Source organism: Polypterus senegalus, chromosome 1, assembly GCF_016835505.1.
Source record: "Polypterus senegalus isolate Bchr_013 chromosome 1, ASM1683550v1, whole genome shotgun sequence".
Classification (NCBI taxonomy): Eukaryota; Metazoa; Chordata; class Cladistia; order Polypteriformes; family Polypteridae; genus Polypterus; species Polypterus senegalus.
In genome coordinates, this window is record NC_053154.1 from 88,545,978 (window position 1) to 88,690,156 (window position 144,179).

The window sequence follows — 144,179 nt, forward strand, 5'->3', positions numbered from 1 at the left end:
GATGAGTTAAGTCATTTCAAGAAAGGCTAGTGAGGCACAATTTCAGAACCAAAGAAAGGTTTACAAATTGATTAATGATGGCAGTTATGACTGCACATTGTCCAAATTTCTTCTTCCAAAGCAATACAATTCTTATTTGTAATCATCATATGCGCATGATTGGTGCGAACAAGAAAATTTACAAATGCAAGCGTAAATTCAATTTAATGGATAATTTTGAAACTCACTGCATTATTCTGAAACTGATGTTTATAGTCAATCATTCTTTTAAAACAGTGTTTTAAAACTTTTACATAAATGCTGACAAAAAAGTAACTTGTCACTTGGGATTCACACAATGTTGCTTGGAGAAACAACACACTTTGCCATAAGCTCTAATTCACACAATTATGTGTACCTAGTGGCCATTAACCACTTAATACACAAGATTTGTCATTGGCAAAAAAATATATAATATCAGTCATTTTAACCCATCCAGGATAATCCTTCAGAAAGTACCTATGGCAAAAATTGAAAATGTTAGCAAGAAAGTTTGTTTGGCAAGAACAGTAGTTGTATTCATATAAACAGTAACATCATTAAACAAAAAATTATGCAAATTTGCAAAACTAAAAGGTGTATTATTCATTTATTAAAGGAATTGTTACTCATCTGATTAAATTATAGAATGCATGGAGGCATATAAAGGCTAAATATTTTGCCAGGAGTGCGATCACAGGGTCAGCTTGACAGGGGAGGACTTAATGGGTACACAGGAGTTGGTGAACACTCTGACATGTAAGGTAACATGTCTGTCTGTCCTATCATCAACCTTCCAACTCCAGGCAATAAAGCAGAAGTAATAAACCTCCTGACACCTTTAATTTCTACATCAATAAAAGGTGCCCCCATTACTCCAGTGGTACCAGAGATATACTGGGGACACATGGAGAAGATGAATGGGCATTCAGATTTAGAGATGGCACAAGAGCAGCTACCAGAATTGTGCCAGTTTTATCGATAGCAAGCTAATTACAATAAGGAATCTGGCTTGTGCCCCAACTCAGACATTCATTTGTTGCAAGTTCTTAACAATTGATATAGTACATTTTAAAAATCACGTCTAATTTATCATTTTTTAATGCAATACATGATCTAAGACTTACGTGAAGTTTACAAAGTATCTTGGCTGCACTCGGATAAGTAGACATTGTTTGCAGCTGTCTTCTTTTCCTTTTATAGTGACATTCACCATGTAAATCTGTTTTAAAAAGACATTTCATATCTATTATATGAAAGTTGTAATAGGCTGGCGTGCCAACCAGAGTGTGTAAACCACTGCTATGATACAAAATATCTCCATGACCCCCAGTTGAATAAAAGTGTTAGAAAATAGTTTGATGAACTGAAGTCACCGGCAAATATTAAATTTAAAAATTATTGCAAAGAGTACAAAGATCAAAAAATGTGTGTTAAATGGCTTTTTATATAACACCGTGTAAGGAAAGGTCTTCTTAAGACAATCACAAATAGAGTATATTTCATACAGTAACTGTGCAAATTTGATTTGATTAATATAATACCTTATTTGAATCCTTTGCTGTGAAGCCCCTGGATGCAACCAGAAGTGCTCCAAACTGTGTTAAAATAAACAAGGAGGACGCAGACGCTGGCTCCACATTGCCAAGGCTATACTAAGCAAAGGAAAACAGATAGAGCTGCATTAACGTCTAAATAAAAATGATTTGGTGATTTGTATTTTTAAATACAGAAAAATATTTTTAGTAGATGCAGGTTACCAAAACAATTCAAACAGAGTAGGACCACATTACAGTATACAGATCTCCTTTGTAATTTTAAACTTTCACATTTTTTACATGTTGCATCTATGAAAAGAAGATATTAAACTGTATGGTTAGTCCATGTGCTACCATCCACTTCTTCCACCAATTTACCAAATTTCTAGCACATTAGTGGTGCAAAAATGCATCTAATACTCATTTACTGTTATGTAACAAGACCTTAAGAAAGCTTTCTTTTGGTCTTCCTAACACTTATTAAACATCAGTAGGTAAGTTATTCATGTCTGTGCCGTGTGAAATATTGACATGATGGTAAAACTACTTGAGGTTTTGTTAGCAGGTCACACTACAGAGATGAATGATAACACTTTATACTGATGCTTTATAAGTGTTATAAAGACCCAAAGAAGTGTTCAAGGTGTTTTTACAAAACAGTAAATAAGTAATAGATGCATTTTGTAATACTTAAATTAAAGTGTCACTATTGTGTTAACTGTGTTGAACACGCAAGTCTGCTTTAATCTAAGGACATCAGTGCACCACTGATATCAGAAATGCTAACTTCACAGATCTTTTTTAGCTTAGGCTGTTGGGTAGTTTGATCTATGGACAGATAAATCAACACAAGCCCAGTCTTAGTTGCAATATTTAAGTATTTAAGTTATTTATTGTGTGTTACTTCATAAAGATATATTATTCTGTTACATTTCTTATTTTGCATTCAGTAATTAATCAAAATCATCAGTAGCTTTTGTAATTGGGCTTAACTAAGTGAGCCTGATATGGTGTGTTTGAGTGTTCAAGCTATAATGTTGAAATGCTCTAATAGCCTTTCATTCCATTTTTTTTTTTTTAAATTAAATACCGGGGCGGCACGGTGGCGCAGTGGGTAGCGCTGCTGCCTCGCAGTTAGGAGACTACGTTTCGCTTCCCGGGTCCTCCCTGCATGGAGTTTGCATGTTCTCCCCATGTCTGCGTGGGTTTCCTCCAGGTGCTCCGGTTTCCTCCCACAGTCCAAAGACATGCAGGTTAGGTGCATTGCCACTTTTAAATTGTCACTGGTGTGTGCTTGGTGTGTGTGTGTGTGCCCTGCAGTGGGCTGGCGCCCTGCCCGGGGTTTGTTTCCTGCCTTGCACCCTGTGTTGGCTGGGATTGGCTCCTGTGACCCTGTAGTTAGGATATAGCAGGTTGGATGATGGATGGAGGAAATACCACAAGAGTCTGATCATGATAAAATGCAATTCATGCACACTAATGGTTTCATAGTAACCATAATAAACTGAGATTCCCTGGAGTGACCATTTAACCCACTGCATCATTTCCCATGAGTCATAACCTGGGAGGGCATGTCCCTGACATCACAGGACACTATCCTAACAATGGCAGCAAGAATTACAACCAGCTCTGAAAACACAAATTGGCAGATGAACTGGACCAAAAAATCTTAACAAAAATAAAAGCACACCAAATAATTGAAAGCTGAATTCAGAATTGAGATCAGTGACTAGAAAAAAACCCAAACAAGTACTTGTTCTCTTAAAACAATGGAGAAAAGCATATTAAAATAAATTATACGCAAATCCATTCCTAACAATACCTCCAAGGTACCTTGGCAAACATCAGAAGCCATTATCGTTCAGCTCCTGCTGATTAATTATATCCTTCAGGTTCCTGGATCGCTACCTTTCAGATGACTACTTCAAAGAACCTTAGTAAAGGCCAGAAACCTATATTCTTTAGCTTCTGATACAGAAAACAGCCTGTAAAACTACAATCCATTGCTCAGCCTTTAAATGACTAATACTCATCTAAATTTAGGACCTTTTTTATTTTATAGGTGACACTTTACTTTGATCTCCCGACAGCATGATGTTTCATACTGTCTTCAAAACTGTGTCTCTCACATATCTCCAATGTCCTCTCACTTTCATACTAAACACTGTGTCTCCTCTCTCTCTATATCTTTCTTTCCTCTTTCATGAAAAGCTCCATGTCTTCAGGTACTCTCATAACTTTTTCTTATATACAATGCCTTGCTGGCTGCTTATATGGATTTTGCATCAGTTGAAATTGGACAACTGACTCATACATTTCTATGCTCTGGTCACTTATCAGTGAAGTTACTTTTAGCTATGACTACAAAGTTCCGAGTTCCTATTTCATTTCTTCTTATAAGCATATACACACTGGTAACTTTATCTGAACTTAAACACATACATAGATAATATATTAAGACTCTTTTTTAGTATTTTCTTTTACATTTGTAAATCGCTCATCTTATTTGCATACATCTCCACTGCAGCATCCTAATTTTTAACAAATATCCAATTATACATTGGCCATGTGGTCCCCTTGTGAGCTATGAGTGAACTGCACACTAGTTTTCCCTGTTTGTTCACTCAAAAGTAATATTGAAATAACCCTAAAATTAAAACTCATACAAATAAAACATGACAAATTGTATTTAACAAATTATGGAAAGCACAATTGTTTATTTACATTACACAGAACAAATACACAAGAACAACTTGTATTTTCCACTCACAGAATGGCCAGGCTTGGTTTCATCCCCAGGCTCCTGATGCTGGGAGAGAGCAGCATAAACACTGCACTGCTGTGACACTCCTGATTTAAATCACTGGAGTCTGACTGAATAACTGATTTAAGTACTGCCGTTCACAGTATGTATGTATTATGGATTAATTTGTCTAAACATCTTGAGATTTAAAAGCTACTTTATAACAAATTATCTTCTTGAATTACCAGTACTAACAAAGTGATTGTTTCAGCACACCCTTCATTTATTTTATAGTGGAACAACAATAGTTAATAATTAGTGCCATAGTAGGAATACAGTTAGTCAATGTCACATCTAATTTTACAGCACCTGGGCTCAAAGCGACAACAATACAAAAAGGCCTGTACTGACTACCTCACATCTTATGAAATAGCTTTATACTGACCTCTTGTCAGGACTGACAGCCAAGTGACGGTATTTTCATTTTTATGCACATTTTTTATTGTTCTGTTTGACTTTTCTTACTATTTGTCTGACTCACAGATGTCTGGCGTTTTTGGAATGGCTGCACCATTGTTGAGTGTCTGCCATTGCTGGGATTCTTTGTATTGTCATAATATTTACTGATGGTACCCACAGTCCAGTGGAGAGTTATTGGCATTGTCACTGTGGCAATGTTCTCCTTATTAAAGTGGATTGGAAATTTAAAAGTATTATCAGCTTTTCTGATCTTTATTAGAGATGCCAGAAATTATTTAGAAATTTTACAGAAAGAATATGTGAAGCAGTTGTGACAGTTCATTACTCAGTTCTGTGTTGCTTTGTTTCCTCATTATGAGATAGTCAGTTCAGGCAGGCACCAACATCTATCTATGAAGGGACAGATAAGCAAATTAAACTCTATTTGTCTGATTTTCTTAATTTACCTTAATTTACTAAGACAATTTAAGATGAAGTATGCTCTTTCAGACTTTTAGTTCGTTGTGCTATTTGTTTTTATCAGGATACTGGAACTTTTTGTGCATTATTTACAGATTATTTTTTGGCTTTAGTATTGATCTGAATATCATTATAGGATTTTTTGACATCAATTAATTTGATGGAATTGTTTGTTGTTTGATTCAATGCTTTATTCTAAAGTTCATTTTTGATAAATGCTATTTTCTGCCCCCCTTCTGGTTATAAATAATTGAAGTTATTCTGGTGGAGACAAAAGGTTTAGACATACTGACAAAGGTTAAACTAAAATGACATCCCGTAGGCACACAATAAACATTACTGTCATATTTTGAGAAAATAATAACAAATAAGATCTGAAAGTCTGAAAGCAAACCGGTGGGCTTGTGTCCTAAGACATTAAAACAATTGGCAAAGAAAACCATAAGTCAGTGTGATACCACAACTTCTAACTATATAATTTGAAGTCTACTTACTTGCAGATTTTCGATCCTGGGATTTGTGACAAATGTATAAATTGAAGTGAGAGGCAGAACATTTCCGTTCACTTTTATTGTGTCACAACCTATAAAAAAAGGTTCATGTCTTATCCTTCAGCATAACATTGAATATGATATAAAGAACTTACTATCTTACCTACCATTAAATTTTAATATTGTAAAAGGTTAATTCATATTTGCTCTGCATGTACTTTTTTAATTTTGATTGCAATGTAAAAATACTGGTCAGCTTGTTGAGCTAACAGAACATACATTTGGCACTTTATCACTGTTCAGTATGGAGGTAGTGAGTGTCCCCTACAACAAACTCCCACTGCACAATAAGAAATGTCTGCACATTTCCACTGTATAACAACATGCTACTAAATAAAACATGGCAACAATAAGCATCCAACAACTGAGCATTTTTAATAATCAACTGCAAAATAATAGCAAGAAATATCAAAGACTTTTTTTGGCTCCCACAAGAGCTGCTTGACTTGCTGCTATCAGTGTCTAACACAAACTAAGTATTATTGATAATATTATGGCTGAAAGCTGGCAAGAGAGCTTCAGTATTGCTAAGAAAGGAGGTTAAAGATGCAGTTTCTATGTAGTAGCTTGTTTATTTTGCACTATTTTTCAGATTTTCCAAGTGCTGTAAGGTACTTCAGAAGGTGATACTAAAAAGCTCATCTCGTATTCAGTAAGACAACACTGTTAATGGCAACGCTGATGCAAACACTCATGAACTTTTTTGACAGAAACTGGGATGCATTAATGCATTTGGACAGTAAAAATATCCACATAAAAATCCACGTTGGATTTAATTGCACTATACAACAATGTCTATGTTAATAAAAGCTGATATATATGTGGATAAGGTCATAACATCAGGTTGCACATAGATATCCATTGCTTGGTAATCCTGACTGTCCAGAGTATGCACTTATATCTTAGAATACCCAGCAGTGGCAGACCTACATTTTAGGGCCTTGAAACTTGAACTGTAATGGGGACCCCTTTGCAACCAGCAACAAGGTCTGGGTCACCATTGTTATCTTCTTCAATGGGATTGTTCCACAACAGATCACCACAAATGTTTATTGACACTTTGATTACCATTTAATTATTTTAAATATTATTTTTCATTGAATTACACTATTTTTAATATTATTTTTTTTTTTCAAAAACACCTTCTCATACAGTAGACACCCACAATTTTGAAGTAATGTGGGCTAAAGTCATTTCTGGGACCCCTCCAGGATTAGGGGCCCTGAATCTTAAGCTTCATTAGTTTCATAGAAGGTGGGAATGGGTGGCAGGTTGGCCTTACATCAGTAGAACTGTGGCTTTGTCTCATTTTGACCAAGGCTTTGTCTGCTTTAACTAATCATGGACTCTCCAGACATTTAGTTCTACAGGAATGTTGTTCTTCTTTCTTCTGCTGGCAACTGGCCACATCACAATAATAATATTAATGGATTTATTTTAGCATAATTTTAGATTCATTAGATCAGCGTTTCTCAACCTTTAAGAATTTGTGACCCGAGTTTTCATAACAGTTTTAATCGGACCCCCCTTACGTTTTTTTTGAAAGGAGCCCACTAATACCAATTTGTTATTTTTTAATTAGTGATATACCATAGATGCATATTTTATTATACCTACTTAACTTTTATCGACATTGATCTAACTCTATATTTATTTTTCTAGTATCAGAATGTAGTTTAGGTTAATTTGTTTTGGTTTCAATAGATGTATTTTTCATATTTTTGATCCTTGTTTTCTTGTTTCACATCTTCGTGCCCCCCTTTTTGTTACTCTGCGCCCCCCTAGGGGGCCAGCCCCACAGTTTGAGAACCACTGCATTAGGTTGACATTTCCTCAGTTTTATTATGTATTTCATGTTATTTCTATGTTTGTACATTATATGTAGATGACATATGGTTCAATTATTTTATGAGCCCAGTAATCAAGTTAAAGTGTATCTTACCTGGCCTTGTTAACAAGCTGTAGCAGGTAAACTGAAAGCAGAAATACAGACATTAATAAATAGCATAGCATAGCATAACATCCATCCAGTTTCTAAACCTGCTTATCCTGAGCAGGGCTGCAGGGATGACAGCACCTATCCCAAGGCAGGAGCAATCACTGGACAGGGCACTGGTCCATTACAGGGTGAACACACCCAAACACACACACACACACACACACACACACACACACACACACACACTAGGGATATTTTAGCGTCACACATTCTGCCTGTCTTTGGACTGTGAGTGGAAACTGAAGCCCCTGGAGGAGAACCAAATAACATAACATTTCCAAAGTCACTTAATCCAATTCAGTAGTGTGGCCACCAAAGACTACCCCAGCAGTACGGGACATAAGGCAGGGAAACAAGCCATTAGAGGGTGCTAATCTGTCTCAGGACCTGTTCACACACACTAATTTGCACAGGGGTGAGTTTGAAATCACTGTTTAATCTCCTTGTCTATGGGGAAGTAGGAAGAAAAACAGAATACCTGAAGGAAAACTAATGCAGATAAATAGAGCATGTGCAAAATCTAAATGAACAATGAACAGATGTAAAAACGCTGGACTAACTAACCTTTGTGTGACTATGTCACCCAGACAGATATTACCGTGAGTACTGTATTTAACTTTATGTAAAACTGCAGTATGTTGTAAGTGCCAAGAAGAAAATAATAAGACAAAACATCTACTGTATCTATCTGTCTATCTATCTGACTGTTTATTTTCTTATTGCTTTGACCAGATATGCCAAGCCAAAGAAAGATCCATGTTGTGGGGACTGGTCAAGGTTTGGCCCATCTGCAGTGCACTTTTCAGCTTTGCAGTTTTTCAAACCATTTAAAATGCCCACGTTCTGGTATGGAAATATTTTCTTTGGTAACAAAGGTAGTTACTGCGAAAAAAATTAATAAATGTGGTTCATAAGGTAAATAAAGCTACATAATGAACACAGACTCAGATAAATATATAGTTAATAATGTGTGTTAATAATTTCAAGATAATCTTCACTTCTGCATACCATAGTCTTGAAGAAATGGCATAAGCAACCCGCTTCTTTTAAAGAATGTTTTTAAAACTTGAAAAATAAACAAAGTAATTATGAAGATTATAATTGACATCAAATTGACTTTTTGCCACATCAGATGGGATTTTGTTTAGCATTCAACAAACATAAAGGCTACCAGATCTAATACGGCTTATGAATATCATCTGTAGGATTCCATATTACCAGATTTTAATTAAGCAAAGCAGGTTGCTGGTTTGCATTGCAGACACAATTGGCCTTTTGTAACTCAATATTACTCAATATAACAAGTCTAACCATGTAATACATGATTTATGGTTGCCATAATGATATTGCATGCCTCTACAGTATTTATCTCAGACGTTTTCATGAAACTTACTTTTTGTGGAGCTTCATTTTGATGTTTCCAGAAGAAAAAAGAAAAAAATATTAAGTTAAGAAAAATGCATTTGCTCTGTAATTGATAAGTCTGTATAAATATATATTTAAGTGGGTTTTAGAAAACAGATTAAGTCATAAAGTTAAGGTCGCTAGCACCACATTTCATATACTTTTTGTAAATGTGAAACTCTAATATGGCTCCATATAGAATATGTGACCCTGTGGTCTTCTGTGTTGAAATAATTGAGCATATTTTCTTCTTTAAGGTACTCTCTAAAAGCCTCACAAAAATATCCTGAACTTCTGATTTAACACATTAATCGTCTTATAAACATATATATAGGAAAATGCCCTCACTGATTCACTGACTGACTCACTCACTCACTCACTGACTCACTTATCACTAATTCTCCAAGTTCCCGTGTAGGTAGAAGGCTGAAATTTGGCAGGCTCATTCCTTACAGCTTACTTACAAAAGTTAAGCAGGTTTCATTTCGAAATTCTACACGTAACGGTCATAACGGTCATAACGGTCGATAACGGTCGACAATGTCCGCCATATTGAACTTTCTTATTTATGGCCCCATCTTCACGAAATTTGGTAGGCAGCTTCCCTGCGCTAACCAAAACCGATGTACGTACTTATTTCGGTGGTATGACGCCATTGTCGGCCGCCATATTGAATTTTCCAATGTCACCAATTTTCAAACTTCCCGTGTAGGTAGAAGGCTGAAATTTGCAAGGCTCATTCCTTACAGCTTACTTACAAAAGTTAAGCAGGTTTCATTTCGAAATTCTACGCGTAATGGTCATAACGGTCAACAACATCCGCCATGTTGAACTTTCTTATTTATGGCCCCATCTTCACGAAATTTGGTAGGCGGCTTCCCTCCACTAACTGAAACCAATGTATGTACTTATTTCGGTAGTATGATGCCACTGTCGGCCGCCATATTGAACTTTTCAACAGTCTTTGTTACTTATGGGCCCATCTTCAAGAAATTCTATCGATCAAAGAACTGTCACTTACCGAGTGGTTTCCATGCCCGGAGATACCACCTACCTTTTCCATTCTCTTTGTTACATATTGCACGGCCATATCAGGCTCACTCTTGATATACGGATGAACATTCTGTCTTATGTATTGAATGACTGGGACAGGTTCAAGGTGTGGACTGATGACGGTACAGCAGATAATTATACTACACAGGAGCACTAGAAGAGTGAAATGCTTAAGCCCTTCACCTATGGTTCTGCATGTGAGTTGATGGCTTCCGCTGAATTGTTCAGTTGTCGCTTTCAAGTGTACCGAAATGGCCAAATATTTTACACCTTTCGACAACCGCCAATGCCTCTTAAACATCTTAGATTCACAGGTGACGATTTCAGTAGTGGACACTTTGATGTTTATGAATGTTTAAACTCTCAAAAGCTGGATGTGATTTTATCGATGAAACCGGTTGTGTGCTTACAACGCTTGACAGATGCCAAATGTCACTTCAACACAACAAATCCTGCAAATACTGTCGTAATTGAAACAAACAATGAAACTCAAACCGATTATGACAGCAGCAATCCAAGCTGTGAGATTTGAGACAAGATTACTGTTCACATGGCCAACTGTAAGTTACATGCTCAAGAGTAAGCTCAGCTTGGTCATGTTACAACCGGACGGCCGAATTGACAACATGGTATACAAAGAGATCCTTAACAAATAATTATTGGCATATTGTCCCACAGTTTAAAAAGGTTTAATTTTCTTCTTAATAAAAATTTGAATGCAGTACTTCACCGCTGCGAAGCGCGGGTATTTTGCTAGTCCTGAATAAAATCCAAAGATGTTTATAATATTCTGTTGCTGAGTCGTTTTACATTTTGCTTTATAAGTTCTTTCTTCACACTATGCCCTATTAATAATATTGTATTTATCTGCACAAATAAAAGTATTTGACGACAAAGCAGTGCACCTAAAACAGCTCCTGTATGAAGTTAATAATTGGCTCCCCATGTCAAGCTGCACTAGTAAGAGAAGCGTCTTTGCTTGTGTGGCCTCTGAGATAAAGGATACCACATAGACAGTTCATCATGACGTTACATGGTTTCTATGTTAACAAATGTTGTCTTATTTTAATTTCTTATTTTGTCTTTTATCTTTCTTTTTTTCATTATGTAAAGCACTTTGAGCTACTTTTTGTATGAAAATGTGCTATATAAATAAATGTTGTTGTTCACGGTGTGTTAGAATCAGAAGATGATCAAGACACTCAAAGACAAACACATAACAGTGAAAGGTAAAGACTGAAGGAGATTACAAATGATACTGTACAGTAATTAGCAGACTGAAGTGGATAGGATGAGAAGATTTTACTTAAAATGAAAAAATAGTTCAAAAGATGCTTATTTATATTACACTGGCAAACAATATGACACTGTGCTCCAAAGATATGCCACTACTAGTGTCCATCGAAGATAACAGCAAACTAAGGGTGGGAATTGAATCAGCAGCCATAAGGTTTACAGGCTGAAGGTTTAGATATTAGGGATAGACAGACGAGCAGCTTCATGTATAACAAATACATTAAAGAGTGTCTGCCTGATTGGCTGTACAGAAAGCCATAGGTGCAATGTGTATTACATTTTAGAATATTCTGGCAGGTATTTACTCAAAGAATGTATTTGAGCTTAGTACATCCTTCTCTTAACTGTGTGTGATCTCAGCACACTGCCATTGTGACTGTGTTGACAAATGAGAATTATTTGATGTTAGCTTATATCAGTATAGGTCTTTGTATAATTGTGTTGAATACATTTTTCACTCAGTTTAATATTTATAGAATCAATACATACACGTACACGGTATTTTAAAATACAGATACTTACATACTGATGAAGAGAGCTCTGTAGCAGTGATAGTTGAAGGGGTTCTGTTACCCAGTGTTGACACTCTCTCTGTTTAATAAAAAAAAAACATCTTATTATTTACTGTTAATGTTGTACTTATTAGGCTGTTTACATAATAAATGATTTACTTTTTTCAGGGATAACATAACATTTAGAAACTGCATGTTAACAGTTTTAAAGAAAAAGCAATTGCAGTGCTGAATAAGTTTACCATATAAATATACTTCAAACAGATAAATCAGACAAATCACTGAACATTGAATATTATTGACCAGTAGTTACACACAAGGTTAAGCTTTATCACAGTAAATAATCAATGTCTATCTATATGACTAACATATGTGCCCACCTAGCTTAGCCCCAGACCTGCTTGCTCTGTCACAGTCGGTTACTGGCATTTTCTACAGTTTGCCACATTCAAACATTCTTCCTCTCTTTTTCTACTTTCAGGATCTGTTGCTTTCTCCAGTCTAAAGTTACTTTTACAAAAGACTGCCTTTTAAACACCACTCTGGGGTAACTTTCAGGGTTCACCCTCAAAAACTGATGACCATCCCAAAACACTGTTCTCTGATAGCTCTTTGGTACTTTAGTTTAGGTATTGCAAATATCTATTACTCATTTACTCTTACAGTATGTAACAAGACCTCAATAAAGGCTTCTTTTGGTCTCCCTAATGCTTATAAAACATCAGTAGATACCTTACCTGCGGTGGGCTGGTGCCCTGCCCGGGGTTTGTTTCCTGCCTTGCGCCCTGTGTTGGCTGGGATTGGCTCCAGCAGAGCCCCGTGACCCTGTAGTTAGGATATAGCGGGTTGGATAATGGATGGATGGATGGATGGATAGCTTACTCATGTCTGTGCAGTGTGGCATATTGACAAGATAGTGAAACTACTTTTTAACATCAAGGATTCATAAGTCATATACTAAACGTGTAATATCAAGAGAAATGTGTGTCAGTTAAGTCACCTCAGACCACTCCAAAGTGGCATATTGTTAGAGATAAACCTTTTACTAATGCTTTGTAAGTGTTACATAGACCCAAAGAAGTGTTTCTTATGGTCTTGTTTCATAGTAATAAATGAGTAACAGATGTATTTTTGCAGTCCTTAAGCTAAAATGTTACCAGATCTTTTGTGAAATTGCACCCTGACTTGTTTAAATGGCAAGGATCCTAACAATGGCCTTAAGTAATGTTCTCTTCTCCATAGTTTTCAAAGCTCCAGTGTTTCTTCTCTTTTGATTTGCTGGAATAGCTCCACCCGTGTTGTTTCCACGTGATATCAAGGTGGAGTGATTTGTCTACTTGTTCAGCTGAAATGTGGTATAACCTATGACTTCTTATCCGTTCTTGTTCTGCTGTCTCCAGACCTAAGTGCCCTTCTTCTCTCAGCGAGCCTTCCCACAGCACCCAGTAGTAGACTCCCTGTCAACTGAACGCTCATTGATTAAATCAGACCAGATGACTGTGTTTTTTTTAAAGGTTAAAACCATTCTTTAATTTTGGTTTTCAGGCAGAGGAGAAGACCACAAACATTGTGTCACAGTATAAAGACATTTGGAACTTCTTACTTTTCTCCTGACCTAAGGCTCTGTACCCAGTCAAGTAGCCCGATAGCATGTTCACACCACCACCATACTTGACAGTAGGTGCTGTGTGTTTGGATAATGAGTTGGGTTGGCTTTGTGAAAAACCTACCTTTTAGATGTAAGAAAAATGAATTCCATCTTGGTTTTGTCATAAGGCCTTTTTTGTTGTTTTAATACATTTTTATTGAGCTTAATGCTCATGTGGCAGTAGGTAAAACACAATCTATTCAAAACTACAATCTACTCACTATTTTCAAAAGAGAATAGACGCATTAAATCTTTATTAACACTTAAAACACCACATATGCCCTGTTTAAAGCCCATTATAAAATAGTTTTTCTCATATATTATAAAATCACAAAGTAAACAGAGCAAAGCAGACATATCTTAAAACAATATTTAAAAAAATATTGCCAACTTCTGAAAAAGCTTTGAATTGTTCCTGCACTGCCACTTTTGATGAGAACAGGCTACATGGGCATAAGTAGCAAGGGCCAGGAGATGAAACATAAGTCTTTAAATGTGCAAAGTCAAACACAGAAAATTTGTCATATCAAAGGGAATTAACCAGAATGTTATTCAGTACTGAAAGTTTAAAGTAAAGCGAAAGTCAATACCCTACATCTGACAAGAAAATGATTATTATTTTTTTAAAAAGAAGTCTTTGAATATTTCATCCACGGTCTTAAATACTGGGAAACATGCAGCACTCTCTTTTAAACTGTTGTGTTGGTGATGTCATATAGTGTGAGTTCCAGGACACACCCCCTGACAACAGAGCATTGCATCATAGCAACATTACTATAAAATGGCAGTCACTTTTCCATCTTGAATTTGTAGTTGAGATATTTAGTCATAAATGTTTTTCCCACATAATTTTGAGATATTGAATGTATCACTTTAGAAAATTCATGTTAGTATGTAAGTTCTTTTTTGTGAGGAAAAGGCTTCTGTATTGTCTTCATACATCACACCTCAGACTTGTGGGTAATCTGCAAATCATTGTATAATACAGGGTGTGGCTGCTTCCTGCACCTCTTTTAAATCTGACTGATTTTTTGTAGCCTCTTTGAAGGACGTTCTCCAAGCTCAGTGTTTAGAGCTTGGCCTCCAGGAACGCTTAGGTTATCCATCTCCTTTTCCCAGGCACTGGGTGTTAATCTGCAGGCACTAATGACTTTTTAACCTGAGGCCTAGAGACTGGGAATTAACAGATTTGGTTACCATTTGCAGGCCTGAAGACCCTGTTTTCCAATAACTTTTGCCCCTATCCCTGCTTTTACCCCTTAATAAAGTCCTAGGTTGACACCCAGCCCATTTAAACTTTCATGCCACATTAATGTTACAAAGCTTTTCTCTTACTGGAATATGAAGTCCAAGCAAAAACAATAATCTAATTTATTGTCTATCTAATTGTGGTGGAGTGATATCTAGCACATAAGTTAATAAATATTTTACACAACTTTATTTGTAACCTAGACAAAGCAAATGTAATATTCAATGGTGTTTCAGAAGGCATTTTTTACTGATAACAGCAGTGCTTTGATGTTTACCTAACCAACACCTCCAGTCTTTAGCACTGACTCAGGATGTGAAATGTATGGCTGTTTGGTAAAGCATGTATCAAACCAGCTTGGCAAGGGTGACTGTGTTAGGACTTGGAGCAGGGGTCTCCAACTCCAGTCCTGGAGAGCTACTGTGGCCGCAGGTTTTCATTCTAAACCTTTTCTTAATTAGTGACCAGATTTTACTGCTGATTAACTCTTTGCCTTAATTTTTAATTGATGCACATCTTAAGACTCAGGCCCCTTGATTATTTCTTTTTTACTTAATTAGCAACCAAACAATATTAAGACACAAAATGTGCCAACACATAAACAACAACCTGCAGCCATCACACAATAACTGAAAATAAAGAAAGGTGAAGGCCTCAGTAATGTTGATCTGCTCAGGTCCACAAATTATTTTGACAACGCTCTTAAAAAAGAAAATCAACAGTTTTGGAAATGTCTGTCATGGCAGAATGAGTGCCATGTAATTAAATAATGGGGTTAATTAGCAACAAGAATTGGCTTCAAATTAAGAAACTGAATGAAGTGAAGTTGGTTGGAGTTTGAGGCCCCAACTTAGTTGGTCATCTGTTGGCTCCCTTCACATCAAATCTATGTTTAGGTGCCGTTTAAGGAAAAAATAATCAATTCAGCATTTAGAATCTCAAGAAAAGTCAATTAAAATAAAGGGAAATAGTTCATTAGCAGCAAAAACTGGTCACTAAATAAGAAAAGAGAATGAAAACTTGTACCCACAGTAACTCTCCAGCACTAGAGCTGGAGACCCCTGACTTAGAGCCTATAAGCCATCCACTGCAGGAAGGCCATTAACTGCTTAAACAAAACAACTAGGGGATCAGTTGTATCTGAGCGCTTTCATTGGCAACTGGCCCAGGATGTAACAGGTAAACTAATTCTATTGGTCTAAAGTATGGCTGTTTATGACCAGTTTTGGAGGCCATTAAAACCCCATTGTTTCTTGTTTGGTGGTAAGAAAGGTATAAAGTTGGTCATTTTGGCTTTACCTCTCTCTCACATAGCATCTGGCCATGATGCAGTCAACTGTATCTCAGCAGCCATATTGAGCCTGTTTTAATACTCTTTTAAAGGTCTTGTGGCAACAAAGCAAGCTATGCTGAAGGTAATTTGAAAGCTGCCCATGGATGCAAGATGTACTGATACTTAAGACTGTAAGGGCGTGGTTTGACAATATTCACATAGTATTGAGCTTCCTTTTTTGTCGTATTATCAATAATACATTATTAAAAGTGTCACATAACTATTAACTGCTACTTTACTCCGTCTAATTATCTGAGCTTACAGATGTAAAATGGAAGGAAGGGAAAGTGTTAAAGTACCTGACCAGAGAGTGGTAAGTATATAGGATTTTAAACATTTTATTAGGGTCTACACAATAAAGAATATAAAGGATAAAATAGAGTCACCATGGGATCTAACAGGACAAAACACTAACAAATGGACTCAGTAACATACAGTAATAAACATATAAGTAATGAAGAAACTATGTCTTACAGTTCTGTAACACTGTTATGAAAAGTTTACCCTTCTTTTCTGCCATCAAGGAAAGAATCTATTCAACAACTTTACCTTCTTCCATCCATCCATCATATAACCCGCTATATCCTAAATACAGGGTCATGGGGGTCTGCTGGAGCCAACCCCAGCCAACACAGGGCGTAAGGCAGGAAACAAACCCCAGGCAGGGTGCCAGCCCACCGCAGCCTTCCCTTCTTTTACATACAATACAATATTTGTTAACTCTTTTTGCCTTTAATAACATTCATCCTTAAAAGAACAACACTTTTTTTATAAAAATGTTATGGTAACTCAGCAATCGATTTTAGTAGTTCCTTTTCTTATAATTAAAATATAAGACAATTTTAAAAGACCACATACACTTTAATGTATGATTTGCTTTTTAAATCACATTTCCTGGTTCCTTCAGTGATATGCTAATGGTGTCATAATTCCTTATGATAATGATAGTTTCATAGTGTTCCAGGATACATGTAATAAATAGGTGTACACATATGTAACTTGTTATGCCCAGCAGGCACAGGATTTCAGAGAGCAACTGGAAGAAAAAGAAGTAGTCAAAAAACCAAAGGGAGGGGCAGAACCAGAAGAACAGCTATCACTAAGCAAAGCCAGTAGTCGTGAGACAAAAAGTCAGAAGGATTTCAGAGAGTTCAAAAAAATCGACAAACAAAAGAAAGAACATTTTGAAAAAGGTTTGAAATGAAGGTGCTTTTAGCAAGTATCTAGCAGCACTCGGACAACAATCTCTTAGACACTAGCATTACCGGGGAGCAGCGACAAAACAACAGTGAGGTTTCACACATTATGACAAATAAATCACTACAAAATACCTTCATCCATTTTGGAATTATGTAGAGCAGAAGCCAAACTGATCAGCCCTGGAAACAAGACAGGAACCAATCAGTGCATCCCTTGAAAGCACAAACAAGTACAGTCCCATAGACACCCGTACAAGATTAGTCAAGTAACCTACCATGTACATCTTGTGAATATCATAAGGAGAGGTTGTACATCCAAACAAATACTTACTAGGTTGGGAAGTGTGAGGCAGTATAATGTTATCCATATACCAGAGATTTCAATTTGTGAATTCTGCATACTGTATGTAATGTGTATATAAATGCTGTGTAAATAAGCATAAAAGACTTAATTAATTTACCCCCTGCTAGTGTGTAAAAACTGGGAACATCAATAACTTCACAAAGTCGTCTATCCTGCTTTGAGCAAATATAGATTGTTTTATATTTATGTTAAACAGTAGGAGGAACATTGAGTAAAATTGTATCTACAGAGATACAGAAGGCATAATCAACACCACAGAGAAGTTAATCATGCACACTCAATCACACATAAAGTATAAATCTTATCTTTCTGTGGCAAGTAGCTAATATCATAATATTATATAATATCTGCTAGGAGGCTCAGGGTAATACAACTACAGTGTTCCCTTCTTTGTTATTTCAGGTAAATCCTGCCAAATCTTCAATCCTTTTCCACTCTCAGTCAGCACAACACTCAATGTTTTTTCACTAGAAGCTCACTGTTGGTACATGGGTGTCCTTAAGATTGAATAATATCCAAAAAACATGCTATTTTCTCATTGTTTTCTTTTGAAATAGTCTTACTTTGAGCACTCTGATATTAGTATTATTGGAGAAGAATGAGGAACCCCAAGACCACACCATCTTCCGCTGATATTTAAAGAAGAATTTAACTGCTGAAGTCTTTATAGTCTCATATTCATTTCTGGGCCAGCACTTCAAAGAAAACTCAACACCTTTGAATCTGCTAAAGGGAGGATCTTACTCATTTACTCCACTGAGACACACCAAAAAGAAGAGAAATAAAATTTAAATATTGTATAAATATAAATAAATCAAAAAGCAACACAGAGAGAATTAGTGAAAAAATGATATCTATAAATGCAAAGCAATCAGAATAAGCGACTCATCTGTTATGGAATCAATTGTCTAATTTAGAACCTTAAAATTGTAAGTTAGAAGCTTTAACTTCTGTTCTAACTTGAAATCCGTTAGCTGCAAGAAGAACAATAATGATACATCAATATTTATAAATACCTGGTGCAACAAAATAATATATCCAGAAAACGGGTAGAATTTTCATGGTCTAGTCGCTGTGTTGATCTCAATATAAGGAAAGCAAGTCTAAATCTCATAATGAAGCTGCATGGTATATGAACAACCTGTAGCCTTCTGCTCAGTTTTAAGTTACTATGTACATTTCTTAATCAGAGCCACAAGCTGCAGCATGTAATTTCGGCACACTAGATAAGAAAGGCTGACATGCAGATATTACTATAGAAAGAGTAATGAAAGTTAACCATACATATCTCATCTTTTACAAATAAATTATGTTGTTATACTGTGCAAATTCTGGCAAGTGCAGCCACGTTGGCACCCACAGGAATATTTATTAGTACGCAGAATTAGTTTAACGTTTTACATGTCATCCATTGCTTCTAGAATGAGGTTTTGCCAACAGTTTTAAAAAATATTACAATATCCGTGACAGAGGAACTTATCCCTGTGGTTTTGCATACTTTATCCAAGCCAATTGTTAGAAATTCTTTAATATTTTATCTCAACATTCTTGCTTAGTTTCTAAATTGTTTATTTGAACTATGAAAAGTTCAGATCTTAACTTTTGCTTTTTAGCTTTGAAAGTCACAAGTCAATTTCTGACCTAAATCAGTTCATAGGCTAAGCCTTTGCTAGTTGGCCAAAGTTGCTTGCTTTCTTAACAGTTTCATGGACTAAACTATTTGTACATATTTTTTTTTTTTCTTTAATTTAAAAGTAGTTTCTCACGGTGCCTATTGTGAGAGGTGTTTTATATAAAATGAAATCTAGTCGATCCCTTTAAAATGCTTCTTAGTGGGACATATGTACTGTTCTCATTTACAGTATTACCACTGTTTTATATTTAGCACTTCAAAAATTACAAACAAAATATATTATAAATGAGGCTTTACACTGAATGCCCTCAGTCAGGCCATGATGATGCAGCAGTGATGTATGTTATCTACAAGGCCAGTGTGATAGACTAGTGCAATTCTTTGAAACAAGGAAGCAGGCTTGATCTTTCCAGGCCATCCTCATCCATCTCACCCAGCTGTAGTGGGGGCAGCACCACCTGCTGGCCAGTGCTTGATGTCTTAAATACATGAAAGGCCGAAGTTTCAGGGTATATTAGTTCTGCTCACTTATCATGGCACCAGAAAGTGGCAACATGTTGCATATTGATTAGCACATAGAAGGAATAATGTCACTGAGCTCTATGCAGGTGACCATAATGATTCTTTAACAAAACAACAAAAGTTGCATGTCTGTATAATTGTACGGTGTGCACTGCGTTTTAGTAGTCATTTGTACATTCATTTTAAATACTGCAGCCATCAATGTTATTGACTACTCAGTAAGTTTAGTTTTGTCTTTAAACAAGTGTTACATTTCTTATTAAGTCAATTGCTAAGGATAACAGACTTATTTAGTTATTTTACGATTGCAAAAAATGTTATGTTCCCTTGAGCATTGGAAAGGCACTATATAAACAAAATGTATTATTATTATTAATAATAATAATTAATAATATTATTATTATTATTATGTTCAAACATTACAGTAAGGATGTGGATAAGAACTACAGTGAGAGCACACTTAATAAAGTAAGGTTATTTGCACATATCTGGAAAAAAAACAAATTCCTATTAGGGAGTGTTACTTTTTCTCACTGTACTATTTAAAAATATACTAATTAAAATTGTATGTTCTGCCATATACTATAAAAGTGTGCTTTGATGGGCTGGCACCCCATGCAGGATTGTCACTGGTCCATTATGTGGCTGGGAAACCAGGGTGAAGGAGAAACAGAACATTTCCAGGAGATTGTGAGGTGATACCATAAATATGAAAGTGTGTTATTGGTATTGGTATCAAACAGGAATATTTATCTGGCTGGGTGGTCAGCAAAATGGAAAGACAGCGAGAAACAATGGGACACAGACACCTGCACTGCTTACTGGGACCAGTAGTCCCGCGGGGGCAATCCTGTTGGATTCCATAGGGGCTGCCAGGGAGAACTCTTGGGATTTGCAAACCCTGATTTCGGGGATTTCAGTTTGACCCAGAAGTACTTCCAGCAGGCTATGTCCCAGCACCAAAAGTACTCCCAGGCGTGCAGGTGAGCTGGAGTTGGCTGGAAGAAGGACAAAGCTTCCCTGCAGGGGTGGAAGGAGAGGGAACAGAAAAAGGAGAAGAACACTTGTGCTTGTGTTACTTTTGAAGCCTTTGTGAGGTACTTGTGATAATAAAACCCGGGACTTGAGTCACGGGGTAGTAGTTTAGGGTGCTGGTATGCCCACTAGTAGTGACAGTGCATGCTATAGAACTTCTTTAGAAAATGCATGATGGCATCCAGTGCTGTGGGAGATACTGCATAGATTTAAAAAGTACCTTAAAACATTTCTACACTACACTATACAAACCATTCATGTTTCTTATACGCCATGCCACATGCTCTCATGATGGATATCATAAATCATTACTATGACTTCATCAGTTCACCTTTCTTATATGTCCTGTCTAATGCCACAGCAAGTATAATTTAAAGGAACAAGTTTATCTTCTCTACTCTTAAATAGGACAAATTAGTATAATTGTCCACTTTTAATATTGTTCATAAACCAGCATTTTATTTTTCTGGTAAGTATAACTATTAACATTTAAGTATATGTCTACAGCTTTTTTTCTGGGTACTTAACAGATGCCTGAACCTTTTTTGTGAAACTAGTTTATTAGAAAAGCTGAAAATATATATTAGCTTAACATAAATTTGACATTAATGGACGTGTGTTGTATAGAAATGAAGGTCAGCTCACAATTAGCAAAACACAAGATCAATTGCACTGTATTGATTAAAAAAATGTTTTTTTCTATTGATCCTACTGTGCATTGCATCACAAGGTGTTTCACAAACAATAAAAACAATATTTAGAAAGAGTTCAAAAAATTATAAATACTGCACTAAAAAATTACCAAATAAACAAAATATACAAAATAAACAAAAACTTGAATTAAAGAAAAAGTTGTGCAATAAAAGTAAGTTTTGAAAATAGTCTTAAAACTAGTACATGTTGGAGAATCTCTGAACTGCTGTGGCAAAGCATTCCACATTCGTGGTGCGTAACAAATGTGTAATGAACTGAGGGGACTGCTAAAAAAGAAGCTAAACTAAAATGAAGAATTGTTTCGGTTAGCGTTAAGTTAGACAAATTCTAATACAAGGGATGTTCAAAAAGTTTCTACACTTTTATATTTTTGTTGAAAACGGTGTAGGCGGGAGGAGTAGTAATTGGGCATTAAAAAGCTGGTATGACGCTGGGAAAAATGCATCGTAAACAAAGGTGACTGTGTAGAAAAGTAATGTACTGTAATTTGTTTTTGAGGGTTAAAAAAGTGTGGAAAGTTTTTTTGAATGTCCTTCATATAATCAGGAGGTAAATTATGTAGGAACTTATAATCTAATAACTTAAAATCAATTGAAATATTCACAGTAAGCCAATGTAATTTCTCCAAAATAATACAGATATATATTCTACCATCATCAAAGACCCTGTGTCTGCATTTTGATTCATTTTTCAGATATTCAATAAATTTTTTGGGCAGGCCAATATAAAGTGCATTGCAATAATTAATTCTGCTAGTAACAAAAGGAGGAACTAGCTGTTCTGCTGCTATACATGACCTCACTATAGCTATATTACATAAATGATAAAATGCAGTGTTAGTATCCCTGTGTCAAATGACATACAAAGATCTATTCAAACTCAAAGCTCACCACTAAATTTTGAGAGGCTGACAAATCATGTGGCTCTTAATCCAAACTCAATACTCAATAATGAGTACCTCGGACTTACTGTGACTAGGTTTTTTAAAGCTTAATAAAATGCTCTCAGTATAAAAATTATAAGATAGATTGTGCTTCTCAATGGTTAACGTGTAAAAAGAAAACAGGAGAGGTTCCAAAGTTGAATCTTGAGGTGCCTCAAACCTAACAAATATAATATAAGATCAAGTCTCACCAATAGAAACTGAACTTCATGTAGGCAAGACAAAGCAGGGTAGTGTTGCTCCAAAGATACTTACAAGACTTCAAGATGGTGAACAGTATTGAAAGCAGAATACGGATACAGTATTCATTTACATAAATCTTCAAACAAATCTCATTTCTTACCCTCGTCAATGCAATTTCTCAGTTATATTGATGTACTGAAACTTTTCAAACAACTTATTTAAATTCAATTATTTAATCAATGGATTAGATACAACTTACTGTAGGATCTTCACCATCTTCACAAAGGAAGTTTGGAGATTAGTTGAAAATTATCCAAAAATCAGGATCTACTGTAAATTGGGCTTTTTTGATATTGGTTGCATCACAGTATTTTGAAAATAAGAACAGACGTAATTACAAAATAATAATGATATCAGCTCTAACAGACGTAATGCTGCTGACCTCATTAAACAGTTTTGTCAGCAGTATCTCTAGAATGATGAAGCTTAAAGGCAAAGCAACTGCTTGTTACAGCTATGTAAGCCAAAGAGTGAGTACAGAACTGGATGAGCAGGCCACGTTAAGGAGGGTTGAAAGGCAAAAATATCTTTCATTAGTTGTAATCCAAAGAGAGTATTCCATGAAAAAGGATATATAAACATATAAATATGCTAAAATCACTGAAGAAGGGGAGCATTCAAGATACACGCTAAAGGTCAAAGCACTAAACACCAGAAACAAAACTCAACGTAGGACTTGCATAGAGACACAATGTAGTACTAGGTTGTTGTACCGTGTTAGCCATTATGAATGTAGAGAAAAGCCAAGCAAAATGACACCTTTTATTGGCTAACTAAAAAGATTACAATATGCAAGCTTTCGAGGTAACTCAGGCCCCTTCTTCAGGCAAGATGTAATACAGAAACTGAAGTTTCCTGTGTTTATATCCACACACTAGGACAAGAAACAACAATGGTAAATTTTTGAATGAAAACTCTTAAATGTAAAAAATTAATAGGTTCATTCAGGCTAAGATTAATTTAACAGGAGATAGAAGAACAATGTATGGTCAAGATCTTTAGATAAGACAACTGTCCAATAAAGTCCTTTGAAGTTTGTGAAGTTTTTCAAAACAATGCAGATCTGTAGTCAGGTTGTCTGTGTCAGTCTGAGAGATGCAAACAGTCTTCATATCTGGCTATAAAACTCTTGTCTCTGTTCAAGCCATGCTGTAATGTATTAAATTTTAACATGAGCTTAACTTCCCATTCTTTTCTCTCTTGCTGCGTTTTGAAGTTGCCCATAAGCACTGTGACTTTAAAGTCCCTCTCACAGTGTCCATGGCTGTTGAAGTGGGCCGCTACAGGAACATCTGTGTTGCCATGTTTAATGTGGAATCTGTGTAAATTCATTCTCTGGCGGAGTGTTTGTCCAGTTTCTCCCACATAGAGTGCAGTGTCAGGACATTTCATGCAGAGAATTAGGTAGACAACATTCGATGATCTGCAGGAAAATGATTCCTTTATGTGATGTTCAAGTCGGGAGTTTGGTATAATTATACGGTCTGTATTGTAGATGTGGGCACACGTTTTACATCTTTTCTGTAGGCAGGGAGATGTGCCAAACACTCCGCCAGAGAATGAATTTACACAGATTCCACATTAAACATGGCAACACAGATGTTCCTGTAGCGGCCCACTTCAACAGCCATGGACACTGTGAGAGGGACTTTAAAGTCACAGTGCTTATGGGCAACTTCAAAACGCAGCAAGAGAGAAAAGAATGGGAAGTTAAGCTCATGTTAAAATTTAATACATTACAGCATGGCTTGAACAGAGACAAGAGTTTTATAGCCAGATATGAAGACTGTTTACATCTCTCAGACTGACACAGACAACCTGACTACAGATCTGCATTGTTTTGAAAAACTTCACAAACTTCAAAGGACTTTATTGGACAGTTATCTTATCTAAAGATCTTGACCATACATTGTTCTTCTATCTCCTGTTAAATTAATCTTAGCCTGAATGAACCTATTAATTTTTTACATTTAAGAGTTTTCATTCAAAAATGTACCATTGTTGTTTCTTGTCCTAGTGTGTGGATATAAACACTGGAAACTTCAGTTTCTGTATTACATCTTGCCTGAAGAAGGGGCCTGAGTTGCCTCGAAAGCTTGCATATTGTAATCTTTTTAGTTAGCCAATAAAAGGTGTCATTTTGCTTGGCTTTTCTCTATAGAGACACAATGAAAAACACCCCCTGTTTTTTATATTTTCCCCCCAGTAACATTGTTCTTAATTGTGGTCCAAGCAAGCAGGAATGGAGCTTTGTCTTGGACAAGAATGCTCAGGTGCTGTGGTCATCTGGCTGCAGTTACCCAAGACTGCTAATATCAGACAATGGTAACAGCCAGAATCCATTGCATTAATTCCTTTCATAATTTTAAAAACTTCAATCATTTTTCTCATTACTCTCTGTTTGCTTAAATTGAAAAGGTTCAACTCCTCCAGTCATTCCTCATTTCTCAGGCTAGTCACTCATCGCTGAAGCGTCTTTAGCACTGCTACACCTTTATTGTAATGTGGAGGTCTAACTGCACACAGTAGTTCAGATGATGCCTCACCAGTGTGCTATAAAACGTAAGGAAAACCTCTTTTGTCTTGTACTTTGCACATCATGCTATAACACCTAACATTCTTTTAGCCTTCTTAATGGCTTCTGTCCACTTTGTAGAAAGTGATGGGTCCTTCTCAAAAGAGGTACAGTACTTCAAGTTTCAGATGTCCATTGTGTATTCAAAACTAACATTTCTACTTCCTAAATCCTACATGTATTTTCATTAAACCGTATCTACTATATATCTGTTTAAGTCTGTATGCTGTCCAAATCCCTTTGTCCTTTTCTGCCATGTCACCTAGTTTGTAGTCTTTCTGCCTGTTATTTATGTTGCTATATAGATTATTTATATAGATTAAAGAGGGAAATTGCCACAGGATTGATAAGTGATGGTCGCCACTTTTAATAGCTCTTAATTTTGATACAATCCCTATCTCTATAAAAATGATCTTGCTGTGTTTGAGGCAGTGGTACACCCACCTGCATATTGCACTCTGAATTCTGACTTCTTTCAGTTTGATGGAAAGCCATTCATGTGGCGCCTTTTGAAAAGCGCTGTGAAAATCATGACAAATGACTGTCTGATTTTAGTTTTTGTATTTTAGTTTTGTTTATAGTCTGTGTTTTATCTGTTGTTCGGTGTCATTGAGTGTTTAGAAAGGCACCTACAAATAAATATAATGTATTATTATTATTATTATTAATTTCATATGACCTTCTTTGATCGTATACATTTTATACTTTCTCTTTGAATTCCAAACACAGCCTCCCACAGTCTGAACCCATGTTGACTGTTCACTAACATTCCTGTTATAGACATGTAGTACTCGATCCTCTCCTTTATAATTTCTTCTATTAATTTACCTGTGATACATATCAAGCTTACTGGTGTATTGTTACTTGGATATCCAGGAAAATGCTCATACAGTGTCTCATTTCTTTATGATATTCATTCATCCATCCATTTCCAAACCCAGTAGTCCAGGTCACAGTCACAGGGAACCAATGACTATCCTTCTTTATAATGAATTTTTGAATATTTTATTATGATTCATATACTGCTTATATTTGCTGTCTGTTTTTTCACAGAGGTTGTTTTCTAAATGTTTAAAGCTGCCATAAGCACCAATTTTAAGTACTGTTTAGGATTTCTAAATTCTTTTGTGATGCTGCCATCTTCTGTTGATCTCTTGTAGTGTTTGAAGGACACTGGCCAAACAGATCTGAAGTCCTAATTCTCATTAAACTACAAGATGAAGCTAATATGTGACTCCCACATTGTTGGCAATGAAATATTTTTGCAATTGTAACTTAAAATATTAAAAGTGAAAATCACCTCTTTAAACACCAGAAGCTGAAAACAAAAAAGGGGTTGTCAAACAAGTTAAATCATCAAGCACTGTAAGTAGTAACTATGGCAAATGTAATAAAGTTTGGACCTTTTTCCAATGAAAACTTATTTTAAGAGTTTGCAAGCCTGTCTTTTCGCAGTGAATGACTTGGTGGCCCCAACATGATGAGAGTGATAACATTTTAAGCTGTTAAGGATCTCAAGTGGCACATGAATTACATTACTATACTGTTGTGTGTTCAGATAAAGAGTACCTTGTCTCATCAACCACTTGACGCTCTTTTCCGGAAACACGGTATTTCCTTTCATCTTTATGCAGACGACTGTTAGGTTTATTTCCCTCTGAAGCGCCAAGGTCCATGTTCTGTCCAGCCCCTGCTTGATTGCCTTATTGACACAAGGAGTTGGATGACATTACATTTTCTAAATTTTAATGAGAACAAGACAGAAGTCATGCTATTTAGACCCAATGGCACCAGTGGGACCCCCTGCATCGACCCTTCCACTGTGGCTCAATTTGAGAAATCCATGATCACAAACTTAGGTGTGAAAATGGATTCCACTTTAAAACTTGATAGCCATGTGAAGGCAGTGTTAAAATCTTGCTTTTTCCAGTTGAGAAGGCTGTCAAAAGTCAAGCCTGTTTTGTCTAAACGCAACCTTGAAACAGTGATACATGCTTTTATAACCTATTGTCTAGATTACTGCAATGCGCTTCTTTTTGGATTTAGCCAAGACTCCTTTGCTCGCCTACAGCTGGTGCAAAATGCTGCTGTTCAGTTTTTAACTGGCACAAGTAAGCATAAGCATGTTACCCTGATTTTGGATTCCCTTCACTGGCTTCCAATTTGTTATTGAATCCATTTTAGGATCATATATATTTGTTTTTAAATCCTTTAATGGTTGTGCCCCATTTTATTTGTCGGAACTGCTGCACCCTCATGTACCGTCTCACTCTCTCAGGTCAGCAGACCACCTGCTTTTACGTGTTCCTAAGGCACAATGCAAACTCCTTCTAGGGAAAGGGTGATGGGGCTTTTTCAGTTGCAGCTCCAAAACTCTGGAACAATTTGCCGTTACACGTCATGCAGGCTCTTTCACTTCTTGTCTTTAAATCTTATTTTAAAAACACACTTTTACTCCCTGGACTTTAACCCAGTATGATATGTTGGTTATCTGTGTATTTTTAATTATGAATCTCTTCAGCTCTTATGTGTTTATGTGTTTCCGTTTCATTTACCCTAAAACCTTAAAGATAGGGTGAGAAGCTCAGTCATCCGGGAGGGGCTCAGAGTAGAGCCGCTGCTCCTCCGCATCGAGAGGAGTCAGATGAGGTGGCTCGGGCATCTGATCAGGATGCCTCCTGGACGCCTCCCTGGTGAGGTGTTCCGGGCATGTCCAACCAGGAGGAGGCCCCGGGGAAGACCCAGGACATGCTGGAGGGACTATGTCTCCTGGCTGGCCTGGGAACGCCTTGGGATTCTCCCGGAAGAGCTGGAAGAAGTGGCCGGGGAGAGGGAAGTCTGGGCCTCTCTGCTTAAGCTGCTGCCCCTGCGACCCGACCTTGGATAAGCGGAAGAGGATGGATGGATGGATGGACGTTTCATTTACCCTTTGGTTATTGTGTGGGTTTTTAACGTACAGCACTTTGGTCAGCCTTGATGTTGTTTTTAAAATGACTTATAGATAAATAAATAAATTTAATAGTAGGCAATTTTTGATGGGAAGAGAAAATTTACAGAGTTTACTAGTCTAAAATGCTGAGGTGAAAGTGGCAAAGGAATCTCCCTGATGATCAGTGGATAAACAAACCTGGGAGTGATGGTGAGTGTTCATCTGAGTCCTCATCACTATTTTTAACCATTAGAGTTTCCTTCAGTAGACTAAGAAACTGACCAATCAATCAATTGCTTTATATTTTAGTAATTACCAATCTGTTCTCCAAGTTTGCTTGGGCACTTTCAGCACATTGCTGAATTTATACTGGCTGTGTTTTCTGCGCTGTAACATTTTGTGTAACCTGAGTATATTTTATCTTATCAAGATTCTGCATTTGAAACTGCCATCCTTATGCCGTTCTGTGGCATGTATACATCTGCCAAGGTTAGCACAGCCGCGTTTTACTTCTAGGGAAAGGGCTGTTTGGTCTGTTTAATTAAATCCAATAAAGTACATAAGAATATTGAAAAAGAGAAACAGTTAAGATAGAACAGGTCTTGCAGGAATGCTGCTTAATTAAAATAGTTCTCATCCTATTATGGGAGTTTCTGTATTTTTCACATAAGGGATACTTTAGTACTAGGAATAAGTGTACTTATACAAAAGTTTTTACATGAAAGAGGAGGCTGCAGTGGGCTGGTGCCCTGCCCGGGGTGTGTTTCCTGCCTTGTGCCCTGTGTTGGCTGGGACTGGCTCCAGCAGACCCCCGTGACCCTGTAGTTAGGATATAGTGGGTTGGCTAATGGATGGATGGGTGAAAGAGGAGGTAAGTTTGCAGAAAAGTGGTTATGTCAGAATAATTCCATTAGGTACTGGATTTTCAGTGTGGCTTAAGGGTATACAGGGATCAGAGCTGTGGATACAAGGGAGTATCTAAGTAAATGCAAAATTTGGGTATCATGGTCAATGTCAGACACTCTAATCCAAACATAAACACACAAAGTAAGGGATTTATCATAAACATGTAGGTTTAATTAAGTAAAAATGAACATTCCAATGAGTAGGGGTGGCACGGTGGCGCTGCTGCCTCGCAGTTAGAAGACCTGGGTTCACTTCCTGGGTCCTCCCTGCGTGGAGTTTGCATGTTCTCCCCGTGTGGGTTTCCTCCGGGCGCTCCAGTTTCCTCCCACAGTCCAAAGACATGCAGGTTAGGTGGATTGGCGATTCTAAATTAGCCCTAGTGTGTTTGTGTGTGTCCTGTGGTAGGTTGGCACCCTGCCCAGGATTGGTTCCTGCCTTGTGCACTGTGTTGGCTGGGATTGGCTCCAGCAGACCCCTGTGACCCAGTGTTTGGATTCAGTGGGTTGTAAAATGGATGGATGGATTCCAATGAGTAAGATTTACCAAATCGTATCACCCTAAACTTTAACAGTCCTTGTAGCTTACTTTAACTAGTAAATTACAACTTTTACAGCCTCTCTGGGCTTCCTTAAGAATTTCTGTGGGCCTCTCAGACCATATTAAGAATGGTGCCTATAGATGATACTTGTAACAGGATCCCCCATTTGTAGTATTAGGATTCATTTTTGATGTGAAACACTCAATAAATATGTGTATTATTTATGCTGCAGGTCCCTGCCTCTACATAAGAGGTCCTGTAATTATCCATGACCTTACTGGTACCTTAAAAGGCACCTCTGGTTCCCACGCTAATCACGTCCTTCTGGAAATGCTATCTTACCTTTCCTAAGAAAACAAAATAACACGTTTTGGGTTATCTGGAGTTCTTCACCTGTTGCTCAAGGGTGTTCCTACACTCATTCCTTAAACATCATCAGGAAGAAGAGCAAAGTATGATAGTATTCAGCAAATACAAGGATGGAATTGAAGTGCATGAAGAAGATAATGTTTGCCCAGAGTATAGGCATGCACCATTTTTAATGAATATACATATAGCTTTGTTCCTGACAGAGTTTTCATTGTGGGGAGGGATAGAAGAAACTGACTAAGAGCTTGAAAATGGATGGATGGATTCCAATGAGTAAGATTTTTCCAGAAGGGATCTACCACTGAGATATGACGACTAATTAGAAATCATCAGGACAACTGTGCTTTTGTTAGAAGGGCGCTTGTCAGCTGCCATTCACGGTTATTATTTTGTCTATTGGTTGTCTTTTGAGTTTAAAAGGTTTAAGGAAATGTGTTAAATTAATGCTATTCACAGTATTTTCTTTATTTTGATACCTGTAATTGGTTTAAAAAATTGTAACACATTTTATCCACCAAATCTTCCACGAGTTTCAATTTTTCCTTTAGGTTCTCCTCCTTCTCTCTTTTTGAGGGCCTGTCTGCATTTTGTTAATACTTCATTGTCCTGTTTTGTGGTCTTTGCCGTTCTTTAAAAGGTAGTCGAGGTTGATGTCTAGGTCTTTAAAGTCATCGTCATGCTTGCCTGTCTACTTAATGTCTAGTTTGATTTTGCTTTTATGTTTTACACAAAATCTAAGCATATATCACAGGATTTCTACATCAGTAATGAGGAGGCAGCACAACTCTGTGGCTAAGTTACTTGATTGAACTCCCAAAGGCTTCTGCTTCAAGTCTCATTACGACAACGGCTCAGCCACTGCTTGTAATGGCCTTTTTAGATTTGCTTTTATTTACAGCAGCATGGTCAAAATCTGTTTTCTTCTTATTAACAATTTTACAAATTATTTCCATCAGTTGTTAACATTTTTTTGATATATTTTTTTATATAAGGATAACTCACTTTTGTAGGGCAGGATCCTTGGGAGTCTAAACCTACACCAGCGATGAAATGCATAACCTCCCAGTCACACATCTACCCTGAATTGTGGGAGGAAACAGAAGTCCCACTCTAACACTGGAAAACTGTGCACAGAATGGGCTCTAGCCAAAAATCCAAAGGCTGTAAAACGTCCAAAAGAAGCAGAGAGTAAAAATGTCATATTTGGCTTTATAAGTTTATTCGCTATCTGAAAGTTTAATGCTCCAAGAAATGATTGTCTCCCTGTTATATAAGTGACTGGTTCTTAGTTTTTGCCTATTTTGTACTGTACATGCCCGTACCTTTGTCACCAACAGATCATAACTCTAACATGTACAAGTTTGCCTCTGTGAATAAATTTGAAATGCAGTGGGAAAAAAACATTAAAGGGAAACTATCATATGGCCAATGGAAGGATTAACATTTGACATAAAGAATAAAATGTGATATTATATGTATAATTAGCAGGAAAACAAAGACAAAAAATAAAGCATATGTATAATGAATAATTATCACACCATACAGACCACCATATTGTTTGATTGAATGGTATTTATTACATTTCTGTCATCTATGATTTAGTTTGTTTATTCTTATTTGGCGGCCGCATCCACTGTATTCCACTTTTTTTCAGTAACAGATGGTTTTTTCAAGTTTAAACATTGGTTCACTTGCTCTTACCGATGTCCAGCTGCTCCTGGTTTCAGAAAGTCAGATGGGCAATCTCAAATGACCGTTCGTTGGATAACAAGTTGACAGCGCGAATAAGCAAGCTGTTCAAACTGTGCAGGAAGTTATTGATACAGCTACATTAGTGCAGAACATTACATGAACATGCAGCTGTTTCATTTTAAACCTGACATTTGAAAGAGTTTTATCTTTTATTATTTAATTTATTAGCTGTTGTGTTCAACATATGACTAAAGAAATGTTATTATTATGCAAGCTCTTCTTCTAATGAAACGTTGGGGTTGTTTTCACAGCACATCTTGTGCATTTTATACAAATATCTGTGTTTGTCATACTGATATTACGAGAGGCATCACAGGTTGGGTTACAAAAATGAAAGTAGGGTGGCACAATGGCACAAGGGGCAGTAGCTAAGAAGTACTGTAGAGTACAGATGTTAGGGGCATTACAGAGCATTATTAAAAGTTTGTTTTTACTGATCATTTTATTTGATTCTTCTTCCAATTACAATGATGCCTATTTTTACTTGATGTTTTTGTTCCTGCTAAAGAATCGCAAGCTTCTTTGAATAAAAGTCTCTGCTAAATGTAGCTTCTGTATGTTCTATGTATACTCACTTTGTTTTCTTAGGCAGGTATTCTTACTGCCTTTTTGTCTCCATGTTCAATCCAGTGGCAGATATGGCGTGTTTGATATACCTGTTACTTGACATATAGAGTGAGATAAAACTCACAAATGCCGTCTTCAGCTTCTTAAGCTTCTCAAACTGAGTTTAAATATCTTGATCTTTTGCTGTACTCTAACTAATATTGTTCCATCTGAAGACTTAGAGATTGGAGAAACTTTAAGCTCATCTTGATTGCTGGCTTCAGTCCCAATGACCCATCTTTCCTGTGATGGTGGTCATCTATGCCTTTATTGGCTGATCCTTCAGTCATTGATTTTCTAGCTTCAGTTACACATTTGGGTCAACTTGTAGTTAACCTGATTTTTGTAAGTCACTTTAGACAGCAGCTTTTGTTAAAGTTATAAATAATGACTTTCTTGGCTTTCTCCTAAAGCGAACCACTACTAAGGATGACAGCCTCGATATTCTTGTTGCCATAATTCTGAGTTGCTCTCTCAAGACTAGTGTTTCAACTTTCTCTACCCATTTAAAGTACGACGTTTTTTGCAAATTTTTAATGTCAATTTGAAGTGAGAGGTTTTGCTGTAAAAAAAGTGAGCTTCCTAAAAGAAAAGATCTTTGTTTGCTGTTGATGCTATAGTATATACAGTATATGTAATGTCATATCGTTGGTATTGTAATAATGTCACTTTTTTGGGGAGACATGCAAGTAATAACTTCATTGTACTATGTGCACATGGCAATAAACCTGAACTTGTACTCTATGTGTTTGTTATCTTGTCATCAGTATTTATTATTCAACAACAACATTTATTTCTATTGGACATTTTCCATTAAATTAACAGTATACAGCAAATAAATAATGTACACTTACAAAAGAAAGATATATAATTAAGAGTAGAGTCCTTAGAGGACAATCCGTAGAGGATTGTTAAGGATTCCAAATGACAATCCAATAAGGTCAGATAACCAAGTTGGGCAGAAAAAAAATCCCAATGGTTCTCAGCCAAAAGACCCCACCAGCCCCGACTGGACATTCTACCTCACATAAATGATCCTAAGTAGTTCTCTATTGTTTTTATTAGGCTCTGTCTTAGGGTATTTCAGTGCATCTTGTCTTGTGATAAGTTGGGGTATCTGCACTCATTCAGGCATCACAGGTGGCTGCACAGGACTTTGATCAGATGATGGTCTATGCAACTGTATACTGAATGCTTGCCTTCTCTCTGTCAATCGCATTTGGTTTTAAAGTCTCTCAATAAATTAGCCAACATTAATTTCGTATAACCCAGAAAGCACAATTACAAAGTAATTACAATACAATTTATCTTACTTTTTGTATGGCATTCTTCACTAAGTGCAAGTGGTGAACAATTGTCAGTTAACATACAAGTATAGATTATACTAATTACCAAATAAAGAACATTTAAATACAGATTTGTTAATATGCACAGGGAACATTAATTAATTAATTAATTAAACATAAATTGAAACCAATGATATCTGTCCATTTATTAACAGATGAACTATGGCCAGTTGACAATGAAGGAGATTAAAATTGTAAAATACGAAGTCAAAAACAACATTACGGTCCTGGAGACCACAGCCAACTGGCTGCTTACCCGCTCTTGGGTTTTCTATTATGGAGTCTTTCCATCCAATGATTCCAATGCTCTTTTATCCGAAATGCCTCTTCATATGCAGGAGAGCAGCCTGGCAGTAGAGCAGTGGCACCAAGTGCAACATCCAGATGCCAAGAACAGAAAAAGACTAGAGAAGAATTAGTAACTGTTTATACATATTGTGATACTTACATTTCTGTACAAATGACTAACAAACAGAAATGAAGTGTGCACAGTTATTCAGCAGCTCTAGTCAAGGTATGCTAGACTAAAGTAGTGAGTCTTCAGCCTGGAAAAAGGTGAGACGAAAGGGGCATTTCTAAAGTTAGCAGGCAGATCATTCCACATTAATTAATAAAACATAGAACAATTATTGGCAAGCAGTACAAGTTAACAAAGTAGGAAAGCAGAATGCAAGTAAAATCAAATGTAAGATAAATAACAGTAATAAGCAGAGACATTTGGGTAATGGCTAATGTTCTGCTATCAGTTCCTAATCAAACAACTAACTGAATATACATTAAATAGATTGATCTGATATAGCCTGGCAGGATCAAAGTGCAGTTGTTAGGTCTGCTGCCTCAAAGCTTCAGGACACCCAGGTCAGTCCCTGAAATGGTGTGGAGCAGAGTGGAGCTTGCACATTGTTTTGATATATGTATATTTTTTGCCAGCTATTCCAGTTTCGTTCCACATCCCATTAATGCACACACTAGTTTGATGAATGGCTCAGACTGACTTAATGCAAATGTCAGTGTATGCTCTACTGATGTCCCTTTAAGGGTTAGTTTGCATAAACGTATGTGACAGTGGAGTCAACATTATTATGATAACTGAAAAATAAAAAAAGAAGTACACACAGGGAGCAAATCTTAGGGAGGAATGATGTGAATGCACAAATCAGAAGATCTCAGGCACTGTGTCTTTCATGTTTATGTGGGGTAAGCTGTGATAATGGATATTCTGTTGGAATTTATAGCTTTGGATGTCAGTAGCAGAGTTTTGAAAATGATTGCATAACAGACAAAAGCTGTTTTAGATGGGCCATTTGAGAGGTGACATGGTTGATGCATTTGCTCTGTCTTAGTCCTCTGGCAGCAGAACTTAAAGAGATGACTGTTGTAATCCACCCATGAGGTCATGAAAGCTTGACAGAGTATTTCCACAGAAATGCAGCAGCTGCTCCCTTTTGTCACTGTGGATGTCACTAATACTTGAGGTCATGTAATAGATAAGGGTCTTTCTTGGATTCCGCTTATTCTCCAATTAAACATATTGTCCTGCAAATCGGTCTTGTGTTGGGTTATTTTAGGACATCCTTATGAAAAAAATATTATTTTATGAATGAAAACCTTGCATCTTAACTTCCATTTCTGGTTATAAGGGTGGTTTAGGCAGTTTGTATGTGCCCCTTGACAAGCAATAATACAAATTCATGTGAGGAAAGATTTTTAATCACAGAGTGTAAAAAATTACTTTAGCACTGCCCTTGGTGGTCTGTCTTAAAGAGGTCAAGGATGAGGACTCAGCAAGCCGATTGTAGAAAAAAAATATATTCTTTCCTTCCATGTCAACTTTCCCTGAATCCACCAGTTTAAAGCACTCTTCTACATAAGATTAGGAATATAATACGCTGCCATGTGTCAAATTATAAAAAGTTATTTCCAAGCCAAGATCTTAGCTACTAAAAACAAACAAAACATGAGGTTAAGTAAGGTCTTCTTAGAGAGGAAACAAACACAAAATCAAATCCAAAACTAGAAGTTAAAGAAAAAACAGCAAAATCCAAAGAACAGGCAAACCTCAACAAGGAACAGGAAAACAAAATGGAAAACTCATTAATTGAACACTAGATCAGTTGTTATTGAATTAGATACTGTAGCAGTCAACAGATTGTTTTTCCAGGGCTGACAGAGGAGGCAGAAGTTCTTTTGAGAACCTTAGCGAGAAGGAAGGATGGTCAGTGGATGCTGTCACATGGAGAGAATAAGTAGGAGTTAGTACAGGAGAACAGGAATATTTAGATTGTTAGTTTGCAGGGGAAACGTATGCAGGATCAGCATACCAGTGTCTGTTGTTTGTGTAGGTGCTTCCTGTGGTTTGTAACAACCTTAAAGGGGCAGTAGGCATGTTAACCTTTAAACATTTCTTGTATGCCAGGTTTGAAGCTTAACTACATTTGGTGTAGACAGACCATAATAAACAAGTGGGGCATTTCGGCTGTTCCCAATGTGTACACAATTGACTGTGTGTGACTATTATCATGTCAGTGATTGTTAAAATACTATATATATGAACAGCTCCAATGCAGGTCAAATACAAGTGGCAACAGATGCACACAGATAGTGGAATTTAACATGTTGTCTGTTAAATACAAGGTAACACATAGTAGTCTCTCTATAGATGGATATCACCCACAAATTATCTCAGAAATCATCTTCAGGCCTACAGTGCTAAATACAGGTGGGTAGCAGATGTAAACAGAGGATAGCTGGCATCTGAAATAAGAATAAAAAATCAATGTATCACAGAACATAATATTTATTGGCGAAACAGAACAAACATTTATGCAAATATATTGACACTAAATCTTATGAATGATGATTTAAACAACTTTCCACACATAGAGATGGTTTTTCTTCACACTCAAGACAAAAATTATTTTTGTCTGTTGTACACATCTGCCAAGACTTGTTCAGGTGTTCTTTTTTCTTAGTTGTAGGAGAGATTCTAAATTATGAAACTTACCATTGTCTTTTCTTTTTCTTGCAATATTTGCCTTTTTTCTCTATAGTACTAGGATATTGTACTGTGTTAGCCATTATGGATGTAGTAAGAAGTCAAGCTAAATTACACCTTTTATTGGCTAACTAAAAAGATTACGATATGCAAACTTTCGAAGCAAGTCAGGCCCCTTCTTCAGGTAAGCTTAGCTTGAAGAGGTCTATTATTTTTTTACATTTAAGATATCTCACTTAAAGGTTTTCCAATGTTGTTTCTTGTCCTAATGTGTATATAAACACAGGGAACTTCAGTTTCTGTATTACATCTTGCCTGAAGAAGGGGCCTGACTTGCCTCGAAAGTTTGCACATCGTAATCTTTTTAGTTAGCCAATAAAAGGTGTTATTTTGCTTGCCTTCTCACTACATCCTTTTTTCTGTAATAAGATATTCAATAAACCCATCTCTACATTTTGATACATTATTGAAAAAAGTTTCCAACACTCTGACTTACAGTTGTGCTTGAAAGTTTGTGAACCCTTTAGAATTTTCTATATTTCTGCATAAATATGACCTAAAACATCATCAGATTTTCACTCAAGTCCTAAAAGTAGATAAAGAGAAACCAGTTAAACAAATGAGACAAAAATATTATACTTGGTCATTTATTTATTAAGGAAAATGATCGAATATTACATATTTGTGAGTGGCAAAAGTATGTGAACCTTTGCTTTCAGTATCTGGTGTGACCCCCTTTTGCAGCAATAACTGCAACTAAACATTTCCGGTAACTTTTGATCATTCCTGCACACTGGCTTGGAGGAATTTTAGCCCATTCCTCCGTACAGAACAGCTTCAACTCTGGGATGTTGGTGGGTTTCCTCACGTTAACTGCTCACTTCACATCCTTCCACAACATTTCGATTAGATTAAGGTCAGGACTTTGACTTGGCCATTCCAAAACATTAACTTTATTCTTCTTTAACCATTCTTTGGTAGAACGACTTGTGTGCTTAGGGTCGTTGTTTTGCTGCATGACCCACCTTCTCTTGAGATTCAGTTCATGGACAGATGTCCTGACATTTTCCTTTAGAATTCTCTGATATAATTCAGAATTCATTGTTCCATGAATAAAGGCAAGCCGTCCTGGCCCAGATGCAGCAAAACAGGCCCAAACCATGATACTACCACCACCATGTTTCACAGATGGGATAAGGTTCTTATGCTGGAATGCAGTGTTTTCTTTTCTCCAAACATAATGCTTTTCATTTAAACCAAAAAGTTCTATTTTGGTCTCGTCCTTCCACAAAACATTCTTCCAATAGCCTTCTGGTTTGTCCACGTGATCTTTAGAAAACTGCAGACGAGCAGCAATTTTTTTTGCAGAGCAATGGCTTTCTTCTTGCAAACCTGTCATGCACACCATTGTTGTTCAGTGTTCTCCTGATGATGGACTCATGAACATGAACATTAGCCAATGTGAGAGAGGCCTTCAGTTGCTTACAAGTTACCCTGGGATCCTTTGTGACCTCACCGACTATTACACGCCTTGCTCTTGGAGTGATCTTTGTTGGTCGACCACTACTGAGGAGGGTAACAATGGTCTTGAATTTCCTCCATTTGTACACAATCTGTCTGACTGTGTATTGGTGGAGTCCAAACTCTTTAGAGATGGTTTTGTAACCTTTTCCAGCCTGATGAGCATCAACAATTCTTTTTCTGAGGTCCTCAGAAATCTCCTTTGTTCGTGCCATGATACAGTTCCACAAACATGTTTTGTGAAGAGCAGACTTTGATAGATCCCTGTTCTTTAAATAACACAGGGTTCCCACTCACACTTAATTGTCATCCCATTGATTGAAAACACCTGACTCGAAATTCACCTTCAAACTAACTGCTAATCCTAGAGGTTCACATACTTTTACCACTCACAAATATGTAATATTCGATCATTTTCCGCAATAAATAAATGAACAAGTATAATATTTTTGTCTCATCTGTTTAACTGGTTTCTCTTTATCTACTTTTAGGACTTGAGTGAAAATCTGATGATGTTTTAGGTCATATTTATGCAGAAATATAGAAAATTCTAAAGGGTTCACAAACTTTCAAGCACAACTGTAAGTAGTAAAACTCCAGCTGAGACACACTTTCAGTAAGCCACTTGTGGATTTGAAGATGCTCCACCATATTTCTGATATATTTGAAACTTTTCATTGTACTGTCCCTATTGCCATTGTGTTCATTCAATGGAATCAAGTTTCAACGTCATTTCATAATCTCTTGTTTTTTCTGGCCTTCTTCAACCTGTTTAAGTGAAATTTATGGCGCTATTCCTCCTGTATTTTTTATTTTGTCAGACAGAGACTTGGTCTATGTGAAAATCATTAGAAAGGAAGAAACAAGAGGACAAAAAATAAAGGTCACAAATGAAGGACATAATTAAATTTTTGTAGTGGTTTAAGAAAGCATTGTAATGAATTTCAGATAAGAAATGAGAAATTCAGCCATTGATAAAACAAGTTGTTCTTTAATCTGTGCAAAGCATGGCAAACATTGCATATCTCATTTAAAATTATTTGAAAAGCATTTGAGACAAGATACAAATGGTAGTCATCAAGGGTCCTGCCTCACTTGGGCATGTGTTTTGAGAATGTTCCATTCTTTGATAATTTTGGGTCAAAATAGGTTCATATTCCTCAACTAATCTTGGATCTAAAAGAACTTCCAATTCTGTCACTATAATAGTTGGAGTGACAACAGGCGGGATAACACTAGGCAACAAAGAATCTACAGTGACATCTTATGCTACATTGCTTGCACGAAGACACATTTTGTTTAGCAGTGTCACACACATGCGAGTAGGGGGACGTTGTGTGGACCAAGTAAAGGTAATCCCACGCCAGGCCAGGGGAGGGCGGGGTACACTAAACCTTATCCTGTTATCTCTACAGACCAGCCACGAGAAAACCTATCTGAATCAAGAATGTCACTTCTGGTTCTGGCAAGCAGAAGAACGTCACTTCTGGTTCTGGCGCCAAGAAGAATGTCACTTCCGGTTCCGGCACACAGGCTGATGTCAAAAGAACATATTTTCCAGTTACCCTACATCACTTCCGGTCTGATCACTTAAAGCCACCATCTTCCCAACCCTCATCAGTTCGATCTTGGACTCTGTACTGTCAACGGCTCTGTATTGAATGAAAAAAACATTTGTAGCCAGGAACATTATATGGGTGGCTGCCCCAAACCTTTTTACATGTGTCAAGTCTGTCCATTTTCGCAGCAGAAAGGATCCTAACATGCCTACCAAAATTCACAAAAAAGTGACAATTTCAGTTATCTAAAACAGGAAGAAATTAAGTTCTCTTTCTAAGAAATAGTTCTAGATTTTTTTAAATTTGGCATATTGATTATTGTTGTTCTAAAATAAGCAGGTCAGGTTGCTGCTAACCTCTTCTATTGCCATCAGGCTGGGTTCTCTCATATGAAACAAAGTCTCTATATTACTGTTTCATTTGCATCTTTGAATAAATTGTACTTCACTGTGTTTTATTATATTAATGAAAAATAAAGCATTGTACTTTGTTAATGTGCAATGCAGAATTTAATGAGCAGTTTGAATATACCAAAAAGACTTGTAATAGAAGGGCGACACGGTGGTTAAATTGATTGATAAAATGAGACTCTAAATTTGAAACAGTAGGGGAGAGTTACTTTCTTTTAGCTCTACAGGCCTGAGTTTGAATCCTGGTGACAATATTACATTCCCCAAATATCCCCTTACATTTTGTTCCCTGGTGTTTTCCTGGTATTCTCGGTTTTCCACTTTCTTTTTTTTTTTTTTTTTATTAATTTTATTACAATCCATACAAAGCAATCAAGATTTTACAAAAAGAAAAATTGAGTTAAGAACAGATCGATTCCTACCCCTGAGAGAGAGAGCAAGCCAAATAACGTCAAATTTAAGGCTTATAAACATACCTAATTTAAAAAAAATTCTCTGTGCTTTATGAACTTATTTTAAAATATTACTGATTAGATCCTGCCATGTTTTGAAAAAAGTCTGTACAGATCCTCTAACTGAGTATTTGATTTTTTCCAATTTCAAATAATATAACACATCGGTTTCCCACTGACTTAAAAGAGGAGAGTTTGGATTCTTCCAGTTTATCAGAATGAGTCTGTGTGCCAAAAGTGTAGTGAATGCAATCACAATTTGTTTGTCCTTCTCCACTTTAAGACCCTCTGGAAGAACCCCAAACACAGCTGTTAATGGGTTAGGAGGGATTGTGAGTCCAAGGCTGTCTGACAGGTAATTAAAAATTTTTGTCCAGAATAATGTTAATTTGGTGCAGGACCAGAACATGTGACCCAGTGAGGCTGGGGCTTGGTTGCAACGTTCGCAGGTTGGATCATGTCCTGGAAACATTTTGGAGAGTTTTAGTCGAGACAGATGTGCTCGATATATAATTTTGAGTTGTATAATTGTATGCTTTGCGCATATGGAGCTCGAGTGAATTCTCTGCATTGCTATTTTCCACTCCTTTTCTGATATATTAATTGAGAGATCTTTTTCCCAGTTTACTCTTGGATCTTTGAAAGGGACGGATTGTAAAAGGATTTTATATATTGTAGAGATGGAGTCTAACTCCTTGAAATTGAGCAATAATTTTTCCAGCATGGTTGAGGGTGCAAGATGAGGAAAATCTGGAAGTTTCTGTTTAACAAAGTTTCTGATTTGAAGATAGTGAAAGAAATGTGTAGCTGGAATGTTAAATTTGGAATGTAATTGTTCATAGGATGTAAAGACGTTGTCTATATAAAGATCTCTAAGCAAGTTAATTCCAAATTTTTTCCAGATATTAAAAACTGCATATGTTTGTGAAGGTTGAAAGAGGTGGTTCTCTTGCAGAGGTGCCACAGAAAGAAGCTTCTCTGTCTTAAAATGCTTTCTACATTGGTTCCAGATTCTAAAAGTGAGTGGAGCACAATTGGGTTATTCGTGTATTGCCGATAACGTGTGTTTATTGGAGCACAGAGCAAGGAATACAAAGAAGTACTGCAGGATTTTACTTCTATTGCGGTCCAAGCCTGTGTATGTTCTTCTATTTGTGTCCAGGTTCTTATTGCCTGTATATTTGCTGCCCAGTAATAAAACTGGAAGTTAGGTAGAGCCATGCCGCCTTCTGCCTTTTGTCTTTGTAGGGTCGCTCTTTTGAATTTGAATCGGTTTTCCACTTTCTAAAGACATACAGTTTTGGCTCCCAGACATCTAAAGTGAATAGTAGTATTCATTGGAATTCATTGTGCCTTACAGTGAACCACCATTGTTGCTGTAATCGATGCTTCAAGTATAGCCCCTGGTTCCTGACTGGAGCGAGTGAAGCAAAGGGCTTGATTAGTGGATTTAATGAACAGTAATTTATTTTTTGTGATCATGCTGTTATTTTTATTTAATTTCTTTCTGACACCTGCCTAATCCACTACAAGGCCACTGGGGACCAAAGCTGATCTGGCACCTGAGGGTACAAGGAGGGACGTACACCTAGTGCTAATTCTCACTCAGTTTAGAATCAACCTTTAAACTAGCATGCATGCCTATTGTGGATATGGAAAGAAAGCCGGTGTACCCTGAGGAAAAACCCACAACAACACCAGGAAAATAAGCAAACTCCACACAGACAACACCCAGCTTTGAGTATTAAACCAAGGATTCTGGATCTGTGAGGCAGCAACACTCAGTTAACACATGATTTGCGATGCATTATTCTCTATGAATACAAAAATGTACAGGCTGAGAATAAGTAGGAGGGCGAACAGCGAAGAAGAGAAGAATGAAGAGGAAAAAGTGGGAATGATCTTTGAATCAAAGATCCCAAATTAACAGAAAGACTTAGGAGAGGCACTGACTCGAAATATTAGCGAAAGAGTAGCTTGACCCATTATAGCCTGGACTGTCTTGAGATGAAAAATTCAAACTTCATTCAAAGCTGTGCAACAGCTGGATCCTCTTTTTATGCTTTAGTATTGAAAAATGAAAGGACATAAGCAACATTGCCCAAGTAGATTTTGTTATGACTAAAAATCCATTAATGCATTCCTTTCCAAGTTCCAAATATTTTATGTCAAACGACGTTTGAGATGCATATAAAACAAACTGAACTCATGAATGTGGGCTTAGTATTTTATTCATGGGACAAGAATCATTAACCTTGAGAAAACCAAATAGCCTCATGTGAAATATTAAAGAGACTGGCTCACATACTCCATGTTTATCTACGGATTTCTGCATTGAGAGCTTAGGATCCAGCAGCGCCAAGTTTTCAGAAGCCGTCTGTGGCTTCAACTTGTTCAAAGAATGAAGATAGCTTATGTATTTCTCATTGCTGGAGCCAATCCCAGCCAACACAGGGCGCAAGGCAGGAAACAAACCCCCGGGCAGGCTGCCAGCCCACCGCAGTAGTTTAAGTATTGCTGGTGAAAATGACTGATAAGATTATCTCGGTAATGAAAGGCAAAGGTTAAAACAACAATGGTGGCTGTGCGGTAACATATCCCCAAACAGAGACGATGAATTCTCATTTTTCAATCCACCTTTCCTTTTGCATGCCTGCTTATTTCTAATCAAAGCATCAAGTAATAGACTGAAAAGCACAACCAGCGCCCTTAAAGGTGGTCACCCCTTCAACATGACCCTCAGACCCGTCTGTGCAATGCAGAAACTCAGCCTTGAGAGGAGAATCACAATGCACTGTGAAAAAAACAACGTGCATAATGGCATTCTCAAAAACTGACAAAGCTAACCAAAGCTGGTTTTCTATTTTTGTGCTGAATTACATCTGATTTGGTTAGGGAACATCAAAGAATGGGCCAAGATCAAAGTCCAGTTCCCTATACAAGTAATTTAAACCCACTAGTCAAGGTAAATACATATCTGCTGACCAAAAAAAACCTGAAAGAACCAAGAAGAAAGTTATTATAAAAGAACAGCTTCTTCACTGTGACTCCACTCCAATTCACAATAAAATAACAAAGAACACTAAGGTAATTTATGTATTTGCAAACACTCGAGAAAAACTCCAGCGCCATTAGCTCATTATGATCCCCAGTGGTGTCCGAAGGAAAGTCACCAGGCACCAAAAAGTAGCTTCATCATGGCTGTTTTCAGGTTCCCTATGGGCTTCAACAAGTTGAGGAAGTCTACATGGAGAAAATGATGGGTTGTCCATGGGTTTTCCTCTTTGTTTTACTTTGTTTTCTTCCAAAATTCTTAAAAATTGGCATATTAGATAAAATGGCAACTCTAGATTGTCCCCAGTGAGAGGACTGGCATGTGCACGAGCTGGACTCAATGTGACTCTGAATTGAATTAATATGGATTTGGGAATGTTATATTATTTCTTACAACTAGATCTATGAGAGTGGCTAGATAGATAGATAGATAGATAGATAGATAGATAGATAGATAGATAGATAGATAGATAGATAGATAGATAGATAGATAGAATTGTATTTATCCCCAGGGAGGAATTTGGCTTTTTACAGAAATTCTTCAGAGATATAAATACTGTGGAAGCTGGCCCGGACACAGACAGACGGACATCATTGTTTCACCCAACACACTCATTTATTTACACTAATATAATACAAGGTTCACGTGCACACAAACCCCAGTGCCTCCTGCACTGATTCCCCAAGGTCCAGGCCTCACAGTCTCTCAATGCCTCCCCTCTCCTAGCCATCTCCAGTCCTCTCTCCAGCTCCGTCTCTCTTCCACCCGACTTCCGCTACTGACTGAAGGGAGGCGGCACCTTAAATAGGAACCCGGATGGGCTCCAGCTACTTCCCAGCACTGTCCCCTGTCTTCTTCCCCCCAGCACTTCCTGGTGTGGCGGAAGTGCTGAGCTCCAGGGTTGTTCAGGTTCCGGGGCACCGTCTGGCGGTGGCCACAGGTCCCTACAGGGCTGGGCTTCCAAGCCCTCTACCCGTGACCCCCAGCGTAACCAGGGCGGTCGCCCCCTCACTGTCTGGAGGAGGTACAAGCCCTCCTCCGGTCCTCCTGGGCGTCCCGGCCAGGCTCCAGCCCCAGCCGGATGCCACAATACATACAGTAGCATGCAAAAGTGTAGCTAGCCTGAAAGCATTAGAGATCACCATCTCCATGGCTATCTTGGGTCTAAAAGACACCATTTACATCTCATATTCTGGGTTATATCGACCCATTCCTGGAAGGGTGGTTGGGGCTTAAATTGCCCAGCAGGGGCAGGGCTAGGCGTCACCTCCTGTCAATGGCTCAACACTGTACAGGGAACAAGAGATGTGGTTAGTGACAGAGCCCCATGCTGCCTGGTAGTGGAATTACATGGATTACCTGAACTATCTGGGTGATCCCAAAGTGTGTAAGCATGACAAGACCTTGTAGAGTTTAGAATTTAGAAAGGCAAATAAAATACCCCCAAGAAGAGAAAGTGGAGAAGTAAGGACAGATTATATAAGTTGCCATGGAAGGAAGGGAAAAGGATTTGACCAAACAGGGCAGAAAGCAAAAGCCTGGAGTTTAGTCCAGTCAGTGACACTCCTGCCATCTGTCTGTCTCAGATTGGAGTTGAATACTTAAGTTTAAATTATTTGACATATCATAAATCCTGTAAACCAGTGATCTGAAGGCAGCCCAAAAGATACAGCAGATGTAGAGGTGGCAGGATACCATGTATGAAATGAAAGCAAGGGATAGTATTCATTTTGGTGGTAGCAACATGAGACTGAAAGGAAAGAGAACATTTAGACTAATTATTAATATAAGCTTTAACATCAGTGAAGATGTGATGATAGTCATTAGAGTATGTATCTGAGACTGAGGCAGAAACATCCACTCCTAAATATCTAAGACTGTGAGATACAGGGATAACGGAGAGGAGGGAGGCTTGGCGGCCCAAGTTACTAAGAGGCACAACAGATCACTTAGTCCAGTCAAAAGACATTGGGCTGAGTTACAGAATGTCACATCCTGTTATAACTGTATGTCATAAAGTCTTCTATTTCATTGGTAAAGTATAACTGTTTTTTGTTTCTAGGAAATATATAGTTTGTTTAGTACATTTTCTGTTCAGAGTCTTTAGGATCTTCTGTTAAAAGACATGATGAGTGCTTTACAATCATTGATTTCATTTTAGTGTTCATTATAAAAACTCTCAATCTGCTTTTTAGTTTCTTATTGCTGGCTTATTTTTAAATATTTTCTTTGTTCTATTTTCTCATCTAACAAAAAGCTTTTAGGTGCTACCCAATTGCCACAGTGAATCAATGAAACTACTTCTAAGTACAGAAAATAGATAATCACAATCCAGGTAAAAGACAAGCACAACTTCATCTTTGAAAGATGTGTGTGCTCTGTTTTGTTTAAGAAGCCTAATAGAATTAAAATAGCAGACAAAGTAATCTGTCCTTTCTATAGCTTCTTTTCTTTTCAGCGCAAAAAGCCTTAAAAAGCAATTAAGAAGATTTTTTATAAACTATTTCTGACATTATAACCCAGTGCTCTCAGTTAAATTACTGTAACTCATTCGCAAAAATCCAGACTGTCCAAGTTCCATGTAGTAAATATGAATCAAAAGACCTAGAATATCACCAGTAGTTTTCACTTCCAACTGTATTACGCGTATTACTATTTCCTCTATATTGGTATTTAACAGTTACCACAGTGTTTAAATGCCTCAAGATCCTGATAGGACCCTTGGATGAAGAATCCCTTGAAAGCACAATACTTAAATATGTAATAACAATCCTAAACGCTGCACTCATCTCTGTAAATATCAGAGTTCTAGAAAACACCAAATGAACGCCCAGAGTGGACAAACAGGTGAGGTGCAGCACTCCAGTGAGGAAGTAAAATGCTACGAGACAGGAATGGAGTGAGGACCACAGGGGACCCCCTCATGCACTAATGATAATTTGAGAGGTTTTATTTATTTATTTTTTGGCTGTCAAAATGTCTTTAGGCTGGAATGTCTTCAATAATCTGACAAAAGCATTGCATGCACTACACTACATGTTGTATTCTTTCTGTTTCATGTTATTAAATCATTTTATGCAAAGCAGTTTTTTTTTTTTTAATTGCATTATTCTTAAACTAGTCTAAATAAAAGTGTTGAATCAAACACAACAAATATTTGCCTTGAGGTAAAATGATGTAACAAAAATATTTGTTCCAAGATTAATTGGTTAAATTAAAATATTTGTTTTCTTTGCAGCTGCAGTAATTAATTTTGGCAGAGTTAGACTAATCCCAGTCTATTACATCTACATTGTGGTGTTCATTCTTTCGGAATTATTCAAGTCCTCTGTGTGCGACTGTAACAAAGGCCCTATATAGGCGCTGATCCGACACAGACTGACACCGGAGGCACGTATGAAAGTAAATAAACTTTTATTTTTCTTCACCTGTGGGGTACGTCTTCCTCGTGTCCCACAGACAGTACACAGTCCCAAAAGCACCAACCAAAATCAAAACACGCACTACTCTTCGTACCACCACTCCTCCCAGCAAGCGTTGTTCTCCTCCTCCCCACTCAGGCTCCCGGAGTGTTGGCTGCTGGCCCCTTTTATAGTTCACCCAGAAGTGGTTCAGGTGCTTGACCACCTGCGTCCGATTGCACCTCTGGATGTGGCTGAACTGCGGCCCAGACAGGCCCAGGAATATAGACATAGAATAACTAGACGCCTCATGACCAGCAGAATCGCACATCAACATCACCGCCATATTGCGAGTGGCACTGCTGTGGAGTGAAGTAATGGATAAGATGCCTCACACATGTTCTGCTTGGGATTGTACAAACCGCTGTACGCTCCAAACTAGATCCCGGGGGATTACATTTCATAGGTAAGGCTGAACAATTGTTTTGGTTATATTTGGCCATTAGAAAATCCCGTTTTATAATCTTTACTTTAGCTACGCCAGGCTAAGCTAGCAAAGCTATGCATTTATGTGCTCAAGTGAGCCTCCAAACAACGTTTTGGCTAAACATATTTAGTCTCTAACTATGCAGATTGTTGTTAGCTGTTACCATTTCTCAAACTTGATGATGTTTTTTCTCAAGGAGCACATTGAGGAAACAGTTTGAAACTGACAACCATCATTTTATGCTCATGTCTTTAGTTGTGTCTGTCTCCCACAAACTAAGGCTGCCCCATATTGCCAGACTAAATACTCTCAAATTACAGGATCTGAGTGAGCGAGAGGAGTGTAAGTCTGGAGATCAGTGAGGTAGGGGGGGAGCTTTAAATGTTAAGAGCAGTATTTTGTATTGTATTCTGTAGTTAACAGGGAGTCAGTGAATTTGAGAGAGAATCGGTGTAATATGTTCAGTGAATTTAGAACAGCAGGTTATTATCCTGGCAACAGAATTTTGAAGAAGTTGTAAGCAATGGATACGTTTTTGTGGAGTGCCAGATAGAATAACATTACAGTATTCTACACGTGAGATGACTCGGGCATTAACCAATACTTCAGTACTGTGTTGCGTAAGAACAGGATGAAGTCTAGAAATGTTTCGGAGATGGAAGAAGGTAGCCCGAGAAATGTTAATTATATGGGAGGAATTATTTAATAATAATAATTATAATTATTATTATTTAATAATTTCCATTATTAGTGTATAAATGGATATAAATAATTGCATTTAAACGATTCGCCAAAATCTGTTGTATGTAAACGATACTGTTTTAAACATTGTTTTTTCATCAGAAAACCCAGTTTCCAAGTCTACCTGTATTAGTTTAAATGCCACTTTTGCCACTCACAATAAGACTGACACGCTGACATATTGTGTCAACTGGGAAACACAGTGAATGCGGCGTCTATCTATATATGTCTATGCCCAGGAACCCCTGCAGCGCCTCCTGGTGGCCACCCAGGATCCCAACAGGGCTGTGGAGAACTCCATCTCCCATGGAGCCCTGCAGGTATCTGAGGCACCACAATCACCCAGTTGGTCTGCCACCAAGTGGTCCGGGGGAGGTAATGTGCAGCCCCTGGAACATACACAGGAGAGGCATCCCGGCCAGGCATGAGCCCCATCTGTCCGTCACTGACCCATTAACATAGCTCAATTAAGACAGTCCAAAATTTTATTTTTCTGAATGTGTATAGTTATAATTCTTAGTCGATCCACCTAACAGACAATACATCAAAGAAAATTCGACCATTTAGAGCATGAATAACCAGCACATATAATGACATAATGCTCTTTCTTTATCCTTGCCAGAAATGGTATTGCAAATAATGAGCCGTGTAGCTAGAAAAACATTAACAAAAAGTGAAAGCAAACCAAAATAGAAATGACAAAAAAACATAATGTCTTTTTTGTGTCATACACTGTCATGAGTGTTATACAACTGAGTTACGTGCAGGTTATTAGAGACTAGTGGCTCTAAAATTTTATAATATAACAACTACTAGCCACTGGCTGCACTCCATTTGCTTTCAGACCATATCAGTAAAACTATGCTGCTTTAATTCTTGTTGAGTTGTGAAAGTATACACAGTAAAGGTACAGTAAATACATCAATAAAAACATCCTTGCCTCATAAACATTTTGCAGTAAAATGTGCCATAAATTGTGTGGCTCATTTAAGACCCGGAGAACATAAAAAACAGAAACTGTAGTATAGATTGCACACTGAAAAGAAAGTGTTATTCTACTTTTATTGATTTTGCATGAAATGCAAACATATGAGCCACGCAGCTAGGAAATGGGCAAACAAAGAGTGAAAGCAAACCACATGTAGATATAAAGGTAATGAAGATCTAAACTGTAACTTCACCTATAAAGCTCTAAAGTCCCCAATTAGCCTTAAATGCATGCCCTATGGATGTAGGAGGAAACTGGAGTGCATGGACACAGCCCACAAAAAAGTCACAGATGCTGCCAGAATACAGGCAAATGAAAGACATCTGTTTAGTTTTAGTTTTGAAGAAATGTCTTTCAAAAGCATCAACACAAGTTTTCTTGATGATGTAAGGGCCAGATTGCCACTAATGTAGCATGGAAAAAATTAAACAGATTGTAGAGTACCATCTATTTTCCTGAGGAAAAGAAGCTCATCTAAATAATTATATTTAATTATATTTCAAAACACACCAAAAAGTTAGAAATCATAATAAACTGAAGAAGCTCTTATGGCTGTTCAACACTCCAAAAATGAAATTCATTAAAGTGCCAGCTTCTTGACTTGAAGTATATGCTCTACACTTTTAACCTATAGGTGGTAAGGTATATGCGTGATGCGTTGTACTCCATGGTGAACATCTGCATGTCTCACTTATAGTGCAACCTAAATGAACAAGCACCATCTCTACTTCAACCTAGCAAAGAGAAACCTTCTTGTTACCACAGATTGTCTGTCTATTCAGCACCTCATCTCTGTTGAGCTCAGCTTATTATCTCTAACACCTGCCGAGTCTGTATGCAACCCTGGGGTGTTGATCTATAATCAGCTGTCCTTCAAGGACCATGTTGCTGTGTTCTCTTTGTCTTGCAGATTCACGCTATATAATACCCACAAGATCAGACCATATCTGACAGAATATGCAGCATGCAGATCCTGGCTTTGGTCTTCTCACATCTGGGTTACTGCAACTCTCTGCTGACAGGAATACCACCACTTGTCACCAAGTCACTGCAGATGTTTCACAATGCATGTCTGATGTTCAACCAACTGGGACAGGCACATGTCACTTTTCTCTTCAGATCACTACACTGGTTTCCTCTTGTGGCATTTAAGTTTAAATCCTTGATGCTTGCCTATGGAGAAGTCAATATGTCAGTACATACACATGTTAGGGATACTTGTGTGGTCTGTTGTTGAGCAGCATTTGGTGATGCCACCTCAGTGCAGTATCAAATCTCAGTCCAGACCCTTTCATATGTAGCCCCTGGCAGGTAGGACAAGCTGCCACCTCCATTACAAATTTTGACTTCCTCAATATGTTTAAGAAGCCATTGAAAACTCTTCTGCTTGGTGAATTAATGTCTAACTTAGCTCTTAGAATTTGTAACCAAGTAATTGTAATTGTAGCTGCTGGTGAGTGAGGCAGGATCAAGCATGGGCCAAATGTGTGCTGAAAGAAATCTCTCAGTCCAAAAGTTTGTGCTGAATTTTCACTAAATCTTTGAAAACAAACAGTCCACACAAGAATAAAGAAAGAAGGCTGTTACACACAAAAAATTGGAAAAAATGTCTCTTCTCTAAACTTAGCTTTTCTTGCCAAACTTCAGTTGTTTCTATACTTAAAGATGCTTTACTTCACCTTCAGTATGCTCTAAACGTACGGCACTGCATGTTCAATAGAGCATGTTAACTTTCATACTATTGGGCACACTCAGACGTGGTTTAAAACCTTGTGTCCATCATGTCTTACTCTTGGCAAGGCAGGTCACTAACTGAGACTAGTCTATAGTCAGAGAGACAAGAAATAGTTAGAATATACCAATTATAAGAATCTCCCATAGACTATACACTAATATATAGGCAGACATTTCATATGACTTAAACAACTAGCAAATGGCTCTTACAGTAATCTTCCATTTTTTGCTGACTTGTTTAATTGTGGTGATCCATTTTGTATCCAGCCCCTAAGACTGATGCTTAGTCAATCATGTTGAACTCTTTTGTAAGTAGCTTTGGATAAAGGTGCCTGCTAAACAAATAAATGTAATTATACTGTGTGTCAAAACGCTGTGACCATATTCTGGTATGTTATGTTCGGCATTTACAGTTAGACAGTAATGTTAACTTACTTTAGTTTTCCGCATAGACTGTGCAGCCTCGTCTGTCATCTGTAATATTGCTAGAGTGTCATTTCACACATGAACTGTTTCCAGTGTACTGTGGAGCAAAATGCCTCTTCATTTTCAATAGCCAAAAGAATTTTGTTAACGGGAGCTCTTCTAACCTGCTTTTACTTTGGTGTGTCGGCACACTGTTTAGTATGATTAGATACTGGACAATTATATTTTATTTTTGCGAACATAGCTTCCGATTCGCAAAAGTAGCTGCAATAACATAATAAATGCTGTGTAGATGTAACTTTTTCAGAGAGACACTTTCACGTCCTGTGAGACGATACTTTGTGCCAAGAGATTTAACCACACCTGGGACCGGAAATAAAAAACAAAGAGTAGATGACAAAGTAGAACGTTGTAAAGAATTCAAAAACCTTGGCGCGATACACAGGAGGAGCAGGTTAGAGATGATGGAAGTATGAAAATTCGAAAGTCTCAAAAAAATGATAGTAAAGATCACATTAGCGCAAACAAACGGTGAAAAAAGATTGAACATATTGTTCGGATTTAAACTTTAAGTTGGAGACTTATAGATCGTCTAATTCATGTTGCCATCAGGAAAAAGCAGTGTTTCTTCCCAATGAAGAGGCGTATACGTGAGAATTAAAAGATTTGTTGTTTGGTGAAAGTGAAATCCATATACGTGAGCAACAGAGATGCAAAGTGGCTGGCATGTAGCGCAGGCCAGGGGGTTGGTAAGCAAAGTGAGCAGGGGGCAAAGCCCCCTAGTATATACATATATATATTTTCACACACGCGTGCATGGGAGATATTTTATGGGCTCAAATAAATGGGGTATTCCAACTCTCCTCTTTCCATCTGCAAACCATCAGAAAAGAGTGCCTCCTAGAAACATCACTTCTGCTTCTGGTCCCTTCAAACCCTCCTCTTCCCGTTATCAACCTATATAATGGCCAAGTTTTTCATTTATACCTCAGTTCCTTTTTTGGACTCACATCTGTAAAGACCTTTTGTGATTAGACTGCTTAATTTACCTTTACTGCCAAGTATATGGGTTGGCTACCCAAAAAACTTAATCAAATGACTTTTCAGCATAGCACTGAAGGGTTCAAACAGGTGAAACTCAGAAAGAGTCGAGTCTCAACTATTGCTTAAATGATATATAAGTAGTGTAGGCAAACGTGTGCATTATTGTGCAACCAAACAGCCCCTTTTGGGAATCTTCCCTGCAGCCCCAAGCCTTCTCTGTCTGTCACACTTATCTGATTGGTTTTGAACGTCTCAGTCCATTTGTATACTCTAGGGAAAGGTGTATTGCCTTCATTAAAACAATTAAGAAGAGAAAATGCCTATGTGCCCAATATACTGTAGCTTGCCAGTCTCTATTCACCTCTTTACATTAACTCAGGTTTGAAAGTCACAAAAGTATTACTGTCAAAAACATTATTTGATCACTTGTATGCATTTATGATTCTTAACATGAAAAAATCAGTTTCCATCTGTGTCCCCATGTTCTTGCTGAGGAACTTATTTTAAAGGAATACCACAAGGAACACACCATACTAATTCCCTTTATTATTTAAAACACTTTGATCACGGCAATTCTTAGTTTTGATTTACTTAATTGAAAATTATCCGTTCCTTCAATGCTTCCTTATAGCTTATAGCCTGTAGTAAAGGACTCAGTCTACTCAATACAGTAGTCTCTCTGACTTCCTCTAGTTCACGGGTGTCGAACTCCGGTCCTGGAGGGCCGCAGTGGCTGCAGGTTTTCATTCTAACCATCTTCTTCATTAGTGACCAGACTTTACTGCTAATTAACTTCTTTTGCCTTAATTTTAATTAACTTGACTCAGGCCCCCTAGTTGTCTCTTAATTAGCAGCCAAACAATAATGAGACACGAAATGAGCCACCACATGACCATCACCTGTGCCCATCGCACAGTATCTGAAAATGAAGAAAGGTGAAGGTCTCGGTAAGGTTGATCTCTCAGGTCATCAAAACATTTTGACGATGTTCTTAGAAAAAACAGAAAATCATCACTTTTGAAAATGTCTGCTGTGGCAGAATGAGAGCAGCAACAAGCCTTGGAATTAAAAAAGCAGATTTAATGACCAGCAAGAATCTGCTGCTCATTAAGAGATTGGTTGGAGTGAAATTGGTTGGAGTTTGAAGCCCCAGTTTAGCTGGTCATCTGTTTCACGTCTCATTTCTGTTTGGCTGTCATTTAATGAAGAAACAAATCAATTCAGAGGACTGAATCCTTAAAAAATAAGGTTATTAAAATGAAGGGAAAAGTAGTTAATTAGTAGTGAAAACTGGTCACAGATTAGAAAAAGGGTTAGAATGAAAACCTGCAGCCACTGTGGCCCCCCAGGCCCGGAGTTCAACACCCCTGCTCTAGCTCTATGTCTTTTTTGTAATACTGAGCCAAAACTGCACACAGTATTCACATGTGTGTTGTACAGCGTAAAAACACAGCCTCCCTTATCTTGTAGTCTACACCTTGTGCTATGTAAACTAACAGCCTATTGACCTTTTTAATCACTTCTGTACACTGTTTGGATAGGGACACTGATGAGTCCACAACAACTCCTAGGTCCTTCTCATAAGGTGTGCTTTAACGTTTCAGAACATCAACTGTGTATTCAAATCTAATGTTTTAACCTCCCATGTGTATTCTTCTAAATATATTTACACAAAATTCAATCTTCCACAACTTTGCCAAAGTCTAACTTCTGTCTAGGTCCATTTGTAATTATTCACCTGATACCAGCTTATCTGCTATTCCACCTAGTTTGGCACCATCTGCAAGCATACCTAGTTTGTTATTCATAATTTTATCGGATTGTTCAGATATATAACATCACATAATTCTGAAAAATGTACTTGTGCCATAAACTTTTGCTACTGGTGTTGAAGCTGATTTTGCACCAATCTATACGGTGTACCTTGAACTCCCTCTTGTTTTAGTGTGAACACTAGCCTCCCTCTAAATCAAGACAGGTAATATTACACATATCAGTTTGATTATAGGCCTTTACTGCTTCCTCATAGAATTCTAGTATATTAGTAAAACACTCTCTAACTTTTAAACACCTATTTTGACTTTTTATTAATACCGCTGAACTTGACATGTGTTGCTCAATTTATTTCCTTAAAAATGGCATCAAGCACTTCACTCATGATATACGTTAGACTTTCTGGCACATCAGCGTAATCTCTTTTTTTACAAGATATTATCAGCTAGCCTCCAGCTGTTCTGAATTTCCTCAAGGTGTGCAGTGATTTCTGAATAATACTGTATATGTGCTTACTAACTGCCTTAAAAACTCTAGGAATACATCTTACCTGGCCCTGGTGATTGGTTTTATTTCAGTTAATTTAGGTAGTACTTTTCTATCTGTTACAAATTACTAACATCTCCTTAATAGTTTGTGTAGATGATGGGATGTTGTCAACCTTTTCAAACGTGAAAACTTCACAACCATGGGAATTCACAGTATGTTTTATTTAATTACCTAAAGCTTCTCACTGTTTTATTCTTTGACGACTAAAAAGTTTTTTTTAATATCTTTAGATCAGCTTTTGTACGTCCCACAATGTTTTCTCCAACTGTTCTTTAGCTTTCTTAATATATTTTTCAGTAGTTAGTGTTGGAGTTGCCTTGTTCACATTTTATAGTTATATTTTTCTTTGGCAATTTCATTTTTTGCCCCTCATTTGTACTCTCCAGATATCTCTGTAACGTAATAATAATACTTCTAAATTTTAGAATGAAATTGTCCAGCATTTTGCATAAAATGTTTTTAAACATGTTCCACTGATTCTTCACAGTCTCCACACTTATTTTTTCTTCCAGATGATCTTTGCCAAATCTGGTGACAATTTACCTTGGTAAAGTTAAATTTAATTAAATTTTTGAATAGGAAATTTGTCAAAACACTGAAATGTATCATTTTCTCTTTTTTTGGTAAACAATCATTTATAAACAGATAAGGAAAGCTTAATATCAAAAAGAGAATAAATTCCCCAACTCACCCCGTGGCTGCAAAAAAGTGCTAGTCACATACCTGGCACATCCCATCCATCCATCCATTTTCCAACCCGCTGAATCCGAACACAGGGTCACGGGGGTCTGCTGGAGGCAATCCCAGCCAACACAGGGCAGGAACCGGGCAGGGTGCCAACCCACTGCAGGACACACACAAACACACACAAGAATCGCCAATCCATCTAACCTGCATGTCTTTGGACTGTTGTAGGAAACTGGAGCACCGGGAGGAAACCCACGCAAACACGGACAGAACCTGGGAAGCGAACCCGGGTCTCCTAACTGCGAGGCAGCGCTACCACTGCGCCACCGTGCCGCCCTTGCACATAACCAATTTCATTAAATTAAGCAATTTCTAATAAATGTAACACCTATTTCTAAAGATGATGCTGTGGATGGAGAAGACAAATTAATATGAGCCGCTGAAATTTCTAAAAGAAATAAGTTGTAGAATAAGTTCCTGCATTAATTTATCAGACGTTAGTCTTGCTTTTCCAAGCAAGCAGCCAGTTCGGTATCCTTCAATAAGGGCGCGTAAATAAAGGCGAGCTTCAAAAGGGCGACCTCAATTGGGCGCAGCGAATAAAGGCAAACGCAACAAAATTATTACAGAAAATTTACTAGATAAAGGCAATGATTGAACATATAAAAAGGCGAAAACAAGAATATTAAAACATCCAATTAATTAATGCATGAACTTCTAACGAACTATTTCCAAAGCTCTCTATATTTCGAACATTTTCCAATCCTATATTCAGTGCATTTCCAGATGTGTTTCCCGTTGATAGTTTTCTATTTCTGAATGTGTAGCCTTCGACTACGAGTAGATCTGCACCTTTGTTGTTCTTCACATATTCCAGAGCCATTTGAACTAAATTATCTGCGAACGCCTTTATTCGCCGCGCTCAATTGAGGTCGCCCTTTTGAAGCTCGTCTTTTTGTGCGCGCCCTTATTGAATAGAGCCAGTAGATTCTTAGCTGCTAAATGGATTAATTACCTTCTGATTATCACTTCCTAATGGTTTGATCAGCTCTACCTTTGAATTCCATCCTGAGTAATACAGAATAAAAAATCCAGGCACGTAATTCCTCTTATTGAGTTTTGACATACTACATCACATATTACTAAGTATGTCTATGAATAATGAGTACATCAACGATTTTGAATTACAAGTCAATAAAATCACAGCCTTCTTCTTTGGTGTAAACAGATAGATACTTAGCCATATTCATCGCTCAGTCACAGCTAATACACTGACAACCACATCAGCAGCAGGGTGCCAAACTACTGAACTACGGCTGACGATGTTATAAAGTCTTAATGAGCCGCCACACAAAAGAGCTTAGAAACAAAACAGCGGGAAAACATTTTAAAGGGCGTTCATATTTTATACTCCTCGGTATCATTTGAAGACACTGTATTTAGGTGAACGCCTTATCTTATTGTAACAAATATATCAAAAAGCAGTCAAAAGACAAGAACATCTTTTAAATTTTATTTTAAAATGAAAATGACAAAAATGGCCAACTGGTCTCATTGTTACACAGATCCATGATTTAGTTTTAAGGGCATGCTCATTAGATTGGGAATTTCATACATATATATATGTATATATATATATATATATATATATATACCAATCAAAAGTAATATATTATGCATTCCAACCAGCATTACAGCATCATTTTAACATTGTCTCTCTTCATTTGTAGACATGTTCATATTAAACAGCATCTCTTCCTCATGACAGTTAAGTCAACATAACATAAACTGCAACTTCTTTGGACACGATGATAAAATAAAAGTCTTAATTATTTTGAAGTTTTTAAGGATAACTTGACACAAAAACAAAAACAGCCCACTGCCACCCAGGCAGAATGATTTACTCTTACCTGGCTAACTCAACGTAATTTGTAAAACTGATACTTTTATTGTATTATTGTACTGTTATTATTGTATAATATTTTAAAAGAGGTGATGATGCTTTTCAGTACAAAATGAGCCCCCTTTTGACTGCAAAGTGCTTTGAGGTTAATCAGGATTAAAAGTGCTGTAAATACATTGCCATTAATACTTCTGCATTTAAGAAACATAACACTCTGGCAACTGTCTCCTGGACCCTGACACATAAAAAATAAAATAAATACACAATATAAAGTAACTCCTTTTGCTGACAGCGCCATTTAAGTAAACTCGTTGAATCTGTTCATGAATTCTGATACTCTTTGGTCAGATTTCTGGTACATTCTTTCAATCACCTCCTGAACCGCTTGTCCTCGTGAGGTCTACATGATTTCTCCACAATTTGCACCATCAGTCTCAAACTTTCAAATATAATATTAATGCCATTGGATTTTTTAATAACATTTTGAAACCTGGCTCTGTGCACATAATTTAATTATGACAAAGATGCCTTAGACAAGAAACACACACAAATGGTTAATACTGTGTTTAAATATGTACAGAATACTGAATGCTGTGACATTGTTGCTTAAAATTACAAAGATAAAGCTCTGCTGTCATTCTGATGGCACCATGTTTCTTTACCTTTACGTTAATAACATGTAAAATGTTGTTCATGTATATATTTATAAGTCAATATTTCTACAAAGGTTATACTAGAGAATTAAATAAACTGGAAATATGGATGGCTGTTTTGAATGCTTATCTAATGGAAGATAACAGTGCATGTCTGTAGGATCTGGTTTAGTGTTTTCAATCTAAATATTGTATATGTTACAATAATTTTAATGTAGCAACATTTTGACTTTCCCTTCATTTTCTAAAAAACTGTTATTAAAAGTGGGGTTTTACTTGTAAAAGTGCAGCCATTTGACACCTAATTGGCTGAGCATGCCCACTGACAATGGAGATCATTCAATAAACAGCAAAGCTTTGACCAATATTAGTAAAGGAATTCATAACAAAATTTTTAATTCCTAAGATGTACTTAGAGTACAACTGACCTAGGTTCTGCTCTCGAAGAACATGCGTATTCATCTTCAAAGTACTACTTTTAGATTATTTCACATACAAAACAAAATAGTCAGATATTTACACCCTATAGCCCATAATACAACAGGTCCCCAAAAAGTTGCAATGGCCATGTGTACTTTCTTGTATGCCAACAACAGAACTGTAGAATTACCAATCTGCAGGACTACCATGCCATGAAATATTTGGTGAATCAATAGGCCATGATTTAAAATATGTTACGCAGAACGTAATGCAATCCTGAAAGCAGTGTCGATCGGTCTGCTGGTCTGAGATCCAATATGTGCAGTTATCAAAGGAATTGGTTACAACATTTTCGTAAAAGAACAATGAATATGGTCCAATTCATAAGAAGCTTATTCCTGCTGAGAGTACAAGGGGCATACATGAAAAGTCACTTGGTGTCTTATAGGACAGTCTTTCTAAGAGTGACCTTTATACAGGTCTCTCTACGGCATACTGGCAAGGACTCAGGTTGGTTGCAGGATTCTGGACTGAAGGATAGGCAAAATTGGCATGCTGCTTAGCCTTGAGTCTGAGACTGGCCAGACTTGAGTTGCAAGTGTCTCTATACATGTAGGGGCTGGCAGTAGTAGCATATGGGCAGGCACTGGCAGAGACAGCAGAGTTTAAAGTGGGACTATTCAGGTTATTGAGATTACTGAGGTTATTGAGGCCAGAACCAGGAACCCCAGTAACTGCAGAGGGCACCATTGAAGAGGCCATGTTCATAGAAGAAATAGAACTGGAAGGTGAAAACATTGGCTGTGTAGATAGTGGACTCACATTCATGGAGTTGAAGAATGGAAAGCTCTTAGCAGACAAAGGACTTGTTGCCAGACTCTTTGTTGCCCAGTTATTATAAGAGTAGCCTGAGTACATGTCGTCATATGGCTGCATTAGTCCATTAAATTGAGCTCCAAAACCATTTTTACAGAGTTCAGCCTGTTGATTTCTTTCCCTCTTCCTCCACTTGGCTCTGCGATTCTTAAACCACACCTATAAAGAATAGAAAACACACAATTTAAAAATACTATAATGACAATAAGTGGTGTAACTAGAATTGCATGGGGCCTAGTGCAAGAAATAAATTAGGCCCCATGTGAAATTAAATTAAATCCAATGACAAAATGTCCACCTTCAATGAAATGCATCAAACATATAAGATACATAAAATACAGTATAAACAGTCATAATTAAGTTTTATGGACTTGTAGGAATGATAACACCATAAACCTTTTCATTCTGATATCAAGTAGGCATATATGTTAATCATAAACCAATTTGAAACATCCATCCATGCAATCATCGTGGGCCCCTCTGCAACTGCTGACCATGCATATTCAGAAATTTAATAAAAACTTCTCAGAGACGGAAGGATGACCACTTTTCCTTGTAATTAAGTATTACTTACATACTCATTCATTGCTTGCTTACTGAAGAAAAGCAAGCAGCCCAGATGCTGGCACTGACTATATAAGTAGAGTTAGACAAAAACTTGATTGAAAGAGTACCATGCTCAGGCACTGCCTTGTGCCCCCATGTTTAGCTGGCACTGCTCTTTTATGATTATTTTGTTTTTTAAATTTCGGTATCTAGTTTCTGTTTTAGATGTTTTTTACTATAGATTTGTTACACCTGAGATGGAAATGGCACAATCAAAGGCTAAGTTTAACAGGACAAGGAAATGAAAGACCAATCAAAAACAGGCAGGGGTTTGTTACCAAAAGGTCAAATAAAACAAATTCAACAAGATCCAAATAATGTATCAAAAGATCAAAACAAATGTCAGAATCTTCAATCTCTCAAAAATACCCTTAGTATAATAATGCGTGGAGTTTGCATGTTCTCCCCGTGTCTGCGTGGGTTTCCTCTGGGTGCTCCGGTTTCCTCCCACAGTCCAAAGACATGCAGGTTAGGTGTATTGGCGATTCTAAATTGTCCCTGGTGTGTGTGGGTGTGTGTTTGCATGCGCGCCCAGCAGTGTTCCTGCTTTGCACCTTGTGTTGGTTGGGATTGGCTCCAGCAGACCCCCATGACCCTGTAGTTAGGATATAGCGGGTTGGATAATGGATGGATGGATGGATGGATGGATAATCACATATAAAAGTACTGCAATATATATAAATAAATCTATAGATTGTAAAAATGTATAATTAAATAAATGTCATCTAAATATTATGAAATGCAATGTCATTATTTTATAATTATTACACATTTTATTTCAAAATGGTCCATTTTTATTGCACAAAGCAAATTTTACAAAGAGCTCTATTAAAGCCAGCACTATTTATTTCACAATGCCTCTTTTCCTGATGATTTCATCACTTGTGAATTAAGACCAATGGACTGAGCCTTTTCCCATTGGTTAATCCTTTGCTGTTGATTATTTTTCTCTGATAATAACTGGTATATCTGATGGACCTTTCCTTCGCTCTGTCTGTCTGTCTGTCTTTCTCTCTTTCACTCTCTCCCATTCAGTAAGAACAACAAACTACCACTACTCCCGCAAAGAGCTATTTATCCTCTCCCTGAAAATCTCTACCTGTCATCTTGATTGTTCTCAAGGCTTAAAGAATGCAAGGGCTCCCTCACTGTTCCCTCCTAAATGGTTACTGTCACCCAACAATTTAGCACCACCAATCTAAAGAGCAGTCTGTCGGCCACAATATGATGCTGTTTTCAAACAAATTGACGAAACATTGGGAGTGCTCGAACAGATACATGCTTTACAAAACATTTACACTAATGAAGTGGTTTTTGGTTTAACATCAGCTGAGTGCTGTGCCCACACAGCACAGAAAGTCATCTGAAAGCATGTCATCTTCATGGGCATTTTCTGTGTGGAGATAGTCAGTCTTAAACTAACAGCTTCATCATCAATGTCAACATTTTGAACAGCACCTCTATGTCTGAGCATTTCCAGCATATCGACAATTCATCTCAAAACAGCATTGTGTGTTAAATTATCTATTTCTGTTCAAACTAACCATCCCAACTTTTGACTACCTTCTTGTGTTCATTGGTTGAAATGCAGTAAGTAGTAATGCTAAGATTTTTGGCAGCCTACAATCGGGGGAATGTAATCAATAGAAAAGGATTAACAATAGAAAAGAGGCATTCTGAAATAAAATAGAGCAGGCATTAAAAGACCCATTTCAAAATGTGCCATTAAGAAAAGTTTGCTTTGTGAAATATAAACGGCCTTTAAAAATATGGCCATTTTAAAATTAAATCTGTAATGATTACAAAATAATGACATTATAATTCATTAAAATATATTAGCGCTGCTGCCTCGCAGTTAGGTGACCGGGTTCGCTTCCCGGGTCCTCTCTGCGTGGAGTTTGCATGTTCTCCCAGTGTCTGCGTGGGTTTCCTCCGGGCACTCCGGTTTCCGTCCAAAGACATGCTGCTTACGTGCATTGGCGATTCTAAATTGGTCCTAGTGTGTGCTTGGTGTGTGGGTGTGTTTGTGTGTGTCCTGCGGTGGGTTGGCACCCTGCCTGGGATTGGTTCCTGCCTTGTGCCCTGTGTTGGCTGGGATTGGCTCTAGCAGACCCCCGTGACCCTGTGTTCGGATTCAGCGGGTTGGAAAATGGATGGATGAATAGTTTATTGACTCATTTATATATATTGCTGCACTTTTGCATGTGATTATTTATATCATAATTGCTGTTTTATTTATTTTATTTTGGTGCTAATGGCATTCTATACATGCCACCATATTAAATACCAGTTGTACAAAAATGACATGCTTCATATATTGGCAGTTACAGAGTAATAGGAAGCCATCATAACAGACAAGGTCACAAGAAAAAACAAAATGCCAAAGAATGCAAACCAAAACAGTTAGCAAAATGGTGACCAGGCAATTTAATCAAAACAATATTAAAAAATAATATCAAGAGTAAAATCAAAACAGAAATGTAAAGATCCCACAAAAAGGTTTCTGCATGGAATTAAAATTACTACCATGACAAGTTTAATAATGTGCTTTGAGTTTTGGTGCTTTAGGTTTCTTGCCATTAGTTGAGTTTTGGAGCCCTGTTTCATTTTAACCAAATAATCATGTAGGTCAGCATTAAGGTTTGAAAATTGTATTTCATTTTTGCTCTTGCTCTTTTATTATGAAAATGAATACTCCACACAAAAAGTAATTTTTTTACGTGGTGAGGCACAAAGATAACCGAACTGGGTTTGGGGCTTTCCTGGAAAACCACCTGGAGGTCGGCCAAACGTGAATAATACAACTATATCCCCTCCTACATGCCCTCTCAGGGTATACCCTGTGAATAGCCCAGTCAGTACTTGCACAACAACCTCTACACAAGTTGCCGCTATAATGTTAGGTGAAAAAAATTGAACAGCTAATCAATATTAAATTTCTCATGAAATTAAACAAAACGGCCACAGAAACTTGTGAAACGATAAAAACAGTGTACAGTAATAACAGTTTGTCTCGCACACAAGTTTTTGAGTGGCACAAATGTTTCAAGGAAGGACAAGAAAATGTGGAAGACGTTCAACGCCCAGTTCAAGAGGTGGGTGGGTGCTTCACCAAGACAATGCTCCCACGCACAATGCTTTTTCCGTACTGCAATTTTTGACTGACAAAAACATTCCTGTCCTCGATCATCCTTCCTTTTCGCCCGATTTAGCTCCCTGTGACTTTTACTTGTTCCCGAAAAATCAAAAGTGACCTGAAGGGAACACATTTTTCTTCAATTCATGAAGTGAAGACAGAAACGGCAAGCTTGTTGAAGAGCCTCGAGCAAGAAGACTTCCAGCACTGTTTCAATCAATGGAAGATACATATGGAACGGTGTAGAGATCGAGATGGCGGGTATATAGAAGGTGACAATGTTTAGAATGCTGTAATTCAGCAATAAATATTTTTTTTTACCAATCTGGTTATTTTTGTGTCTCACCTCGTATACTTTACTTACCCCATGTGGTTTAAAGTGTTGGTGGAGAAAGATTTTCAATCTCACGTGTTCATTCACGATGGAGATAAAAAAAAAGTTTCTGATAGACCAGACGTCTGCGGTGACCAAATTAAACAACAACCAACAATAGCAAAACAGCCAAGAAAAAACTCATATTATTTGTGTTGCATAATCTACATGTGAATCATCTAGCTGCATGCTCTCAAACACATGTGTTTTTACCAAAAAAGTGTTAAAAACAGTAAGTCACAAAACAAACAGCTCTCAGATATGAGCAAGAATTTGAATTGTAGACCATCTCATGCCACTACATTTATATTCATATCGACAGCTACTGTGCCTCGGCATTATTTAGCAACTGACTCTCTGCCTCGAGTTTATTTCCACCAGAGTAAGCTGTTGTGTTCCCCATAATGCATTAACAGATTAAATGGTATTAGAAAACTGAAAAGGAAAATATTATTATTATTATTATACATCTATGGTTGGATGTAGTGGGAAGTCAAGCAAAATGACACCTTTTATTGGCTAATTAAAAAGATTACAATATACAAGCTTTCAAGGCAACTAAGGCCCCTTCTTCAGATCTAAACAGCCTCCTTGGAGTGCTCATCTGCTTCTAAAGGATATTGTTGCTTTCATTCCAGATATACAACAGATGTTTCATTGTCTTGTTGGACCAGAAGTCAGAAATCTCTTGTGCTTCTTTTGGTGTTGAGACAATGATCCCAGTAAAGAAGTCACTGACTATAGAATGAAAGTGCATATCTTTGAATACAGTCTTTTCCCAGATGTAGCTAGCTATGGCCTTCAAAGTGCTGCACAAGACGAAGAACAGAATTTCACCACAGATGCAAAGTAGTTTGTTGAAACAGACTTTTATCTTGATGATGGGATGAAGTCATTGTCCACAGCAGCTGCTGCCATTGAACTTTTGTGGAGAACAAATGAAATGCTGACTTGCTTTAACCTCTGGCTGCATAAAATAGCTTCAAGCAATTGGGAAGCTATGGAAACTTTTTCATCTGAGGATCATGCCTGTGCCTGAGGAACCTTGATTTTAGTGCCCATGAGCTACCTATTCAGCACAGTCTTCGGATCAGCTAGAATCTGAAAAAGGATACATTTACGTTCAAGTTATCCACTTAAAGTAGACCTTTCACATGATGTGGAGTTCTATCAGCAGTAAACAACCAGCATGATCCCTTCGGATTTGTAGCTCCATTTGTTTTACAACTAAATTTTCACTTTGGGATCTCACAGCTGATAACCATGACTGGAACACAACTCAACCTCTAGGAGTGCTTGACTGCAAGGACCTCTGTAGACAACAATGAAGACAAGTTCAAAGCCCTGCTGATACCCCTTGGGACAAGTGTTGCAAACAATATTTGGCTACTCTTCGACACAAAAGAAGTGGCAATCTGATAAACCAACAATAATGCCAGGTATGTTTGTGCTTGTAAAGAGCTTACAAACCAAAGGCAGTAAGTGTCTTATGGGACATATTAAAAGAGTGTTTCCTAGTAAAGATGGAAAAGTCAGAATCGAAGTTCTTATAGAAGAGAGTGTAAAGCTCGAACAGTGCTGTTTTTACCTCAGGGGAACTAAACAATATTAAAATTAGACTGTGGTACTTAGCGAGATTGGAAATGAAGTGTTTTGTTAGTTAAATTTTGTTGTCAGAAGACTGTCATCTATTGGTCTTCTGTTAACTTTTGTGTTTAGAATAATGACATCGGTTGGTCTTATGTGGTACTGCAGTATATTTAAATATTTAAATAATCCTTTTACTCAAGATCAGATGGTGTAACTGGCAGGAGGAAGCACAGTTGTGTTTAAACAACTGAATCCTCTTCCATTTGTTTTCTGTTGAAGCCTCTCAAAGCATCAGTTTAAAATTCTTTATGTGCGTGTAGATAGTAAGGAACAATATTCCTTGTATTAGAGCAGCTTAAGTCTTATATTTAGAGTTGTGATTTTAATATTATTCTCATATGTGCTGTATGCTCTCTAGCAATTAAAAGGTACTGTCAGCAGCAATAATATTAATCTCTTTTAAATTTTTTTCTACAGATTAATACTTTTATATTGTTTTAGCAAACTTCTCCATTGTGGTAAAAGGGGAATGAGGTTAAGCTGCCTTTTATATTATTAAATTATTATTAATACTTTTATATTGTTTTAGCAAACTTCTCCGTTGTAGAAAAAGGATGAATGAGGGTAAGCTGCTTGTCAAATTCTAAACAGGATATAAAGAGGACAGAATATACTAGTTGTTAGGGATTTGTTAGGACTATTTTGACTTTGCTTTTTTTAAATTCATGTATAATATAATAGTTTTGCTTTTAATATATTTATCATTATTTTACTGACATTATCACATCATTGATTTGTCATGAATGCTATGATGCTGATTCTGGATTGTGGAAATATTGTCATATTTCACCACTATTTTTTGTTTTCCATTCAGGCTTTGAATAGAAGAGAACTCATTTATGTTGGTGGTTGTTTATACTGACAACTATTTCAATGTAATAAAACTATTTTGTACTGTCTTTTATGCCATGTTTTATTTTTGCCAACACTGCCATTAACTTGTTTAGTCTCTTTGGTTACAACCCAGCAGCAGTTGTGCGTGATGTCCCTTAAGTGACAAAATAAAAGGTCACCCATACGTCCTGTCACATTCATGATAGTGGATAACCTAACATTTTGCTTGCATTTATTTTTCTATTCAATTTTCTGGTTAAAGACTCTTGGCTACATTATTTTTACACTCTGATTAACGTTTTTGGGATAGACAACAGTTTCTTTTGAGTCATTGGCTATGATCTATGTCTTTTCTTCCAGTACATTTTCCTTTTCTCCCATGCTGGTTCTTTATTTGACATAACAGAGTCTACATGTTTGCTAGACACATGATGCACATGTTATATGACTTATGATACCATAACATTTAAAATGGCTGAATTAGTAGGAAGTAAAAGCTATAGACAAATTAGTATGTAACTATAAAAACTATTTAAGGAAAGTATTCTGAATAAGAATTCTTGATGGGTTTAAACTAAATATTTTGTCTAGCATTTTGGTGTTTATGCTAATAAAACTCGAATGGCTTGTGTAACAGACCCTTGCTTCTACTTTGACAACTTTTTGGTAAATCCCAAATAACAGACAACTTCTCGTCCATACCACTCCTGAGATGAACATTCAGTTTGGATGGGAATTTTTTCAATCCAATTTGAAGTTTACATTAATGAAGTAAAACATACTGAAACATCAATGGATTTAGGTTAGCCAGTGATTTAGGCAAGCAAACACGTTAGATGACTTTGAAAAAGCCTATGTTTCTGATGTGGTGGTCACTTATAAGTTGCGTGTCTAAGATTACAGGAAAATTCAAAGAGCTCACAGGTCATGGGAGTCAAAGTGTATATATACTTTATTTGTTCACAAGAAAGTTGCTAAAAAAAACAATGATTATTGAGGCTTTCTTCATACTAGTTTATCAGTTTAACTTTAGTAGAAATGTTTAATTGACATGCACGGGTATGTCACTAGCCTTACCGGGATTTATTTACAGGGAACAATGGGAAAACTTTTTTTGCTTACAGAGTGACATACTGTTTTGTACTTTTCCTTGAAGTGGAACTGTGAGACCGCTTAAACCCTCCTTCTTATTCCACCCCTTCCACACTTCAGAGCCAAAACAAACAATGCAGTCGTATTATAGGCAAGTCTCAAAGGCACACTGGTGTCCCTGACACAAGCCTCTTTTTTCTTCCTCTACCTTTATCTTTGCCAACCAACAGGCCCGGTCTTAGGTATTATGGGGCCCTAGGCAAAACGGGGGTCCAGGGGCCCCTGGAGGGGGCGGAGCCCCCCTGGAAGCTCTGCGAAATGAGTGAAAATTAGACCAAGGAGACGTTTTCTTGTAACGTTACGAGGTCATCACCCTGCGTCCCTTTTTCGCCCGAAGTAGTTATTGAAAGCATCAGTATCGGCTTTTTTCTTTCGCTTAGCTGCTCCAGATTCGTATTTATGCTTCGAGGACATACTGACAGACAGGGGTTTCGTTCGTTCTCGCAACTCAGATTGCGGTTCTGCCTTCCACTCCCGTGCCACCTGCTGCCACTGACGAGGTGGAAGGATTTATAAGATCTTGACTTCGTCTTTATTCTTCGACGAATGATGATGAGGGCTGATTCGGGGCCTGGCCGCCGTCGATCCAGGGCGCCTACTTCGCCTATGCCTACCACCAACAATGCATGAAGAACCCAACTTATGACTTTCTTTTTCTTATTTTTACACTATGGTTCATACCAAATAAAAGATAAGCATTTGGGTAATGGATGAGGGTACAGGTTTAATTGAAAGGGCCACATTGGCTCTTTCCCTCATCACAGGAATATTACATAATGAAAAAATTATCATTCCTCATTGCTGAATCACCAGTCCACAAGCAAATTTTGATCTCCTTGGATCTAAGGAGAGTTAACCCTTTGAGGTGGTGGGGAGGGTCTAGCTGTTTCAAGAACTGTCTTTCAAAGCTCTCAAAGCCACACTGCAGTCATTTTTGCTCAGTGTTTTTTAGTAAAGACAAGTAATTAAAATTACATCCACAAACTACTTAATACTAGTTAATACGGTACTATTGATTTGCTTCCTGAGACATCTTTTCCTAAGGGAAGACTATATGTACTATATAGAACGCAAAGTAAAATATAATTAAGAAAATGTAGCTAATAGCTTTATGCAACCATCAACAGTTCGATTGGCATAGTATTATCACAATTAGAAAGAAGATGAATGAAAAAGCTCTGTCAATACAGCTTTGAGTCATTGTGACTATCTGGTGATGCCATATGGATTATCAAACATTAGTAGTATTTCAGTCTGTTTGCTAAGGATGATTTTTTATGATATCTAAGATGTTGATATTCTAGTATATAAAGATGAAAAACATACTTTTTCATTGATTGTGAACTTGCAAGATCATGCAAGAATGATGGTAAAGTCTAGGATATATTAATAACAAATTGGAAAAGTGCAAATTTCACACAACCTTTCTTGAGGATATAATAAATCTAACAGGGAACCCCAGCATGGAAGTGATTAAAATGTAAGGAGTTTTAAATTGGCCATCACCTAATTCTGTAAAACTGGTGCAATGATTTATTGGTTATGAGCGATGACAGATTATACATTTTTGTTCCATAATATCTCCAAATACTTTATTAAGCAAGAAAATGCAGCCTTGAATCAGCTACAAATGTTTTTACTGTGGCACTAGTATTACATCATCCAGATAATTCACTCCAGTTTGAAATGGATGTATTTGCATGAAATGATGGGGTGGATGCAGTTAATTTTTGAAGACTCTCAGAAACAAGGTAGACTAAGTTAAACAGAAGAGAATTATCATGATGGTGATCACTGATGAGCAAAACAGTGGACTTTGGCTTCACACAGTTTCACAAAACTGCACCCTTAAATTAATTTTGAACGTGATTTGCAATTGCAAAATGCAAAACTTATTACAATTGTTTTTTGTTTTTTGCTTGGGCCTTGTAGTAATTATATTGCACTACGTACATATGACAATAAACTTGACTTGACTTGAGTGTGCTCTCAACGCACCAGCATCTTACATTCAATCTACTGCAAACAGTATAGGCCCTGACCCTCTTCCCACCATACAATAATTAGATTCTATATGATTAATTGTATGTTTGTGTGTTTGCTGCCGCCAAATAGATCATTAGAATACTTTTTAAGTTTTACCAAATTTGAAGTTTTCAGTCAAAATAAACCAAAATGAAAACAGTTCCGATTAGAATTGATTTTATGAATACAAATTAGAAAAGATAATGTCCATAGCACATACTGTATCCTCATATTCACTAATGACTTTCCACCATCCACGGTGGGCTGGCGCTCTGCCCGGGGTTTGTTTCCTGCCTTGCACCCTGTGTTGGCTGGGATTGGCTCCAGCAGACCCCCGTGACCCTGTAGTTAGGATATAGTGTGTTGGATGATGGATGGATGGATGGACTTTCCACCATTGGGAGTATTTACCACTTAACCATACTCTTTGTTTCTGGCCTATTAAAAATTATAAATAGAATTACTATATGGTACAGAACTACATCACATTTTTTTTGATATATGAAATTAATAGTAAACTACTGTATGTTACATGGTTTTCTATTGTGAAAAAAACATCTAGCTTCTTCTCAAAAGTTCTTACTAGCTGTTATTTTGAAGTTTACTTTTATAAACTGTATATTCTTACATAAATATTCATTTATATGGGGCAGTGTGGTAGCACAGAGGTTACATTGCTGCCCCACAGATCCAGAGTGGTGGTTTGAACCCCACTCCAGATACTTTCTGAATAATATTTGTACTTTCTCTTCTGTCTATGTGTATTTTTCCTCTGGGTATTCTAGCTTTCCTCTTCACTAGTCCCATATGAGTGTGTGTGAATGTGCTCTGACTTATTATATTTATTTCTATAGTTCATTCTAGGGGACAAAAACTTAAGGCAAATGAATATGAAAATTAAATATTTTGTTTAATAATTAAAAAAAAATGGTGTGCATTTCCCCGTACGTATACTTTGTAGTGATTTTTATATATATATACTGTATGTATATATGTTTATATAAAATAAAACTGTAAATCAATGTGCTACTTCATTATATGACATGCACGCAGCATTGTACATAATTCAAATAGTTAATATCTAAGAATATTTCTGAAAAATATGTGCTGATATTACAAATTAGTTTCTGGTCAGCAGTAATCCTCCAAAACATACTTTCTGACTCCTCTACAGTGAGAAGCACCAGCGTGTTTTCACATGAGCCGTCTGACTCTATGCTGCATCTGCTGCAAGCGGCAGGTTTGAGAACTGCACTTCTCAAATCTCACTTTAAGTAACTTTTCTCAAAAATGTAGAAAGTGACTTTTATATTGATTATGAGCGGGCATTTCTTTTTATTTCAGCAGTAGATATTACTGACTGGCTGTTCTCCTTTAATTCCTAAAATGCAGAAAATACTTCCCAGGTCTTTGACTACCTGCCTTCATAAACTAGTTCTTACTGAGCAACGGCAAAGACAACATGCTGAAAATAACTTAAGAACAGACCTTTTAATAAAAAAAAAAAATTAAATAAGATGTTAAAAGAGACACAAACAATAAAACTAAAATTCTGAAAGATTTTTAAACAACAAAGATTTTAAAAGAATGGTGCTCCTGGCCTCTTTTAGTAGGGGATAATGACATCTGTTATATCACATGCTGGCAAATGTGCTCACATCCACTACAAGTAATGATGTAATGGCCATCTTGAAAGCGTAGGAAATGTTTTTCTCTTGCCAGCCACACAACACAAGTGTGAAAAATAAGGAAATAAATTTTAAAAGTACCTTAAAAAATGCTGCATCACATTGAGCTGGCTGTAGAACTTGACTGCCACCATACTTATGTAGCTATTCAGTGCTGGATAACATAACATTTTTGCTCCTGTTTAATAATCTGAACAAGCAGAAATATGGTTTGATTCCATTCTGCCTTACTCAGGCAAAGTGACAAGCAACAATCCAACAGTACATTATTTTTTAACTTTGATGAAGATAAGTTACTAGAAAAATCTTTGACTTAAATATATCTTATTGTTCATTGCAAACACAAAAAAGTTAACAACAGACTATTTGAATGAGAGATCCCATTGAAAATGGATGTAGTCAAAGGGATCCAAACAATAGACTCCCTCAAGCAGCGTTGTCATCTTTTGCGCCTAACTATAATGGAGAGGTGATGGAGAGAATTGTTGGGAACGCGCTCTTGAAGCACTCATGTATAAAAATTCCAAGTACAAAAATGTATTTTTTCCCTATTCCAGCATTTTTATATAAACATACAGTTTATATAATTAGACCATTAATTGTGCACATCTCTAGTAATTTTCTGTATTTTTGTATTTTCTTCATTATACATACTAATAATTTCATAGGTAAACAACTGGAATAAGTAATGTAATTAAAAACCTAAAACCTTTGTGCATGAATTTTATTCTTTCCTAATGTTATAAACATGTATTGTCACAGTTAGGGATGTCACAAAAAAATAATATTTTGGTACAAAGTCAATTCCAAAGTTTTGAAAGTATAACAGTACTACCTTTTTTGCAATATCACTATTACCAATAAAATCTGTATCATACTCTGGAGTAATTGTGTGACTGTCGATAAATTAACTACTTCATAAGGCACAGTGACACATGAGAAAACTGTAAAACCTCACGTGAAAATGACTCACAGTGGTGATGATACAGCAGCACATCAACACATGTCGGTAAGAAAAACAGCAAAACTCATGTCTGGAAGAACTGAGGCAGAGGAATTAAAGTGAGTGTGATTGCAGGAATCACACTTCTTGTAAAAAAGGAAAGACACACACACGTATGGTCTCTTGTTACCCCCCACTTTTATCTCATTATGTAGTTAGTTCTTTGTGCATGCTTTAAGAGCGAAATAATATCACCGATCAGATGAGGTGTAATCGTATAACTTGTATTGTTGCACATTTGTAAAAGGACATAAAAAGATAATAAGAGTAATTGCTTCTAATAGGAGTCCTACACATGAAAGGAAGCTTCAAATTCATTCTGATTGTAATGGGCACTTCTACAGAAGCCAATCAGTCCATGAACTTGCCGTTTTCTAACAGGCATATACAGATCAGGGTCACAGGCCCTTACACGCATCCTCAATTATGCACATTGATCTATGAAATATGAGAGGACTGGCAGTGCTAACAACAGCTGTAGCAGAATTTAAACAAAGTCCCTTTTTGACCTGCCCTCACCAGCGATGACAAAAGCAGCTCCATTTGTTAATACCAAAATAACATTTATTTAGTGTTTCAATGCTTCTAAGGACAAGAGACATCTTCCTATTAATACAACATGTAGTCTGTTAGCAGAAATACATGATTGCTTCAAACACTGACTTTGTGCCATTCATTAGTCTTTTGAAAGCAAACTACCGTTCATTAGTATGACCCATAAGTGAAAGCACACGTCATATATTTAAATGGTATGTAGAAGAAAACAATGCCGTCTCAAAGTTCTTGATTTATTGAGTACAGATAATGGCAACTGAAGTAAATTTCAAATTAAGGGTTTGTACATAATTTGTATACAAGCATAAGCAATGGCTAAGTGTGACCACTCACATATGAAATCTTGAAAACTGCAAAACAGAGGCATTTTAACAGGAGTTCTGAAATAAAGAATTAATGTAAAAATGACAACACTGACTTCACACAAGAAGCTTTAAAGTTGGGATAACTCAAAAAAAGGAGGGACGGAACTTAAATTAAAGCCCCAGGAGCTTGTTTGTGATATTTAAAATCTGAATTAGTTTGACTCATCTGTTAAATATTATTCTATAGTAGTATATTTTTATCACCTACTGATGCAAATATAAATCTTACAGTAGCATATGTTACAAACTTAACAGCATGATTCTTTGACAAACCAGATTTTAAGAGCATGTTGTTTTGTTACAGAAACAGCTTTAATGAGTTTACTTAAATGAGATTATCCTGAATTATCTTAGAATTCACTAATTCAACAGTACATACAGTATATAGTGACAATTGAATTTTAAAATTTATTATGGATTTTTAAGCAGTATTTTTAAGCTACTGGAGAAAAATGTCAGAAAATAAATTTAAACTGTGCAAATGCTGTGATATATCAGGTAGTTCATGGCATATCATTCTTAATAAACCCTGTGATGATTTCCCACCAAGATTAAAACTCCCCATTTGTTGTTGTGTCCCTACCTCTGCCATACATTAAAGTTCAAGTGGTTATATTGAATTTTGATATTTATGAATGCCAATTCAGTTTACTTATGTAATAGATATAATAGATTCAGTTATACCAGTATTTTAAAAGCTATCTTTCAAAGAAACCACACACTCTAATGTCTCCCTAACTACAGAAGGAAAGAGCAAAATGATAATCTAATTAAAAAGAAGATTAAGTTGAAGCAAAATCAACATGGCAGACTGAGCTATGCTGTGAAAGGCAGGCCCATCCAATACCTCTGTGTTGATTCTGTGTTGAGCTCCACAAGCCCAATACAAAACCAGTAATGTCTTTAATTTGCTCTTCTCTGGTGATTTATATGAAAACACCTGCATTGTTTCATGCTGCGAGTTTTTCAAAGCTCCCACATGAAAGAGTACATTTCACTATTGAAAGATACAGAAACATGATTGATCACTTTTAAGTGCATTTGATATGTGACATGTATTCTTTTACTGACGCAGTGAGAAGTCAATTGAAAACACAAGGCCATGCGTTGGCCCTTGCAAAATGTACCAAAGAAAAGGGTGACTACTTGATACTGAAATGTATATAAGCAGCACTCATCCTAAGATTCATGGGCTGCAGGGGCAGATTATTGTGATGAAATGCAAACTAGCGATTTTATTTCTCCCTGTGCTTTCTTGCTCATGCGATATTTACACTCTTCTCCTGGTTGAGTGATGGCTCTGTGGCTAAGGATCTGCACTGGTATCTGGAAGGTTGCTGGTTCAAATCCTGTTACTGGCAGAAGGGATCCAACCTCCGTAAGGCTCTTAACTTGAAAATGTCTCCACAGGGTGTATCTGCAGTATGTTTTCCCCAATGGTGTTATTTGTTTTTACAAAACTCAATTATATAAGCATTATCACAACAATGATCTTTAGTTTGAATGATTTACTACTGAATATTTGGTAAGTTTGCTATCATTTATCTATTTATATGGTAATGTGGAGATGCTGTTGATATGTTTTATGATAAACTACGAAATCAGAATAAATGAGGGTCTTCAAGCCATTTAAATTACCTATTATTTTTTATATCATTATAATGTACACATTGTATAAAGTTAGCCAAAAACTCACATTCAGATGACATTCTCAAAGCTGATTCTGGCACTACTAATTTAACACAGGCAAATTCTCATGACTCCGTAAGCAAATATGCAAGTGCAAAGATCTCTCTTTAGCCACATGAAACAAAAGTATTTTATGACAAAAGATTTATACGGTACCTGAGGAAAATTCCAGGATTCATGCTTTTCCACCTCAAGGGGTAACATTTGATCATGGTAAGATTGATGTGTTTTTGTCTTTAAGATTTACCAGGCATTAATAAGAATATGTGAGAAAATGCACATAAAACTCCACACAGCTCATTAGAATTTTAAAGGCCTTAACCAAAATCATCAATGATCAAACTGTTTTTATATGATTTTAAATTAAAAAAGACATGCTAATCAGCCTACTGTGAGCCTCACGCCACTCTGTACAGTATGAACGAATGGTCCAGAGCAGGGCTCTATAACACTTCTTCTGTAAAAGAGTCTTTTGGTTTTACTATGAGTTGAGACATAAGTCAGTCGACCATATCATTCATTAAATAATTATTTGTGGGGTTATAGTATCTTAAATTCTTCTTTTTTATGTTATTTTTCATCTTTCTAAATCAATTACTAAGGTGATAATATAATACATTAATAAAAATGAAGTTAATTGCTACCCATATTTTTATATTTTCAAATGCACTTTTAACCTCTAACTACCAGGTTTCTGCCCAAAAATCTAACTTCTCCTTTAATATTTCATCATGGTAAATGGGCATTATCTGAGATTTAACCTCTCCAACACTAATGCCTTGAAACTATCTCTAGCAATAACATCATACTGTCACCATGAACTACTATGAATAATCTCATCAACACCTGACTTCCTTCCACTATTTTTCCTTAATGATTTGTTTCTGAGTTCTTGTACCTTTCTTCTCAACTTCCACAAAATCCATCCTTTGCTCACTACCTGTGTACTTCAGCAAATCCCTGTTGATACCGGTGCACAGAGCAGGCTTGTGGCCTCCCCATCACATGCAGAATGCGGCTCATTGTTTGGTGTATTCTATCCATTGTTATACCTACTGTACATCCCTGCTCTGCATTGCCCTCTCTTTGCTGGCTGTCTATTGCTGGCTGTATCCAGTTCAAAACTCTTATTCCAGTCCTGTACAGCTCCTATCCTCACTACACATGGTCTCTGATCACTCCATAAGTGCTGCCAACATGTTTCTGGTCTGTTTTGACTTAATAAATGTCTCTAACCAAAAATGGATTATGTCTCAGTTCCTTTTCCTAAGAACTATGTAACAGCCCTTTCCTCACCATACAAACTATAACTAGTCAACTGAAATTCAGGTGCCTCTTAAATCCAATTTGTGCACTAAACAACTAGATAAGATTAAAGCTTTCATCTAACTCTCTTATGGATGCCTAGAACTTATTTGATGGAATGGTTCACTGTGATTTCATTGACTGTTTAATTAGTTTCTCATCAAGCAGAGGCACTAGATACATTATTTTTGCACCTAAGATTGCCACTTAAAAGGATAAGTAGAAATTTTTTCTTCACAATCGTGGCATATATTAGTTGGACACATGAAACTGTGTCTCTTTGTAAAGAAAAGCCTTAAAACCTACTGAATATGTCTTCACTTTGAAGTAGCAAAGGTTTCTTCTTTGAGGCATGCTTGTGACAAATAAAGTAAACTAGAATTAAAACATTTTATCAGAGATTCTTGATACTTTTTTCTCAAGGTAGGTATACATTCCCTGCTCACTTGCAGCAGCCTCCATGGATAAAGTTATCATGGTAAGCCCAGCCCATTACCTTCTTTGTTGTTATTTTACATAGCCTACAACATAAGATGTATGTATTTTTAATAAAAGCCTTAGACTTTTGAAAGAGCCAAGCCACCCTTTTCCATGGCATGTATTAAGAACACAAAAAAAAAATCAGAAAATGAATAAGGCAGAGTGTGCGATACAGCAGATTACTGCGCAACCTACCAGTTATCAAATGATGCATAATGAGTTGCTCTTGCTGTGGCTATTGTAATAAAAGAACTGAGTGAGTACATTCAGAGACAGATAGTAATCATTCTGTAAATACACAAGGAGAACATATAAACTCCATGTAGAACCTGGCATTGTAAGGCAGGAATGACAGCTCTGTGCTACCACTCTACCTATGTTAAATTACTAAATGTCAACCTGATTAAATTTAGGTGAATTGGCGTTTGCTAAAGTGGCTGAAGTGTGTGTACGTGTGCATGTGTTTGCCCTGCGATGGACTGGCACTCTGTTCCGGTGTTGTTCCTGCCTTGTGCTCTATGACTGCTAGGATAGGCTCCTACTGCCTTGCAACCCTTCCCTGGATAAGCAGGTTAGGAAAATGAATGTATTGTTATTATTATTATTGTGCCTTTAGCAGACAAAAACATATGAATAGTTTAATGGATGGAAGATACTGAAGACAGCAATGAAAAATAATAATTACATTATTGGGTAACAAGGTGGTGCAGTGATAACGTTGCTGTCTCACAGTGAAGGAGACTGGGGGTTTGTGTCAGCATGGAGCTTGCATGTGCTCCCCGAGTTCTCTGGTTTCCTCCCACAGTTCAAACACATGAAGGTTAGGTGGACTGGTGCTTCTAAAATGGCCATAGTATGTGTGTGTGTGTGTTTACCCTGTGATGGACTGGTGCCCAATCTGAGGATTGTTCCTGTCTTGCATGAAATGCTTGCAGAGATATGGTACAGCTGCCCTACGACCTTGCACTGGATAAGCAGGTTAGGAAGATGTATGGATGGATGAATGAATGCCTGTAGCATTTGTTCTTGTCACATATTTACATGCTTAATATTTGTTCAATATTCTCTGTCACTCAAGCACACCCATGCTTGTCAGTGGAAATAATAAGAAAATAAGTTTCTGTGTAGTGAAAGAATATAGACAATTTTAAATGTGCCTTTTTCAGTTATTAATGTTTTATTGTCTACAGAATAGAGACAACAATTAACATCTGAGCATCAGCATTCAATGTCAGTAACTGTGCTTGGCAATGGCTTTGAGGTGAATCCACGAAAGGGTGCTGAGGAGGAATATAGGAATATGAACAGGGTAGTTTGTGACAAGAAGAAAACAGCCATTCACCTTTTTAAATGATTACATTTCACAACAATGATTTGATTTTTTATTTATGCATAATCTCATGACACAGATCAATACTCAATAACATTTTTGGCTTGAAAAATGAACATATTTGGTAAGTTTAAAGACTTGTCTTTATAATGGGATCCTAGTACCCATAGATACCATTATAAAATGCACATTTTTTTTTTAATTATGAAACATGCTTCGCTTTAGAATGCAATTTCATGTGGAAAACTAATATACAGGGGTGGCCAAAAGCTTTGGCAGTGACACAACATTTGTGTCACTGCCAAAACTTTTAGCCACGACTATATACCTTGATTATGAATAAAAAAGTTTAACATGAAAAATACTAAACTTATCTTTTAACTTTGTACTTTTTTGGAGCCTCAACATCTCCTTGAATTAAAATTTAACCTTATTTACCCCTCAGCTCCCATCTTCTTATATTTAATTTCACATTTGTAACTGGAATTTTTCTTTTACTGTTTATAAAGCACTTTGAGCAACAGTTTAGTATGAAAATGTATTACAGAAATAAAGTTTCGTTGTTGCTGTTGTTAAACAGACAAATGTATTTTATCAATATATGTACATCTTCAGATAGATAGATAAACTGATAGAAAGATAATACTGCACATAAACAAACTACACAAGAAACTGAACATCAGTTATTTAAAGCTGCAAGACACAAAACAGGCAGGCAGATACAGAAATTGTAATGATTGGTTTAATGGCGCCTGCCTTACTTCTAATATTGTCAGGGAAGTCTCCAGTCTTCCATAATCCTACATCACTAAATGATTCAATGAATATGTAGATAGTTTAAGTAAAAGGGTGGATGAATGTGCAATTTTAATTAAAAACTACTTATATTCAAATTATATCTTAACACAATAAAATGTGAACAAGTCCATGGGTGGAGTACACTTTCAGTAAATTCCCAACACCATCTAGTGGCCAAAGGACAAACAAACCTTTATTAGACCTCCATGGCCCCCCTCTCTCACTCTTTGTTAAGAGAGGGTCAGACATTCTGGCACCTATTGGATTTCCTGCATACTAAAGTCCTGGAGGAATATTCCATGTTTCCACCAGCAGCATGTCAGAGAGCGAGGCCACACCTTTATCATATTGCTGTGCATAGTGAGCAGCAATTTAAAGAGCAGCATGTTTCACATTATCCCTTTAGTACACTGTCACCTTCAGAAAAACTGACACTTGTGGGCCATGCTCTACATGTTCTCTCTTCTGTGGGTACAGCTGTGTTTAGACACAATAATGGAGATCCAAGCAAGACCATTATGAAGTGAGAAAGGTAAAAAGGTATTTATCTGAACATGTCTGCAATCCAAAAATGACCCCAATACGCAGGCAACAGATCATTTAAAAAGACATAGCCAAAAACACAAGACAAAATACAAAATCCACAGACAAACTCAAAACAGAAGTTCCAACGAAAATAAAGTCACTAAACAAAAATCCAAAGAACAAAACAAATAGGTCAAATAACACCCCAGCTTTCCATCATGTGAGTGCTGCATAGCAAATATTGCCACATAACAAAAAAAAATAAGAAAGGCCTGGGGAACACGACAGGTATAAGGAAGGGCTAAGAGAAGTCAGGGTACCAGTCCATTCCTCACGAGCCAAAGGTCAGATTCTCCCCTGCAGTGGTCCATTATACTTGTCAGGGCCTGGAACAGAACTGTCCTAATGACCACTGCATCACCCTCACAACCATTTAACAAAATTGGGCATGACAGAACATTACCAATGGGTATTATTCGCAAACACTTATTTTTGTTTATTTATTTTACATTTCAAGACAAATGCAAAAGAAGCTGTATCGTTTTGTAACACTGCAAAACATCCATCCATCCATCCATTATCCAACCCGCTATATCCTAACTACAGGGTCACGGGGGTCTGCTGGAGCCAATCAAAGCCAACACAGGGAGCAAGGCAGGAAACAAACCCTGAGCAGGGTGCTAGCCCACCACAGACACTGCAAAACAAAGACACCAAAATATCCTTTAAACATCAAGTAAAACAAATATAGTAAGTAACAGGCCGACTAATTTCTAAATTGTTGAATTTGTGAAGTGATTAATAAAATCTGCAAAATTCACTTAACATGAAAGCTGCCTTTCTTTGGACAAAAACACAAGATGTTCAGTCTTGGTACATCATTGAGTGTAGTGAATGGTAGCAAACAAAAAACAGCCGGGTAAAATCTCTGAAGCTTCATATTGGTTATGCATGAAAAAATTCAAGAGGTGTCTGTTCCTCAGGTGACACTCAAAGGCTTTTTTCAAATCACTGAATATTGTTAATGATGTTGTTATTATAAAAATATTGAATATGAGCTCAGACCATTCTGCCCTGGGACAAGGACACATTTTCCTGCAATCTGTCCGTATCCCTCCAACTACCCATTGATTTGCCAGAGTTTCATTCCTGAAAAAATGTGCTGCCTCCTTGTAATCTCTGTCTTACCACACTGGCATTGTGATACCCTGTGCATCGGGCTAGATGAGGTACCACAGCTCGTCTGGGGCTAATTAGTGCACCACCCCATATGTCTGAGTAATTGATGGAGGGGTCAGTGCTAATTAGCTCGAAGGGTTAAAAGGTATGCTTAGTACTGGAAGGGAGGAACAGGTGGAGCAGTAGTGAGAGGAAAGTACAGAGAAAGGAGGATGGGGTGCAGAGCACCAGGGACAGACTTGGTGGCCTGGAGAGGTGGAGTCAACGTCCTAGAGGGGATTTGGACTTGTTGATTGATTCTGAAGGAGCAGCAAAGGATCAAAGGCACGGCTGGAGCAAAAGGGTTAGTCCGGGAAGGGATGAGCTTTGAAGGCAATCTGGCAATTGTTGCTGCGGCCCTTGCCCATTATCCCAAGAGGACCCAGATGACAGAGGAGCTGTAACAGTGCTTTTGTGCGAGACTGTGGCACAGATTTGGAAGTCAGTTTCTCTGACTTTAAAAGAAAATCTCCTGGTGGTGACTCAACTTGCTAACATTCTTATGTTTTTATATAATGAGAATATATGATTTTAAAACAACTTTTTTATGTGCACTTCAATAAAAAATTCACAGTTTGGACACTGAGCAACTCTCTTGTCACTGGTTCAGCCTGGTCATGACTATCAATGCTTGGATACAGGAATGAGGACCAGCCATCACAAGCCATGCAGAAGAAACTTCCTCTCGCTAGTGTGGTACTGTTTAATTGAGGTCTATCACAAGACTTTCCTCTTGCTTTTATTATCTTAGTGATGCCATTGCTACCCACACTGGCATGCTGGTTTATATTCCCACTGCTAAAGCGAATGTGAAACTTTCATTCCATCTTATGCCTTGTCCTCCAAGACAACTCTTTGCCAACCAGGCACCCCATGAGATAATTATCATATGTTACAAAATAAATATTGTGCCAATGGAAACCAATTTGGTGGGCCTGAACGAAAATGGGAAATACTGAAAAAACTGATAAAGCAAAATCATTTTAGTTGCCATTCTAGCAATGAATGAACATATATAATTTATAATGAGATTAGGAATCACAACTTTTGACTAATTAAGTTTAGTCCAGCAGTCTGTTTGAAACATAGATGTATATAGTAAGTAAATAAGATAATAGGTTTTATTTTATTATATAATACGCTACTGTGGCTGTCCACTTGTCTGTCCAGGATTTTAAATCACCTGTAGCTCACAAACCGTTTGACCTATTGACCTGAAATTTGGTACACATATACTACGTGGCGTCTACGATTCGCTTTTGGGGTGATAATTGGCCTTCAAGGTTATTCCTCTTTTTATTTCTTATTTTATTTTATTGTAGAATCAACTCTCAGCAGCGGTCAGCAGGCTGCCATTCTCATTCCCTACCACCTTTGCCATCACTTCCCCTACCTCTTCATATCTTAAATTCTTGAGGCAGATTGATGACTTAAGTGCCAGCTTAAATGAAACATTAAGGAAAACGTACTAAGTAATTGCAACACAAACACTGACTTATTCAGTTTTAACGTGAAAAGATGCCAACGAAAGAGGAGAAGAAGCGGGCCGCTAGGGGGGAGAAAAGTAGAGTTGCTCAGGAAGAAGCAAGCGCATCAACCTCTGAGGAAAACAATGAGAGAAAGAGTGTGAAACTATGAATGCTCAAGTCAAGTGTATTCACTGCACGTTATCGTGCAGTGTGCATTTATATTACTGCAGAATGTCATAAATGTATGTGAGAAATCATTTTATAACCTCCATTAATTACATCTTTTTGCTATGATTCCTAAGCAATGAACAAGAATAATCAAAAGCTAAGAAAATAATAAGGAAATTAAGGTAGCAGTATTGTCAGAAAACAGGCTACATTCAAAAAACAAAAAGTGACAGAGCCAAGTGTTGATAAACAGAACTGAAAAAACAAAACTGAAGTCAAAATATTTGCAGGAAAAGGACCATAAACTGAATAGTATTTCTTTCTCATAACATATTGCTATCAGTCATCGTTTTTGTCTTTTGTAAATTAATATAATGTTCAAATATCAAATACCAAATACTGAATGCCTTAATAATATAACATAATGACGTTGCGCATCATGACAACAACCTATGCAACAGATGTCTCCACCACAAACAAATTGGCATCCCAGTTCAGTTCACCATGCCTTCTTGTGTGGCAAGGGTTGGGAGCTTGGGGGAAAAAGATACAAAACTCCAGATGCCTTAATGTGCTTCTCTCTCCTTTCACATGGAAGATGTCTCCGGGAAGCTTAAATGGAAAGATGATCAGAGCACAATACAAAGAAGTAAAGAAAGACAGAGTTCCACAAAGAACATGATCCAAAGCATGCAGCTAATACAACATTGTAGTCGAGAAAAATGAAGAAAATGTGTAGTTAAATGGCCAGTTCCCCATTTCAACAAAACAAAAAACTTTAACATTTCTTTTCATTATGGTTCCTTAAATAAGAGCTTCTGTGCCTTTGTTTATTTTTGTTGTTTTTAAATGTGTATTTAGTTTTCCCACAAGATTCATTTTAATGAAAAGGAAACATTTAATATGACATGGCCTTTTCCTTCTGCCTGTGTTGGAAGAAGCACGAATGAATTGGATTTGCAGGTACACAGTAACAAAAATCGCACCTGAGTCTTCTCTGTATAAACACTATGAAGCTGGCAGAGATGGTGCTGGGCAAAGAGTAGGGAAAGCCGGCTATGGCACAGAATGAAAAAATAAAAACCTTATCTGCCATCAATTATCTCACCAACAGAAGGTTATTCCATGAATATAATGGCTGAGCTCTTAGCCCTTACCATCGGTAAGGCGTAACCCTACCAACTGTTTTACAGAGACTTGACTGAGAGCTGAAACTCCCAATTCAGTAATGTTACTTGTTGGACTGCAGATTTAGCACTTGTAGATAAGAGCATAAGAAAAAGCAACAAAAAAAAAAGAAATGTGAAGTGTTTGCAGTTTTAGTAAATGCCAAATGATGCCACCCAGGACACATGAGCTTTAAAACACAGCTATAAAATTCAAATCTAGCGCCACTTTTCTATTGTGGCCATATTACCTGACATAAGAATTGTTGCATGTCGTTTTTGGTTGTTTACACCACAGTGTTATAGTTAATAATGTATGTACCACTGTAATCTGGAAGCATCATGTTATGCTCACTTAGGTTGTTAATCAAATAAAGCATAAGTAACTAAAAGCCAGATAGTGAATAACATTGGTCAACCAATGTCTTATAACAAGCCAAAATGAGATTGTAAAGTGAGACTGAAGTAGGAGGAGTTTTTAACTAAAGAGCAAAAAGACATTGGATATGAATGTGCATTAGGCCAAGTTCAGTGGAGTAGAACATGGAGTGGGTGGGAAATCCCATGGGATCCCTAAGCCCTAAGTGCCTTCCTTTTATTTAAAACAAATTCACAACAGTTTACGTTTGCCAATCCATGCAGCAAGTACGTGTAATCAGGATTATGACGAGCTATTTGAAAGCGTACGGTTTGAAGCCATTAGGCCAATGACAGCTCCTGTTACATGTTCGGACAGCAGCTATCATTGGTCATACGGACTGAATCTGTATGCTTTCAAATTGCCAATTGTAGTCCTGTTCTCGAAATGACAGAGGGTAGCTGGTTAGCAGCGGAAGTGACTAGGCAGCAAGTTGAGCACCAAGCTTGTGTGTATGTATTCCTTCTAGTGATTGAAACTGTACAGTATGTGCAAAGTAAGAACAAACAAGAACTGTTTGTGTATGTGCACCAGCTCTGTGTTAAGCAGTGTTGGGGGTTACACATTAAAAGTAATATAATGCAATACTTGTATTGTAAGTAAAAAGAAGGGTCACAAATCATTTTTTTTAAATTTCAGACATTTTAATTGTACTAGGCTGTTGTACCGTGTTAGCCATTATGAATGTAGTGAGAAGTCAAGCAATATGACACTTTTTATTGGCTAACTTAAAAGATTACAATATGCAAGCTTTCGAGGAAACTCAGGCCCCTTCCTTTTAATGAATAGTACGTTCTCTACATATTTGTTTTTGCCTGTGTATTATATCAAAGTGGCAGTGTGATAACCGTAAAATGTGGTATGCAGCCACAGAAAAAGTTTTAAGGGGGGCCTGGGCACCTGACCTCACCAACGAATGTGCTAGTCAGGGGTTTCAAAACACTGGTCCACAAAGGGTCTTCTTCTGATCCGTAAGAAATGAACGAATCTGCTGTTTTATTGTGATCTTTATATTGACAAACTGCAAATTAAAAATATATGCAGCTCGCCTGTGTTTTAAACTGTTCAGAAATTCTTTAAGTGCCACAATCATTATGACTGGCTTATTTCATATTGTATAGCTAGGCCGCTATGTTGCTTGCCGACCTCAAGTGTTAATGGATTAATAGCTCTTTATTACATTGCTCTTTTACGTAGCTCACTCGCCATTGCCACACTAGATGGAATTCTTATGCGACTTGAACAGGCTTGCTGTTTATCTCTACAGATGGCACTGAAGCTGTTTATTTGCCAGTTCATATCATGCACAACTCATCGCATAGCTATGTAAAAAAAAACAAAATTATTTTTCCTTTCATATTTCCTTTGAGCATATGAAGACATAATTTTTTTTTTGCTTGCACAGAGAAAAATATTGGCATGAAACAGCTCTGAGCAAATGTTGGTCAGTGAAATGTTCAGTTTTTCATGCAAAAGAAGAAAATGTAACATAAAAGTAATGGATTGTTCATAACACATTGCATTTTATAATAAGTTACTAAATTTAGTTACTTTTTAGTGAGCAACATAACTAAGTTATTCTTAAATGTAACGTTCCTCAGTACTGGTGTTAAGTATGTACCATTTTTAGATTTAATTGTACTATTCATTGATTTTGTAATTGCATTAGGTTGTACTTGTTTTCACCTTAGTCCATTATAACAGTCACACTGGCACAGGAAATATATCTCTTTATACTATGTATTACATGTTGTTATTTGAAAACATTTATAATTCTGGATATTGCAGCCTCATAATATTTGCATTTTTAACTATTTTGTAACAAGTGGATATCTATCTATTGTCACACACGTGTGCATGGGAAACAGCTGAAGGGCCTAAACACCAGTAATTCTACGCCAGGCCAGGGGGCGGCAGAGTGTACTGATTATTTCTCTCAGTCCCTTGCAGACCTCTCCCGGGAAATCCTGCCTGTTGCCGGCCCCAAGGAAGACGTCACTTCCAGGCACGAGGACACCACTCCCAGTTCCTGCACCGATGATGTCATTTCCCTTCCAGGCCTTTAAAACTGCTATCTTGCCATCTATCTATCTATTATCTTTTAGAGTATATTTTCAAGGAGTCATTTTCATTTGAGAATTATCTTGGTTAGGGTACTTAGTAATAACAGAATTAACAATAGTTTTGTATAAGGGGTCACAAAATTGCCAATGGAAAATCTGCTACTACGTATTACTCCTTATATGTAGCCGTAAAAAGCTTCTGTTTCCTAAATGCGAACTTTATGCAGTCTTCAATTAGCTTGATTATGTTACATACAGTATGTAATACATATCCTAATCATTTTTTTCTGAATATTTTTTGGCTATAGCATCATTGAGGTAGTGTGAGGTAAGTTCCATCATGTTTATTTGTGCATGCATTTTAGGAGTTTATTATTGCCACCTTTCAAATAACTTGATTAGTATATACTTCATTAATGCAACATATAAAAATGTTTAACGTCTCAGGATACACTTCATTTATGGTAGCTACATGTGTGGAAATTGAAAAAAAAAATGAAAACTGCAAATGTGAGTGCGTAATTGTGGGAATGAAGGGAGTAGGCCCATATTTGAAATGGCTATGGGCTAAACAAAACTTTCTTATTCAGAGTTTGAAAAATAGAAAAGGAATACGATAAGACTGTCTCCTGAGCTGATTTAAAATGTCACACAATAGGATTACCCTTGTAACACCGTTTCTAACCATTTACTTATCACTCATCAAATGTATTGTTAAGTTTAAAGTTTTGTCATCTGCTTAGCCTGATTTTCAAGGTTTTAAGGAGCTGAAGCCAATCCAGCTAACTTTGGGCACGGGGCATGAACCAGCCCTGTACAGGACACTAGAAATGACAGAGCAAACTCACACAAACACCCAATCAATGTCAATTTTCTTTAAAATTCCAATAATGAGACGGTTAGGTTGATTAGTAGCCCTAAATAAACCCTGTTACAAGATACAGGATTTATTGAGATTATTGTGTACAAAAAAAACAAGGCAAAAATGCAAGTTGAAAATTATAGTCAAACACAGGCAGGGGACTGTTACCAAGAAAGAAAAAGACAGTACTACCAAACTTAAACATCAAACACCAATTGAAAGTCAAAGCCAAAAATGAGCCAAAAACCTAACCCTAGGGCGTACTTGAAGAATTGAAAGAGTATCCACTGAGGGCTAGTGAATACAGTGAATGCCAGCATACTTATGACGTCACCTCCCATGACGTTGAAAATGCAACTGAACTGATCGGTGTGTGCTACTCAAAGTGTTGCATAAACAAAAAGGACAAGACACTAAAAAATACAAAACTTAACTCAAAATGAGTTAAAATTAAAAAACAGGCTTCCAATCAATGATCAAGAAGCTATAAAACAAAATGCAATATATATAAAATGAGTTAATTATAACATAATCCTCCTCCCAATACCAACTGTCAGGCTTAGTAGGAAAACATTTATGCAATTGAGCAAGAAGGCATGGAGCACATATACTCTATTCAGGGACCCAAGAACATTCCTCTTTACCACATTCTTGCCATTGCACTAATCAGCCCAGTCTGAAATCCAGAACTTTTTGAATTTCAAATTCCTCATGACCTCGAGCCTTACCAGGGGTAGGATGTCTTGAAGTAAGAGAGAAACAGCACACATGAACCAGTTTACGACAAGACACATGAAGTGAACTCTTAAAGTGTGCTGGAAATGCCAGGCAATAAGACCCAAGAATACCTCTTTTAAAAATAGAGTAAGGACCGATGTTCCAGGGTACAGGTTTGCATTGCATTTAAAGATTGCATATTCTGCCCTGCTTTAAAGGAGTGATGGAGATATCTGTGCTTATCAGCATAACGTTTCACAGAAGCACACCTCTTCAACAAGTGCTTCTGTATTACCAAACAAACAATTTAATAATTTAGAAAGGGAGGGGATTACAGAATCAGGATAAGTACAATCTACAATTTAAGGTAAAAACCCATATTGGCATTCAAAAGCAATATCCAAAACCAAGATAAATAAAATATTCTCAGAAAACTCAGTAATAGGTAATTCATTAAACCAATCAGATTGGAAATAGTTAACAATTCAAATTTTTCTATGTCCCGATTGGCTCTGTCTGACAAACCATTACATGATAACTCAAAGAAAGCTTTACATGAATGCCCACTTTATCTCAAAAAACATTTCCAAAACATAGTGATAAATTGGTTGCCCTGGTCAAAAAAGAGAGATTTAGGTAGGCCATGAAGTTAATATTAACGTATATTTCAACTAGCTGCCTGGTAGAAGGAATCGATTTCAAAGGTATAAAAAAAAGCCACTCTTTAAGAAACAATCGGCAATGATCAGAAGTGCAGTGCATCTTTAGACTCAGGGAGGTTGGTAATAAAGTCAACCATTCTGTCTTTCTAAGGACAACTATGAGGATCAGTGGGATGGTGAAATCCTAACCACAACCTAAAACATGACTCTGAAAAATAAAAAGTCTCACAAGCTTTCACAAAATCTGTAATCATATTAGGCTAACAAAAATATCTTTGCACAAATTCTAGTGTTTTACCAATTTCCAGAAGACCCAAAAATGGAGGCGAGTGGCCTCACTCCAGAACTTTCCAACAATAATCTCAGGTAAAAATGATTTTCTTGCAGGGTTTTCAGGCAGCAGTGAAAAGGGGACTCAAGATGATTGAAAGGTATCATGCAAAGAATCTGGCCAGCTCTAAGAATTTTACAAGAACGAATAATGGGTTGAGGCACCAGGACAAATTCTTCAAGCTCAGACAGTCTGAAGAGTGTGTTAGCCTTCAAGATACAATCAACCAGAGTGTAAATAATCAGAAAATGAAATCTCTCTAATATAAAAAAAAATCCTGGAGAGAAACAGTAGGTCGACGAGACATGATATTCACGTTAAGATCACAGAAGACACTTAAAAGACCCATGAGGCTAGAGAGATTGGCAACGGAGCATCTCGCCGGGACCTTTAACATGAGACTTTGTGCCAAGAGATTGACCCCGGACCGTCTCGCGATGACGTCTTGCAAGACACGCCCTACTTACAAATAAATAAGAGCAAGGGCAGCCAGCAACTTGAACTCACTCAGTCGTCTAGAGGATTTGAGCACACACAGATCCAGGGCTCTCAGCGGATATAAAGTGTATAAGGACAGTATGTTATAAATGAAACACAGATGACTAAGCGAAGAAAGCAGTGCACAGAAAAGAGACTCAAAAGCTTTGGAGAGACAAAAAAGAAAAAGAATAATCTAGGTGCAAATTCATAAAATAAGGAAAGTAATTATCAGCCTGGAACAAGTGGAATTGAAAAAAAAGCACATCCAATCGGGATGTTGGCGCTATACACATGCAGAGCAGGTTAGAGATTATAAAAGCAGTGGAATTCAAAAGGCTCAAAAAAAAAAAGTTGCCGCGATACACATGTGGAGAAGGTTAAAGAATATGAAAGTAGGAAAATTAGAAAGTATAAAAAAAAGAAAGTAAAGATCGCAGGAGAGCAAGCAAATGGAAATTATTACTCAAAAAAGGGAAAATAATCACCACAGACCAGGTGTCATTAAAAAAAAAGCAAGATAAAGCGAAACTAATGAAATAGCAACAATTCAAAGAAAAAAATCTTAAAAGTGTTGTAACAGATTGGGGGCGCTGTTGTCCCCTTGAACCCTCAGATCAGACGCCAGACACCAGATAAAAGTCCAAATTTTGGATTTATTAATACAATAACATGCACAAAGCACCCTCCACTCTACAATACTCATATACAATAATCATAATAATAAATCAATCCTCCAACTCCCAGCAGCTCAGTCACCCTTCCTCCCAACTCGGCTCTCTCTGGGATCTCCCACAGTCCTTTCTATAGTCCATGACCGGAAGTGTTTCCCTCTCTGTCCATTTGACTGGTAACACTTCCGGGTCTGATAAAAACTCCTCTTCTTCAACCCGGAAGCACGTCATTTCCTCTGTCCATGTGGCTAGGGCACACTTCCGGGTTGTAGGGAAAACAATTGTTGTTCCTCCCTGCAACGTCTTCTAGTGGCCACTGTGGTATCCAGCAGGGCTATGGATAAAAACTCCATTGTCCATAATTCCCTGCTGGCATTCGGGGCACCTCCATACTGCAGGGAGGGCTCCATCTGGTGGCCTGGAGGTATTGGCTGGGATGACTGGCTGGCCATATATCACAGTGTGTATCCGGAAAAACAAAAACGGGGGTTGGTGAGCAAAGCGAGCAGGGAGCCCCCTAGTCAATTACAAAATAAAGATCAGACATTTTGCCAACCATGAATATTGTGAACTTGTGGGCAGCACCTTGTAACTAATGTTGTAATTCCTACAGTGCTCACCTAATGGCTAACAACTTATGATCATCAACATCACAGTTCATCAGGAGGCCAAAAAACCTGTTTTACTTTTTGCTACACTTCTTAGTAATAGCTGTGATAAGGGCAATAAAGGATTATAATCTTTAATAAACAAAATGGTAAAGATTTGCAAAACATACAAAATGATGCACTTGTTTCACACTGTCTGGAGTCTTTCAATTTAACCAGAGCAATTGATATAGTACCCAAAAACAATAATAAAGTTCACATTATTCCAACTTAGCAAATAAATTATTTGCCCACAGTCAAGACAACACCTCTCAAACAAGATGAACATGTAATTCAGAGTCTTTAGAAAAAAATGAAAATATCCTCAATGCAAATTTAAACAAAGTGCCCCAAAAGATCAGAAAAATATCATTGACAAATAACTGAAAGACTGTTAGTGCATTGGCAAGTTCATATGGCATTACGAGATATTCATAATGTCCAAACATCATATCAAAGGCCATCTTCTCCTCTCCTCTCTTTCACTTATTCCCCTTCATAATCTGAATAAATTTATAAGCACTGCAAAGACAAAACTTTGTAAATACAGTGGACCAAGTAACTTGATCAAGGAGGGAGGAAATAAGAGGAAGGGGATAATAACTTTACAGTAGTTTTATTAAGTTCATGATTGTCAATACAGTGCTGGCAAGGTGTAGCATCTTTCTTGGACATAAAACAATCCAGCTTAGGAATGTTAGATGGTCTAACAAAACTAATGTCCAGTTTTCCACAAATATAGCTTTCAGTTCAGAACAAGACAATGGATAAACACAATTCTTAGGTAGCAGAGCAGCAAACAGAAAGTCAATAGCTCAGTCTTATTAATGGTAAATTACATTTTTTTTTAAATTGGAAAAATCCACATAGACCTCAGAAAGAGTGTGAGTATGACAAATATGATGTGGGGATGGGACAAGTATTTGAATGTACCTTGATAATCAGTACGAACTCTAAGAAACCAGCTCTCTCTGTCTCAATAACTGGACTGTTCTTCAGTAACCAGAGAAAGCCCAAAGTAATCAGTAGGTTAGAACTGGACAGTATAAATACAGAAATATTTTCGGAAAAAAGGCAACCTACTACTAACTTGGTAGCAGTTGTGATTGACCTAATAAAGCCCTCCACAATCAGACCCCCATCAATACTCACAACACAAAGGAGTTTTGAGTCCTAATTTTGTGGACAAGTGAAAGCTATCAGTAAAGACCCTAGTGTCTTCATTCAACAGTGAAGCAAGGAAGAATGAACTGCTTTTTTTGACTTTCCCATCCATTAACCCCAGTATAAGATGGGCATTTCAGTCTCTGAGACTTAGGACACATAGCTACCAAGTATTCTAAACCACTGCAATAGAACCATTGCCTGAAAAAGCTCATCTATAATGTTTTGAGCACTAATACTGGTTTCTTTTAACCTCCATTAGCTCAGGTTGATCTAGAGTAGACCTAGGTTAAGAAATGTTATGGGGGTCTAAATCCCTGCTTCTCTCTTTTATGCTCTTTAGATCTAATGCCTAGTTTCTGTGCAAAGCACAATACTTCATTTAATGTTTCCTCTAGGCCATACTTGGTGATTTCAACCTTAGTTGCATCACATAATCCTCTCCTAATGATGTAACTAAAGTGATATTATCCTATCCTGAGGCTTTAAAAGAAATAATGAATTCTCCAATAGGTTTGTTCCCCTGTTTTAATATTAATAAAGCATTATAAGTCCCCCAAGTTCTGCCAGGGTTATCAAAGATATGGGCAAATTTCTTTCAAAAGGTGTCTAAATTAAATGTGCTTGGATATTTGTTGGCATACAGAGGTGACACCCATTGAAAGCACTTAACTGTCATTACCAAAATGAAAAAAGATTGTGCTACCAAAATAAAAATGCTAAACACAAATCAAAAATCAAAGTAAAAAATTTGTCAAAAAAAAACAATAACACAAGGGCCTGCTTGAATTTGAAGCTGTCACTAACAGATTTTCCAAAGAAGTAAAAGACTTTCCACCAAGGGAATATAACAAAGATAACTAACTAGCTAATATAAGAAATGCCACCATATTTATATCATCCGAAATGTGACAAAACTGATTGTGTCATGCTATATTGTTGTCTAAACAAAAGGATAAGATATTAAAAAATATTACACTTTCTCAAAAATTCTTAAAAATTAAAAAATAGACTTTAAATCGATGATCGAGAACCAACAAAACTATAAAACACACAAATAAAGCACAAAACAGAGTATGCTCTGTGATGGACTGGGGCCTGCTCTGATGTTGGTTTCAAGATAAGCTCTAGGGCTCCTGATCCTGTGCCAATTCCACAAGAAAGGATAAATGAATGAGTTTAAGTGAGATCTGTTACAAGTAAGTTGTAGGCCCATTTTATTCAGTGCCTTCTGATGTGATTGGTACTATTTTTATTGCTATTCATGTTGATTTGATAGACAGCTTTATACAAGACAATTAACAAGACCGGCATTCGAATTGTTTGCACATATGTTGTACAGAAGGAACACATGCAGGTTAAGTGAATTTCTCAGATTGACAAAGTCTGTTTGAAGAAGAGAGCCAACAATATCACTGTTTTCAGTCCATTCAGTCCATTGTCCACCAGGTACTTAATCATGGTTTTGTTTATTAGTTGAAATCAGTAGCGCCTTCTATTTTATATTCCTTTTCTAAAAAGCAATGTAGCTCATTAAAACCAGACTCACCAAATGTTAAATACATCCTAACGTATGCTGTCGTAAAAAGACTTGTCTGATAAGTATAATGTATTGCTTTACTCACTATCATGGCTTATCAGGGATGCTTAGAGAAATGCTTAGTTTACAACTGACCTCTAGCAAGTTTTTATTTAGTGTAAATGTTTTTGATTTTAAAAGTAATTGCTAAAAGTGATTATTTGAAAAGGAAATGTCTCCTAATTACTGTACTTTATTGTTCTTCTTTATGCAATTTTCAAAAATAAAAATTTAAACTACTATTGTGAAAGAAATGTCTAAATGTTCATTTTAATAGGTTATGTTTAATAACAAACGCATGTAGTAATCTAAAATTGTTAGGAATATATGCAGCACAGATTACATTCTTTTACAATGGGCCACTGGGCTTACCCCCTAATAGGATGCAGTTGTGGAGATCAGGAACCCCGTTGCCCAGACTGGAACTGAATAATATAACCAAGAAATTGGATGGATGGATCAATAGTGTGGATGATATTCTGCACCGTTAAATGAAAGCTATGGAGTGTGTAATTTAGTTCACTTTTACATTTTTTACTAAGAAAGAAATAAATGGAACATGTCAATGTAATTTAAATTAAGCTTTGCCTTAAGAGATTTGAAAATGTAGAAGGCAGACGTATTTTAAAAATCACATATCTTAAATATAAAAGAACTCCTAAGTCTGAAGACGTGTAGTAGTGGCAGTGATGAAAGAAATGAGAGATGTTATCTAAAATGTATTATATTGTGGTAGTTTTTTAGTAATGACTACAAAGTTGTAAAGTTTAACTCCACTCTACAAAACAGAGATAAAATGTATTACAGGAATTAAAGCACCACAAACCTTATCTTTCTCTTCTTTGAAATATAGATGACTATAGTCATAAATAAAACAGAAGAGTACTTAAAAGAGAACTGTATTATACAGTACAGCTGCCATAAACTTGGGAGTGGCAGATGCTGTTACTTGAAGTTATGAATAGATACAAAGTAAGCTGTTTTCAAACTTCAAAAAAATTATTTTATGATTTTATTTTAAGAAATACAGGGCACCTAGAATAATCAGTTATTTATGGCAATATTTTTGCAAAAAACTGAAATGCAAGTTAGTTAACTGACAGGAAACAAGAGTTTAAAGAGCAGAATGTCAAACCTTTGAGAAAATAAGTAGTGCCCTCTCTGGGTTCTCTCCTACATATGTGCCATAACCATTACAATTCCAAATTTATAATAATGACATACATTCAACTCAGATTAGAAACATGCAAATAACTCTACAACAGGAAGAACATTAGGTGTGGGAACTCCCAAAATAAAGATGTCCTGGGCCCAACTAAAATTAGTCTGTCTTCTTAATTTGACCAGGAGTCAGCAAATATCAGAAACATAATTAAACTTCCCTGGCCCAGGTTAATGACAAATAACACTCAGAATGAATGCACATGAAGAGAGATGTTTGGCAAGCACCAGTCAGAGACAGGTAAACTGCTTTGTACAATTACACTAATGGTTTTACATTCCTTTGCCTTACTGGTTTAATGTTCCATTGTGAGGTCCTATCAACATGCATGAGACCAGAGTTAAGTACATCATCTCCCTAAGGATCAGGAAAAACAACACCTGCCCTGAGCCAAAGCAGCTCCGTATATTCACTCCATGTGACTTGCACAAGAGGCGTGCGTACATTCTGTCCTGATGCAGAAGCAGGCAAACTTATGAAAGGGATATGTTTGTTTCACTTAGTAAACGTATGATGTCTACCAAGTTTTCATTAATTAGATTAGCTTAGACATGACTGTCTGCATATGAGCAGCTTCATTTAATGAGTAATACATGACCTGCTGGTTATGTCAAATGGTTGAATTCCACTGGTGAAGGGTAAGCTACCAGAATGGTGAACAGAATGTCCACAGCTAAATTTGAACCTGTCATGACATTTTGATATTTATTTTTTCATTTTAAGGTCTGAATGCATGGCAGTGACAATGCCAGTCTGTGTGGTAAAAAGGCCAGGATATTCAAAATGAATAAGAATTCATTAAAAAAAAACATTTTAGGATTAACAAAAAATAGCATTTTCATTCTAATGTAGGTGTCCTACATTAAAAGACTTAACAATCATGTTTTTTTATTATCACACACAGTTCAGGTAGGATTCCTACATCTTTAATTGTTCAGTATGTTCAGACAACGCATGTCTGCAATGAATTACACATGTGAAGAGTACAAATGCTCATATTTACAAGAAACATTAAAGACTTACAAGAAGCATCACAGTTAGCCCAAGACTATAACAGCACCACAAAGGCACTGGCTTCAAACATTCTACTGTATATGAGCTACTCAAAACATAAAACTTTTATCACATCCCTTTTTTTAAATAATTTTTTTTTTTTTCAAATCAATCATGATCCATTTTTCTAAACCACAAAGTCATACAAAACATTAACTTTAAAACTTGCCTTATTTAAATCTTCACTTCAAAGAATGTGGCGAATGTACAGAGTTGGAGTAGACAAAGGAGACACCACATGAAAAAGGAGAGTAACTTAGAAGTAATTAAGTCACAGTTACAAATGTACTTTAAAAAGCGAGTCACATTAAGGCTGACTGATAATCAACAAGATGTGTCAGTTATAAAATAGTTCTGTCAACTAGCACTTTAATAGGTGAGGATTCAAAGCAACATGAAGCAGCAAAAAGAGTTCCAAAGATCCCCAATAACCTGTGTCCAAATTCCAGAAGCATTAGCCACAAAAACTGTAAAATGATTTCATGTATAAAGAGGAACTATCTCAAACATTATAACAGCATAGGTCAAATACAGACAACCTGTGTTGGCAAAAAAAACAATGGTTACAATTTGAAGTTCACTGACAGGGACTGACAGACATTTTACACTAATTGCCACAACAGTACGGCTACAAATACTATGATAAAATTGTATGATTCCCCTCTGTGACCTAATCTCAACAAAAACTGTATGTCATGAGTTTATGCCAGGGTCTCATTTATGTAAACCCTTTCTAGTCAAGGCCAGTTTACAAAGATGCAAAACCTGACGTAATAAGCACACAATCTAGACCTGTATGCAGTGGAAAAAAGTAATATGGTCTAATGAGGCATCTTTCTCCCTATTTTCTACATTCGGACAGGTCAACATTTGGTGAATTATACATCATACCTTTAAAAGATATAATAATAATTATTAATTACATTTATGTAGTGCATTTCTCACTACTAAAAGCATTTAGGCAGAGGGGAACCACTTTAACTACCAATGTGTGGCACACACCTGGATGATTAAATAGCAGCCATTATTGCACCAGTACACTCATCACACATTAGCTATTAAGTGGTGAAAGGATGAGAGCGATAGCCAATTAGAATGGAGGGGGCTATCAGGATATTGTTTATCAGGATAAACAATAATCTTTTTGAGAGATGTCCAGGGATCTTAAATGTCCAAAGAGAGTCAGGACTTTGGTTCTACATCTAATCTGAAGGATGGCACCATTTTTACAGTTCAGTGTTCCTGTCACTGTACTGGGGCATTGGGATCCACACACAAGCCACATGGTAAGCGCCTCCATCGACACCTCTTACAGCAGCAACCCAGGCTTTTTCTTAGATGGTCTCCCATCAAAGTACTTGGCCGAGCCCGAACATGCTTAACTTCAGGTGAATGACCTCTTCTGAAGCACAGGTGGTATAGCTTTAACCCTTGCTCTCTAGTGAACATGATGGGGATCCATAATAGTATGGGCAGCTGTCTAATAGAGTGCTATGGAGCTCCAGCCCTGAAGCTTGACTGCTTTCCACAGCTGTTAAGATACAGCCAACAGCTATATTTTGCTTTACTACACTATCAAGTGCTTGTTACTTTGAGTCAACTTATTATGTTGAGTAAACAAGGTGGCCCTGTTGGCACCCCAGCATTTCATCTTGACTCCTGTCTTACCTTCGATTGATGACAACATCCTCACATGTATGTGAGATATAGCTCAAAAAGTATTACTGTCTTAAAATATTGGGGAATTTGTTTTGAAATATGATAACTTATTTGAAAAGCCAAACTGTATTTTAGGGTATCTAAAATTGATTTTCCAGTATCTCTAAATATTAGTTTGACATGCCATAACACAGTGCCTACTCTCATCTTGATTAAGCTAGCTTTACATTTAGGATCATGGTTTTTGGTCCTGAAAAGTGACTTTAATACTGAAGCATTAAGTTGTGTGTTCTAAATAGTGTTCAGTAACACAAGTCCACTCCAGGTAACAATCCTGCCTTTCTTTGTCTTTACCCTCTACACTATCGATTTTAAGTATATCTTAAATTTATATCATTAAGTTCTCTGATGATACCTCTACTGTAGACTGCATTGATCAGGACTGCATCTGAACAGTAGACTGGATTTGATGGATAACAGAGGCATATGGTACAAAAGAAGACCATAGCAGGCTCTTATTTCTAAGTAAATGTGGGTCCTTTAACATGTGTGACAATTTAACTGTCCATTGCCACTACTACACTGTTAAATTATGTGGTCAGTTGAAGGAAAAAAACAGATTGGGGCATGTCAAATGCCTGAATAACTTGATCAGGAAGGCTAGTTGCAGTACAGGATTGAATCTGGACTACCTTGAGGTAGTAGCTGAAAACAGGACAATGACAAAATGATTGTCTATGTTGATTAATGGTGTTTATCTTCTCTGTGACATGTTGTCTTGGAGTACCTTTATTCACCAGCCTAATTCCAACACAGAGGTCTAAGAGGTTCTCCCAGAGCTCTTTTTTGTCATTAGACTGTATAAGGCCTCCATCCATTGTACTTATTTTCACCTTAGTCCATTACAACAGACACACTGGCACAGGGATTATATCTCTTTATACTATGTATTAAATACTGTTATTAGAAAACATTTATAATTGTGAATATTACAGTTTCATCATATTTGCATTTTTAACTATTTTGCTACAACTGGATATCTATCTATCTATCTATCTATCTATGTAATCGGCTAGAATTGCTTACGGCTAGAGGAAAATATTTCTCAAGCTGGGAAAGTATAATGTGCTGCCCTGCCAGCAGAATCGAGCTTGGCTACATGCAGAATTAATCTATACTTGTCAAGTATACCACTTGTTCCACGCAGGACTGCCAGAGAAATTATAAATAGACTGTTTCAGGTGCACATGGTTAAAACCAATGCTGATGCACATAATAATAACTTGATGGATTTAGGTGTTGATAGTCTTGATCAAAGGCAAAATCGTCTAAAGAACTGCTTACATTTAGAAAATTTTAACCAATGGCCACAAAAAACAAAGTGCATCCAAATGATGATTAAAAGTGCTGACAGTACCCTATCATAAAGAAAAATCAGTGCCAGAGAGCAGGTCAGAAATAGCATAGCAGATATGAGTGGAGACAGAGAGCTACAATGGAGTGTACAGAGGGTAGCTGCTGAAAACCTCATACTGTTCTAACACAGCTAGCTGATAAGCAGTTGTGTGCTGCTGCTAGATTTTCGTCTTTTATGACTCCTTTATTCTAGCTGCATATGCAAAAATGATATGACATGCAACTTGAGTTTTTTATACTTAATACTCAAACTAAGCATTGTTCAATACAGTGACTAACAAGCTTATTCTTTAGAAGACATGTCAAAATGTAAAATTAAAGGAATCTAATTAATGTTTACATTTTATTCTTAGTTAAAATAACAAATTGATATAGTTCCTGTTTTGAATAGGCAAGGAAAAGTAATTATGCATTATTTGAAGAACAATGGTACCATAAAAAATGTTTAATCTAAATGTTCATTGTATTTATGTTTATACTTGTTAATCTGTTTTGTAACTGTTTTTTCTTATCAAAGGCTAGCAAATCAAATGTGCCTTATCATACTATCTCTGGTACTTTGACCTGCACTGATCACATAAATGCAGCTCAATGATGTGCCAGTTACTAAGTAATGGGTGTACATTTTGCACATTAATATTATAGAATTTCATTGTTTAGAAACCCCATGTTCTTTTTCAATTATGACATAAAGGAGGAACTGGCCAGATCTTCGGCTAAATGTCTACTAGGAGTCTGCTATGATAAAATAGCATTGGTAGATTGTTAAATGCACAGAGTGGATGTATCTTGCATTTTGCACCTTCAGTTCAGAATTCTTTGTTTATCTACTCGCAAGTCTTCAGTTTGCCTTCCTCAGTCTATATTTTAGAATAAGACATTTCAATCAGTATATAGAGATTCTTTTTCTGCATACATATGGACTTGTTATAACCTTTTCCCATCACATTTATCTATGTTTTTGATTCCTGTTTATTTGTCTTATTTTTCTGAATTTTACATTTGTTTCTTAACTGATAAGTAACTTTTCCATTAAACATATTTCTTGGATAACCACTGTTCCTTCAGCTGTAACATCTACACAGAGATTCTGATGATTGGTTACACGTCTATCATCATTTAAACTGGTGTGCTACCACCTTTTATTTACAGTATATTAGTTAGAATATGTGGTGCAATGCTGTGTAGTGCTGCTAAATGTGGCAATGAAATAGAGTCATCCAGACTTCAAACATTTGAATTGTGCTTGTACAATGGGCCAAGTAACCAGTCTGCCATTAATGTTAGGAAAGCTTGGTGACAAACAAAACCTAACATGTTTGTTTATTTGTCCATCCATCCACCCTTTATCAAACCCACTTAATCCTGTTCGGGATCAGTGGGAGGGCCCAGAGCCTGTCCACTAGTATCTGGGTGGGACACCATTTCATCACAGAATACACTCACACACTCACTCATACTCACTCATTCACAGGGGGCCAATTTACAGCAAGTAATGGCACGCTTCTTTGAAATGTTGTAGAGAAACTACACTACCTGTAAGAGATTTGTGCAACTGCACATGTGGTGTGGTGTACTGGTTAAGGCTTTGGGCTTCAAACCCTGATGTTGTGGGTTTAAAGGCCGCTACTGAACTGTGTGACCATGAACAAGTCACTTCACCCTCCATGTGTTCCAACTTGAACAACAACAAAAAATGTAACCATCTCTATCTCAAATATTGCAGTTCACCTTGGATAAAAGTGTTAGTATATAACAAAAGGATTATAAAATAAATATGGGTACCATGCTAATGACAATGTCCAGGGCTCTGGAGCTGTTAGACACCAGCCCTGCATCACTCTGGTCTTCGATAAATTTTATTTTTTTTTAGCTGAAGCTATTCTCCAAAGTAATTTACAAATGATATTGTTACAATCTACTGTAATTGTTATCATATGTATTTATATGTGTGGCCCTTGATAAGTAAATTGACTAAAGTTACACAGTGGACAAATAATGATAACAGAACCAGAAACCTTGCAATGTACATTCCAACCTTTAAGTCACATTGATAACATTGATACACTGGTAATGCCTGATAACCAAAAGAGACATCTTCAGGTCCTTTCTTTGTAAACTTACAAAATAATATAAAAAATGCAATACATTATAAAAACTTTAAATGCCATGATGGATGGACTGGCATTCTGATTGGGATGAACAGTGACTCAAACCCAGGATAATTATTAACTCCCATCTCAGTCAGATTAAAAGAATAATGGATAGACTGGGGGAGACTGGGTTTTCCGAACAGTTTATTTAGCAGTATGAGAGGGGGTACTGCTTCTCTGGTTTGGCCCCAGTCTGGAAACCCGCAGGTCTGCCTGGGACTTGTAGTTTCGAAGTGCGATCCTGTCCTTGGGTGGGTCACTTGGGAAGAATACACCTCCCTGCTATTCGAGGGCCTAGGCTCCAGAAGTACTCCCAGGCATATCATTAAAGAAACCGTCTCACTTCAAGGATTGAGTGAGTCAGCAGGCAGAAGGCAAACCTCAAGAGGAGGAGCAGAAGGAGACATTTTGTTCATTGGTGATTGTAGTGTGATCTTTGAAGGTATTGTGAATTAAAAACATTTATTTGCACCCAGGACTGTCTTGGTGTAATTGTGCCTGGGGTTTGGGAATTGTTGGTGCCCCCTGGAGGGTACAAAACACAAATCATGTTTATTTTTTGACTGGATTTACCAATGGAAATTTTAATTACTGTTGTTGAAAATCCTTCAGTAAAGTGTAACTCTGGTACACAATGAAAATAAATCTGGTAATCTGTTATGAAGTTGACAAGTACTGATAAATGCAAAAGGGCATACAATAAACCAAATCCAAATCTTTATTTGGACCTTAATAATACCACAATGTAATTATGCAAATACTATAATTCCTAGAACCTTCACCTAACTAAAATAAAGTGCCAAAAAAGCTTGTAAGCAGACACTGATTATATACCATCCATAGTTTACACCCAAACCCTTTATTCCAATTGTTTGTTGGGGTGAAAAGTACATGAACACCACAATTCATTTCCACTTAAACAACAAAATTATACTATTAATTTGAACGGTGCTGATTAAAATACTTAACATGTGCAAACAATGAGTTAAATCTTTGTGAAATTATTAACATGACAGGATTCGATTTTTCTGTTGAACCTTTCTCTTGCTGCCACCTAAACCACCGAGACACAAATCAATTTAAACCCCCAAAATAAACGGGGGAAATATGTCGCTTCTCTCTACGTAAGGTCTGCCGTGGAGTGAATTCGACAGTGTCCTAATTTGTTACATATTTGTCCATTTATTATTACGAAGATGCGATCATTGATATAACTTGTCGTGTTTCTTTTTTTCCAACTGAAAAGAATAAGCAGTGACCTACCCGGACTCGCGCCTCGGTCAGGTTCGTCCACACCGCGATCTCCTCCCGGGTGCTCATATCGGGGTAGCGGTTTCTCTGAAACGTGGCTTCCAGCTCCTGCAGCTGCTGGCTCGTGAAGTGCGTCCGCTGGCGCCGTTGCTTCTTCTTAAGCGATCCATCCTCTGGGTTTGACTCGTCTGTCTGATTTTGATGAGACTTCTCTGCGTCTAACAGAAAAAGTTGTGTTTACTGAACATGTAAAAAATAACACCATCATTGACACACACTGCAGGACATTTAAAAAAGAAAAAAATTCAAGATATTTAACATTTGTATTTGGACATCTTACAACTAATTAAGCATGCCATGTGTGTACACTAAGACAAAAGGTAATATTCTACTGCCCCACTTGTGTTTATTCTTACTCTTATTCTTGAATAATTTTGTTGATGTTGTTGTCTATACCGCTGTTTATTACGAAATGTCGATTTCTTCTGGCTTATCCCTGTATTTCGTTAAAAAGTAAGACGACGCCTTACATCGAGAAGAAGCCGGAAAGTGTAAGTTAGCAAAATAACCATGTTGAAAGGATTTCACGTTTTCAAGCAAATTTAGACAGCTGGGAGGTTTATTACATTATGCGTAGCCTCAGGGCTATGCCACAATAACTAATCCATCTGCTTTCCCCACTTAAAATATAAAATGCCAGGAACCCTTTTATTTAAAAAAAGAAGATGATGATGATGATGAAAGAAAACGCTACTTTCTTGTTTATTTTGACAGCACATTCTACAAACGAGGCTTTAGCCATTTGAAATCCCGTGAGTGTCTAAGAGCTGACATTTTGCAACCCAGCATGAAAATAATCAATAATCCCGGTGAGCCAAGAAAAGTGGCCGGGCTAAGCAACAAATGTTATGACTGTTAAACTCTTTCCTCCATGGTGCCGGGTTTTCCAAAGTGAAGACCCCACAGAAAGAGCTCATTTAGCGCGAGATGTAATCCAGAGGATCAGCCCTCCGCGACATAACAGGTTTGGGACTGTTTGAGAAAGGCTTAGTACTTTGGGAGCAGCAATAAATGAGCAATGAATGGACTTTAAAAAGCTAGCTGGCTTCTAAGACCACCTTCTGTCTGCTATTCCAGATTTAAATAAAGCTGAGAACGATTGAGACGTACACATATCGTTCACGTGGTTAATTAGGTGTCTTTATGTCGTTGTAAAGGTGACAATTATATTGCAGTACTTTATATGCAATATAACGTCCTAAAAATATATAATCTATTAAAATGTGCATAATCATATGTGTTACTACAGTCATCATTAAATAACCAGGTTTTGTGCGAAATGTATTAGCATAAAGCTGCACACTTCTGTTCAACTTTAAACAGAACACAGTGCAGTTCTCCACCTAACGATAAATAATACAGGAGCAGGAAAAATCTGGCTTTCCGTGCCAATTCTTTGATCAGCGTTAATATGTAAGGTACACATTTAAGAAATCTCCAATACTGAAAAGTTAACGGCGTAAAATTCTCAAGACCTCGTACTGCGGATAGAAGCCAACAGCTTGGAGCCCAAGGGTATAACCGATTCTGTCGCAGGGTTCACTCGATGCCAGGATGCCACTTTGGAGTCCTCAGTCGTCCTTGAGGTATGCATCCGAACGGAACCTCAGCAGACACGTGCAGACCATGCAGACTTCACTGAAGCAGCTGCTGGGCGCGGGGTTCAGACCCTATCTGGATCGGCGAGGAGTGGTGGCTAACTGCTGCGCCACTAAGAATTAGGATCGCTTTTAAAATTGTAACAATATATATATATATATATATATATATATATATATATATATATATATATATATATATATATATATATATACTGCATATATTGACAAACAGAAAACAATCGGCTGTTTCATTACAGGTTGGCAATGAGAATGGCCTTCTTTAACATTCGAATACAAATAACCATAACATTGTTGTGTGTGTTATACCAACAACGCAGGAAAAAAGTAAATACCGGCGCATGAAAAGCTACATTATATCTGTATTAAGGTGAGCTTAATTCTCAGAGACAACAAAAATAATAATATCTGCAAATTCTCGTTTGGATTTGATCAAAGTTTTAAAGAGTACATTTGGAAACCATGCTATTTTGAACCATTGAGTTAAAATTGAGCATCAGTTGTGAATTCTCAACTATGCTTGTTATTTTTAGTTGGTAACTTTAGACCTTTGACTTATGCACCCACCCAAAGTATGGTTGCCGCTGCTATACTTTATTATTCGAAAAAATATCAAAGTAAAACTGTATTTAAAGTCCAAATCTGTATGTAATAGAAAAATATTATTAGGCAAAAGTAAAAAATTATGAAGATTTATAGTTTAATTAACCTCGAAAACAAGCATTATTAGTTTGATATCTCCAAAATAAGTGAAACGGTGTTTTGAACGCTCTGAAAGCGCAAATATAAGATGCTCGGTGTATTCGTGAGACCAAGGATATGTTAATTCCTTTATACTTTCAGATTCAGCTTTGAATCGGCGCTGTCTCGTCTCCTCTGGGACTTGATACTGGATATAAGGTAGGCTTATTGCGTTCGCGATTGCCAGTCAGTTCACAGGGAAACGAAATACACCCGCACGTAGGCTATACAGTATAGCACTTTTTTCGACGAAAAAGGTCGAAGTTGGATTTTAGCAAAACCATAAGCTCCATTTCACCATTAGTGGGTCGCGCGAGTTTTATTTATTTTACTTCTGAACGAAATTCTACAAAATACACATTTTACAAACTACACTGTCGACAGAGAATAATTTTACATTTCATACGATGGATATTTAAGTTGCTGGATCATATCACCCACGTTTCGATCGTCCTATTAGCTTTGTACTATAATTAATAATGTCTTTATTTTAATGGCGTGGTTTCACATATAACATAGTTAAACCTTTGATACAACTAATCGAGCAATTTCATGACTGAAATGTTCTTAGATGGTTTGTGCCACTGCAAACGTTCTGCAGACAAATTCATGGGTTTAACTTTACCGTTTTAAAATTGGTCAAGAGATGACTTTCCAGTGCTGTTCCGCCCACAGTAGTTATGTGAGCTTTACGTTAAGCACATGGGTATCCTGAATAAATAAATAACTGTGTTGAGCTACAGAGTAACGTTAAAAAAAGTACACCAGTGCAGAATGTGTGAAAAGAGCGCTTTGTCAGCAATAAACACATTACAGTACTTAGGGTTTCACACATTGATGGGCTACTATCAACTACGTGTATCTGTTAATAATTATAACTGTGATTTTACTCGAATTTAAAGAGCGAACGTACGTTCATTATATAAACTTTGAACTGTAATTTCAAATGATCTTTAAGACCTGCAAAGACTTTTGCTAAACGCTTTAATAGTAGGAGTGTGTTGTTTCGCTACTCCGCCAATTCAGTCCAGGCTGAAACGCAGCCTCTTAGCCCTTTCAGCTGTTTTGCTTACAAGTAATCTGGGTTAATGATGTTGATAATAAAAGGGATTGCTAGAAGGGAGACTGTGTGGAAGTTGAGATTTTCTGAATGAGTCACATTCCAGGCAATTTTAAGTTGTTTCTAAGGAAGATGGGACATATCTGTCATTGCAAGATTAGGAATTTAAACGGGGGCTGATTTAGGCAGTGTGTCGTATGAGTATTATAATGGAAAGGCCTTTTCGTTTAGGTTTGAACTATATTCTTAATTAATAACTTCCCGTTTTCCCCATACCAAAATGTTTTAAGAATCACTTGTTAAACCGTCTCTGAAAAATACAAATGTATTATTTTGTTGCAAAAGCAAATATTTCCTACAATATATAATATAAATAATTATAACGAGCTTAGAGACAATGGACATTGTGTTTGAAATGCCTTACAGTATGACGTGTTTTATGCATCTACTGACCACACAAACCCACTATGATCACAAAACAGGTGCACGTCATGAAGAAACTCGAATTGTATGCGATGCCACTCTTACAAATAATGGATCTTTATTGGTGTTTTATGGTAATTTACTAGGTTCGTAGAACCATTGCATGACAAAGCATAATTTCAGTCTGGGAAGGGTTCTTTGGTTCTTTGTGCTTTGAAAACGTCCTCTTATGTAGAAAAAAACCGAAATTCTTAATGTATGGTGGGCCGCCTAGCAGGATACTAACATATTAAGAAAATCTGAACTTAACTTGTGTCTATGCAGCAGGAGTCCTTTAAAAATCATGAGCCTTTGGCATTTCCCAGATATGTTGCCATCTATTTATGGTTATTTACTGTATGGAGCCTGTTATGGATCTAAATAAATAAAGGTTCTTTCTAGAACCTTCATGTGGATGAATTTTTTGAGAACCACAAAGGGTGCCCCTATGGCATCGCTCTGATGAGCCACTCTGGCACTTTTATTTCTCTCTCTCTCTCTCTCTCTCTCTCTCTCTCTCTCATAATGCATCATTGATATCTTCATTGATTTTACACGGCCATTAGCAAAAAAATTAAGTTAATACTTGAATTATTTAACTTTTAAGTTACTCTCCTAAAGTATTTATTTATTTACTTATTTATTTTAAATTGAATAAACATCAACCTATAGCTATTTTATCAACGCGCATTTTTATATGCTAAATTAATGATTGACCTGCGGCCTGTTCTGTAACAGAGTTAACATTTGGTTCGTAATTACTAAAGCGCAGGTTGGATTTCTCCTGAAGACCCCATCAAAGACTGGCATTTTTTGAAAACGAGGCTTGGCTTCCAAACACTGATACCGTCAGTTCTAGAATTACCGAAAGCTTGTTGGAAGAGGATTTACAGCCTGAAACTGTCCTGCCAGACACTCTTGTAATTAAATCTGAATTTATCAGCTTGCAGGCTTCACACAACCCCTGCTGCTTCCCCGAGTAGCAATGCGAACATATAAATTAACACACACTCGTTCCTTGACCACTTGAGCAAAAGACTTCATTTGGAACATTCAAATGTAGTCCTTTCAAGTTTCCACGGCTAAGTGAAATATTCATATTACACGGCACTCAGTATTTTTAGAGCTTCACCCATTTTTAAATATATGAGGTTCCATTTATTTGATAAAAGATAATAAATAATAATTAAGCTAAAGAGTGGATTACCTGGGCTTTAATGCGCTCGTATTCTCCTGTTCCCGACACATTTCTGTGATTTTGTACGTGGTTTTTACAATTAATGTATTGTTTTCGCTATGGGAACACATATTTACGATTTGGTTTGTTAAATTACAGAGTTACGTACATCTGCAGGTATCTTCTGTCACGCACGTGGTTTGCGGTGTGGTGTGATGTTATCCTTATGCGGAGAAAGGTGATAAGAACTTCATTTACACCCGCGGGAGTGAAAGGCTGCGTCAGCGAGCACCTGATGAACATTTTATTAATGCAGTGCAGTGGGAACGTTATGTTTATTGCCTTCTTTTCTTTTCAGCGTGGAAATATAACGACGTTTTTTTCATTTAATAATTGCAAATAAAAATTGTTTGGTTGTGTTACTACCTCTAAACCTTTAAACCCAACCCCCAACTCGGAGGCAGCAGTCCTTCTGCTACCTGCACGCCCCTTTCCCCCAACAGACGGACTACCCGTCAGGTCAACAGGTATCTCTATGTTTTCCTTAAGTGTACATATTTGTATAAGTATAATATACAGTATATGTTTTATTCTTTACAGGAATTGGGGGATTTGGAGCAAAGCAAAATCCAGCCAGGATGGGATATCTGTCCAAACTCCCAAATTTATTCATAACGGGCAATCTAGCGTTTCTAACGAACCCTGTCAGTCATTGGGACTGAGAGGGTGCGGAGTATCACTCAGACAAGGATAAGGCACTGCTGGACTTATGTATTCATCCTATTGTTTGTAGTGCAACACTGAATTGTACTGGGTTTGACATATGATGCCAATGCTTGCGAATTAGGGCTACATTTTAAAACGATTATATTTTTACTTTAATAAAGTAGTTTCAGCGACTGTAACACACAAAATATAATATGCATTCGAGAGAAATTTCTATTTCTGAGAGAAGAGATGGAGGACGTGGTCTTTTGCACGCTACAATTGAAAAAACTGCAGTCCTCATTCAGGTAAATCGCAAGCAAAATTCCTGCAACTCTGGAATTGATCAAGTCCTAAAAGGGAGCTTGCCCGAATCAACATATGTGCTATTATTTAGAAATTTGGCCCACTGTCTTCATTTTCAAGTTTACGATTAATCTTCGCGTTGGTCAAGATAACTTAAATTATTTGTACGAATCAAAATGTTTACATTAAATTAATAATTTTTAAAGAATGAAAAGAATATCTCCCCCCATATGAAACTCTATATATGAATACATGGGGAGAACAGATGGATGGAAGGAGTATAGGTCTAATGTAACTGAAAAATGTTAGTGTTTTATTTGCCTTAATTTCGTACATATATGAAAATCTTTTAATACAGTTACCAATTATGCGGGTATTTCTCTTTCTACCAGCATTACCAGGTATGTTAGCCAGGAATTACATAGTTTACCCCTAATTGATTGCAATTTACTACTTAACATGATGTATTGTGATGACATATGAGTAAACTGACCGCTGTTGTCTTGCCCCTTGCAACCCGGATCGTGCTGAGGGGTCCCGGAGTCCGAGAGCGACAGCGCCGGGCTGTGAGCCTCACTGTCCGTCAGCAGGTTAAAATCCATTACTGGCAACAGGAAAGTCTGCGGACAAGAAAAGCGAAACTGATAACCAAAACTGTATCAGGAAGAAAGAAAGAAAGAAAGAAAGAAAGAAAGAAAGAAAGAAAGAAAGAAAGAAAGAAAGCATTTAAAACACGCATTACAATTGCTAAATATGTATTTGTTGTATTTTCTATTTTTGGCTTTCGGGTTAAAAGCTATCAGATTTATGGTTGACACTTCGGATTAAAATAGCAGCCTCATGGGGGGTGGATACGTAATAGAACCTAAAATAACAACCTGCGTATTTACACAGCGGTCGTTAACGCCTTGCAGACAGAGAGAACAGTAGCTCAGTCTTCAAGGATTTATGGTAACGTTTGCATCAGCTTATGTGATAGATATATATATATATATATATATATATATATATATATATATATATATATATATATATATAACATTGCAGCTCCACAGTATAAGTAGTGTGAATAATACCAATAAAACAAAGGAGTAATTTTCACAAAATGGTGGAAAAATATAGCTGCCATAAATCTCTGAGTCAACCATCGAAAATATTTCATTTTAAACAACCAGTTATGTTGGTTACAAACACTGGTGTAAACAAATGTCCCAGTCTTGCATTAGAGATGGCTGCTTAAAATTGTGTCCTGTCTACTGTTTAACATACAATTTTCGAGGTACCTTAAAGAGTATCTTCATTTGGAATGGCCAATACTCAATTATATTGTAATTATTCATTTTAATCCGCGCTACGGCACAGATTTGACACAGTGTTTCCTTGACACATTAATGTCATTAGTAAATAAAACTTGCTTCAGACAATTTCCTCAAAGTTAAACAATCACATTTATCATAACTAAACAGAAAATTAGTTTTATTCACCTGGCATGTACGTTGATGAATATTATGTCTACACTCTTTAAAACTGATTAAATAACTGTGAAGGTTGTTATTTTAATTACAATATTAATCCTGGATGATATTTTTCATTTACTATACGAATATTCTTTTATAGAACAAAAAAATGCTATTTATATTATAAGCATTGGTTTTCAGGTTATTTCTATAATATGCAGCCATCCTACGAAATCGACAATGTACTCTTGTGGACTTGAGTCTCATAACCGTGTTAACTGCTTGATAAATGGCGCGACAAGTCCTGTGATTTAAGCATATTTTTCCTCATATCCCTCTGCATGCATGTATGACGCATCTGTTTTAAGCAGTGTTTTCCAGTGATGCATCATCAGACTCACGAACAGCTGCAGTAAGGTCGGTCTGTCTGATGGGCAGAAAGAAGTCGCCAATCTAATTCTATTTTGATAATGTTCTGCCATTCTGCGATTTTATGGGCGTTTTCCAGAGATGCTGTAATATGGACAATGAAAAATAACCATTGTGTTAGAGTCTAAATACTGCAACAGGCATAACATCAAACTATGCCGCCTGTTGTTTAGCTGTTACCTTGAATGAATAATGGCCCCTCCTGTGCATTGCTCCGAATATCTGACGCGCCTTCTGCAACTAGACGTTTTCCGTATCAGGCATAGCTGGTGGCCGAAAATTGTAAAACTACTCATTTACTGTATGATGACAGTCTTGTTTTAAGCAATAATTTTAAAAGAGCAAGAAGCCTTCGAGTTCCGATTTCGACGTATTCTAGGTGGCAAAAACAATTTAGAAAGAAAGAAAGAAAGAAAGAGGGTGAATCCTATTATATCAACTCCATTTTAATCAATTCATTATTATAACAAAAATATTAAAGAATATGCCTTCGTTCTCATCTATTCATTTCATTTCGCGATTTTGCATTTTCCGCCTTGCAGCAAAATATAAACTAATCTTCACAGAAAAATATAAACATCACAAAATCCTGAAAAGCAATGTAAAAAGTAAGCACATTAGATAGATAGATAGATAGATAGATAGATAGATAGATAGATAGATAGATAGATAGATAGATAGATAGATAGATAGATAGATAGATAGATAGATAGATAGATATAGAACCTTATCTTTTCTGTATAGCACCTTGCTAATCTTCATTCATTTAGTAGGAAATCAAGGTTTAAAGGATAAATAGAACGACCATGTTCCAAACTGAAAACATACAAAGCAATAAGAAACATCTTTTTTATCATATTTGACTGGCACATTTGGCGTACTCCTCTGTTGGATTCACAAATGTATGGCTCTGCGTGTGTGCATATAACTTCCTTTAAACATACAAACAACACGAAGGTGACATACAATTTCAAACTTAAGTTGAACACACACATATCAAATCCTAAAATATCGGCGATGCAATTAATTTCACGATATGTTTAATAGATTATCAAAAGTTATTTGTGTAATTTCTAAAAATTATAATAAAATATTTTACTTGGAATATGTCGTGTCTGTGTCATTTCTATAAATGACATAATACATAATTATATTTTACTTTCATGAGCTGTGTTTTAAATGTAATAAAAGCTTGGATAATGCAACTAATACCACCGCTAATAATACCTATAATTAACAATATCATCATCATCATCGAGATAGCCATGCAATGAAACTTTTTCCATAAACATGATCTATAGATAAAGATTTTCTTTCTCAATCTTTTACTGATATGGAATATAGGCACTTATCTAAGTAAACTGCACTCCTGCCATTGAATGGTGTCATATTGAGGTTCATTCTGGGTAGCTGCACAATGACTGCGAACTTTAACGTAATCAAGAAGCCCACAAAATATTAGTGCTGCTTTAAACTATAATATGCAAATTCATTGCAAAACCATGTGCAAAATGCAATGTACAGTAAATTTCATTAAATTTATAGTAAAATGCATGAAAATTAATAATCCTTATTCAGAATAATGATCTATATTTTAACCACCACATGTTTTGATTTCTATAAATAAAACCATAGACATATTAAGTTATAATTTTAAGATTTAAGCTCCAGTCCCCACAACTTTGAATTGCATGGGGCAGAGAATGTTATGTTCTTTTCTTATTGCGTGTATTTAAAAAAATGCTATATTGTATACTAAATTGTATACTTTAGTGAAACTCTTTTTCCACCTGTCTAGTCAAGCAAGGTTCTATCATATTTTACTCTAAAAAAAGTATCTATAATTAGCATGAATCTTAACAATTCTACACACAACCATTTACAAGACCTGTCAAATTTCCAATTCAGGTTCTCAAAGATACGGCTTTTAAATAAAATCAGGTGGTCTGCCACCCTCTATCCAAAAATTCACTGCTCCATTACTTTGAGCTTTAGCATTATTCTGAGAATTATTCATAAACGCGCAGAGAATTAATTCCTTGGATTAAGGCTTGATTAAGATGTGTGTCACTTTGCTGTCTGAGAACTTATTAAGAGCCTCCTTGAGGAGGCAGCAGATGGAATTTCTACCCAATGTTTGTAGATGATAATTTCACCTCTTCTTACAGCAATTTGCATATGATTGCATCTGTCAACGTTTTTTTTTTTTTTTTGCTTCCTTCTTTCTCCAAAGAAGATCCTATATTGACATTTTAAGGAGGTTTTCTCCCATTACTTTAACATGTTATCTGTTTTTATTCCAGCTATGGTAATTTTTTCAAACAGGAATTGTCAAATTTTTCCTCATTACTCTGAGTAGTAAATAATGATTTTTGAGAATGCAGATGTGAAAAATTCATTAAATGTTATCACTTTACCATATACAGTAAGTGCTTTTAAAGTACTGCACAATGGGCTGCATTTATTTAAAAAAATATCATGTTGCTTGATTAATCACCAATATATCAAAGCTTGGTACATTTGTTACCTAGTTTAAAATTCATGTACTGTCATATTTAAAACAACCTGTACACAAGCTATTTTTAAATGATAATACTGCCCTATACCGTTACAAATTAAAGTTTATTATAAAATATATAATTCATTCTGAAGTCTCCCACACTGATTGGGGGCTGAAGATCACTCCATTGCATTGCACACTTACACACTCTCACTTATACAAAGCCAATGGGGACTTAACAAATATTTTAACACTGGTGAGTCAGATCCATAGGAGGAATGAATCACATATTAATTTCATATCAGTTTTCTCCTTACATTCCAGAAAATGAATTAGCAAATAGAAATTACAACATTCATTCTCGTCCTTACAATCTCATGTGTTGATTTGAGGTAAAAGGCAAGAAAAGAAAAGATGAAAGCCTGTGAACATGTTTTATATTTGTGCTTAGAAAATCAGATAAACAAGTGAAGAATATGTGAACTCTGCACAAACTCCAAGTGGGAGACAATCAATGGCCAACAAGTGTGAGCTGGCAACCTGCTTTTTCTACCACCCAAGTTCAAAAGCTGTACCATTTTGTCTCTAATATCAATGCTGAATGATCTAAGCAAAATAAACAAAAAAAAGTGTTTGCTTTTTTAACTGTACAGCAGAACGGTTAGTAAGTCTGTTAAAAATAATAGTGAGTGTGGATCAGAACAAATACTTTAAATAGTTGACAATATTATACAGTAATTAACATGTTTATCCTTATAGATACAGTATATGGTTAGGTTTCGTGTGGTTGACTCTTACTGTAAGTAAGGAATTTCTGCAAACAGTGTGCGAGATTACAGAACTCACTATGGTAAATGAAAATACACATCTTTGTATAGGTTTGGATGTGTGTAATAACAAATCTGAAGCTTACCATTGCTTGTGTTATAAGTAATACTTTGTGTTGCAGCTGAAGCCAGATTGATTTTGAGATTAACGCTAAAACGCAAAAATGAAGAAACCCATGTGTCACACCACCAAAACAGCACGCCTAAAACATGAAAATGTTCCCTTCTAAAACCTTTTTCTAAGTATAAATTAAAAACGATTTACAATACAGTGACACCGACGATTATAAACTGCCCTCTATCTATTCCCAGTCAGAATCCTGCCTCCTTAAGTGAACCCTTTCATGAAACTGAGTGCATATAAGAAAGTAATAAAAAGCTTCATTTAATTCCCAGTCACATTATTATCTAATCTGCCGTCGACGTATTAATATTCAGGGTTGATATGGGAGGCTTTATTGCTGTTTGTAGCTGCAGCGTGATATGGCATTGCGAATATAGCACGACTAACCCCACAGAATGTAGAACAAAACCTTTATGTTTAAACTGCAAATCCAACTGACTCGCCTGAAGTATATTCATGAAAATAAAAATGATTTTGAACTTTACAGGGAGTAGGGGATGTCTCTATTAAGAATCAGCTATAGAGAAGCACCGGGTAGTAATACTGTAAGCGTCATTTTAATAAAACCGCAAATGTAAATAATTAGTGTTAAAAATCTTTATTCTCTTGGTCTCCCCCTCTCTCCACCTGCACTACTCCTTCGCGGTTTACGCAGTTGCCCCTTTGTACAGCTGAACACTGTGTCCAGGCGAGCCCGGCATGAATCGGAGGAGTGGGTTCGTTTTTACTTAAACATGCCACCATCACAAAATACTGCAATTTCATCGCTTAAACAAACAGGTCATTTAAAGCACGCAATCTGGGATCTGTTCACTGAATTGACAGCAATCTAACATTCTTGTTTCGATTAAATCCATAGCATTTTTTGATTAAGTGGTTGGCATTTATAAGCATATGAATTGTTTTATTTTGATTGGTAAGCGGCACAAACCAATGTTAATTAGTGTAAATAGATGACCAGTAAACATTCATTCATTCATTTTATGATCATTGCAGTACAAGAAGACCAGGACTGGTGTCTCTACATTTGCTAGTTGTGTAAACGAATTCAACAGCAAACATTTTCAGTACGCTTTTTAACTAATGTCCCGTGCTCTTTATTACTTCACATGATAAACTCTGGAATTTACACTGATTGCATTCTAGGATAAATGAGTAAGACAAGCATTTTAAAATTGACATTTTACCAAAAAGCCAGCGGTGCATTGTATTTCATCAAGAGTGTTCTAAAAGACCCTGTTATGACTCTATTAAAAATAGCAAAAAACAGAAACACCTGGTGTAACCGTTGGATTGTTTTTTCGTTTTATAAGTTGATCACAGTCATGGCAGGCGCAGAGCCAGAACAATTTTTTTTTACATATTAACAGGTATTTTTTTATCTAAATAAATAAATCATTCTTTTCATCATTCCTTGTTTTAATAAGTTTATCTTATTTCTTCGACCTAACAGAAGGATGCGCTTGAGATTATTGCTCCGTTTATTATCCTACGATGAAGATAAAACGAAAAATGATCATAGCGCTTTAATAAACCCTTCCACACAGGTAAAAGTCATTCTAGACTTAACATTCTAACTACAATTAAATATATATGTAAATGTATAACTGACAGTCATGCACATTGTTTGTTGTTACCCAAATTATTTATTATAAGTCATTCATTAAATACCAGGTCTTACTACAGGCCACAAAATGAAACTCAGTATAACTCTTCAGAGATAATAAGCCTGGAGGGCGCTTACAATTCTGGTTAGCAGTTATTTAACTGTAAAAACGAACATCTCATTAACTCAGTTTTTATTTTTTATTTACCTTGAAATTAAGTATTTTTTGGGACATAAGTGAAACAAAATTCAAATTGCATGCGCACTGTTTGAGGTATAAATGATTCAACTCCATTATTCTGTATTTTTTTAAACATGGCGATATTCCCTTTAGAGTGGAGGAGGTGGAGGAGGAGCATAAATACATACAAGGGAGTTCTTGTGACTAACAAACACCTGTCAGCCATCAATTTAAAATTCAGATTTCACGAACCTTATACTCCACTAGACAGCTTTTGTTCGTTTTCTCATAACCTATAAAACATCGTGAATGTTACAGTAATTAAAATATCTAATCCTTGAGCACAATCTGACGATTTGTTTTCTGCAAAATGCAACTTAAATGAAAATGTATATGATAAAATAGATTAATTCTAAAAAGCTATTGATTAACAGATTAACAATAATTCCTTCTTTCAAATCCCAGCAAAGCAAAGACAACGCAGCAAATTAGTGAAAGCTGATTCTCACAATTTATGACGTATTAGATAATTTCAATCATTTAAGAAATAAAGATTGTTATTACTGTAAAATTAATGCATGCACACAAATTCCAGAACATACCATTATTCGAAGCCTCATGTTAATAAACATTCTGAACTACGATTATTACTTGTGATCATTTTTTGTAAAAACCACTTTGAAACTTTTAAATGACTCTTCCACTACTGTATGTTGGATGTTAGTTCCTGGTCTGTTTCGCATTAAGCTACCGCGAGTCGATCATTTTTTGGAAAATCGTTTCCTTCCTTTCATGGTTGTATTTTTCAGGATGGCATTAGTAAGTGACAAGTGAGACCAATTGCAGAAATATCGCAGGTAGAGGTTTAACAAGCTGGTCAGCACATTACAAATTCGCCACAGTCTTACACTATGATCTTTAAAAAAAATCCTGCCTACCACATTGTGCCCTTAACGAAAATAAAAATAAAAATGACTTCTCGACAGTCCTAAATACGTATTAGTTTATACTTATCATCGGAGCTATTTGAGTTATATAGAAAACAGCACCATGAGGTTGAAAGTTATAGTATTAATTTTCAAATATCATTGCATGTTCCACAACAAAGCAATATATATCAAATGAAGGTTTACTTCGGGGGATAATTATTGTTAGAAAATATAAAAGCATATTATAGGTTTATACTCACCACTTTATATGCTTGAAATAATTGCATTATGTGATTGTCCGTCAGGGGATCATTACCCGATTAACATAAAAATCCTATTAAAACTTCGGTTTAGCATTCCACTCTCTTTTGGTATAATGTTGCAAATAAAGTACAATATAAGGAATTCCTGCATCCAGACCCCAAATAATCACAATAAGATTTAATGTATCATTGTAAATGTCCGTAAAAAGTTTTAGGAAAACATTTTCAGAAAGATGAAATTGGTGGATTACAGTAACCGTCTCGTGGTCTATACGGAGTGTGCAGTTCGCATTGTGCCTAAAACACAAATCCAGTGCGGACAACTAAATGCAAAATTCTCCGTGAATGAACACACATGCTGCAGTCTATTCCGAATCATCTGCCTAAACGGTTAAATACAGGGTATGCCCGTGTTATATGTGCTTTCTATCAAGGTATACCCACTCTGTGACAGCCGTTCGCGGCAAAGGAAAAAATAATACGACGGGCAATCCCCGGATTCATAGGGAAAGCGCTATTGATGCTATGCTCCTTCTGCAGTCCTTGGTAGTTAGCTTAGCCCTAAACGAATAAGATGTTACATTTCAATTAAGATTGACAAATACTTACATTAAATCCCAGTTTGGATAGTTTAGTCCTTGTTTAAACTCGCAGAGGATTAATTGTGTCCAAGAAAGATGAATCGCAAGACATAAAGTTCCTTTCACCGTCACAAAACCGCAGTTTCCCTCGACCTCGCCGCTGTCATGAAGAGTCGGCGAGGCTCAACTGGACAGACTCCCATTCAATTGGGGGCGGGGGTTGAGGGGATTATATGCTAAACAGTGTGCGTGAATGCCAGAATGATAGGCCGCCTGTGATAAGTGAGCACTGCCCACTTGACAAAAGAGGCTCCCCACAGCAACTGAGGTACTGCCACCGTGCGCGTCACGTGTCCCCTTCGCTCAGTCTGCTTTTTCTTCCTTCTCAGGTACACAATCCATTACGACGTGGAACCTCGAAAGCACACGTGTTTCCCTTTTTATGTTAGTTATACGCACCCTTATCTCTAGTCAACGAAGGCTCCTTTCTTGACATTTAAACTTCCCTTTTCAAGAGCACGTGCACATACTAAAATGCACGGCGCAAACACGTCTTCGTGGTAATGTTTGGCATTCAGCATCCCCTGCAAGTAAGCTGCATACCTGATTTGAAAAAAAAAACATGAATACTATTAGGCAATGACTACAATGAAGATTATTACTTTATAGCCTTCAAATTCACCAACTAGTCATCCGATTACTCGGAGTAGACAAACTCGCGGATATGACTGCCTAACCTGTTTCATTAATTTGAAGTCCATCCGCATGAAACCTGATTTCATATGTCATTAGGGAATGTGGACTCTTCTGGATCAGATGAGTAACAGGAGTCATTTACCTGTAGAGCATGTTTCCTGCACGCCGCGCTCTCCCAGTGAGACAATCTGACAGTTAATAATAGAGTCTGAGCTTCGCTTTCGTTTCACACCCTGCGTCATGCCATGAATTATATGTTTACGGTAGCCCAGCCAGAGCTCAGAGGTCAGCATGCAGCTATCTCACTATGGCCAGGCTTAAAGGATTACTGGGGAGGAGAAGAGAGGGCTGGAAACGTGCTCTAAAATAAAACACGTGGCAAAGAGCTGAGATATCCTAGTGTGCATAACGGGCTGCGCTGCTTGATTTATGACTTTTCTGCATTATAGAAATATTACTTTTTCTTAATTATGAGAATTAAGGAGGAATGACATGAATGTTGTTTTAAATTCTTTGTTTCTAAAGAACCTCACAATTAGACGGAAGATGAAAAGCAGAATAAGGTTAATAGACACAAACGCGCATCATAAACGGCCTTCCACTGGTACCTAGAATGTCAGGACACAAATGCGTTGTCACCACTTCGATATTTGGGAATTACCTACCTTATAAACCATTTATGACGCGTGCCAGGCAAATATATAATTTAATGTATAAAAGTGATTGAAAAGGAATCAATACTTATAAATAATATTAATTGATTTTATATCACCAGAAGTGTCTTTATTAAGAGCTGCCTAACCCTTGGAATGTGATTACCATGGTGACCTTTTAGTTTCAGTGATTTCTAAGTGGTGTTAAAGCTGGCCTAGTAAATAACCCAAGGCCTAGCCATGCAACTCAGTAAGCTCTCAATCATCTCTCGCATGCACAATTTGGAAGTCTCCCTCTGTTATAGCCTGTTCGTGAGAAATCTTTTATCTGCACTTTCATGTTCAACCTGAAGATACGCCTTGTCTCATCTGCATTCAAAAACTGAAAGACTCTTAACTGAACAATAGAATTTACATTTCTGAATCTTCCTAATGCATTTTTTACCTTTTATATACATGTTTATTAAATTTACTGCATCTTTTTACCCCTGTGAAATAAAAAAAAAGTTTGAATTATTTAAATTGCAGAGTTGTCATTTCTCCTTGAAGTGCATTAAAATGTATATGTAATGAATATCACTGTATAAATTATAGTGATATACTTATAAATCATTTTTGCTCTAAAATTAAACTACATAAATCAAACAAACTATTTCATAGATTAAAACAAACTTGCTCAGGGTGGTTTTAATTAATCTGTTTTTCACTGCTCAGTAGTGTGAGGCTTCAGAATAATATGGAAAGGCACTTTAAAGTATATCAACTTATTTTGCATTTGCTCCACTTTAGGGTAATATAGTGGAGATGGTTTTCCTTTTCTAGTTTCAATATATACTTCAGGGCTGTACCCAGGAGATTTGTGCAGAGAGTGAAGTATGGACAGATAAAGAGAGCAGCTGAAGACAGAGCTAAATGGAGAAAAAAACTGTACCACAGTCCTGCTTGATTGTGTATGTTGGAGGTTATAATTGTATTCATAGCAGTTATAATACTGTAACAGTTCTCACAGGGTATACAATATGGGTAGCAGTATACCAAAGGAAACTATATTTTGGTAAATTTCCTTTTTTGCAAGCACAGGTTAATTAACATAATAATAGAAAAGGTTTATAATCCATGATTATTCTCTCATCATTGATAACTCCTCTGTTAACACAGCTACAATTTCTAGTTCCATTGTACTCAGATTTCTTCACTCTCAAAATTAGCATTATATTCTCAAAAGTGCTTGACAGGAAAAAACAATGGGCATGGTGCCTATCCATCACAGGGCGCATACACATACACAGTTTCTATTCAGACAACACATGCAGGAATTGAATGTAGGACCTGGATACTTAAGGCAGCAGGACTAACCACTGCAGCACCATGGTCTCTTTAGAATGTGTATATGTTATCTGATATATAAATAACCATACTTTGCTTTAATGGAAAGTTAATTTGATGCAGGTAATAGTTTCAAATTTAATCCATGCTAAGTGCATGCTAATTAATTCACATATTTTTCAAAATGTTATAGTGTATCAAATGACAAATTTAAAAAGTACTTTTATTCCTGACTTATTTGAAAGAGTGCTATCTTAAAAAATTAGCATAGTAAATAAAAAAACTCAAGAAAGAAAAACAGCAAATGATAAATTTATTTTTATCAATTTGTTTATTTAGTGTGGAATATACATTCCTATTTTATTAAATCTAGAAAAATACAATATTGAACCCTGAAGAATGGAAAACAAAATAAGAGAAGTAGATAGATAGATAGATAGATAGATAGATAGATAGATAGATAGATAGATAGATAGATAGATAGCACTGAATTATTACATAAATGCATGACGCAGAGCTATACATTTAATAATAATAATAATAATCCCAGAATCTTGGGTTTGAATTACAGCTTTGGCAGCATCTGTGTGAAGTTTGCAAGTTTTTCTCATGTCTATGCCAGTGTTCCTCTGACACCCCAATGACACACAGATAATTACATACTGTAAATTCATCAAGTATGGATCAGTAATGGAAATACCATATTGAACCCTGAAGAATGGAAAACAAAATAAGAGAAGTAGATAGATAGATAGATAGATAGATAGATAGATAGATAGATAGATAGATAGATAGATAGATAGATAGATAGATAGATAGATAGATAGATAGATAGATAGTGTATATTCCTACCAATATGGGCTACAGACTTCATTTTTCCCAATTAATCTTTCAAAGCTAGTCAAAGGAGTTAAAATAATATCTGAAAAACATCTCATGGCAAATCTTGTTTGACAATGGAGAACTGAGATTACCCAGGTAACAGGTGATTAAACAGGGTGCAGAAAAGCAAATACACATTGTATTTGCAATCTCAAGCTATAGCAGGACTATCAAAACCACGCACAATACACACTATGGACACATTTTGTAGGTAGATGCCATTTTTATATTACAATTAATCAAGCTTTAATTGACTGTTCTTGCCTTTGTTTGCAAAAACAAATGGTTCTGTCATCTCTGTAATAATATATTATGACTGGACCTAATAAAGAGAGATAGATTGGGTCTTTTAATCTATCTGTCCACCCATTTTCTTTTTCTTACGTATCCATTTCTGGTTGCAGCAAAGCAAAGTCTGTCATTAGCAATTATGGATGTAAGCATGCAAGTACAAATTTCACTGTAATCAGTTCATGTGACAATAATGGCACTATAAACCTATATATGCAGTGGTGTTTTTGACATGAAAATTCAGCTGGAGACACACAGACCTGGGAAAGAGATACTGTCAGAAAGGATGGAGCCATACAGAGAGTGTGTGTGCGTATGTGTGAGTCTGAGTGAGAGAGAGAAAGAGAGAGAACACTTAAACAGTAGCACATACAAGACCTGGCCCTCTGCTTAAATCTGGTGCGTTGGGTATGTGGCCAACAGTACTGTTAAGAAGGATCCTAACTTGGATTATCTCACAAAGTTTTGGAAGTTAGTGCAGATGGTCTTGCCACTGACCACTAGTGAGCAGTGTGAGGTGAAACTGGCACTTTGAATGTGCAGGCTGAAGATGCAGCAGAATAAAGATAATTGAAATTGGAATGGAATGAGCTGTGCAAGATCAGAGTAGTGACAGAGGCATTGAAGGGTGGCTGGGGAAGGAGATAACCTTGTATAAACCCCATGTCAGAAAACAAAGGAGGGACATTGCATTTCAAAACATATTTACCTGCCACAGTCAGTAATGGTGAAATGTCTGTTGAATAATGCTGTAAAAATCACGTATAATGAAGTTCTATCAACATATTGTCATACAGTGCAACCACAAAAGGACACTAATAAAGATTTCTCAATATCAACATCAACTACTCAGTACCAAAAGTTAAATATATTGATGTATTTCCATTTTTTGTTGAAAGTGAAAAATTGTACTATACATAAGTAAGCAACATATATTGGGATAATGATGCAGACAGCTCCAAAATAGCAAGATGCATCCTTTATATTGAGTCACAAAAAAATCATATAATAGGTCCTACATGCCCATTGTCCAGCTTATTGAATGATCCATGATACACTTCCATCCATCATCCAACCCACTATATCCTATCTACAGGGTCACAGAGGTTTGCTGGAGCCAATCCCAGGGCACAAGGTAGGAAACAAGCCAGCCCACTGCAGGGCATGCACACAACACACTAGGGACAATTTAGGATCACCAATATACCTAACCTGCATGTCTTTGGACTGTGGGAGGAAACCAGAGTACCTGGAAGAAATCCACGCAGACACAGGGAGAACATGCAAACTCCACACAGGGATGACCCGGGAGGTGAACCCGGGTCTCGTAACTGCGAGGCAGCAGTGCTACCCACTGAGCCAAAGGGCCGCCCTGTGATACACTTAGTTTTTGTAAAGGTTCATGCACAATAGGATCTTCTAACAACAAGAACAACAAATGGAGCAGTGAAGAAAGTGGTGCATGCCTTAGTCATTGGTGAGCCAAAATCATTTTAAGTGACACTATACAGTAGCTTGTCCAACGCTGGAATAAATGTATTAAGAGTCAAAAAAAGGTGGCCTAGTAAACCTTATATTCTTTCTTTATGTTTCTGAAAATATATTGCAGATTATTTTTGACTCAGACATTTGCAATTCTATTATGTGAAAAAGAATAATTTCAATTCAGTTTATTCCTACATAACACTCTCCTCAGAGTTCATGCATGTGTTTTCTGTGTTCTGTGTATGGTATTGTATTGACCCCCTTCTTTTTGACACCCACTGCATACCCAACGTACCTGGAAAGGGGTCTCTCTTTGAACTGCCTTTCCCAAGGTTTCTTTCATTTCAGGGTTTTTTTGGGAGTTTTCCTTGTCTTCTTAGAGGGTCAAGGCTGGAGGGCTGTCATGAGGCAGGGCCTGTTAAAGCCCATTGCAGCACTTCTTGTGTGATTTTGGGCTATACAAAAATAAATTTTAATGTATTTTATTGTATTTTCTAATTTGGGAAATCAACAAGCATCATCAACAATACATGTAGACACAGATATGTGTACATGTATCTAAACATGGAAATAGTAACAGATGACAAGGGTTAAAGCTTACAAAGCTGGAAAAACATAATGTAAATTATTGTTATATATGGCCAGTTTTGCCATGAAGAAGCAGAAAGAAAAAAGAATCCTGGAAAAAATTAATCTCTGGCAGGGTCCCATTAAATTCCAAATCTAGTGGACCAAGGCCAGATGGAAGTCCAGTGGTGGCATCATTTAATGGCCTGATGTAAAGTCTACTATACAATGTCAATGTCATTTTTTTATTTTTTGCATGACATTTTAATGCCAAGAAAAGCATCTTGGTAAGTCTAGCTATGGTGGCAAGTGGCAAAGCAGAATACTAAGCTATAAAAAGAAAATTAAATAAGTAACTAACTGCTGGTCATGGTGTTTGTTACATATTATGTTTAGACTAACAACTGAGAGACATTCATATACTAGGTGTAGCTGTATTGAGCATGTCTATTAAACATGTGTTATTTGACAAAAGAGGCCTTCAGCATTCCTTCTATTTACTTGTAGTTCATGCTCTACCAAATTGCAGTGACAATTGATTGCTTGTGTTGAGGCAAATGTACTTTTTTAACCGTAACCTATTTTAACAATAAATGTTGGGGGGTGACATAATGGCACAGCGATGCCACTGTTTCTCTGAATCAAGGAGACTGGAATTTACAACCTGAGTGCTCCCAGCATGAATGTTGCATGTTTGTCTTATGTCTGCATGGGCTTCCCACAGTCCAAAGACATAGGTGAATTGGCATTGTTAAATTGGCCTGTATGTGTGTTCTCCCTGTGATGGATTGCTGCCCTTTCCAGGGGTTGTTCCTGCCTTGCTCCTGATGATTGCTGGGACAGGTTCCAACTGCACTGCAGCCCTGTTCTGAATAAGCAGGTTTAGAAAATGTATGTCAAAAGGGGACCAAACTAGGTCTATTATATAGGGTAACCACCTAATGGCACTCCTGAAATGGACTACTAATACAAAACCTTACTACAATATTTAAGACATCAAGCATATTATTGTGTGTAAACCAATCACAATAATTCTATGTAGCACCTTTTACAGAATAAACCATCAAAAAGACAAACTATAATAATATAATTCAATAAATAATAATGTACAACAATAAGACTTTCTGGTGTGAATGCAATAAAAACCTGGCAGCAGATTGATAGTTTCATGTCCAATAGATGAAATTAGAAATACTACACTTGGTATATGAGTCATTTGGAGCATAATGTTTCATGCAATGGCAATAAAAATTAAGTTAAACATTGGTTTTCGGGTATCCTACTAAAAGCTTTATATACACAAAGAAAAAGACACAGAAAGGCAGATACATGTAAAGAAAGAGGGAACCATTCTATCAGACTTTTCACACCCATTTGCAGTTGTCTGCTTGTTCATGTTTGAAGGAATGCAACAGCGGATCCGGCTGAAGAGCTTGAAGTTGTAAGGGACCTGACAGTAGCTCTCCACTGCTGGATGCTTTTGATTTATCTGCAGAAAAGTAAAGGAATTGTTATCCTTTAAGTCAAAGCACAAAATCTTTTCTAACCACTATTAAAGTAATCATGTTTGTATTATTATTTTTTTTCAGTATAGTGTTAAATTACAAAATTCAGCACATCTTTTGACCTTGTGCTGATAAATTTCTTACTGCTTTTCCGACATCATGGAACAGCTTGAGTTGCCAGTGGGTTTTATGACAGGTCACTAATATAAATTGACCTCTTATCAAAAGTTTAATATCGTTAGGAAAAAATGTAGCTGATTACTTGAAAGGCAAAACCTTGCACCTGTTTTCATTTGAAACATGATAAATTGTGAACTCACATTCATTGTTTCTGTTGCAACAAAAGCGCTTTTAGTTTTTTCAGTGTTTGGTCAGTAGTTTAAAAAGAAAACGTTTTGTATTATGTATATGAAATAAACACAACCTTATCACCATGACATATACATTTGGGAGCCTTTGCTAACATTTAATGAGTAAGTTATTTGACATTTCAACATTACTACAAGCAATGTTAAAGTCCATATTTTTTGTCATGTATATATAGTGCAATGAAATTTTTACTTTGTATGTCTCATCAGAAGTGTCAATAATGCAATACCAATAGAAGATGCACATACATAAAACACCACATATTTTATATTATATATTTCACATAAATACATACATTTATATACACACATATATAAATATATATACTGTAGATATAAATATATATACTGTAGATATAAATATATATATATACAGTGCACCCAGAAAGTATTCACAGCACATCACTTTTTCCACATTTTTTTATGTTACAGCCTTATTCCAAAATGGATTAAATTCATTTTTTTCCTCAGAATTCTACACAAAACACCCCATAATGACAACATGAAAAAGTTTCATTGAGGTTTTTGCAAATTTATTTAAAATAAAAAAACTGAGAAATCACATGTACATAAGTATTCACAGCCTTTGCTCAATACTTTGGCGATGCACCTTTGGCAGCAATAACAGCCTCAAGTCTTTTTGAATATGATGCCACAAGCTTGGCACATCTATCCTTGGCCAGTTTCGCCCATTCCTCTTTGCAGCACCTCTCAAGCTCCATCAGGTTGGATGGGAAGCGTCAGTGCACAGCCATTTTAAGATCTCTCCAGAGATGTTCAATCAGATTCAAGTCTGGGCTCTGGCTGGGCCACTTAAGGACATTCACAGAGTTGTCCTGAAGCTACTCCTTTGATATCTTGGCTGTGTGCTTAGGATCATTGTCCTGCTGAAAGATGAACCGTTGCCCCAGTCTGAGGTCAAGAGCGCTCTGGAGCAGGTTTTCATCCAGGATGTCTCTGTACATTGCTGCAGTCATCTTTCCCTTTATCCTGACTAGTCTCCCAGTTCCTGCCGCTGAAAAGCATTCCCACAGCATGATGCTGCCACCACCATGCTTCACTGTAGGGATGGTATTGGCCTGGGGATGAGTGGTGCCTAGTTTCCTCCAAACGTGACGCCTGCCATTCACACCAAAGAGTTCAATCTTTGTCTCATTAGACCAGACAATTTTGTTTCTCATGGTCTGAGAGTCTTTCAGGTGCCTTTTGGCAAACTCCAGGTGGGCTGCCATGTGCCTTTTACTAAGGAGTGGCTTTCATCTGGCCACTCTACCATACAGGCCTGATTGGTGGATTGCTGCAGAGATGGTTGTCCTTCTGGAAGGTTCTCCTCTCTCCAGAGAGGACCTCTGGAGCTCTGACAGAGTGACCATCGGGTTCTTGGTCACCTCCCTGACTAAGGCCCTTCTCCCTCAGTTTAGATGGCCGGCCTGCTCTAGGAAGAGTCCTGGTGGTTTCAAACTTCTTCTACTTACGGATGATGAAGGCCACTGTGCTCACTGGGATCTTCAAAGCAGCAGAAATTTTTCTGTAACCTTCCCCAGATTTGTGCCTCAAGATAATCCTGTCTCGGAGGTCTGCAGACAATTCCTTTGACTTCATGCTTAGTTTGTGCTCTGACATGAACTGTCAACTGTGGGACCTTATATAGACAGGTGTGTGCCTTTCCAAATCATATCCAATGAACTGAATTTACCACAGGTGGACTCCAGTTAAGCTGCAGAAACATCTCAAGGATGATCAGGGGAAACAGGATGCACCTAAGCTCAATTTTGAGCTTCATGGCAAAGGCTGTGAATACTTATGTACATGTGATTTCTCAATTTTTTATCTATACTAATAAAAGGCAAAGCCCTCACTGACTGACTGACTGACTGACTGACTGACTGACTCACTCACTCATTCACTCACTCACTCACTCACTCACTCACTCACTCACTCACTCACTCACTCACTCACTCACTCACTCACTAATTCTCCAACTTCCCGTGTAGGTAGAAGGCTGAAATTTGGCAGGCTTATTCCTTATAGCTTATTTACAAAAGTTAAGGAGGTTTCATTTCGAAATTCTACGCATAACGGTCATAACGGTCAACATGTCCGCCATGTTGAATTTTCTTATTTATGGCCCCATCTTCGCGAAATTTGGTAGGCGGCTTCCCTGCGCTAACCGAAACCAATATACATACTTATTTTGGTGGTATGACGCCACTGTCAGCCCCCATATTGAACTTTCCAACGTCAATAATTCTCCAACTTTCCGTGTAGGTAGAAGGCTGAAATTTGGCAGGCTCATTCCTTATAGCTTACTTACAAAAGTTAAGCAAAAGTTAAGCATTACAAAATTGTACGCGTAACGGTTATAACAGTCGACAATGTTGAACTTTCTTTTTTATGGCCCCATCTTCACGAAATTTGGTAGGCGGCTTCCCTGCGCTAACCGAAACCAATGTACGTACTTATTTCGGTGGAATGATGCCACTGTCGGCCGCCATATTGAACTTTTCAACGGTCTTTGTTACTTATGGGCCCATCTTCAAGAAATTTGGTACGCAGGTTCCCAACGCTAGCTGAATCCTACTTACGTACATATATACATCCATAGCCTGCAGCTCGGTCACCGTGTGGGGCAGCGTTGGGTCCCCCATCCCCACAACTCCCACGTTGTTGGCTGCCTGCCTATATAAGGCCGTCCATCCCTCCGGTCTCTTCATAGATAAAAAAAACTATTTGTTTCCCATTGTATTACTGTTTAAGAGGGGGATTCAGAGGAGCGACCGCATGTCCTTAGGGGTGTGCTGAGCCCCTCTCTTCACAATGCGAGTGGCAGAAATGCGAAGTGGCTGGCAGGCTGGCATAGCGCAGGCCAGGAGAGGGGATTGTTGAGCAAAACAAGCAGGGGGGAATCCCCCAATATATATATATATATATATACTGTGATTATTAGTTTGCAATATTTGTTATAATTTTAACTCTTCAGTATCCTTACAAACTGTGAATATAAACATTTTTGAATCTACTGGTGTGAGAGTCAATGGTCCTGTACTGTTTACCGCTATCAGAAAAGTGACTTGACTGAGTGTGCTGAATCACTGAGATCTTTAATAATACTGCTTGCCTTTCTAAAGCAGTGAGAGTTGTATAAGTCCTGAACAGAAAAAAGAACTATGTTCCATTTGCATTCTGTGCTGAATTCACCTCCTCCTCTATAGTGTTATAGTCCTAATTTCATGAATATGAACAGTTTTTATTTTTTCTCCAAAATTAATCCCTGTATTTCTGTGATTTTATTTCTAGGCCAGATGTCCACATGACTATCATCATCTAATTCCTCCATGTGAAGCCTGAAAACCATGAGGACTGATTTAAATCATTTATGTTAGGTAGAATGCCCAGTAGGGTCTGGGTGGCCTCATGGCCTTGGAACCCCTGCAGATTTAGTTTTTTTCTCTGTCCTCCTGGTTATTGGACTTTACTGTATATTATTTGTATTGCCTAAACTTATTTTTATATTATTTTTTTAATACTTTTCTTTCTTCATCTTGTAAAACAGTTTGAACTACATCATTGTATGGAAATGAGCTATGTAACTAAAAGTTGTTGTTGTTGTAATTATCAAAAGCTTCAGAATACATCATTTAAATATTTTATGTCATGATGCACTATTTTGTTCTCCTTAGAGGTGCTGCCATTTTCAGGTGCATTGCTTATAGTTGCTACGCACATTGCTACCACGTGAAAATGGTAGGTTGTGACCTGTGATATCATTAGCACGATAGTATAAAGGTGCATCTTACATTGACTACATTTCTGGATTTATAGTAGCTTTGGAAGTGGTTTTGAGAGTTTTCTTTTGATTATTTGGCAACAATTTATTTTGTGTTAGTTTGATTTTTTGGTTTCCTTAATTGGTTTAGATGCATTATCATTTTGACTTTCTGGTACTTGACCCCAACTAGCTGTAAACATTGATTCATTGTTTTTACATCTGCTGGTCCTTTTCAGAACTGACAGTATACCTAGGATGAAGAGATGACAATACCAGGATGTGATGCAGCCAGTGCAGATGGACTTCGTGTTGAGGTTTATGAGAATAGATATTCAAATGTAAGCTGATGGTTGGGTAAAGCCAGTTTTTTAGATATTGGCCCATTCTTCTTCATGGTAGTGTAAGGTCCTATGAAACATATTCCTATTTTTTGAAACAACAACAAAATAAAATTTTTATACATAAAAGAAGCTCAGAGTGATTTGCAATGTTAATAGCTAAACAGAGTTATAATAGAAATTAAGAACTAAAAAATAGTTATTTATATTATATAAAACAGTAGAAAAATAAACAAATTGCCTTGATTAATAACAAAAACTATGGTCAGATTGCCAGGGAGGACAGGGAAATACAAATTTCAGTCAGAGGAATATTGGAGAAAATAAACCTTCAGGGGTATCAAACCCAAAAGACCACTAAGCCCCCACTGGGCATTCTGACAAACTTGTGGAATTATCTTCATCTTCCAAGCATTATAGGTGACAGCTGCTTACTTAGGGCAGAGGGCAGAGAAGCATAGCACCACCACTGAGTACTGGGAAAAAAAGAAAACACACCAACGTAGTGATTATTGACCAGTTTATAAAGTAACCAAATAACACTGCATTTTATGAAAAGAATCAATTTCCACCGCTCCCAATTATGAAAGAAAACCTCATGGGGTAGTAAGCCACACCATCTGTACCACTTTAAAATCATAATACAACATTAGAACATTAAAAACATTTTGATGGTAATGGGTCATTTATCTTAACAAAGCTTACCAATCCTATCCATCTAATTTCTCCAAAATAACATTGTGTTAAATTTTGAAAGTCCCTAAAGTCATACTATTTAGTTCTTGATGTGAAGAAACACTTTCTAATGTTTGTACAAAATTTACCCTTAACATTTTTCAAACTGTGCCAAAATACTCTAGTTAAACTAATTTTAAAGTAACAGGCTGGATCTACTGAGTCTACTAATTCATTCCAGAATTTAAAAAACTTCAATCATGTCACCTTTTAATGTCTATTTGCTTAAACTAATCTTTCCTCATAACTCATATCATGCAGCCGATCTTTTTTGTAGCCCAGAAACCAACATTGTATAAAGTATTCCAGGTGAGGCCTTACCATTGTGTTATAAATCTTAAGCCTTCTTTAACTTGTACTGTACACAACACACGATGCCTTGAGTATATCCTAACATTCTGTTCTTAATGGTATCTGTACACTGTCTGAATGATGATAATGAGTCCACTCTGAGTCCTTCTCATAAGGGGTATATTCAAGTTCCAGACCTCCCACTGTCCATTCAAATCTAACATTTATAATCCCTATGTGAAGTAAATTAAATTACTGTATATACTTCAAATTTCATCAGTCAGAAATCTGCCCAAGCCTGTATGCTGTCTAAGTTACTGTTCAATGACTTGACTGTTTAGCTCCCATTACACCTAGTTTGGCATCATTAAGCTTATTGTCCAATAGTTATATGGGCCTGCCTGATATATATATATATATGTGCTCAGTAACGTCATCTGTTATTTGGTCCTGGTGGTTTGTTACATTTAATCTAAGCAGTACCCCTCCCAAAGCAATTTCCCAATTACTCAATACCTCCTTAGTAGTCCCTGTTTCTGCTGGTGAGTTACCCACTTCTTCGCATATGAAAAAATACTTGTTTAGACTATTCTCTATTTCATTGTCTGTATATTTTAACACCCTTAGTGTTTCTGATACACTTTATCTCCTAAGTGACCATTCTTTTACAACTGAAATACTGAACGAATTCTTTTGGGGCAGCTTTTGCCTTTTCTGCAGTATTTTTCTCTAACTACTTTTTGGCTTCTCCAAAATCCTTTTTAATGGTTGTCCTCATTATCAAATATGCTCTACAATCATCATTGGAATTATTAGTCTTTTACACCTTATATAGCTGTTTTTTTTCCTTTGCAAGTTTCTTTTTTATCTCATTATTTACACACTGCAGAGTTTTTCATTTTTTATTTCTTTTTTATTTTTTATATAGCAATAGACCAAAAATCATCTTTCTTATTATTAATTTTTCCACTGATAACAGCACTTCCTATTCAAGACAATTTTCCAGAGGCTGAAGTTGTACACTCAGACACTCATGCTTCCATTCAGAGACATGATGGCACCATTTGAGTCGACCAACTGTGACACTACAGTACACACAATGCTGTTTACAGGTTAAAGTCAGTTACAAAGGACATAAGCATTTATTTGCTCATGAAAACACTATATAGATTACAGTAAATACAAATACATTTTGATACAAAAAATAATAAATAAGTATTTATAGTGTGCTTTAAACATGTCAGCATTTTGAGTACCCTCACATAAAATGTAAAACTGAAGAAGTGCACCCTTGTACTATTGCTGCAAAATGTTGTTAACTGGCCGTGTAGTCAACTCTTTCAAGCTCTTTGCAGTATTTTCAATAACTCACACTTGAATTCAGGAATGTTGCTTTGGGCTCAGAGCAAAAATTTCAGTTATATTTCTTCACATTGGGTTTTGTTTCTAACCAAGAAAATCATATATTGCCAATACATCAGAAGGACGCAAAATGACTTTCCTTTTGTATTACTGCATGAAAATATTATTGTTCAAGTATGACTTTTTTATACTATTTACAAATGTTTAATGTTAAACTAATTAAATTTAACAAATTGAAGATGTACAGTAGGTAGTATATACTACATTTTGCCTACAAAAATCAAGTGTGGCTAGTAAATGTAGCCTTATTCATGTACAACAACAACAGCATTTATGTATACAGCACTTCTTCATAGAAAGAATGTAGCTCAAAGTGCTTTACAAGATAACAAAAAGTAAATTATATGAAACAAAAACAAATACAATTAGTAAGATAAGTAACAAAAAAGGTAAGGTCAAATGGCTTGGAGGACAGAAAAAAAAACTCGTTAGGCTGGAGGAAAAAAAAACAAAATCTGCAAGGAGTCCAAGGCCTAAAGTACTAAAGCACTAAAATCAGTTCTCTTTGTTTTCGTGTTTCACATGCTAGAATTTGATGATGTTGGTCGTGTAGACAGCTGGGACAACCACTTTCATTCCATCAACACAGGGTGCTGCCTTGATCAGGTGCTGGTGACGCAGAAGAAATTGAAAAGACAGTAGAGTCTGTTGTAGTAGAGATTAACATGGATTACAGTACCGTAGTAATATCCATCCATCATCCAACAACAACAACAACAACATTTATTTATATAGCGCATTTTCATACAAAAAAGCTCAAAGTGCTTTACATAATGAAGAAAAATAAAAAGACAAAATAAGAAATTAATATATGGGCATTCTACCTAGCATAAATGAAATAGTCCTCTTTGTATTTAGGGTTCTCACGGACGCTTTTGATGATGATGGTCATGCAGACTTCTGGCTTTTATTCCATCACTGTTGGAACATCACGGTGCTTTGAGTAGATGTCACCACCAAAAAGACACCAGAAAAAGAAACAGAAGAGAGAGTAGGGGTTAGTACAGATTTTAAAGCCACCATGAATAGTTATTATAATGAATTGGATATACAGAGTATCAGGATTAAATTACAGTGAGGTTATGAGAAGGCCATGTTAAAATAGTTTCAGCAGTTAACCACAGGGTCACGGGGGTCTGCTGGAGCCAATCCCAGCTAAAACCGGGCGCAAGGCAGGAAACAAACCCCAAGCAGGGCGTCAGCCCACCACTGGGCTCACACACACCAAGCACACACTAGGGACAATTTAGGATTACCAATGCACCTAACCTGCATGTCTTTGGACTGTGGGAGGAAACCCACGCAGACACGGGGAGAACATGCAAACTCCATGTAGGGAGGACCTTGGAAGCAAACCCAGGTCTCCTAACTGTGAAGCAGCAGTGCTACCACTACACCACCGTGCCACCCACCATAGTAATATTTTTTTTTAGATATTTTACATATATTTAATTTTTCTAAGCTTAGTAACAATAGTTAGCTCTGGTGACATGCCTATAACGTAACAGACTTAAACCCTCTGCATCAGTGAAGGCTTTATTGCTCTTCTGTATTCTGTATTTGTGTAGCTTGAAGTGAAGTACTTGTTTCTCGTTCTTATTAAGTTAGTTAATGGGTGAATATTTCCAGCAGTGAAGGCTGTATTTTCCCACACCATGCCTCAGAATGCAGTGGATAAGATTCATTGAAAGTGCCATGCTTCTGAAAATAGTAGAGCCTTATGTTGCACTGACAGTGACTTTTTGTTTTCAGATAAGACAGGATGGCTGAGCTTTTGGGAATGATGGCATTATAGAGACATACTTTATAGTCCAATTGTCATTAAAATAATGATTCTTTATATCTGTTTTTCTCTTCAGACATACTGTTTTAACAGTCATTTTCATTAACTAACTTGCTTTGATAGCTAACTTGCAATATGCATTTTGAATGTTACTTTCTGACTAATCAATAATTATTCTAGATGGGTACAACCACTGTGGATTTTCATGAGAATATTATTAATTCAAATGTCTGTATTTGCTTGTTTTAAATCATATCATTAGAATGAATTCAGTGCAGTATATGCTTGACGATGTCTTATCTATACTAATAAAAGGCAAAGCCCTTACTGACTGACTGACTTACTCATCACTAATTCTCCAACTTCCCGTGTAGGTAGAAGGCTGAAATTTGGCAGGCTCATTCTTTACAGCTTACTTACAAAAGTTGGGCAGGTTTCATTTCAAAATTCTATACGTAACGGTCATAACGGTCAACAACGTCCGCCATGTTGAACTTTCTTATTCATGGCCCCATCTTCATGAAATTTGGTAGGCGGCTTCCCTGCGCTAACCGAAACAAATGTATGTACTTATTTCGGTGGTATGACGCCACTGTCAGCCGCCATATTGAACTTTCCAACGTCACTAATTCTCCAAATTCCCGTGTAGGTAGAAGGCTGAAATTTGGCAGGCTCATTCCTTACAGCTTACTTACAAAAGTTAAGCAGGTTTCATTTCGAAATTCTACACGTAACGGTCATAACGGCTGACAACATTCGCCATGTTGAACATTCTTATTTATGGCCCCATCTTCACGAATTTGGTAGGCGGCTTCCCTGCGCTAACCGAAACCAATGTACGTACTTATTTCAGTGGTATGACACTACTGTCAGCCGCCATATTGAATTTTCCAACATCACTAATTCTCCAACTTCCCATGTAGGTAGAAGGCTGAAATTTGGTACTTATTTCGGTGGTATGATGCCACTGTCGGCCGCCATATTGAACTTTTCAACAGTCTTTGTTACTTATGGGCCCATCTTCAAGAAATTTGGTACGCGGGTTCCCAACGCTAACTGAATCCTACTTACGTACATATATACGTCCATAACCTGCAGCTCAGTCACCGTGTGAGGCGGCGTCCTACAAATACTATCGTAATTGAAACAAACCATGAAACTCAAACCGATTATGACAGCGGCAATCCAAGCTGTGAGATTTGAGACAAGATTACTGTTCACATGGCCAACTGTAAGTTACATGCTCAAGAGTAAGCTCAGCACACAGCTTGGTCATATTACAACTGGAGGGCCGAACTCAAAATGTGGTATACAAAGATAACAAATAATTATTGGTATATTTTCCCTCAGTTTAAAAAGGATACATTTTAATCTTAATAAAACTTTTAAGGCAGTACTTCGCCGCTGCGAAGCGCAGGTATTTTGCAAGTGTTATATAAATCTGACAGCTCTGAGATGACTTAATATGCATGTAATGTGAATGAGTGAGTAATTGCATGAGAGTGTTCAAGAGTGAACGAGGCAGTCATTCTCTAACCCACTTAGTCCTGAACAGTGTTGCAAGGGGCTTATGCCAGCTAGCATAGGGCGCAAGACAGGAGCAAACCCCGGACAGGGTGCCAGTCCATCACAGAAAACACACACACAAACACATACAAGCACACACACACACACATACGCACACATACACACACACACATATCCTAACCACACACTAGGGCCAATTTAGTAACATCAATCTACCTAGCCTGCATGTCTTTGGACTGTGGGAGGAAACAGGAGCTCCCGGACGAAACCCACAATCACAGGGAGAACACACAAACTCCACGAAGGATGGACCCGGTACACAGACCCTGGTTTCCATATAGCAAGGCAGCAGTGCTACCACCTCAGTGCCACCATGCCACTCTTGATGGAGAGAGTGTTTCTGTTTAAGTGTGTGAGGTGTGTGTGTTTGGGGGGATACGGTTATGGTGGGGTCTGGCTTAAAGTGCAAAAAAAATCAGCACAGAGGCCTGAGCTATGTGGTGCATGACCATTCCCTAGCTGCCATGTTGAAATATTCCATCAGCTCAATACTAGATACTAGATCAGTGACATCATTGGTTCACTTTTCTCTGATGATTTATGTAAAAATAGTTGGATCATTTTATGCTTTGATTTTTTTCAAATCTCCCTGCATTAAAAGATAAAAAAGAGACTGTTCCCCTTTATCAGTTCCCAATTCTCTATAATTTGCTTTCTTTTTTCAGGGGAAGTCACATCTCTTACACTACACATGCGACAGATACACCTTGAATAATAATAAATAGTGCATACCAAAGGTAAAAATAAATATTTACAAAATACTTGCATTTTCTCCTACTATGTACTATTACTTAAAATATGAAACATTGTATATTCAAAATGATTAATTAAAACATATTAGACCATCAAGAACTCTTTAAACAAAGTATTTGACTAATGCTACTCTATATTCTTCTATGAATTTTATGAACAAGCAAACTTGGCGTGTCATCATTATTTTCATATAATTATAATTCAACTGTAGACCAGAAACAGTCGTGGAATTTCTCAGACTTATGGTCATATACAGTAAATGAAATGAATGCTGCTTCCCCATGATTTACTGTTAAACCGCAGTTGTAAGTTATATGAAAGTGCTTAAAGCAAATTCTCAGTAAAGAAAGCTATGCAAAAATAGATTGAAATGATTTGAATTTTCTGCTGTTCGGGTGTCAATACAATAGCAGAAAGCTTAATTCTAATGTGATTGAAATTTTTTAAATAATCATAATAATTCCAATTCTTCTCCACTCTACCTGAAGATGTGTATATTTGGTTAAGTGGTGGCTGGCACTGTATGAGTGTCAATTTGGATGCATGCATGAGTGGACCTTGCAATAAATTGGGCCTCTTGTCCAAGCTAAATTCTTCCTTGTATTTGATGGTGACAGGATAGGTGTGAATTGGATTTGGTTTTGGAATGTTGTGTTACAGTAATATTAATAAAATAATAATTATAAGTATCTAGAGGCCCATGGGTGGCACGGTGGCACAGTGGTAGCGCTGCTGCCTCACAGTTAGGAGACCCGGGTTCGCTCCCTGTGTGGAGTTTGCATGTTCTCCCCATGTCTGTGTGGGTTTCCTCCCACAGTCCAAAGACATTCAGGTTAGGTGGATTGGTGATTCTAAATTGGCCTAGTGTGTGCTTGGTGTGTGTGTGTGTCCTGTGGTGGGTTAGCACCCTGCCCGGGATTGGTTCCTGCCTTGTGACCTGTGTTGGCTGGGATTGGCTCCAGCAGACCCCCCTGACCCTGTGTTCAGATTCAGCAGGTTGGAAAATGGATGGATCTTGAGGCCCAAGTGTCTCATGATCACTCACCCTGTTCTGGGTAATTTAATACAATACAGTAAGAGATATACAAGTCTAGTCTCTATGACAAATGAGACATCATGTAGAGTATGGTAGCTTTGAAGCTGCCCCAATCCTACTAGTTAGTTTCTATACATTAAACCAACTCTATGTGATGTTTAAAATGCCTTCTTCATGTATGACACAACACATAAAGAGGGTTAATCTACATCTTATGAAAAAGATACTTGTGACTTGAAATGGCTAAAAATACTTGTAGATATTTCAAGCATCTCCTGAAAAAGATATTTGTGACTTTAAATGGCTAAAAATACAGTTCTTCAAGCTGAGCGCTAGCTCTTAATCTAAGTAGTAGAGTATCACATAGTGTTACTGTATGTAATAATAGTATGAGTAATAGGAGCCTCCAAACATGACCAGTAGTCTGTAGACAGCATAGGCAAAGAAGGGGTGAACATGGTCAGTTCTGCAGCAGAGAGGGATGGGTGATAACTCTTTCATTTCCTCACTCATCTCCTGAATTTTATTATGACTCCAAGCACGTGCCTTTCTGCTTCACAGCATACAAATCATTGTCTCCTATACTCCATGACACAACAGGTGACAGGATCTGCCAATCACAACTCTAAGAGTGAAACACAGCTGACTGTATTTTGGCTCTGCATGTTGACAGTCTAGAGGGAGCAGGAGTCAATACTATCTGACCGGCAAATCCACGATTGAAGAAAGGCATCACAAGATTTCACTTGTTAGAAATGCCTGCAATAAAGCTGTGGAAAATTCTAACATTTCTCTTTCATTGTAGGATGAACTGAGTCTTACTGACATGTTCATTGCCCATCTTATTATGGAATATAAGCTATTATATAACAATTCTGTACTTTCTGAAAAATATATTTATGAGGTCAGGATGGTAAAAGAGGATGGAAAAGTAATCACTCTAGCTGATCCATATTTTGTTGAAATAATCATCTGCGGGTTCATAGTTCTTTGTTACAGTCAAAGTGTGGCAGATCTAGGGCATGCTGCCTTCCAGCATCTCCTTAGGATGACTATAATGTAGGATACCATATAGTACATAAATGAGATGTCATTGCTCACATCATATTCCAGGATAAAAGAGAATGCTTTGTAACATATTGGAAAAACATATCAGCAAGGGACTGAGAAGAGAAAGAGAAGGATAATTGATTATTACCAGATAATGGTAGCCATAGTGATAGTCTAGTGATGAACATGAGAGGACAGTCAAAAATGCAGAATGCACTGCTGTACCATCAGCTCTACTAACAGTACACTGTGCTGAAATAATGTGATTTCTGACTTTATTTTAAATGCAAAATATAAAAAAAATTTTTTTACACCAAATGATGTAATTTGAAATATAATTCATACCATTAGGGTTTATGGGGGGCTGGGGCCTATCCCAGCAAGCACTGAGCACAAGGCAGGAACAGTCCCCTGGACAGGGTACCAATCCATCGCAGTGGCACACACTAACACACGCATACACACCACACACCCGCCAATTTGGCATCCACCTAACCTGCATGTCTTTGGACTATGGGAGGAAACAAGAGCACCCAGAGGAAATCTACAAAGATATGGGGAAAATATGGAAACTCTACAGAGGCAGAATCCAGGACACAAACTGTGGTCTCCTTTCTGTGAAGCGGCAGCGCTGCCACTGCAGCATCATGTTACCCTACAGTATATATGTATATATGTGCATTTATATATACTTGTCCTTGTATTTAAAAATCTGGTGTGAAATTTATCTAAAATATTCTTTTTGCACCAAATGATTTAATTTGAAATACAATATTTTCTTTTAGCATTGAGTAAATGTCCTGAGTCTGGGGTTAAACCAAATAATACGCTTTTAATAGGTTCTGGTAAGTCTTCAGAAGGTGCTAATTTGAATTTTCCACTTTATTAACACATTCCAGATGGTTCATTGGTCCATTTGAATGTACAACACTGAGGACATTTAACATTCATTAACCTTATTAGAAGTTCTTTATTAGATTAATAAACAATATGTGAATTATATCTTTACTGTTTTTTCGAGCCAAAACAAATATCTTTTTTGATTTGCATGCCAAACAGAAGTTTCATTGTTCATATAAATATGTTTTAGGGTATATTTAGTAACAGAAGCTCTCTGAATTTCTGTATTTTTATGTGTGTATTTAGCAACTACAGCTCTGTTCACTTCTGTGTATATTTAGCAAATGCAAGTCATGTTCATTTCAGGATTTTCTGTGAATACTTAGAACACGCAATTCTGTTGTTCTCAGGATTTTGTTGTGCACATGTAGCCGCAGATTTGTTTTAACTAATTTAATCTGATATTGCCTGATATTATTATATTTGATTAGTATAGTTTTGCGATAATTAAGTCACAACAAGTAAGCAAAATAATGTACTTGATTGCAATGTTTTGTGTACCCAATTTTGAGTTTGAGTAAGACCAATAATAGTAATAGGTTCGTAAACATCAGATGAACTCCATGTAAAGCTGAAGTGCAATCTTTTAACTAGCTGACCATTTATCCCATATTTAGCAAATAATTTACCATTTCTGTAAACTTCAAATACATTTTTTGATGCAGCTAACATTTGCAAGTGGTAAGATAGGTTGAGGGATTTTGTATATCTATACTAATAAAAGGCAAAGCCCTCACTGACTCACTCACTCACTCACTGACTCATCACTAATTCTCCAACTTCCCGTGTAGGTAGAAGGCTGAAATTTGGCAGGCTCATTCCTTACAGCTTACTTACAAAAGTTGGGCAGGTTTCATTTCGAAAGTCTACGCGTAATGGTCATAACTGGAAGCTATTTTTCTCCATATACTGTAATGGAGTTGAGCTTGAAAGCCTTGGGGGGCGGAGTTTCGTGTGACACCATCACGCCTCCCACGTAATCACGTGAACTGACTGTTAATGCAGTACGTAGAAAACCAGGAAGAGCTCCAAAAAGCGCTGAAGAAAACATGCATTATATAATTGAGAAGGCAGCGAAACAATAAGAAGCGAGCGACTGACACATACAACCATATTCATGAGTGCTGCTACTTCGGAAACAAAGCACGGTGTAAATCTAAAGTTTAAATTAAGTTCATAGACAGGCTGCCGCTGGCGTTTGTCATGCCCACGGGTAATGCGGGATACAAGTTTAATGAGAGGACGCAGGTTATAAACAAGAGTTTTGATCACTTTTTAACTAAGTTAAAATTGCAGGTGAAGGGCTCTGCTTATGCAAATTCCGAGAGACTGTGTTTGTGGGGGATTGACAGTTAAGGCGGGTGGGGGAGTCACGTCATCATCTCCCTCCCATTCACCTCATTTCGCTCTAAGCTGAGCTCCGCAGCTAACGCAGTGTTACGGAAGCGACTTTGTGACGCTGCCATCAAATACTCACAGAAAAATCCACAAGTTAATACACACGTTGTCTCTAGAGTTTCTCCACACTGAATCCTCCAGGCACTACTTACAAAAGGTTACATTGACAATCGTGTTACATTATTTTTAAAATGTTTCCTTTTCTTATCACAAGCACAGCTGAGAAGCTTTGATGCATGTGCTCCATGACGCATTAAAAAAGGGGAACTTCTGTCAATTCATGATTTCCTGGTACACCGATTACATTGATCAGCGCTTCCCGATTCATTTTACCCTCACACCCCCTTGGTTTGAGAAGAAGTATGAAAAAATATGCGGTTAACACAGAAAAACAGATCACCAATTGACTCTTTATGAATAATCGATTCGCCATCAATAATTGTTTTGGTAAAGCCATACTCAGTGTAATCCTCCTTCCATTTTATAAATTTTCCGCCACTAGCCATGATTAAATGAATGATAAAAAAGTAAGAGCGAAGCGAGGGTGACTTATTCAGGCAGGCAGGCGACAGCTCAATAGCTCAAATTTGGATATAAGTAGGTTCTATTTAGTCGCCAGAAATATCTTTGGTAGGAATGGAAGTTGAATTTAGTCTTTAAATTTCTATGGTAAAGAAAAAGTTATGCAATGATGACTAAATTTAACTATATAAAGTCAAAACTTGTATATATAAAGTCATTCCCAAATATATAAAGTCAAAACCTGAGCATATAAAGGCGGCGTTGGAATATTTCGGAATATATAAAGTAAGCGCTGGAATATATAAAGTCAAAACTTCAATATATAAAGTCAGCGTCGGAATATACAAATTCAGCGCTGGAATATCCATCCATTTCCCAACCCGGTGAATCCGACCACAGGGTCACGGGGGTCTGCTGGAGCCAATCCCAGCCAACACTGGGCGCAAGGCAGGAACCAATCCTGGGCAGAGCACAAGCATCATTTTCAAAATATTAACCGAACAGTGTTTTCTTAATTAATTTTTCTGAATACATTTTTGTTTACTTAGTTCAGTTCAGAGTCGTTTCAATCAATATATTTTGACTTTGACTTTATATAATCAGGAATGACTTTATAAATTCCGACGCTGACTTTATATATTCAAATTTTGACTTTATATATTCGGGAATGACTTTATATATTCAAGTTTTGACTTTATATATTCAGAAAAAAGTTTTGACTTTATATATTCAATTTTTGACTTTATATATTCGGGAATGACTTTATATGTTCAAGTTTTGACTTTATATATTCTGACGCCGACTATATTAAGAAAATCAATGTATTTGCCTGTTTGGCACCCCATAGTATATGTGTGTGTGTATATATGTACACATGTATGTATATATATATATATATATATACTGTATATATATATATATATATATATATATATATATATATATATATATATATATATATGCCAGCAACACTCATGACAATGACAAAACAATTACATTGTTAATCATGTTACATTATCATTAAAATGTTTCCTTTTCTTTTACTTCTCCGCTGCTCCTCTGCCAAGCGCGGGTATTTTGCTATATATATATATATATATAGATATAGATATGTATATATATATATATAGATATGACAACAACACTCATATCAATGACAAAACAATTACATTAACAATCATGTTACGTTATTTTTAAAATTTTTCTTTTTCTTTTTCATAACTTCTTTTATACACTACTTCTCCGCTGCGAAGCGCGGGTATTCTGCTAGTCATTGATATACATTACAACATCATCATAATTGTCACCATTTGTGTTATATGAGAAAACTGGGAACCACTCCCACTGTCTCTCTACAAACTGGAGAATTTGATGAAGAGTTTCCAAACCTAATACATCGGTACTGTATCTACACAATGATAGTCAGTAAAATTAACATTTTTCATCTGCTTGAAACAACAGTTTTTTAGCAGAACTATCCTCCTTCTAATAACTTCACAGTTCTGTCTGCATGGTACATGTCAATGCCGTGTTTTTTTTCTGTCAAAGATGCCTCCCCTTTTTAATTCATCAGTACATCCTATTGGTCAGTGGTTCTTTTCATCTACACCACTCATTGGTTCTGCAGTAGACCTTAATTTGCAAACATTGACATGCCATAAAAAGGCCACTGAGTGGCTGCTACTCTTTGTCTTTAAGCTTCCAGAGATTTCCAGAGTCATGCTCTGTTGACAAGATTGTCGCTTTGCATTATATTTATTACTATTTCATTTAATATTGTTTCTTTGTATCAGTATACTGCTGCTGGATTATGTGAATTTCCCCTTGGGATTAATAAAGTATCTATCTATCTATCTATCTATCTATCTATCTATCTATCTATCTATCTATCTATCTATCTATCTATCTATCTATCTATCTATCTATCTATCTATCTATCATATGTCAGTGATGCTACACCATACATTATGCTTCATTACACTGTTGTTAAGATTAGGGCTGTGGGAGGGTTATCTCACTTACATAATTACGACTTTCTAGTGAACCAAGTAACATAAACATACAAACATGAAATCCATTTTGCTGTTCAGCAGAGTTGCTGAACTGTGGAGCTGTTAAAGTCTACAGCTGGATTCATGTCTTTCTGTTAGAGCTGTTGGCACATTAGCATAGTATACTTGATACAGTATTATTTTCAAAAATGTTGACAAATAAAAATACAGGATCCTTTTTTTAATTAATGGCATCACCAAATTTCAATGAAATCGGTCAAAGGGTTTTTGAGATTTGGGATGTTTAGTTTTTCTATTGTGTGAGAAGTTTTACCTGAAAATATTGATATATTGAAATATCCTTTCTTAGACAATACCTACTGGCCTAGATCCTACCAAATAGTGTTGATTGGTTAAATTTGCCTAAGTGTTTTTTTTTCGCAAAAAATATACTGTGTTCATTGGTGACCTTGTTAGCTGTATATTATCTTGGAAATTCGCCATGCAGCTGGCTTAAGCAAACATTTTTTTTCCATCTGCCCCATGATGCTTTATGAGACCAACGATACATTGTAGATCTATCTGTAGCAGCCGTGAACAGAACTTTCCTGCATGCCTACTGTAAGATCATTCCCAATTTTACCATCACAGTGTTGCAAGCACATAATGGAAAAAAAATGCAGTTTCAGCTACTGAGGTGCCCTGAAATTACCCCCCTCCAGCCTGTCCACCAAAGAGTGCTGTGTGATATTGTTGCTGTCTCTAACCGCACTTGTTTCTTCCATTTGTGTTACTTCAGCCCCTTTTTAATTGCCATGTCTGGGTCATCAGTGAACCTAGAAAGATAAAAAATTGGTCTCGACGCCACAAAAGTTAAGAAATACTACCAGATTTCTGTTCTGCATGTGTTTAAAAAACAAACAAAAATCTTGCAGTATTATTAGTACTGCCAAAGGATATATGACACTGATCACTGTGCCTTGGCAACACAGCATAGGATGGCATGCAAATTAGCCATGGGAACCCTCCCTCTCCCCTCCACAGGACATTGTGTGAAATAATAAAAACAAAATATTTATTACTTTTTATAAGGTGTATCTTTATACTTTAATGACACAAGCTAGTCTCACGTCGCTGCTTTGGGGTATGGCTAATGTGTGTCCCAAGACTGGCACTCTCTCAGCAATATCATCTTTATTTTATTTACATATTTACATCCTATATCATTTAATCCTTGGCAGACTTTCCCTAATGCTCAGGGACACTTACAAGACCATTGCACCATTATAATCCACTCAGAACTAATTCATTCCTTCCTTCCTTGTTCTATGACTGCTATGCATTTCCTGGAGTTTGGTGAAGTTTGGGTACATTTCCATGATTTCGCCAAACTAAAAGCCAAATAAATTTGTTCATTACTACTAACACATTTAAATAACATACCATTTACATAACATATATCAGAGTATATGTTACGTTATTTTGCATAAATATGATAAATATGCAGAATCTTAGTAATGCAAAAATGCAAACATTAAAAATTGTTCTAAGTAAAAGGAACTAAGAGATTAAATTTTAAAGTGAGTTTCAGAATATGGACTGTGACTTTGTTAAAGCATTTAATCTATTATCTATTCTAATCAATTATATGGTTAATGTCTTAAGCTATGTCTTCCATCCATCCATTATCTAACCCGCTATATCCTAACTACAGGGTCACGGGGGTCTGCTGGAGCCAATCCCAGCCAACAAACAAACCCCAGGCAGGGCGCCATACACACCCACACTCCAAGCACACACTAGGGATAATTTAGAATCGCCAATGCACCTAACCCGTAGACATGGGGAAAACATGAAAACTCCACGCAGGGAGGACCCGGGAAGTGAACCCAGGTCCCCTAAATGCGAAGCAGAAGCGCTACCCACTGTACCACCCTGCTATGTCTTGAATGTACCAAAATATATGAGCTGAATTCAAGTCTCTCAATCAGAATGATATAGTCTAATTTTTATACTTCAATTAAATGTGTATTTCAGGAATCACATACAGTATATTAAGTATGCTATATAGTACCTTATACTAAGTAGAATAAGAAATAAAATCTTATTCTGACCACTTTTCTTCAAAAGAACAGCTATTTTTTGCCTCCCATACTAACAACTGTACCACATTATCATGGTGCATGGTTGTCAATCAATAAGTCAGTTATGTGTCCAGAACAAATCCCCCTAATCTTATCTAAGTCTGAGATTTTTTTTTTTTAACTAAGCATACATTTCTCAGTAATAT

General features: G+C 36.9%; 1 protein-coding gene across 1 annotated transcript; it reads right to left on the minus strand.

Moving 5' to 3' along the window:
* Window positions 1-57,278: 57,278 nt before the first annotated feature.
* Window positions 57,279-116,739, minus strand: pitx3 (paired-like homeodomain 3). Its single transcript, XM_039753103.1, has 4 exons — window positions 116,570-116,739; window positions 108,138-108,264; window positions 101,527-101,732; window positions 57,279-59,790 (listed from the first exon to the last, which is right to left on the minus strand). The coding sequence occupies exons 2-4, from the start codon at window positions 108,244-108,246 to the stop codon at window positions 59,227-59,229; spliced, it is 879 nt and encodes a 292-aa protein (XP_039609037.1). The 5' UTR covers window positions 108,247-108,264; window positions 116,570-116,739; the 3' UTR covers window positions 57,279-59,226.
* Window positions 116,740-144,179: the final 27,440 nt, after the last annotated feature.

Coding starts and splice junctions, on each gene's coding strand:
- pitx3 (XM_039753103.1), bottom strand. CDS start 108,246: ATGGATTTTAACCTGCTGACGGACAGTGAGGCTCACAGCCCGGCGCTG. Junction 101,733..108,137: donor CAAGGGGCAAGACAACAGCG/GTCAGTTTACTC, acceptor TTTTTCTGTTAG/ACGCAGAGAAGTCTCATCAA. Junction 59,791..101,526: donor TGACCGAGGCGCGAGTCCGG/GTAGGTCACTGC, acceptor TATTCTTTATAG/GTGTGGTTTAAGAATCGCAG.